Source organism: Sarcophilus harrisii, chromosome 2, assembly GCF_902635505.1.
Source record: "Sarcophilus harrisii chromosome 2, mSarHar1.11, whole genome shotgun sequence".
Lineage (NCBI taxonomy): Eukaryota > Metazoa > Chordata > Mammalia > Dasyuromorphia > Dasyuridae > Sarcophilus > Sarcophilus harrisii.
In genome coordinates this window covers 419,762,863-419,907,041 of record NC_045427.1, presented here as the reverse complement: position 1 = coordinate 419,907,041, position 144,179 = coordinate 419,762,863, and the positions used below count along the sequence as shown (strand labels likewise).

At 39.0% G+C, this 144,179-nt stretch overlaps 2 protein-coding genes across 3 annotated transcripts; both read left to right on the top strand.

The window, feature by feature from the left end:
• The first annotated feature begins 20,659 nt into the window (after positions 1–20,659).
• On the top strand, positions 20,660–26,745 carry SRSF6 (serine and arginine rich splicing factor 6). The gene is made up of 6 exons (XM_012553210.3): positions 20,660–20,981; positions 21,265–21,413; positions 22,867–22,994; positions 23,156–23,364; positions 23,799–23,882; positions 23,985–26,745. The coding sequence occupies exons 1-6, from the start codon at positions 20,875–20,877 to the stop codon at positions 24,331–24,333; spliced, it is 1,026 nt and encodes a 341-aa protein (XP_012408664.1). The 5' UTR covers positions 20,660–20,874; the 3' UTR covers positions 24,334–26,745.
• A 44,844-nt stretch (positions 26,746–71,589) lies between these two features.
• Positions 71,590–143,417, top strand: L3MBTL1 (L3MBTL histone methyl-lysine binding protein 1). 2 transcript variants are annotated; one of them, XM_031953841.1, is made up of 22 exons: positions 71,590–71,848; positions 77,628–77,780; positions 78,320–78,534; positions 79,135–79,276; positions 79,623–79,746; positions 80,247–80,370; positions 80,983–81,064; positions 111,273–111,364; positions 111,689–111,793; positions 113,691–113,826; positions 114,012–114,103; positions 114,893–115,044; positions 116,272–116,348; positions 117,048–117,133; positions 120,011–120,121; positions 123,306–123,420; positions 123,727–123,826; positions 125,366–125,563; positions 125,708–125,757; positions 132,177–132,283; positions 132,843–132,905; positions 138,630–143,417. In XM_031953841.1, exons 1-22 carry the CDS (start codon positions 71,716–71,718, stop codon positions 138,762–138,764), a joined length of 2,592 nt encoding a protein of 863 aa, XP_031809701.1. In that variant the 5' UTR covers positions 71,590–71,715; the 3' UTR covers positions 138,765–143,417. The 2 variants fall into 2 exon arrangements, with proteins under 2 accessions (XP_031809701.1, XP_031809700.1); XM_031953840.1 differs by having other exon boundaries at positions 132,126–132,283.
• The last annotated feature ends 762 nt before the right edge of the window (positions 143,418–144,179 follow it).

The window sequence follows — 144,179 nt, the reverse complement described above, 5'->3', positions numbered from 1 at the left end:
GTTGTTTTTCAATTATGTCTGACTCTTGACCCCATTTAGGGATTTCTTGGCAAAAATACTGTAGTGGTTTTCCAATCTCTTCTCCAGAGGAGAATTATAATAATGTATAAAAATAATGTATTGATATATCATATATCAATAACAGCTTTTTGAAAAAGAAACAAAATGAAATGCCAGAATCTAGAGGAAGAAATTTCTTTTTCTGACTTGGAGGAGTAAACATAAAGAAAATGACTTTTCTTTCTGTTGATCCTACTGAGCACAGCACAGAAGCTGTAAGTCCATTAGGAGAAAATTATGTAATACAATCAGAGTTTTCTAAGGACAAAAGAAAAAAGGATCAAAGGTGTCAAAATGCCAAGATGGAAATAGAGCAAATAGATGCAATGAATGGACAATGGTTATAAGATCGATTTGTGGACCAATTTAAAAAAGTTCAGATCCATAGATTTGTGTACTAAATTTTGCTTTTCACATTAAGGTCTTATTTCCCAAGGATTAGTGTCACTTGGAGAATAAGCTTTTCTTGGAGAAAGAAAAAGAAGAAAAAGGTAATGATTTATCCCCTGGCCTCTGTTCTCATAGAAAAGGCATTGGAGGGGGTGGGGGAAGAAGGAGAGTCAGGGAGAGAGAAAGTGGTGTGGCAAGCTCTATTTATGATTCAAAGTTAAATCTGATGTGTGCATACTCTGCCACAATGTGTATGTACTCTGTCATAATGTGTGCATTCATTTTTTATTTAAATGTATTAATTGGTGTTTTAAATTAATTTGATACAGAATATAAAAGACCTTGAGAAAAAAGCTTAACTGACTTCTAACTCAGGAGGGAAGAGGACAACCAAAAAGAGAAGATTCAGATACAAAAGGAATCCACAAAATTTTATATTTTGGAGCAGTAACCAGCTCATTTCTTTGTATATGACCAACTTAAGAGGATCAATTTCAATACAAATAAATGTCGGGAATTTCATAAATTGTGTGTACATACTTTATTTGAAGAAATTGAATTTTACTTTTAAGTTAAAAAATAGCTAGACAAAAAAAACTACAATCATAATTTCTTGTGAATTTGGTGCAAATTAAGAGAGCAGAACTGGGTTTCAATATGACTAATTGGAACGATTTAATCTTTGTTTGAAATTCCATTTATATCAATGGCACACTCCACATAGACAATTTCAGGGTTTTTTTTTTTCCTTCTCTATAGTGAATTTCTATGAAGAACCTTGATTATTAAAGTGGGAATGGGATAAAAATTGAATACTTTGATTATCTATATTCAGAATATAGTCCTAAGATCCCCACCCCCACCATTTTGAAACCTAGGCAGAGAGGAAGTGAAGATAGGATGCTTTTTTAAAATAGATTTTGTTATCTATATTGTTCCAAGAAATAAATGGATACATTATCCATTTATCTGAAATATCTCATGACTTTGGAGGGAGGGAGAAAGAGAAAACGAGAGAGATGCTTAAAAATTAAAGTATTTTTTCCTACCTAACCAGAAGCTCCCAAACATTTAAATAAGAATGGCCCAGTAGGACACTAGAAAAGGTGTCTTCTATCCTGTTTCCTGAAGGTGCCTTCACTGAAAGGTGCAGCCTTCATTTCTTTTTCCTATATTCTAGCTACACATGTATATTTCTTTTCACTTTAATCAACTCATTTGTTCCTGTCCATGTTTTTGTTTTATCTGTCTGTGCTATGTATAATTTACTATTCGAAATTGCTAAAGTTAAATACCGCATTCTAAGTAGCTATGTGACTGAGCTAATTCTCATTTGGTGACATTGACACGCATCTAGTAATAGCTATCATTTGTATGGAGTTTTAAGGTTAATAAAGTGTTTTACAAATATGATCTCATTTTAACAATAGCCTGGGAAATAGGTACTATCCCCATTTTACAGAGGAGAACATTAAGGCAGACAGGGGTTAAGTGACTTGCTCAAGGTCACATAGTTAAGCAGAATTTGACCTCAGGTATTTTGGACTCCAAGGCCAACTCTCCATTTACTGTATTACCCCCTGCCATATTTGATCTTGTGCTAAAATTTTCCCACTATGACTATTGAATTCCTTCTCTGATACTTAATAGGCATATATTGGACAAGTAAGCCTCTCCATAGGCCTCGGTTTCCTTATCAGTAAAATAAGGGATGGGGAGGACTTGACCTTTAACGTTTCTTCCAGCTTTAATAGATTAAAAGTATATTTATTAATTATTAAATTATTTTTATTTTATTAAAATAAATTTTTAATTTTTATTTATTTATTGAATATATTTATTCATTTAAAATTATTTTAAAATATATTTGTTTATTTTAAATTATTTTAGATTTATTTAATTATTAAAAATTATTTTTAAAATAATTATTAAAGTATTTAATAGATTTTAAGTATTATTTAAAAATACAATAATGTAAATATTAAAACTCTGAATGGCTAGTAAATTTACACTCCTATTTTCAAAGATAGACTTGTGAGAATATGTTACTGAGTACAGTCTGCCATGAAGTACAATTGCCAAATCTAGAAAATCCCAAATTCATGAGATACTTCAGATACTACAGAGGGAAATGTGTCCATTTATTTTTCAGAACATTTTAGGCAACAAAATCAATCAACAAGCATTAATTAAGTCCCTACTATGTGCCCAGCTAGAGACAGAAAGACAAAAAAGAAATGGTTTTTGAACTCAAATAACTTTAAATCTATCTAAAAAACAGTACATATGCATATAAATATACATCAAGTAAATGCAAGCAGGGACCAGAGCAGAGGAATCGCAGCTGGGGGAGATGAGGAAAGGTTTCCAGTCAGAGGCAGCTTTTTAGATGACCTTTGATTCTAAGAGGTGGAGGGGAGCAGGAAGAACAGACATGATTAAGACGAAAGATTTTCTGGCTCACCTTTCTGTTTCTGTCAGTAAGCTGATGCTGCATCGACCTGCACAAACTGGGAAAGAATTTGGGATGCTGATGTAACCAAAGCTGTGAATCCTAGTTTCCTCTGCAGTAGGAACTTTTGAATATCTCTGAGAGTGGGAGAGGGAGAGAGACCGCAGGGATGGATACACAGATAGGTGGAAGGCCAGAGCAAAAAGAAAAGAAAAGTGGAAGAAATGGTGTTGAGCACATCTGGATTCCACCGGGGTGTCTGGCGTCTTTACTTATCAGGTAGGGGTAAAACAGCTATGGCTTGAGCATAGGATACTCGAGGAACTTTCCCACATCAAGAATTCAGGTAGCTGATGAGGTGCTCTTTCTCCTTTGCCCTTCTCAATCATTTCTTTCCAAAAGGACAAATATTTAAATGCAGAGGTTTTGTTCTTTTAAGTTGTTCATTTGCTGATTTGAATACTACATTAAGCCAACTTTCTCTTGAAAAAGATAAGATCAGTCTTAATTACTTTTGACTCATGTATGTACCTAATTGCATACAGAAGGTAATAGAAACCACCAGTGACTTGTTAAGAAAACTTAAATAGATAAGTGATCTAATTATCTGCCTGAATGTCAGGGATTTCACAAACTGGGGCTTAATGAATTATGTGTGTGATAAAATTTTATGATGATTATTTTATTAATAACCTGTATTTATGAGTTCTTTAAAACAGCTGAGTAAGGGGTCCCCATAAATCTAGGGCCTTTGTCCTTAGGCTAATACTACTGGCACATTATAGCTGCCAGAACCAGGTTATTTTGAATATAGGTATCACAGGCATCCTTCTTCTCAGAGGAGAAAACAGGAGGAGAGGAAGTAAGTGGAGGGAATAGCACAACTCTTAGGGCCACACAGTAGGAAGAGAAAAGTATGCTCTGAAAAGTACTCACAGTGTGGGAGGAAGTAAGAGAATATTAACAGTTAAACTAATTATGAATAGCAGGTGTCCCTCTCTGTAGGGACACCTGCTATTCATAATTAAACTATAACTTTGAAATTAGAAAATTAGCAGCACTGAGATTTGTCATTTCTATCTAGGTATTCTGTATAATGTCCTAAGACTGGAAAGTGTTATTAGTAGTGCTCACTGTTACTCAGCAGCCTCCTAAAGTAGGAGAATTTAGACCTCTGATTTTGTGATATCCCATAATAACCATTAGTGTAGTCTAGGACTGTCTTTTCCTCTGATCTGTTCTGAGATTTATTTGTGTATTGGGAAGTTGTAGAAAATACTGGGAGTGACCATTGGTTGGTCATCTAATCATCTTCCCATCCCTGATTAACCTTTGTAGTTTGTTTACCCTTTGGGGCAAGCAATAATCCCCCAAAATATGTGCCACTGCACACATTGTTTCCCTTTTTCCTTTTAGGAACAGTAACAAGAATTCTTTTAATTTGAACTGATTTTTGAAAGCAGAGTAAGAAATTAAAAAAAAAAAGCCAAAAAGAAATTATAGGAATGCCCATATTTAAGACAAAAGTTTAAGCTTTGAAAATTTAGCAATGGAGAAATAGAGCTTCAGTCTTATAGCATTTGTTTTGAGGAGTGATTTGCAACTCTGGTTTTGAAATGGAGATTTGGCCAATGAAGACACCTGATCAAAAGTGAAGGAAAGTGAAGCAACTTTAACCATGATGGCATAAAGACCAAAAATGATTAAGATCATACCTAAGCAAGAAAATACACCATCCACATTTTAAAAGTGGGAGAGGGAGGAAAAAAGACAATGGCTTTGACAATCTGAAAAATTTTCATTCTATGACCCAATAGTTAAATTTTGGATTGACTGAGTATAACATGTTCATGTAAAGTGTTCTAAAAACCTCCAAGTATGGTATAAATGTCAGCTATTATTGTTCTTGTTGCCATTTTGTTTATATTTTCATTGTCCCTGCTTAACAGTCTATTTCTGTCATTATTAATGTATTTAAGTTTGGGAAGTATTTGGTTGACTGAGTAGATGGAAGTAGACAGAAATTAATTATAGAGTCAAAGTATGTTGAGGATGAAAGGAACCTTTAGGATGACCTAATTTAACCACCCATTTTATAAATGAGGAAATTGAGACTGAGAGGAGGAAGTGTGTTGCCCCTGACTCATCCTGAATTAGAACCTGGATCACTTGACTCTCTAGCCCAGGGATCTTCCCATCATAATTCTATTTTTTTCTTTGATTAACATCAACTGTCTGAGTCAGTCTTCATTTCTACTTCTCTATGAAGATGGAACTGGGCACAGGTCTGGGTACCACTTGACAACTCTATTGTCACACACAGTTCTAACTTCCAGATCCAGGGCAAAGAAGAACACTTCTGGTTGGTTACAAGGAAGCAGGTGTTCTCCAAGGCAGAGAGAACAGTAGGACTTGCAGCTACAGGGATCCTTCCTGGGTAAAGACTAGAGTGCAAATCAATAAAGCAGTTACCATCCCTCTTCCCAGATAACACCATCTTGGAAGTGCCAAAAACTTTCAGAGTTCCAGAACTAGCTTTGAAAATAGCAGCATAAATAGCTTAGTGCACAGTGCCTCCCAATCTCCAAGTGAACAGAGTCCAACTTTAACATAAAATTCAAAATAAAGAAATAGGCTAGAAAAATAATCAAACAACAACAAAAAATAACCTATTAAAAGCAGGGTGGCAGGGAAATCAAGACACAAATTCAGAAGACAACAATATGAAACTATTTACAAGCAAAATCTCAAAGAAAAATGAAAATTGAACATAAAGCCAACAAGAATTCCTGAGTTACAGAAAGAGATAAAAGTATTCGAGAAAAATTGGAGAAAGAAAGGAGTAATGTAAGAAAATTATGAAAAAAAGAATTAACAGTTTGGTAAAAAAGAGACTCAAAAAGTATTACGCCATTTTCCAATTGTGTTCAACTCTTCATGACCCCAAATGGGGCTTTCTTGGGAAAGACACTAGAAAATTTTGCCATTTCCTTTTCCAGCTCATCATCATGACAAAATTGAGGCAAATACAATCAAATGATTTGCCCAGGGTCATACAGCTTAGTGTAATTAAAGATCAGACTCAGATCCTTCTGACTCCAGACCCAAAATTCTAACTGTTGAACCACTTAGCTATCCTTTGACCAAATGGGGAAAGAATACAAAACTTACTTAAAGAAAGAAACTCCTTAAAAAGCAGAATTGGCCAAATAGAAAAAGAGGTATAAAAGCTCACTGAAGAAAACAATTCCTTAAAAAACAAAATTGAACAAGTAGAAATTAAGGACTCCATCAACATCAAGAAACAATAAAACAAAGTCAAAATAATGAAAAAAAATAAAAAAAATGTGAAGTGCCTTATAAGAAAACTGAGAAAATAGATCAAGGAGAGAGAATTTAAGAAATATTAGATGATCTGAATCCAAAATTTTTGTTGTTGTTTTTGTTTTGTCCTTTGTTCTTTTTTTTTTATTAAAGCTTTTTATTTACAAAACATTCATGGGTAATTTTTCAACATTGACCCTTACAAAGCCTTCTGTTCCAAATTTTCCCCTCCTTCCCATCCCCTCCCCTAGATAGCAGTTAATCCAAAATGTGTTAAATATGTTAAGATATATGTTAAATCCAATATATGTATATATATATATATATATGCATATATATATTTATACAGTTATCATGCTGCACAGGAAAAATCGGATCAAGAAGGAAAAAAAACTGGAAAAGAAAACAAAACGCAAGCAAACAGAAAAGTGAACAGAACAGAGTGAATTCTTCTGGAATTTCTGAAGAAAATTTACAATATCTTAATATAGTAACCTAATGACTGCTATAATTCTAAACCAATTAAAACATAGGTAATATTTCTGTAGAAATGTGATAATTAAATAACTTTGTAATGTACCTAAATAATTTGATATGGTTTGTAATTATTACAATGAGGAGAATTTACTGTATAAGATGGAACCTATTGGACTATTTCCATCTTCCTCTGTGTTCCTGTTTTGATCTTGTGATTACCTCTTAGATCAGACAACCGGTAAGCAAGCAGCTTAGTTCAAAGGATCTTAATATTTTTTGTGTCATGGATCCTTCTGGCAGTCTACTGAAACTGATCAAGTGCTTCCCAGAATCATGTTTTTTTTTTAATTTAATAGCCTTTTATTTACAGGATATATGCATGGGTAACTTTACAGCATTAACAATTGCCAAACCTCTTGTTCCAATTTTTCACCTCTTACCCCCCACCCCCTCCCCCAGATGGCAGGATGACCAGTAGATGTTAAGTACATTAAAATATAAATTAGATACACAATAAGTATACATGACCAAACCGTTCTTTTGCTGTACAAAAAGAATCAGACTCTGAAATATTGTACAATTAGCTTGTGAAGGAAATCAAAAATGCAGGTGGGCATAAATATAGGGATTGGGAATTCAATGTAATGGTTTTTAGTCATCACCCAGAGTTCTTTTTCTGGGCGTAGCTGGTTCAGTTCATTACTGCTCCATTGGAAATGATTTGGTTGATCTCATTGCTGAGGATGGCCAGATCCATCAGAACTGGTCATCATGTAGTATTGTTGTTGAAGTATATAATGATCTCCTGGTCCTGCTCATTTCACTCAGCATCAGTTCATGTAAGTCTCTCCAGGCCTTTCTGAAATCATCCTGCTGGTCATTTCTTACAGAACAGTAATATTCCATAATATTCATATACCACAATTTATTCAGCCATTCTCCAACTGATGGGCATCCACTCAGTTTCCAGTTTCTAGCCTCCACAAAGAGGGCTGCCACAAACATTCGTGCACATACAGGTCCCTTTCCCTTCTTTATAATCTCTTTGGGATATAATCCCAGTAGTAACACTGCTGGATCAAAGGGCATGCACAGTTTGATAACTTTTTGAGCATAGTTCCAAACTACTCTCCAAAATGGTTGGATTCGTTCACAACTCCACCAACAATGCATCAATGTCCCAGTTTTCCCGCATGTTTTTAAATGCACAAAACAAAACAAAAAATAAGATTAGTAAACAGCTTAATTACATTTAAATAAAGTTATCAAAATATATTTTCTTCAAAGTTCACAGACCTCCCAGGTTAAAAATGCCTGCTTAACTTTGTATATCTTTTGATCCAGCAGTGTCACTAATGAGTCTGTATCCCAAAGAGACCATGAAAGAGTGAAAAGGACTCACATCTGTAAAAATGTTTGTAGCAGCAATTTTTGTAGTGGCAAGGAATTGGAAATTGATTAGATGCCCATCAGTTGGAAAATGGCTGAATAAGTTATAATACAGGAATGTTATAGAATATTATTGTTCTATAAGAAACGATCAGTAGGATGATTTCAGAGAGGCCTGGAAAGACATGAAATAATACTGAGTGAAATGAGTAGAACCAGGACCACATTGTACACAGTAAAAAAATTACATGATGATTAATTGTGATAGACTTGGCTTTTGTCAGCAATGGGGTGATTTAGGGCAATTCCAATAGACTTGAAATGAAAAATGTTATTCATAACCAGAAAGAATATGGAGACTGAATATGTATTGAACCTTGGTATTTTAATCTTTTTTGTTTGTTTGGTGTTTTTTTTTCCTTTCTGTCCGTTTTTTTCTTGCACAACATAAAAAACATAGAAATGTGTTTAAAAGGATTGCACATATTTAATCTATATCAGATTGCTTGTTGTCTTGAGAAAGGGGAAAGGAAGTAAAGAAGGGAGAGAGGCAGAAAAATTTGGAACACAAAGTCTTATAAAAATTAACATTGATAATGATCTTAACATGTATTTGGAAAAATCAAGTGTTATTGAAAAAAAATGCCTGTTTAAGAACCACCTGATATGGTGGCCACATTGATGAATCAGCAATTGAAGTATCTTATGAGAAAACTATTTAAATGATATAACAAGGCTCAATAATAGTCCCAAATAGCACATCTGTGGAATCTCCTACAAGTGAATAAATGGGGGAAGTAAGAGTAATTGAAAAAGTGGTTGGACTTTTTTGAAGATCCCATTGTGTTCCCTCTCTTGAAAGGATCAGACCCAAGTCTGGGTGACCATAGGCAGGCCTGACTATGACATCCTTGGATTAATATGAAGATGTATTATATGAACTAATAATGCAGAAAACAAATTTACCCAGGAGCAAAACAGAATTAGAATAACCAATGTTGGTTTAGGACAACAGATGATAAAATATACTTCTTTCCCCTTGGGAGCAATGAGTGCAGAATTTTAAATGTGATGTCACAATTACTGTGTCAATTGATTTTGTTTAATTGTTTTAATTTGTTTTAAGGGACTATGAGGTGGGGAGGAGAGATTTGATTTCCAGATTCTTATAGTCAAAAAATGAAGTGGCATAAAGCAAAATCATCAATAAAACTTTGTTTTTAACTACAGGATTAAAAGAAATCAGGTTCAACAAAATTATTCAAAGATTAGTCTGTCTGGATCAAATCTTGGCAGAAAACCATAAAGTTCTCCATCACTACCAGTGTTCCTCCCTCCCATTTTCACAGTCAGTTCTTCCACTATAGTCCTTGAGAAAAATTTTCAGCTGCCGCACAATCATCTTTTTTGCAGCTATCTGACTTGTGCCTAGAGAACAGAAACAAATGTTCGCAAGATCAGACTGAAACTGAGAGGGACATATTAGAACAAAAGAATGTTTCTAAGATATCCCTATCATGATAATCCATGGTAGAAGGAATAAAGGAATAGAATAAGGGGAATAGTAATAACTCTAAAACTCTGACTGTTTGGGTTTTTTTAATACCCCACTTCAACTTTTACTCTTTTGTTTACACAACTTATTTTCACAGTCCCCTGAAGGAGCATCCTTCCCTTAAAGGATACCATTCTGGTGTTCCTGAACATGAAAATCACCAATGAGGAATTCCTCATCCATGAAGCCTGACTTTTAGCACTATCAGGATTGGCCACCACTACATAGTGATGTTACCTTGCTCCCAGATAAATGGAGTCTTAACTGAATAGCCCAGCTAATGCTCAATGTCTCAATTGGGATTGCCATTCCAAATTCTTTATATTTGTTATTTTTTTTCACAGAGCAGCCACAGAGCTGTCAAGAACAAACTCAAACATACATAATTAGACCTCTTCTAATACCCTACTGCATGTCTAAGACCTGATTTTGTACAACCAAAGAGTGGACTATGGTGGTCTATGACTTGTGAATCAGCTTGAAAGGCAAAAATCCTTACTTACTCAATTTGCTTTCCACATGATAAAAACATGAATATGTTGTAAGTTTTGCTTTTCAATTTATTTCCCCAAAATGAGTCTCTCAGGCCCAACAAAAAAAGAGAAGGAAAAAAAAAACACTTGACCCAAGATCATACTTCATATTTTCTACCAATGATACATACAAAGTCAATAAGGGAAATTTTCATTTTAAAACAGTAATAAAATCTAAACCCAAGGTCAAAGGTTCAACTGTATTCCTCTATCCCCTATTCGAATGAGCCTCAGTGAATATGGAATATTAGGCCTTCAGTCAAGAAGGTCTGAGTTTGAACATGTTCAGACAGTTAATAACTATATGAACTTGGGCATGTCACTTAATGTCTGCCTCAGTTTCCTTATCTGTAAAATGGGCATAATAATTACACTTCTCTCCCAAAGTATTTGTGAGAATAAAATGCTAGACATTTTTCTTATTGTTTTTGACTACTTCTTCAACTTTTCCAACTGGCTCCTAAAAAAGCATGATAATATCTCAATTCATATTGAGAGGCCTTAAGTCATTCAGTTGACTGATTATAAAACTGCATAGAATCGTAATTAAATTTACATAGAAAAATTAAAATATGAAATGGCACTAAAAAAAAAACCTATGATAGATGATTTATTGAGACTGACTTTCAAACATACTACAAATCAGATTTCACCAAAATGAGTTGGCAGTTTAACCAAAAAAAGAAAACAATTAATGGAATGAAAAAAAATAGAATTAAGTATATATAAAATATTAGTGCTTGATTAATTTAAGGGAAAAAACAACAAAATATAAGGGACTATGTAATTCAATTAAATTAAACAAATATTTATTAGGTACTAACATATGCTTGGCACTAGGGAGACAAATAAAAAAAAAAACAACACAGTTCCTTCCCTCAAGGAGCTTCCATCATAATGAATATATCATTCAATAAATATTTTTGGAAAACTAAATTGGGATAAAAAATGAATTTAGCCCTTCATAGCATTAAACATTTTAAACTGGCATTATATATTTATGTCATTTGTAGAAAAGAGGTATTTATTGAAGGAATCGTAAATAAGGTAGATTGGTTAAATTACATAAAAATAAAATATTTCTGTGTAACAAAAAATATCTCTAAGATAAAGGGAAAATATATTTATAGCATATGTAACAAAAACTTAATGCTTAAAAGGAATTTAAATAACTATTGAAACTCAATCCCCCATAGATAAAATGATCAAAGGATAAGAACATATAACTCAAAAAAAAATGCACACTGGAGCAGCAAGGTGGTGCAGTAGGCAGGACAGAGCACTGGCCCTGGAGTCAGGAGGATTTGAGTTCAAATCCTCAGCACTAGCTATGTGACCCTAAGAAAAGAAAAAAAAGAGGGAGGAAGGAAGAAATGAAGGAAGGAATGAAGGAAGGAAGGAAGAAAGGAAGGAAGGAAGGAAAAAAGGAAGGAAGAAAGGAAGGAAGGAAGAAAGGAAGGAAGGAAGGAGGGAAAAAAGGAAGGAAGAAAGGAAGGAAGGAAGGAAGGAAGGAGGGAAAGAAGGAGGGAAGGAAGGAAGGAAGGAAGGAAGAGGGAGAAGAGGGGAGGGAGGGGGCAGAGGGAGGGAAGAGGGAGGGAGAAAGGAGGAGGAAGAAAGGAAGGAGGGAAAAGAGAAGAGAGGAAAAAGGAAAGGAAATTACAATCATTGAAAAAATTTCTGTCTTCCCAAATAAGATGATGGTAAGGTAAAGTCTGGCATAGTGGGTAAAGTGCCAGCCTCAGAACTAGGAAGACCCAGGCTCAAGTTTGGCCTCTAGCACATATTGGCCATCTGGGCCTACTTAAGTTTCTGAATCTCCCAGTGTTCCAGGCAATTTAATGTAAGACGGTAAGTTTCAGAAAAGGTATCTGAGTAGAGGGAGCTTCCTTGGGTTCCCTATATCTGTGAAATGACAGATCTGGTCTCTATACCTAATAAATAAAGCTTAATGCTTTTGCTCCCTAAGAGATATAAAATGAAACAGCTCCAGGGCACCAACTCTATTGAACCAAATTGTCACAAATAACAAAACATGCAGATGGGGTTTGTGAAGAAATAGGTAAATCCATGCATTATAATGCATTAATTGTGGAATTGGAAATTAATTGCCAGAAGTATCTCTTTGTGGTGACCCCATTTGGTGTTTTCTGCGCAAAGACAATGAAATGGCTTGCCATTTCTTTCAGTAGTTCATGATGAAAAAACTAAGGCACATTTGTGTTAAGTGACTTGTCCACACAGCTGGTGTCTGAGGACCAATTTCTGGTCCTCAGGGGGGATCCCCCAGGAAAATGTCTTCCTGACTCCAGGCCCAGGACTCTATCTACTGAACCATCTAGTTGCAACTCTTATATACTTAGTAAGTAGTTTAATACTGTGAAGCTATAGATGAAAAACAAGTCCTCATTGGTCACACCTCTGGACTGAGCTCTTCTAAATTAAATTAGGCTGGTCTTTAGATGACATAGACTTCTGCCAAGGCCATACTTCAAGTCTTTCTACTGTCTAAAGATGACTTAATCTGCTTGATAAAGTTTTCAAGAGCTATCCATGACAAAATTGCAAAAAAAAAAAAACCTACACACATACAAATGGTATATATATATATATATATATATATATATATATATATATATATATATATATATATAATATTTTTAAAATCTCTTTGGGATGTAAGATTTGACTCAGAAATACTACTATAAGCCTATTCCCCCAAAAAGAGATCAAAGAAAAAGGAAAGGGATTTATATATACAAAAACATTTATAGCAGCACTTTTTGTGATGGAAAAAAAAAAAAAAAACCTAAGGGGGTGTCCCTTGTTTGGATGATGGCTGACCAACTTTAATGTAATACTATTGTGCTGTTAAGAAATAAAGAGACAGTTTTATAGATATCTGGGAAGACTTTTATCAATAGTTGCAGTGAAGTGAGCAGAACCAGAACAATATATACTATAACATTAAATAAAAATAAACAATTTGGAAGAACTGGAGATTCTGATTAACAAAGATTCCAGAGAATAAGTGGTACAGAATGTTACCCATCTACTGATAAAGAGATGACAGACTAAATATGAAAAATGAAACCCATTTCTGGACTGGGTGCATATGGAAATTGATTGTAATTGACTACATTTCTGCAAAAACTACTTCTTCATTCGTTTTCCTTTCCTTTCTATTTAGAAAGGAAGAGAAATAAATTCTTGATAATAAAAAACATAAAATTTAATTTTAAAAAGAGGATCTGAGTAGAAAATAATTTAAGAATCACAAATTGAAAAATATAAATTAAAGATATATAAAACAATACAAAGCAGAGAAAATAAAACTAGAGCAGTTTACATATCAAGTATGACTACATAAAAGAGGATATAAATACAGAGATGAATGTATAAAAAGAGTGAGAAAGGACATAAAGAGAATAACATATATTGGTATATTGATTTTCATTTTAAAAGTAAATAATTTTAAGTATATATTTAATTGGTTTTATTTATAATTATTTATGTCAGGCTATTTTTTAGAAAGAAATGTCTTCGTGTGATTTTTGTGAAAATGATATTTCTTATAATACTTATTCATGTTTAAAGTAATTTTCATATATATGTATTGTTTCTCCATCTAGTCCAGTATTCTTGAGAAAAAGAACTTTTCCCTGAACAAATTGTTCAGGATCTCCCCAAACCCTTACTAGAGTGTTTTGTCCTGTTTTGTTACAGGGAGTCCTCACTGAATTGCATGGCCTCTCATGGATGACCACCAAGGCTCTTCCCCTAGATCTTCTCCTGTCTTTCATTGTCCCCTTGGTGGTTTCAGCCAATCTCTTGTCTTTATAGAATCATGAAAAGCTGAATGGGGCCTGGAGGCCACCTTAGCAGTTACATTTTAGAGGTGCAATCTCTCATTTTACAGTAGAACTGAGTAAATGACCTGTCCAATGCCCATGTACTGATAGTCCAGGATTAGAAATCAGGTTCTGGGCCTCCCCCTTCAGATTTCTCTACATGATGGCACGTCAAATCCCACCTCCTAACACAACCTACTTGCCAACCACACAGCTAGGAGTCTCCTTTGATTGGTTTCCTAGACAGGAGAGGCACTTTAAAACTGGCCAGAATGTGACAGTCTCTTTTGTGCATAATCTTTAGGGCCACAAAAATGGAACAGAACTGCTCCCACAACTCGGGTGTCAGGAGGGCAGAACGATTTCCCTTTCCTTTCACCCCAGCTCAGAGAAATGGGCCTGGGGGGGGGGGTTCTGTTCTTGTCCTTGGTTTGGGGTGTCAGTACTAATTGCTGGACCTTGGAGTTCAAGTGATAGTGACCTTGAAGCAAGGATTCCAGGATGGGATGTTGCAGTCAGGCAGCCTGGCAAGGAGACCAAAGAACTTGCAATGTGAGCCTCAGAGAGGCTTGGGAATTTGGAACTAGGACTGTTCCTCACACAACAGAGAGCTAAACTGAGAACCTCATCCTACCCTCCTCTCCAGAAACTGAGGACAGGTAAAATATACTTCCCATGGGTCATGGGGTAAGTATAAAAGTAATTTTTTTTTTGCAAGTCAATAGTGAAGTCAGTTATTGCTTTATAAAAGCTAATCCTACTACTGGGGTACAGGAGACATCCCTTACATTTGAGGAAATGCCATGTGGGGGCCCAGGAGCCCTTGACAGAGAGGGAGGCTCCAGTTGCCTTAAATAGAAGGCTTTGCAAGGGTCAATGTTTCCAAATCCTTTTTGTTCTTTCTCACTCCCTCCCTTCCCCTCACCTAGGCTATTCTAGTATCCTCCTTACTCTGGTAGCCTCTCTGACTCTGGTCTCTCCCCAGTTCAGTCTTCTCTCTACAAACCTTGTCCAAGAAACCTTCCTAACCCAGCCCCTGCCCTATGACTTCTCTACAGCACAATTTTCATTTATTCTTCACTGCCTACTAATAAAGTTTAAATTTTTGCCTTTCTTATTCAAGGTCCTTCACAATCTAGTTACAAATTACCAGTCAAAACTCTCCTCACACTACTTCCCTTGACATTTTCTACTCCCTAGTCTAAATGAACTATTTATCCCACCCCATCCTCATCTTGCTTCCCTTGCCTCATGCCATCCCCCAGTCTGCCTAAACCTTATGACCACCACCACCCTGTGCCCTGTGATCCAGAGACACTGACCTTGATACTACAATCTCCTAACTCTGGACACTTTCACTGGCTGGTCTTCACCCCAAGAATGCTCTGTCCTCTCTATTCTCGACCTCCTGGTTCCCTAGCTTCCTTCCCTAGCTGTGTTCCCTACCAAAAATTTCACCTACATGAAACCTTTCCTGATTCCTCTCAATTATAAGGCCTTCCCTGTGTTGAGATTGGGAAGGGACCCCATAATGGTCACAAGGTGTCTCAAAAGAATTTACAGGCTTGAAACTATACCCACATCAAGGATTTATTGTAATTGTGAGACCAATTGAAGTGGGCTAAAGTCCAGAAGATTTATCAAGGAACCTGAAACAAGAAGACACATTTATCTAGTTGTTCACGTTATAGATATGCTAATTTTACGGCCTAGGGGTAGAACCAAGGAGTGGTCTCAAAAATTTGCTTATCACTGACCCACAGATTGTTAGAAGAATAGTTTCAAGATCACTAATATATCTTCCCTAAAGTGTAATGGAAGAAATATTATATTCCTAGGCCAAAAGACTTTTACAATCATCGACAGAAACGATAGCATTCTTAAATCAAAGAGCCTCAGGATCAGATTCCAAAGCCAAAAATTTAGAATCACTGACAGATTGTTAGAATAGAAGCCCCCTCAGGTCAGGGGACCTTAAAATGATTGCTGTCTCCCCTAGAAGCTATATGACATCACCTGTGTTGATTAGTTCCAATTTATTCTATAAATAGCCTGTTGGTTTGTAGTTGTTTACATGTCTCCTCAGTAAACTTAAGGAGGACTTTTTCTTTCTTGGGGCTTAGCACAATGCCTGACACATATAGTAGATGCCTAATTATTGACCATTTGACTACTTCTCTGTGGTGTTCTCTTCTTTTAAAATATAATGGTTCTCTCTGGGAGCAGGTTTCTTGGGGAGGTTTTCTGGAGGCAGCCTTAGTTTCAATTCCGAGTAATAATCACTCCAAATGCACCCAGGTGTTAAAAGTTCAGATCTTTTATTGCTTCCTCCAAAATAGCCCGGTTAGTTTTCTTAGAGGCCTATCTCTCTGCTTGGTTCCAAGAGCTCCCCCGAATGTCTCCAAATCCAAAGGTTTTTCCTTCAGCCTCCAACCAGCACAAAGGTGGAAGATGGAATGAATTTCTTGTCTCCTTGCCTAGGGCTGGGCAGCTTTCTGGAGAGCCTTTCTAACCAGCCTTGGTCTCAATGGGGGAAGTGCAGGAGCCCAACCACCACGATGAAAGTTGGAATGAATCTGACTCCAACTCCAAGAGTGGGCTTGCGGGCTTCCTCCCAGAGTGCTCCTCTCCGAGAGAGAGGGCTTGTGGGCTTCTGTATCTCCCAGAGTGCTCCTCTCCGACTCTTGGCAATGTTCCAAACTAACTCTGACTGATTCACTGAAGCTCTATTTATGCTCGGTGTAAAAAGTTGACTCCTCCTCTGAGGGAGGGATTAAGGGAGGTGTGAATTCACAAAGTTATGAAGTTAATTTTGTGAATCTCCCATACTTGTGAACTCCAATGAGTACTTAAATACATTAGTGAGTTAGAGAATTTGCTAAGTACCATGCTAAATTAAATAATTATTGTCTCTATCAACTCTAATGAGTTAACACTTTTGTAAAGATGCCAACACTTCTCTATCTCAGTTTGGTCAAATTTCTTTCATTATTCAAAATCCAACAATATGGCCCCAACCCATATTGAAAGTGATATATCTTTCCTGAAAAATGTTATGGCACTTTGCTTGGATTGCTCTTATCTCACTCCTCCTAATGATTCATTATGCACTTCAACTAAATTCAACAAACATTTCTCAAGTGCTTCATAAGTGAAAGGCACTATTCTAGATCCTAGGAATATAAAAATGAAAAATATACAATTCTTGCCCTCAGGGGACTTACAGAGTCTTGTAGTCATGTGGCAAGTAAAAAAGATGTTTTTGTTGTTTATTCATTTCAATCATGTGCAACCCCACTGTGCCTCCTCCCTCCAAAATAAAATATACATATAAATTTTACTAGAATGTTTTTCTTTATTTTTGGGGTTAGGGAGGTAGAAACATAGATTTTTACTCATTAAAAAAATCATTTTTAACTTTTAAAAGTATAAAGCAAACCAATCAAGAATACTCAATTTCCTGAATTAAATCTGGCCTCAGACACTTACTAGCTGTATGACCCTAGGCAAGTCACTTAATCCTGTTTGCCTCAGTTTCTTCATTTGTAAAGTGAACAGAAGTGGTAAACCACTCAAGTATTTTTGCCAAGAAAACCCCAAATGGAGTCATGAAGAGATGGACATGACTGAAAAACAACTGAATAATAAAGAAATATGTGATGGAGGTAAAGAAAAAATCTGGGGGGATTGGGGAAAGTGGCCTGAGCAATATATAGAGGAAAGAGACAGCAATTCCTTCCTCATACTAGATTTTGAGATTCTTGAGAGCAGGATCTGGGTTACACTGACCTAAATTCTGAGCATTTTAGGACTCTACCTCCTTGCACAAAGAGGATATTGTGGAGGAGGTAGACTGTGAGTTTGAGGGAAACTTCTTTCACCAAAAAAAAAAAAAAAAAAAAAAAAAAGCCTTAAAAATAAAAAATAAAATAAAAACAACTGAAAGGGGTTGTCTAAATAGAGACACTCAGGCTGTCAAGAATAAGATTTCCATCTTGAAAGAGACCTCCACTACCTTAGAGATTTTCTCCCAGGATACCTGGTAAGATTAACCACACAGAAAACATCCCACTGAAATAAACTTGACCTATGACAACTCCTGAGATCCTATGGGTAAGATATTTTACACCCAAGATTAACTTTTTTTGTCCCAAATCACCTCATATCCTCTTCCTAGTACTTAAAGTAGCTGTGTGGCATTACTGGATAGGCTCTTTTTGTCACTGATAGTGTCATCCTAAGGCTGTGTAAAACCCCATATATTTGCATATCTCCCTTGTTCTGTGAAGTTGCTACCTATCTGACATCAATCACATTATGCTAACTTTAAAATGTTCTAGCCTAATTTTTATTCTAAATTTCTAATTTTAATTTTTCTAGCCTTCCTTTATTATTCTCCAGTCCAGTAGACTAAAGTAGGAGGATCCTCGAGGAGGATCGTAGGTCCACTGGTGAATTCCTCAAAAGTTCATATTTTGAGGTTTGTTCAACTTAATTGGAACTAATAGACCAAAGAGAGGGAATAAGGAAGAAATCTTTTCTCTATTCTCTGTTCACATCCTGGAAATAACATTCTAAAAACCAATGATGACTATGAAAATGTGTTTCAGGCAGGAGATGAACTTTCTAAAGAGTTGGCAGCTCAACTTAGAGAAGTAATGTTTTATGTAAGCTTGAAAACATATATTTATTTAACAAATATTGGATTACTTGCCATCTAGGGAGGGGTTGGGGGAAGGGGAGGAAATTGAAACACAAGGTTTTGCAAGGGTTAATGTTGAAGAATTATCCATGCATATGTTTTGAAAATAAAGTTTTAATTATATGTTTGTATTTTGTAATACATAAATTTAAAATATGTATTTTATATATATATATATATATATATATATGTTCATGGATTGGACAACTTATGCATTGTAAGGAAGTGGATTCTGTTGGTTTTGGAAGGTCTAAAAAAGAAAGCAGTCACCAATTATTTAAGAATGGGAAGGCGTGAATCTGTTTGTATTTAGTAGGAGAGGAAGCAGCTAGTAGCTAGAAGGAGCCGGAAGGGTGCAGGGTGCTGGAGAAAAGCGAGGCATATAGAGCAAAGGAACACAAAGAGAAAAAGCGAAGGGAGCAGAGAAAAGGATGAATAACTGTGTCCAAGAGTTTCCGGGGTTCAAGTAGAAGAGTAGATGGATTCTGTTTGCTCCACAAAACTGAAGGAAAGGCTCCCGGCTGAGAGAAGGAATGGAATGGCCACTTGTGGAATAGCCCCTGTGACCGGAGACAGTGACAGAAAACCACCGGGGAAGTCTGGAAGATCCTCCTAGCTCAAATGCGGCCTCAGACACTCCGTAGCCGTGTGACGCCGGGCAAGTCACTTCACGTTGTCTGCTCCAGTTTCCTTTTCTGCAAAATGAGCTGGGGAAGGAAATGGCCAACCATTCCAGTCTGTCTGCCAAGACGATCTCCGAAACGTCCCCAAAGCCCAGCTAGGACTGAAAACGGCCCAGCAACAAAACAGGATTGTGCAACCTGCAGGGTGGAACTGGATTAGCTCATTTAAATTTACACTGAATCCAGTAAAACACCCTACGTGGCCTCTTCCAGAGCTATGCCTTAGCCCCCAGCGAGGAGGGAGGGAGATGGCACGAGGCACCCAGGGGCGGGCCCAGGCGCGGGCCCGGGATCACTTCGCGGCGGGGCCTCTGCGACTATAGGAACGGTGTTAGGAAGTGAGGCCGGCGGACGAATAATGGCCTCCCAGCGTAGGGAGGGGTGGAGCTGGGACGCTTCCCAATCCTGTCCCTCACTCGAGTTCAGGTTTAAAAGCGCTGACGCCCAACCTAGGCCCCTGCTTGCGAGGCCCCATACGAGGCCCTTCAGTGTTTGTTATCGCCAGCAATAGGTAGTACTTCTAGAGCGGTTCTTTAAGGTTTGTAGAGTGCACCTATTAACTCACTGCCCTCACTATAATAAAAAGGGAACTATTATCCACACCGAACAGAGGAAACTGGGGAACAGAGAATTTCAGTGACTTGTCCAGGGTCGCACAGCTAGTAGAAGGAAGAATTGGAACTCAGATCGGTCTGCCCCGCTCTCCCTAAAACCGGCAACTCCTGGCCCGCAGGAAAGGCGGGATAAGCCAAGCAGATTCCCCAGGGACCAATTGGCACGCACTGCGTCCCTCACTGGGACGCCCCGGACCAATCCGATGACATCTCGTGCTCAGACCGGGCATGGGTGGGGAGAAACGCTGAGCATGCTAGGACCCGGCGCCAAGGGACCAATCCCGAGGCACAGCGCCCTACCCTAAAGGGCCGCTAGCCAATAGGTAGAGAAGACGTTCCCGGCCTCCCCTCATTCGGACCAATCCTAAGGCAAGGCAGAGTGGGCGGCTACTTCATCCTGCAGTCACAACAGTTAAAAGGGCTCTAAAAGGCAACCTCGTATAGTCACATATTCTGGGGCTGCGCGTTGATAGAAGAGTTTGGGGGTGGGGGGAGAATAAAGGGTGGAAAGAGTGTGGAAGCTGCTCGCCGCCAATGGGAGTAGTTTAGTGCAGAGAGCGCGAGTTCCGCGCATGCGTACGGCCTCCCGCACCTGCGCGGTGACGTAGCAAAGCGTGCCGGGAAGCCCCACCCCGCTCCGCCCTTATAGCCACGGCCTCAAAGCGCGCGCGCCATTGTGTGGCTGGGATTCGGCCGCCGTTGTTCCTTCGTCCTCTGTTCGTGTTCTCTTATTCTCCTTTTCTTTCCTTTTCCCCCTTCTATCTTACCTTTTCTCTTCCTACCTTCCTAACCTCCTCACCCCTTTGACCTCCTCCTTTTCCCCCCCTTCCCCCGCCCACCAGCGGAAATGCCGCGCGTCTACATTGGGCGCCTCAGCTACCATGTCCGCGAGAAAGACATCCAGCGTTTTTTCAGTGGCTACGGGCGCCTGCTGGAAGTCGACCTGAAAAACGGGTGAGCGCGCGGCCTGGGTGTCCTGGCTCTCGCGGTGTCTCTTGGGGTGAGGTGGGGCGGAGTGTATGTGTATTGGGGGGGGGGGGGGGGGGGGGGGGGGGGGAGTGAAAATAAGCGTCCGCGCCGCCGCGTGGCGGAGCTCGCTCTCAAAATGGCGGCGGCCCGACTGACAGGGGGCGGGGGAGGCCGGGGGGCGGGGCTGCACGTGCACGCGAAGGGAGGGGGCCTGTCGCCTGAGGCCTGACTGCCGCCGGGCGTCTCCGCCCTCTTCCCTTCTGTCCAGGTACGGCTTTGTGGAGTTTGAGGACTCCCGCGACGCCGACGATGCCGTTTATGAGCTGAATGGCAAGGACTTATGCGGAGAGCGAGTGATCGTGGAGCATGCCCGGGGCCCCCGCCGGGACCGCGACGGCTATAGCTACGGCAGCCGCAGTGAGTCCAGTTCCGCGCGTGCCGCGACGCCTTAGGGAAAGGAGGGCGAGGAAGGGCTGGGGGCGGGCTGGCAGGCAGGCAGTGAGGGTCAGGCAGACTTCGGTGGCTCCCCCTGGCGGGGAGGGGAGGCGGGGCGGGGATTCAGCACAAAGGAGCCAGGCGCTCTTAGTCACCCGGGCCTAGGGCAGGTGTGCTGTGTGCAGGGGTGGTGAGGGCAGTGGGAGAGGGGAATTGGAAAATGGCCTTGGTTTGCGGGGCTAGCCTGGGGCACCAATGTCCTAGCTCTTGCACCGAGGAAAACTCCGTACTGAGGAGCCTCGAGCTGGTTGTCAACCCGGGGAAGGGTGGGGGGTTTTCCAGAAGAACGGGTGCATAACAGAAACGTTCCTCTGCGTTTGGCCTTTTGGTAATTTGTAAGAGCTCGGAGCCGAGCTAGAAAGGCACCGCTGAAACCAGTTCTGATGCTGGGGGTGTTAAAACCGTCAGAGGGACACTCCCTGCATTTTTAGCTCATTAGATGAAAATATCTATAGGCAGATGCCTTATCTGAGAATCCTAGGTGGGGGGTGGGGGGTGGGGGAGGGGGGATAATGTGGGCAGGCGTTGAGACTTCTCTAATTGACAGTCAATAAGTAGCTTCTCTAGAAACAATTTAATGTTGCATTAGATTATTCAGACTGGGAATTAGAGCTAGTGTCGTGCTGTAATTGAAGTGTGGTTGGGGCATGTTTATGGGGGGAGGTGGTAGTTATTTACTACTTAATGAAAATGTTATATGTTGAAATTGTTGCATGTTGAATTCAAACTTTTTAACAAGTCCTTGATGTTTCAATTTGAAAGTGACCAATGGGGCTGAGGCTGTGTCCACTGAGGCTAAGATGACTGCCTTTCCTGATTGGCCTTGGCTTTTCCATACATTGTGTGACCCTTGCCCTATGACCCTTTGGCTGACCTTACCGGAAGCCATGACGACAGCAGCCTTTTGCCATTAGACGCAGGGTGATGGTGAGGATTCCAAGGGTTAGACAAAACTGGTTAATCTGAACTAGGTGACTGTTACCTTGCGTGTTTTGTGGCCAAACCACCACCAAAAACCTCACACTGTGATGTAAGTACTTAGTGTAACTAGTAAACATTTTTGTAAAATGTAGAAATGCATGTAATCAGTTAAGTTTTATATTTTACAATGTTCTGTAAAATAAAACTTAGCGAGGTAAATTGAATAAAGGAGCAGTCACTTTCTAACAGATTGTAGGAGAAATTTAGTAGGATTTTAGTATATTTGACTTGCCCTTAATATAATGTATGGCAAATCACATATGTGTTGGAGGTTTAGCAAGATTAAAAGCAAAGTCCTACTCCAGTAAATAAATTACTTTGTTTGTACTAACTTTCAATACATTTTGTGCTCCTAGCATTATGAAACGCCTAACTATTCATTTATGTGATAAAGGTGGTGGTGGTGGAGGATACAGCAGTCGAAGAGCTACTGGCAGAGATAAATACGGACCACCTGTTCGAACAGAATACAGACTGATTGTAGAAAATCTTTCTAGTCGTTGCAGTTGGCAGGATTTAAAGGCATGTATTTTTGTTATTAAAAAGTATTCCTATTAGTATATTTTAGAAAGAAATTTTTCTGGTAAAAGTTATTTTGTGTCTTGGAATAAATAATTGCTTTAAAATTTACCACAGTTGTGTTATAGATTATAGAAACTTTAACTAAACTTTTTGCTTCATAGGATTTCATGAGACAAGCTGGAGAAGTAACATATGCAGATGCTCACAAAGAACGCACAAATGAAGGTGTAATTGAATTTCGTTCCTATTCTGATATGAAGCGTGCTTTAGATAAATTGGATGGCACAGAAATCAATGGCAGAAATATAAGGCTCATTGAAGATAAGCCACGAACAAGCCATAGGAGATCCTATTCTGGAAGTAGATCGAGGTAATTTAAACCATTAGTTACCATTAACCAACTTTCATATACTGTCAATTAGGGTTTCGTGCACTATTATAAAAGATACACTGGTTTTTGGAGTTAGAACTAGGGTTCTTAGTCTTTGCCCTCTTAACATGGAAAAAACTGCCTAAAATTTTAGGCAATTTGCGTTAGATATCATGTGATGATTGGTAATTAGTTACCATCCTTAAGTTTTACAAACATTGACTATTGATAGTGAAATTATATGTTAAGTTTTTCTTTGGGGTTAATCCTCAACATAGTTTGAATACCAATTAAATAAAATCTAAGTGGGGTTTCTTTGTATTGCATGAATAGAAAAGCATTTGGTTTTATTGATTACTGGATGCAAATGCATGTGATGGCAGATAATAGTACAAAGAGAAAAAAACAGTATACTTCTTGCTTTCTACTTGTAGGTCCCGATCTAGGAGAAGATCTCGAAGTAGGAGTCGAAGAAGCAGCCGGAGCAGATCCCGTAGTGCTTCCAAAAGTCGCTCAAGGTAGAGGGTGTTTTTTTGTTGTTTGGTTGATTGTTATTTGAAGTTTGTTCATTTAAGGTATGGTCATAAGATGATGTGCATGATAATTTGTTTCTTTTCAAGATCCAAATCTAGATCTCGAAGCAAAGATCGTTCCCGTTCCCGATCTAAAGGCAGGAAATCTAGATCAAAGAGCAAGTCTAAGGCCAAATCCGATAGAGGCTCTCGATCTCGTAGCAGATCCAAGGCAAAGTCAGAGAAGTCACATAGTAGATCCAGGTCTCCATCTCCCAAAGAAAATGGAAAAGGAGAAACAAAGTCAAAGTCAAGATCAAGAAGCCAGTCTCACTCCAATTCACCACAACCTCCACCACCATCAAAGGCTCGTTCTGAGTCTCCTCCAGTCAAAAGGGCTACATCAGTATCTCACTCTAGATCTCGGTCACGATCGAGATCTAGTTCAAGAGATTAAAAGTCCAGAACTCCTTTGCACACTTACGGAACACTTTCTTACTTGCCAGGCAATTATTCTGTGATGTTAGTACTTCCGGTGTTGGCCTCTTCTCAGGAGAAAGCCTGAACCATAGGGGCATAAAGGTTTGATTTGGAAGCAAAATTAATGGGGAAGAAATAAGGCTCTAGAGAAATGGTGACACAAAGCAAGCAAAGACCCCCCTTTTGTAGAAATTAAGCTCTTTGATTTTATAGTATTTCAGCAGTAATAACTTTTGTAGAGATTAGGCTTACTTTTGATTTTTAGCATTTCAGCAGGATCTGCTGTTGAATGAAGTTTTCTTTTAAAGTATTAAACTCTCAAAGAAAGGCTTTAAACTTTTAAAGCTTTGGAGAGGACTCAGTTGTTGGTTTTTTTTTTTTTTTTTTTAATTATGTTCAAGTTAAAAATAATCCTGAGTTGTATTAAAGGTTTGCTACCAAGGAAATGAAAGCCGCAGGTCAATATTAAATGGCTTTTGAGCAGTTTTGTCTCGTATCTATTTTTTTGAAAAAATACGAACTGTGTTGTATATGGTTAAGTGTAAAATTAGGCAAACCTCAAATCAGCAATAAATTCAATTTGGTACACCATTGTATTTCCATGTTATTAATTAAAACTTGCTAAAGTAAGTCTTCCCACCACCCCTACTTTTTTTTTTCTCCTCCCCCCATATTAGAAACAAAAGGTCTTTGTAGGTAGTCTTGCATGATGCAGGAAATGTGGTAAAGATGGAAGTGTTCTAACTTGAAGTTTGCTAGTGCCCTGGGTAAATGATATTCCAAATATTTTTAGGTAATTGTCTTAATTACCATTTTCTGGTAGTGGTTAGTGTCAAACATAATAGTTGCAGGATTTGCAACTTGAATGAAAGCAGCAGCTATTCCTTAGTCTTCCACCATATTCAGAATGGGAAGTGTGAATATTAGGTTATCTTTCTGAAGTTAATTACTTTTGTAAAACTAGAATTGGAAAATCAATTCAATTTAGTAATTTGGAGGATAGGGATTTGATCTATTGTTTCCCTTAAAATAGGGATTCCTAGATGAGGAAATTTCAACTGCTGATATTGGTAGGCCACTTAGTATTAAACAATTCCCTTCAACACAGGTTAAGTGACAATATTTGGCGTTAATCAGCCAAGTCTTCCTGTCCAAAAAAGTTGGCTTTCTCTGTTTAGCCATACTGCCTCTAATTCTATTAAAAAGTAAAATCCCAGTCCTTTAGTTAAGACAATTTAATAATGTGCAATTAGAATTTCCTTGTAAATTTTATACAAAGTGTTTTTGGGTTTTTTTTTTTAATCAGTGGTAATTCCAAACCTTTTTTTTTTCCTCATAAACTTAAATTTCATTCCTAGTAACGGGAAACTTGAATTCATATTCATGATAACTACCATTTAGATTAATATAGAATATATACATGTATGATCAACATCTTACATGGTTGTAAAGTACTTGACTTGCTGATTGATACAAAGACAAATTTGGGAGTTAGCCAGATGTTTGTTGACTTGGTGAGGATGAATTAGTCATTTCCAGGATGAATACATTTAAAGTTTTTATTACCTTGACATTTACAACTGAGACCTTCCTCAGCTGTGTTCATAAAGCATAATATTTATCTCAGTGGCATAGAAAAAGGTTGATAGAACAAAGATCTGCAGTAGTATGATGAATGAAGTCTTAAATGTTAGGATTATAGTTTATGTTTTAATGAGTTCATTGTTAAAATTTATAAGTAAAATAGGGATAACCAAATAAGGGTAGTAGAAAGATCCAACATTCTAGCTCTCTTGCTAACAAGATGTGCAGTTGGGGCAGTTCTTTTGCTTCTAGTTGTTTGATCAGAAGAAAAGTAGATCTAAAAATCCCCAAATTTTTATCACATTGGAATAATTTAGGAGATTGATGTTGAAAGACCTGACAATTGCCTCAAACTTTGAATTAGAAAAATGAGGTGGACAGAGACTAGGAGGAGGACTGGTCCAGTTTATCTAAAGGTGCAAACATAATTAGAAGTTGGGCTTTTAAAAACTAATTTTAGGATTCATGTCTTCAAGGAACTCTGTATTTTGAAGTATAGAGATTGTTATAGAAGTTGTTTAAATTGCTGCCAAAACACAAGAAGCAAAAATATTGATGTTTTGCCTTGTGATAACTAGGTTTTCCTTGTTAAGTTATAAAAAATGAGCTGCTTGTTTGGTTAATTTTTTTTATATGTTTACTATAATAGGATGTCTTTTATTTGTAGAAGAGCCTAGGGTATTGTAAGATTAGAGAGTAGTTAACAACAGTCTGCTATTTTTATTCATACTAGTGACCACAAGTAAATGGTTGAGTGTACTATCTCTTGGGCACTAAGCTAAAATAAAATCCATGAAATAGCTCACCTTTGGCCTTTGTGGATTCATTTTTGGAGGAACTTGGCTAGAATTTTTTTTCTTTTAAGAGTAGTTTTGGGGGCGGGGGGGTTGAAATTGGCTTTTCAAAATTTCCAAGGCAGGGTGGTCCTTCATTCGGGCTTTACTCTTTAAAAAGTTATGCTACAGTATATAGCAATATTAGCATGTTTGGACATTGTTGACTACTGCCTTGGCTATATAGATAATTGTTTAGCTGTATTATTAAATAAAATTTTTTCAGTAACTACAAAGCCTACTGCATTTATTGAATTTGCCTGGTCACATTAACATAAACATAACTTGTTTAATGGTTCTGGTTAGGTTAGTTTTTGTTTGTAGCATTTGAAATACTTTTTAATTTCACAAATACAGTGGGTAATTTCCTCCAGAAATTATTATTGTGATGGATCAATCTTTTAAATTGCATGCCAGTTCAACCTCAACAGAGTATTTAGAAGCCTGATAAATCTTAATGTCAACTGAAAGGGGCAGAATATCCTGATGGTCTTCTGAAAGGGAATAAACATTTTCTTTATTATTTGCAAAATATTTACTAAAAATAATGAAATGAGAAGCTGAGACAAATAGGATTCAGTTTCCCATTTCCCTCAAATCATTAGTGTATATTTGCCAGCCCTCTGAAGAACCTATACTAGATTCCCCATCTAACTAATCTATCCAATTCTTAAGTTTATTGACAAAGTAAAGGAATTTGGACTGATTTGGAGGTATTAATCAGCCTATTGAAAAGCTCCCAAATGCAACTGGGAACTACATTACTTAACAGTAAAAATGCAACAGAATATGTTTTCCAAACCATATGTGGCCAACAGCAATCGTTTTTGTATATTTTAGTTGCCACCATTTCTGCTAGATAACATTGGACAAGTTCATTTAAAATCAGAAGATTGTTTCCAACTCTTACCAGGGCTTTTAAAATTATAATTAGTGCTAAAGTAACTAAAAGGAGAGAGAGACAAACTTAATAACTTGAAGGTCAAACTAGGGCATTTCATTTCTCTGCAGAATTTTGCACAAAATAACCAATACATACCAAATTGTTCCAGTTGTCTATGGTAGCCTAGTTTTTCAGTGGCAATTACAGTGAACTGCTATCCTACTAATATAATTCAGTTGTGCAAGCCACCCTAGTTGAGGCTTTTTTGGCAGTGATACTGGAGTGGTTTGCCATTTCCTTCTCCAAGTAATTTTACAGGCGAGGAAATGGGGACAAACAAGATTGACTTTCCCAGTGTCAAAACAACTTAGTATCTGAAGCCATATTTTAACTTTGGAAGTTGAGTTTTCCTGACTCCAGCACACATCTAGCTGCTCTAAATAACTATTACTTGACCATAGTAAATAAGGTTGTTCTATTATACTTTTCATTAATGTATCCCATTTTATATGTGAAAGGAATAAAAGGATTCTATGAGAAAATTGGAGTGGGTTAGCTTCAAGAAGGCAGAATAATTTGATTCGCCCAATATCAGAAATTACAAGATAGAAACTACCTTAAATCTTAAAAGGGCTTATTCAGTCCTTAGTGTATCAGTAAACAAGATGTTGAGTAGCTAACTGATTTGTTCTTTTGAGAAGAAATTGTCTTGTAGCACTTTTGCTCCATAAGAGATGAAAAGGCAAACCACATTTTTTTTTTTTAATTTTAATAGCCTTTTATTACAGGTTATATGTATGGGTAACTTTACAGCATTGACAATTGCCAAACCTCTTGTTTCAATTTTTCCCCTCCTTCCCCCCCACCCCCCGATGGCAGGATGACTAGTAGATGTTAAATATATTAAAATATAAATTGGATACACAATAAATATACATGACCAAACCATTATTTTGCTGTACAAAAAGAATCAGACTCTGAAATATTGTACAATTAGCTTGTGAAGGAAATCAAAAATGCAGGTGGGCAAAAATACAGGGATTGGGAATTCAATGTAATGGTTCTTGGTCATCTCCCAGAGTTCTTTCGCTGGGTGTAGCTGGTTCAGTTCATTACTGCTCCATTGGAACTGATTTGGTTCATCTCATCGCTGAGGATGGCAAGGTCCATCAGAATTGATTATCATATAGTATTGTTGTTGAAGTATATAATGATCTCCTGGCCCTGCTCGTTTCACTCAGCATCAGTTCGTGTAAGTCTCTCCAGGACTTTCTGAAATCATCCTGTTGATCATTTCTTACCAAACAATAATATTCCATAATATTCATGTACCACAATTTATTCAACCATTCTCCAACTGATGGGCATCCACTCAGTTTCCAGTTTCTGGCCACCTACAAACAGGGCTGCCACAAATATTTGTGTACATACAAGTTCCTTTCCCTTCTTTATGATCTCTTTGGGATATAAGCCCAGTAGTAACGCTGCTGGATCAAAGGGTATGCACAGTTTGATAACGTTTTGGCCAACCACATATCTAAGAGTCTATTCCAAGACTTTGAGACTAGGAGAACCTCCACACATAGTGGAGGAATACTGAGAACCCAACCAAATCCCAATTCAGCTCCTTCATTACTTCTGTTCTATGTCCCTGTTGAAGAGAAATATTTAGAGCTAAAAATAACTTTTAGAGACCACTGAGTCCAAACTATGTATAATATATTCCTACCTTTGTCTGAATTTATGGTAAGCAGGCTATTCAAATGCATCCTTTCAACAATATGACTATATATTTTTAGCCTGTTTCATCCTACAGAGCAGTAAGTTCCTTCATTTTCAGACTTTTTGTATTGGAAAAAAAATTACTCAATTAGTAGATTATGTCAAATAAAATAATTCCAATAAAGTTCAGTTACACAGAATTTTATATATATGAACAATTTGAACAAGTAGGAAATCAATTTTCCCTAAATCCCATAGACTTAAAATTATTTTTCTAACAAGCACTTATTTTCTCTCCCACATCTTAATTTTCAACATTCATTATAAGATTTTGAGTTTCAAATTTTTTTCCTCCTTCCTTTTCCCCCTCTCTCCAAAACAGCAAACAATATAATAGGTTAGGCAGTAATATACAACATTTCTGTATAGTCATGTTGTGAAAGAAGAAATGGAACAAAAAGAATCCACCAACACCACCACCCCAAAAAAAACCCCTAAGAAAGTGTAAATAGTATGCTTTAACCTGCATTCAGACTTCATCATTTCTTTCTCTGGCTGTGGACAGCATTTTCCATCATGAAACTTTTGAAACTGTATTGCTGAGAAAAGCTAAGATATTTATAGTTGATCACTGCACATGCACAATGTTGCTAATACTATGTACAGTGTTTTCCTGGTTCTGTTCACGCAGCATCAGTTTATGTAAGGATTTTCTGAAATCCTCCTGCTCCTCATTTTTTACTAGAGAGTTATATTCTATTACATTCATATACCACAACTTGTTCAGCCATTCTCCAATTGATGAACATTCCCCTCAATTTCCCGGTCTTTGTCATCATCAAAAAAAAGCTGCTTTAAGTATTTTCCCCTTTTTTATGGTGATATCCCAAAGACTAAGGTATTGGTAGTATTAGTGGAACAAAGAGTATACATAGTTTGCCTTTTGGTCATGGTTCCAGATTGCTCTCCAGAATGGTTGGTTCTATTCACAATTCCACCAACAATGCATCAGTGTTCCAATTTTCCCACATCTTCTCCAACCTTTGTAATTTTCCTTTTCTATCACATTAGCCAATCTGACAGATGTGGAGTGGTACCTCAGAGTTGTTTTAATTTGGGTTTCTCATTTTTTTTCACATGACTATGTAATAGTGATATATGACTATAGATAGCTTTGATTTCTTCATTTGAAAATTGCCAGTTCCTTTGAGCATTTATCAATTGGGAAATGACTTCTATTTGAGTTTTCTATGTATTTGGATTGTAAAAACTTTCCCAGCTTTCTGCCTTTCTTCTAATCATGGTTGAATTGATTTTGATTATGCAAAAACTTTTTAAGTTAATATAATCAAAATTATCCATTTTGCATTTCATGCAAAATCCATCTCATTTGATCATAAATTCTTTTCTATAGATCTAACAGATAAACTATTCCTTGTTCTCCTAATTTGTTTATCAATGTTTATGTCAAAATTGTTTGTCTATAATATTATTCTGCTTACTTCATCTTCACATCAGTTCATATAGCTAATCCCAGATTTCTCTGGAATTGTCCCTTTCCTCATTTCTTATATCACAACTATTCCATTATATTAATACACCATAATTTGTTTAGCTATTCCCCAATTGATGAATATCCTTTGATTTCTAGTTTTTTGCCATCACAAAAAGTTACGATAAGCATCTTTTAATATATGGATTCTTTGCCTCTTTCTTGTTCACTTTGGGATATAGGCCTAACAGTAATATCAGTGGATAAAAGGGTTTGCACAATTTAGTAACTTTCACAGCATACTTGCAAATTGATTTTCCATGAACTCATATAAAGTGAAATGTACTGTGTACAAAGTAATAGCAATATTGTGTGTCTAGTAGGATAGGGGAGAAGTGGGGAGTGAGGGAGAAAAATTTGGAACACAAGATTTTGCAGGGGTGAATATTAAAAATACTGTTTTGTGTATTTTGAAAAGTATTTAGCTCTTATTTTTAAAAATTAAAAATAAATTTAGCTATTATTTTAAAAATAAAATAAAAGTTTATTGGAATTGCTTTGGATCACTGAATTACTGAGAAGAGCCAAGTCTATCACAGTTGAACATCTCACAATCGTATTGCTGTGTACAATGTTTTCCTGGCTCTACTTGCTTCACTCAGCATCAGTTCATATAAACTTTTCCAAGCTTTTATCAAAATCAGCCTTGTTCATCAATTCTTATAGAACAATAATATTCCATTACTTCTATAACTTGTTCAGCCATTCCCCATTTGATAGGGATCCCAATTTTTTGCCACCACTAAAAGGGCTGCCACATTTTTGCACATGTGTGTCCTTTTTTCTTTTCTATGATTTCTTTTGGATATAGACCCAGTAGAGGTACAGCTGGATCCAAGGGTATGCACAGTTTTATAGCCCTTTGGCCATAGTTCAAGTTGTTCTTTTTACTTGTTCTTACATTCCAAGATTTGCCATATTCCTTTTTTGTCAACTTTACTAATCTAATAGGGGTAAAATAAAGGTTCCCAGAGTTGTTTTAATTTACAACCCTGTTAGTGATTTGGAACCTTTTTTTTTTCATATGGCTGTGAATGGCTTATTGTTTCTTCTTTAGAAAACTGCCATTCATAAATTTGGCCATTGGTCAATTTCAGAATGATTCTTAATTTAATGTATTTGAGCAATTTCCTTATATATGTTGGAAATTACACTGTTATCAGAGAAACTTAATGTAAAGATATTTTTTCCCCTTGGTGAAGATTCCTTCCTAATTCTAACTGTATTAGTTTGTATAAAAACTTTTTAATTTTATATAATCAAAATTGTCAATGATAGCATCTGCCTTATTTCCAGTTTTTTGCTACCATAAAAATATTTTAGTGTACACACACACACATGCATACACATGTACATACATACATATATATACATATACATATAACTTTTTGATGGAAATATAAACAGCAGTAGAATCACTGAGTCAAAAGTTATGGTATTTTAGCCACTTTATTTTTATTTTTTTTTTAAAGATTTTTTTGATGTCTTCTGTTTCTGACATCATGAGAGTTATTGCAAGAATTCTTCCCCATCCTAGAGAATTATATCATATAACAAAGTGCATTTTTTTTAAAGAGGAAAAAAAAATCAGCACAACTGAAAAATCCAAAAACATGAAATGTATACTATCCCTGTAATTCTCCTGCTTTTACAAAGTGATGATCTGGGAATGTGCTTTCTTATTTCTTTATTCAAGTCATGCTTAATCTATATAATTTCATTATATCACTTATGATTGTTGAGTGATTTGTTGTTTTTAAATTTTCATTTTTGTAGTCACTGTTTATATTGTTTTCCTGCTCTAATGTTGCACTTTGCATCAGTTCATATGGATCTTTCTGTGTTTCACTATATTCATCCCATATATAACTTCTTACATACAGCACGGTAATATTTCTTTACATTCATATACCACAATTTGTTTAGCCATTCCACAATAGATAAACATTTACTTTATTTCCTATTCTTTGCTATTACAAAATTGATGCTATAAGGGCATATTTGGGGTTTTCTTTTTATTCAAAGGGTCCAAAGGATATGAACATTTTATGCAGTTCTTTCCTTAATTCCAAATTGCCTTCTAAAATGGTTATATTATTTTACAGCTTCACCACAATGTATTATTATACTTGTTCTTCCACAATTTATCTAATATTAATTATTTCCCTCTTTTTTTGATCATTTTTGCCAATTTCCAGGATGTGAGATGAAACTTTAGGGTTGTTATGATTTTCATTTCTCTTATTAATAGTGATTTTGAGCATTCTTTCATGTGAGTGTTAATTCTTTGTAGTTTTTTTGAGAATTATTTGTTCATATCCTTGACCAAATATCTATTGGATAATGGCTTTTCGTTATATACAAAATTGTTTATATATGTGTGTATATATATATTATGCCAAATTCTTATTTGATACAAAGCTTTTTTTCCCCATTTTTCCCTTTACCATAGGTACACTGCTTTTTTTCAGTTTGACATAACCAAAGCTATGGGTTTTATCTTTTGTAATGGTCTCTTATCTCTTGTTTGATTAAAAATACACCTACTTATACTTGTGAGATGAATATGATCTGCTCTTCTAATTTTTAAATATTGTTATATTTAATATTAGTCATTTATCCATTTAAATCACATTGTGAAATTGTTCAAGTCTCCTGTCACTATTATATTACTGTGATTGTCTTCTTATAGCTCCATTAATATTTCCTTTTTTAATTTGAATACTTTGAATATTTGGAGAACATAAATTTATTACTAGTATTAGTTTGATTCAACATCCCCCCTTCCACCATCTATATGACCATTCCCCTTTCTTCTTTTACCAGAATATTTTATCCATCATAATCTTCCATTGAATTCCTTTTTTAATCCCTTTTTGTTTTTTAAAGATTTGTTTTTGCTTTGTCAAATAGCATGATTGCAAATCCTGCTTTTTTTGTATTCACTTGAATGCAGAGTAATTTTTCCCCATCCCTTCAGTTTTATTTTGTATGGTTTTGTTTTTAACATGTGTTTCTTTTAAGCAATAAATTGCAGAATTTTGTTTTCTTAACCAGTCTTATACTCAATTTTTGTTTCATTGGATTGTTTGATCCATTCACATTTAAAAGGTTTTTTCTTTTTTCTAATTATTTTTGCTCTAAACTTAAAAAATAAAACAAATATGTTTATAACAAAGTGGAATAAAAAAAAAAGAATATTGTACCTGAAATTGCAGATCTATTATATGCAACTAGCCATTCCTTTTAAAATGTACAGCAAAGTACATGGTAGATAGCTACCATTAGATAGAAACATTTTGTATATAAATATAGGTGTGTATGTATGTATAATATGTCAGTTCTGAATGCAAACAGCATCTTCCTTCATAACTTCCTTTACAGTTAATTGGGTTATTTATAAAAATAGTTAGATTGATTTGGTCACTCAAAAGTTATTTTTATAACAGTATTGATGTTACTGCTTATACAACATTCTTTTGGTTATGTTCACTTTACTCTTCATTATTTCATACAAGTCTTTTCATGTTTTTGTAAACTCAAACTCATCATTTCTTATAGCAGAGTTCCATCATGAACATATACCACAATTTATCTCTATAATTTCTAGTTCTTTGCTAACACAAAGAGAATTGCTATAAATATTTCAGAACACATAGGTCCTTTTCCTTTTATCCCAATCATTCTGGAAAACAGACCTGACAGTGGTATACTAGGTAAAAGGGCATCGGACAGTTTAATATTTCCTTGGGCATACTTCCAGATTGCTCTTCAAAATAGTTGGATCAACCCAAAGGGCTATCAAACTGCAAAACCTTTGATCCAGTAGTGTCTCTACTGGACCTGTATCCCAAAGAGATCGTAAAAAAGGGAAAAGGAGCCACATGTGCAAAAATGTTTGTGCCAGCTCTTTTGATAGTGGCAAGAAACTGGAAACTGAGTGGATACCCATCAGTTGGAGAATGGCTAAATAAGTTATGGTATATGAATGTTATGGAATATTATTCTATAAAAAATGCTGAGTAGGCTGATTTTGAAAGATCCTGGAATTATATGAACTATTGCTAAGTGAAATGAGCATAACCAAGAGAATATTGTACAGAGTAATAACAAGGTTATGTGATAATCAACTATTTTGGACTTGGCTCTTTTCAGTAATGAGGTGATTCAGGGTAATTCCAATAGACTTGTGATGGAAATTCCATCTGCATCTAGAGAGAGAACTACAGAAACTGAACGTGGATCAAAGTATTTTCATTGTTGTTTGTTTGCTTGTTTGTTTTTTTCTTATTTTTTTTCCTTATGATCTGATTTTTGTTGCACAGCATAATGAATGTGAATATATATTTAAAAGAATTGCACATATTTAACCTATATTGGATTGCTTGCTGTCTTGAGGAGGGTGAAAAGGAGGAAAGAGAGAAAAAATATTGGAACACAAGATCTTGCAAAAGTGAATGCTGAAAATTATCTTTGCATGTATTTGGAGAAATAAAATATTATTTTTAAAAATGGTTGGATCACCATTCTGGAGAGTAGTTTGGAACTATGCTCAAAAAGTTATCAAACTGTGCATACCCTTTGATCCAGCAGTGTTACTACTGGGCTTATATCCCAAAGAGATCATAAAGAAGGGAAAGACCTGTATGTGCACGAATGTTTGTGGCAGCCCTTTTTGTAGTGGCTAGAAACTGGAAACTGAATGGATGCCCATCAGTTGGAGAATGGCTGAATAAATTGTGGTATATGAATATTATGGAATATTATTGTTTGGTAAGAAATGACCAACAGGATGATTTCAGAAAGGCCTGGAGAGACTTACACGAACTGATGCTGAGTGAAATGAGCAGGACCAGGAGATCATTATATACTTCAACAACAATACTATATGATGACCAGTTCTGATGGACCTGGCCATCCTCAGCAAGGAGATCAACCAAATCATTTCCAATGGAGCAGTAATGAACTGAACCAGCTACGCCCAGAGAAAGAACTCTGGGTGATGACTAAAAACCATTACATTGAATTCCCAATCCCTATATTTATGCCCCCTGCATTTTTTATTTCCTTCACAAGCTAATTGTACAATATTTCAGAGTCTGATTCTTTTTGTACAGCAAAATAACGGTTTGGTCATGTAAAAAAAAAAATAAAAATGGTTGGATCAGTTCACAGATCTACCAACAATGAATTAGGATCCCACTTTTTCCATATCCCCTCCAATATTTGTCACTTTCTTCCTTTATCGTTTTAGCCAATCTAATAGACATAAAATAACTCAAGGTTGTTTTACTTTACATTTCTCTAAACAATAAAGATTTAAAGCATCTTTCATCTGAATATAAATTATTATATTCATTGGAATTCATTGGAAAACTGCCTGTTCATATCATTTGACCATTTATCATTTCAGGAATGACTCATATTCTTATAGATTTGACAAAGTTCTTTATATATTTTAGATATGAGACCTTTATCTAAGGAAGTTTATAAATGTTTTCTTCCAGTTTTCTGCTTTGTTTTTGATCTTAGCTACATTTGTTTTATATATATAAAACCTTTTTTAATTTAATGTACTCAAAATTATCCATTTTATGTTTCACAATGCTTCCTACAAATTGTTCATAAGTCTTATATGTTCTTCAGATTTTCTTGTAACATCCCCCTTTATATCTAGGTCACATATCTATTTTGACCTTATCTTGGTAAATGGTATAAAATATTGGTCTATCCCCATTTTTAGCCAGATTTCCAGGTTTCTCAACAATTTTTACCAAATAATGAATTCTTGTTCCGAAAACTAGTTTTTGCCTTTGTTGGACACTAAGTTAACAATATTCATTTGATTCTGTAAATTGTATGTCTACTCTATTCCACTGATCTATCTTTCTATTTCTTAGTATCAGATGCTTTTAATAGTTGCTGCCTTACAATATAGTATTAGATCTAGTACTGTTAAACCCACTTCTTTGATATTCTTGACTTTTTGTTTCTCCAAAAGAATTTTGTTACTATTTTTTTGGTACCTTTTTATAAAAAAAAATTTTTTTGTTAATTTAATTGGGATAGCATTGAAAACATGGATTAATTTTGGTAAAATTGTCATTTTGTTACATTGGCCCTATCTACCTATAAGGAATTAATATTTTTCTATTTATTTACATTTGATTTTATTTGTATGTCAAGTTTTTTAAATGATTTTGTTCATACAATTCCAGGATTTGTTTTGGCAGGTGTGCTCCCAGGTAGTTTATACTGTGTAGAATTATTTTAAATGGGGTTTCTCTTTCTATCTCTTCCTGCATAATCTGTTGGTGATATATACAAATGTTGATAATTATATAGCTTTACTTTATATCCTGCTACTTTGTTGATATTATTTCAATTAACTTCATAGTTGAGTCTTTAGGATTTTCCAAATATATTATCATCTGACCAAAAAAAGATAGTTTTATTCCCTTATTCCCTATTCTGATTCCTTTTATTTCTTTTTCTTTTTTTATTGATATTGTTGGAATTTCCAATACAATATTGAATAATATTGGTCACGGTAGGCATTCTTGTTTCATAACTGATCTTACTGGGAGAAATTTATACCTAAAATTCAAGTGTTTTTAATAGAAATGAGTGTTAAACTTTCATATCATGTTACTTTTATTGTTGATATAACCAATTATGTTAATAGTTTTCCTTATGTTGAACCATCTCTGAATTCCTTGTATGAATCCCATTTAGTCATAAGGTATAATCTTTGTCACATATTTTTGTGATCTTTTAGCTAGAATTTTATTTAGGATTTTTGCATCAATATTCATTAATGAAATTGGTCTATAGTTTTCCTTCTCTATTTTCACTCTTCCTGGTTTTAGTATCAGTTTCATGAAAGGAATTTAGTAAAACTCTTCCCTTATTTGCTTATTATTCCAGATAATTTATTTAATATTGGAATTACTCTTTAAATGTTTGATAGACACATTTAAAGTTATAAGTTATTTTTATGTTTTCTTCCCTTGATATCTCTAATGTTGATTTGTTCAAGTTATATCCCCCCCCTTCTGCTATAAATATACTACTATGTTCCTTCAGTTATTATAACTTCATCTTTTTTAAAGTAGCCCTGTTCTCACTGGCTCTCTTTTTCCTACTCTCTTTTCTGTTTGTTTCACCTCTTTTTCTTTAAGGTTTTGCCAATTAGTTCCTTTTTCTTTCCTGTTTTTATCTGCTGAATTTCCTCTTCTTTTTTCCCTCTCTTCCCCTCTTCTCCTTCAACTAGTCCCATTCATTAATTGTTTTTTTTTTATTATTATTCATTTTTGTACCTCCTTCTAGAGAAGGTCTTTTTATTATCCATCTTTCTATCTACTCTAGTTTCTCATTTGCTGGTTCGTGTTCAGGACCTTTCTAATTATCTTCATTGTTGTTTGGTCATTTTTTCAGTCATGTCTCTCTGTGACCCTCTTTGGGGTTTTCTTGGCAAAGACACTGGAGGGGTTTGCCATTTCCTCCTCCAGCTCATTTTAAAAATGAGGAAACTGAGGCAGACAGGGTGAAGCAACTTGCTTAGCACTTGGCTAATAAGCACAAGGCTGGATTAGAACTCAAAAATATGATTCTTGGTGGCTCCAGGACTGGCATTCCTTCCATTGTGTCACCTGGCTGCCCTGTCTTGAAGGTCTGTATTCCATGAAATCAAAACTTCTAAGATTTCTATTTTGAACTTTCTCCTCTGGACAGTTTCTGCCACTGCCTTTGCCCCTTGGCTTCCTCATTTCCTTCTCTATTTTTGTGCCTCATACCCAGAATAGCGTCAGTTGCTATTGCTTTGGATAATTGGGTGATTGCCCATATATGTACACCCCCAGAACAAGATTCCCATTCTCCTTCCCAAAACATCCTTTTTTTTTCCTGAGGCAAATGCAGTTAAGTAACTTGCCCAGGGTTCTCACAGCTAGGAAGTGTTAAGTGTCTGAGGTCAAATTTGAACTCAGGTCCTCCTGACTGGTGGTTCTATGCTGGTGTTCTATGCACTGCACCACCTAGCTGCTCCCTTCCCAGAATATCTTTCTTCACCTATGGGAACATTTACAAGTGGAGCCCCCTCCCACTACCAAAACAAGGCCTTGCTCCCCATTTCTCACCTATTCTCCTTCAAGATCTTCTCTTCCTGACACCATAGAAATAACCTTTCCTTCATAATTAACCCTCTTTTTCACTGGGGTACACCATATCTTCCTCTGTCCCCTTTTCTGCCCTTGCATATTATAATATATCCTCACAAAAACATTGGTTCACTTGTAAGCAGGCTATCCCCAGATTCTGTTCCTGTGGCCCTAGGCTCACATCCTCTGTATTAACACTACCTGGTCTCTGCCTTCTACCTTGTATCTTTGTGTAGTTTTAGTAAGTCATTTTTTACAGATCTCTGCTAATAACTTTCTTGTTACTGTCCTTGGCTACTACATTCATTCAACCCTCCTGCAATTCTGTTGTCTGGGTGTTCAAGAAGCAAATAATCCCTTCAGGTTTTGTTTTGTTTTGTTTTTTGTTTTTTGTTTTTTTTTTTTCCCTTAAGAATGATTCAATGTCTTTCATTATATTAAACATTCTTTTCTTTTTTTCATTTGTGGTTAAGCTCAGATTTTTAGGGTAGGTCACCTTGGGCAGCATTCTGAGCCCTGTTGCTCTTCAGAGCACATCATTCTTTCCCATTTAAGAGTAGTCTTGTATTACTCAAATTCCCTTTCCTTTATATCACTTGCTATTGCTTACAATTATAATGTTCAGATTTTTTGTCTTGTCCTGTCTTTCTGGGAAACTTTTGATCTTTAAATTGTCTTTGCATATAACTCATTTAGTGAGCATATTTTCTTTAAATATGACAAGACAAAAACTCCGAACATTTTAATTGCAAGAAATATCACGTGAGAACTATCCAGAGTTTAAGAATACAGAAAATGAAATACTAGTTCAAAGAATTAGAAAAAACCAAAGACTATAAATACCAATACATATAGGGGTTGAATTTAACAATTCAATTCAGAAATAACACATTTTGCAAGTGATACATAGAAAGGAAATTCAAATAATGCAAGACTATTTCTCAAACACCACAAAATATAGAAAGGTTCTGAAGAGCAGTAGAGCTCAGAAGCTCAGAATTGCTACCCAGGGTGACCTACCTGAAAATCTGAACTTAACCACAAGTTTTAATTTCCATAAGGAACATTTCATAATTGAACTGATACAAGTACTTTAGTAGATGATACCCAAACATTTTATGTGTTTTTTAATAATATTAATCCTCAAGAGAAACATAAAAAGGTAAAAAGAAATTTTGGGAACTATATTTCTGTTATAAATATACATAAAGAACACATATATAATTTGGTTTTACAGTTATAATATAAAAAAGAAACTAGAGGTGGAAAGGAAATTGTACCAGAAAAAGGGCAAAGTGGGGGTACTACATCTCACGAAGAAGCAAAGGAAACCTATTATATCTGAGGGAAAGAAGGGAGGGGGGTGAACATAGTGTGTATCTTACTCTCATCGGAATTGGCTTAAAGAGAAAAAAATTAAACATATTCGATTTACAGAGAAACTTCTCCCATCTCATTGAAAAGTGGGAGGGGAAAAATGAGCTCTAAGGTGGGGGGAGGGAGCCTAAAAAGGGAGAGCTGTGAGAGGCAAGTGGTATTGACAAGTTTAATACTGAGAAAGGAGGTAAGGAGGAAGGAAAGGAGAAAAGCATAAGCAGAGGTTAACAAGATGGCAAGTAATACAGAATCAGTAATTTTAACCATAAATGTGAATCAGGTAAACTTCCCCATAAAGCGGAAGTGGATAGCAGACTGGATTAAAAGCCAGAATCCTACGATATGTTGTTTACAGGAAACACACTTGAAGTAGGGTGATACATACAGAGTAAATGTAAAAGACTGGAGCAGAATCTACTATGCTTCAGATGAAGTCAAAAAGGTAGGGGTAGCCATCCGTATCTCAGATCAAGCAAAAGCAAAAATTGATGTAATTAAAAGAGGAAGGAAGGGCACTATATCTTGCTAAAGGTAGCATAGATAATGAAGCAATATCAATATTAAACATATATGCACCAAGTGATGTAGCATCTAAATTCTTAAAAGAGAAGTTAAGAGAGCTGCAAGAAGAAATAGACGGCAAAACTATAATAGTGGGAGATCTCAACCTTGCACTCTTAAAATGAGATAAAACCACAAAATAAATAAGAAAGAAGTCAAAGAGGTAAATAGAATACTAGAAAAGTTAGGTATGATAGATCTTTGGAGAAAACGAAATGGAGACAGAAAGGAGTACACTTTCTTCTCAGCAGTTCATGGAACCTATACAAAAATTGACTATATATTAGAACATAAAAAGGCAGAAATAGTAAATGTATCCTTTTCAGATCACGATACAATGATAATTACATTCAAAATAGACCAAAAAGTAATTGGAAACTAAATATTCTTGTCCTAAAGAATGATTGGATGAGACAGCAAATCATAGACATAATTAATAACTTCACCCAAGAAAATGACAATAATGAGAAGTCATATCAAAATGTGTGGGGTACAGCCAAAGTGGTAATAAGGGGAAATTTTATATCAGTAGAGGCCTACTTGCATAAAATAAAGAGAAGGTCAATGAATTGGGCTTGCAACTAAAAAAGCTAGGAAAGGAACAAATTAAAAACCCCGAGTCAAACACTAAACTTGACATTCTAAAAATTAAAGGAGAGATTAATAAAATTGAAAGTAAAAAAACTATTGAATCAATAAAACTAAGAGTTGGTTTTATGAAAAAAACAACAAAATAGATAAATCCTTAGTAAATCTGATTAAAAAAGGAAAGAGGAAAATCAAATTGTTAGTCTTAAAAATGAAAAGGGAGAATTTGCCACTAATGAAGAGGAAATTAAAGCAATAATTAGGAGTTACTTTGCTCAACTTTATGCCAATAAATTTGGTAACTTAAATGAAATGGATGAATACCTTCAAAAATATAGCTTAACAAATTAACAGAGGAAGAAGTAAATTGGATAAACAGTCCCATTTTAGAAAAAAAAAAAAAAATAGAACAAGCTATTAATCAACTCCCTAAGAAAAAATCCCCAGGACCAGATGGATTTACATGTGAATTCTACCAAACATTTAAAGAACAACTAACTCCTATGCTATATAAACTATTGGAAAAAATAGGAATTGAAGGAGTCCTACCCAAATTCCTTTTATGATAAAGACGTGGTACTGATACCTAAACCAGGTAGGTTGAAAACAGAGAAAGAAAATTATAGACCAATCTCCCTAATGAATATTGATGCAAAAATCTTAAATAAAATATTAGCAAAAAGATTACAGAAAATCATTCCCAGGATAATACACCATGACCAAGTAAGATATGCCAGGAATGCAGAGCTGGTTCAATATGAAGGAAAACTATTAGCATAATTGGCTATATCAATAATCAAATTAACAAAAACCATATGATCATTTCAATAGAGGCAGAAAAAGCATTTGATAAAATCCAACATCCATTTCTAATAAAAACACTTGAAAGTATAGGAATAAATGGACTTTTCCGTAAAATAGATCTATTTAAAACCTTCAATAAACATCATATGTAATGAGGATAAACTGGAAGCATTCCCAACAAGATCAGGAGTGAAACAAGGTTGCCCACTATCACCATTACTATTCAATTTTGTCACCATTACTATTCAATATTGTATTAGAATCACTAGCTTCAGCAATAAAAGTTGAGAAAGAAATGAAAGGAATTAGAGTAGGTAATGAGGAAACCAAATTATCACTCTTTGCAGATGATATGATGGTATACTTATAGAACCCCAGAGATTCTATTATAAAGCTATTAGAAATTATCCATAACTTTAACAAAGTTGCAGGATACAAAATAAATCCACATAAATCCTCAGCATTTTTATACATCACCAACAAAATCCAATAGCAAGAGATACAAAGAGAAATTCCATTCAAAATAACTGTCAATAGCATAAAATATTTGGGAATCTATGTACCAAAAGAAAGTGAGAAATTATATGAGCAAAATTACAAAACACTTTCCACACAAAGTTAGATTTAAACAATTGGAAAAATATTAAGTGCTCTTGAATAGGCCAAGCGAATATAATAAAGATGACAATACTACCTAAATTAATCTATTTATTTTGTGCTATACCAATCAAACTCCCAAGAAATTATTTTAATGACCTAGAAAAAATAACAACAAAATTCATATGGAAGAACAAAAGGTCAAGAATTTCAAGGAAATTAATGAAAAAAAAAATCAAATGAAGGTGGCCTAGCTGTACCAGATCTAAAATTATATTATAAAGCAATAGTTACCAAAACCATTTGGTATTGGCTAAGAAATAGACTAGTTGAGCAATGGAATAGGTTAAGTTCAAAGGACAAAACAGCCAATAACTTTAATAATCTAGAGTTTGACAAACCCAAAAACCCCAATTTTGGGGATAAGAACTCGCTATTTGACAAAAATTGCTGGGAAAATTGGAAATTAGTATGGCAGAAACTAAGCATGGACCCACACTTAACACCATACACCAAGATAAGGTCAAAATGGGTTCATGACCTAGGCATAAAGAATGAGATTATAAATAAATTGAAAGAGCATGGGATAGTTTACCTCTCAGACCTGTGGAAGAGGAAGAAATTTATGACCAAAGAAGAACAGAGATCATTATTGATCACAAAAGAGAAAACTTTGATTATATCAAATTGAAAAGTTTTTGTACAAACAAAACTAACGCAGACAAGATTAGAAGGGAAGCAATAAACTGAGAAAACATTTTTACAGTTAAAGGTTCTGATAAAGGCCTCATTTCCAAAATATATAGAGAATTGACTCTAATTTTTAAGAAATCAAGCCATTCTCCAGTTGATAAATGGTCAAAGAATATGAACAGACAATTTTCAGATGATGAAATTGAAACTATTTTTACTCATATGAAAGGGTATTCCAAATCACTATTAATCAGAAAAATGCAAATTAAGACAACTCTGAGATACCATTACACACTTATCAGACTGGTTAAGATGACAGAAAAAGATAGTGACGAATGTTGGAGGGGATGCGAGAAAAGTGGGACACTGATGCATTGTTGGTGGAGTTGTGAATGGATCCAGCCATTCTGGAAAGCAATTTGGAATTATGCTCAAAAAGTTATCAAACTGCATACCCTTTGATCCAGCAGTGTTACTACTGGGCTTATAACCCAAAGAGCTATTAAAAAAGGGAAAGGGACCTGTATTTGCCAAAATGTTTGTGGCAGCCCTTTTTGCAGTGGCTAGAAACTGGAAAATGAACAGATGCCCATTAATTGGAGAATGGTTAGGTAAATTGTGGTATATGAATATTATGGAATATTATTGTTCTGTAAGAAATGACCAACAGGATGAATACAGAGAGGCTTGAAGAGACTTACATGAGATGCTGAGTGAAATGAGCAGAGCCAGGAGATCATTATACACTTCAACAACAATACTGTATGAGGATGTATTCTGATGGAAATGGATATTTTTGACAAAAAGAAGATCTAATTCAGTTCCAATTGATCAATGATAGACAGAATCAGCTACACCCAGAGAAGGAACACTGGGAAATGAATATGGACTACTTGCATTTTTGTTTTTCTTCCCAGGTTATTTTTACCTTCTGAATCCAATTTTTCTTGTGCAACAAGAGAACTGTACAGATCTGCACACATATATTATATCTAGGATATACTTTAACATGTTTAACATGTATAGGACTGCTTGCCATCTGGGGGAGGGAGTGGAGGGAGGAAAGGGAAAAGTTGGAACAGAAGTGAGTGCAAGGGACAATGTTGTAGGGATTACCCATGTATATGTTCTGTCAATAAAAAGCTATAATTTAAAAAATAATAATATTAACTTTTCTATTATTGTGTTTTGAGTTATGCCTTTATAATTTAGAAATGTTTTTAATTTTTGCATGTTTATTTTATAGCCTGCAACCTTGCTAAAGCTATTGTCTCAGTTCCTTTGCTCATTCACCAGGGTTTGCTAAGAAAATCGTCATGTTATCACAAAACAGAGATGGTTTAATCTCCTCTTCACCTATGTTTATGTTTTTAAATATTTTCTCTTCTTTTACTGCTAGTGCTAGCACTATACTATACTATATAGTATACTAAAAACTATACTAAATAATAGTGTATGAATAAAAAAAATTTTAAATATATTTTTTGAGAAGGCTTCTAGTAGATTGCCATTGCATATGATACTTGCTTTTTGTTTTGATAAATACTGTTTATTATACTAAAAGAAAGTCTTCTTTGACTATATCTTGTAGAATTTTTAGCATAAATGAGTGCTTTACTTTTCAAAGGCTTTTTGTATTATCAAAATAAATCATGATTTTTCATTTTTGTATTCTTAATATGCTTACATTGATTTTTTCCAAATGTTGAACTCTCCTTGCATCTCTGCTATGAATCCAATTTGGTTATAATGAATTTGGATAATTTTCTTTTTGACAGTATTTTTCTTTTCTTTTTGGTAGGATTTTATTTAAAACTTTTAAATCTGCATTTATTAATACTGTTAAGTCTATAGTTCTCCCTTTGTGCTTTGTCATTACCTTATTTAGGTATTAGAAAGGAATTTAGTATTTTCTGAATTCTTGAGAATAACTATAGGATTGTTATTAATTGTTCTTTAAAAATTTGATACTGTTGAGTTTGGGAAGGAGAACCCAAAAATTTGGGGTCACATTCTAGTGTTGCGAGATATCTCAAAAGAATTTGCAGGCTTGAACCCATTTCCTAGTCAAGAGGCAAAGGTTATTGTAATTGTATTGCCATTACAAGCCTGCTGAATTCCAAAAGAAAATTGCAAAGTCCTAAGAGAGAGGAGACCCCTTTATCCAGCTTTCTATCATTGGCATGCTAATTCTATGGCCCATAGGAGTGGTCTCCAGAATTTAGTATCACTGACCAGATCAGCATTCAGCAATAAATTGAGGAGTGGTCTCCAGAATTTGATTATCACTGACAAGATTATCAATCAGCAATGAATTGAAGAATGATCTATTTAGAATCAGACAGAATGTTGTTCTTAGATTGGGAGTGTGGAAAGTCATCCCTGAGGCTGACTCCAAAACCAAAAGATTTAGGATTTACTGACATATTGTTAAAACACAACTCCTCCCCCCCTAAAATCAGAGGACCAGAGGACCACAAAATCATATTACATCAATACTATCCTTTTGTAATCCGTGAAGGACCATGAATTCTTATTATTTCCTTTACATCTAGTACTGTTTCTTTTATTTGAGATTAAATTATTTAAGATTTCTATTTCGTATTCTATTAGTTGTGTAATTTCTATTTTTTAAGGTAATTCTCCATTTCTTTTGTGTTCTCAAACTTGTAAACATATATCTGTGCAAAGTTCTCATAATATTTTTGGTTTTTCTGATTTGTTGTAATTTTACCATAGTAATGTTTTATTTTGTTTCTTTGATTTTGTCCTCTTTTTTGAAAATTACACTAACTAAAGCTTTATGAATTTTATTAATCTTTTTACAGAACCATTTTTTGGTTTTATTGATCTTTTTAGGTTTCCAATTTATTGATTTCTCCCCATTTTTAAGACTTCCATATTTCAAGACAAAATACTTTTGTATTTGTTTGGCTTTTTTGTTGTATCTCTAAGTTTTAAAAATATGTGTTCAATTCATTATTTCTCTCCTTTTATATTTTGTGAATTTTTTTGTTGTTGTTTTTGTTTTTTTGTGACTTGCTCAGGGTCACACAACTAGGAAGTGTTAAGTGTCTGAGGTCAAATTTGAACTCAGGTCCTGGTGCTTTATCCACTGCACCACTTAGCTACCCCTTTTTTGTTGTATTTCTAAGTTTTAAAAATATGTGTTTAATTCATTATTTCTTTCCTTTTCTATTTTATGATTGCATATTTTAAAGATACTTTTTTTCCCTTTGAGGACTGCTTTAAATACATCCCAGACATTTCACTATATTGTTTCATCATAATCATTATCTTTCACATAATTATTAACAATTCCTATGATTTGTACTTTGACCTACCCATTATTTGGAGACTTCATTATTGTCTCCATTTAGATCTATGAATTTTGATTGTGCTCCTCCAAATGATTACTGTTTTGGTTGTGTTAAAATGTACAAAAGATATGTTTAGTATTTCTGCCTTTTTACACTTAATTGTAATTTCTCTGTACCTTCATACATGGTCAATTTTTATAAAAGTTATAGGTAGTATTGATATATATGTATAAATAAATATGAATGTGTCTATTATATGAATGTGTCATATATATATGTCTTATATATGAATGTATCTTTTATATATAGAAATATGTGGGTCGATTAAAATATATACTTTACTAGACCCATTTAGAAGGCCATATATGTCTTTTACCTCTTATTTCTCCAGTAATTTGTTCAATTACATATTTCTCCTTTTGTTTATCTTTCTGTTAGATTTGTCCATCTCTAAGAGAACCAGGCACACAATTTTTTTAAGGGCTTATTATGTGAGGGCTTTTTATGTGCCAGGAACTTTGACAAGTTCTGGGGATCTAAAAAAGGGCAAAACAGTCCTTTCTCTGCCTTCAAGGAGCTCACAGTTTAATAGGGAGACACAACAATCAAACAACTATATACAAACAAGCTGTGTGAAGAACAAATTGGAGATAATCTCAGAGGGAAGGCACTAAAGTCCTTAAGGACTGGGAAAGGCTTCTGGTAGAAAGTTGAATTTTAGCTGAGAACTCAAGAGAGTGAAAAAAGCTGGGATGTACGATGAGAAGGGAGAAAATTCCAGGCATGGGAGACAACTAGTGAAAATGCAATAGACACAAACTGGGTGTGTTGGTTGCAAACCTGCAGTTCTTACTACTAGGCAGGGTTACTACTAGGCAGGGTGACGCTATGAATTTCTTGAATGTGGGAATTTTGTGGTGTAGAACAGCTAAAGCAAATGGGTGTGTGCACTGAATCTGGCACCAATATGGTGAACTCCCTTCCATTAGAAGGCAACCAGGCTCCCTAAAGAAGAGCAAACAGCACAATAAAAGACTGCAGGTCCTGGAATCATACCTACCAACACTCAAAAGAACTAGGCCTGTGATCACAAATATCATATTCAGCAAGATTATCTATGATAATGAATGAGAAAAAATGGATAGTCAACAAATTCGCAGATTTTGGGGACTTTCTATTGTATGGGTTAGTAGTGACCACAAAAAAATCAGACTCTGAGTAAGAAAAAATAAAAAGTAGTTTATTATGATTTAGAATCTGACAAGGTTTTTGTCAGTAAAAAGGAGTGTGAAGTAAAAATTGCAAAACAAGATTAAATAGCCTGAAGAAGCTCCTGAAGCCCCTCCCCCCCACCTGGCCTTTTCTCCCATTGTTTGGGGGAATCCAGGCTTACATTCTAATCAGAAATCTAACCCAGAAATAAGAGTACAAGTCAATAATAATAAACTCTTAGAGAACTACCATATAAGCAGATATCCTCAGATAAAAAAATTCAAAGTCATCATCACCTTGAAAAGAAGTACCTAAATGCTAATTAAGAGGTGGTGGGAAACAGTAGGGGACAAACACCTGCAACTTTTTAACTATAGATCTATTTGTTATTATAGTCTCAAGTCACAATTAAAGTACAGGTTATGGCTACTTTCCCATGATAGTGTCTTCATTCAGTTAATTCCACATACTAAAACCAAACCCAAACTTAATAGAAAATTTTACATATAAGAGCCAATATCAAAGATCAGTTTCAAGGAACTCAACATGGACAAATTGTTTATATTTCTTTACATGGAAAATCTATGCCATATGTTTTAAGATTGACAACAATAGGATAGTTCAAAAGAAAGATTGAGGCAGAGTTAAAGTAAAAATAGTAATTACATTATACAAATGAGGTGCAGAGGAACACAGAGGCATTAGAGGAGGACAAGGGCTCCTAGTTCTGAAAACCTATTCATATTGGAAATGGGTTAAATAGACAATACTACATATATACCATGAAGGGTAAAGCACGCTTCAAAATCTATAAAGAAATAAGGTGGGGTTGATGGGGAACAAAGAGTGAGAGAAGAAGACAAGGGAGGGGTCCATGGGTGAGAGGAGGTTAAGTACTAATAAAACAAGTTAAGAAGCAGAATTAAAGCAAAGAGTCAGCAGGGATAGGAAAGATGTGTATGAAATGTATACATAAATATATCCTTTCTTAACTATAACCTGCTTGGAGGTGGGGGGAGGAGGAACGAAAGGAGACAAAAATAAAGTAAAAAAGGCGCTCAGCAGAAAACAAAAGAACAATTTACAAGGAAGTTTAAAAAAAAAAAAAGATGAACACTCATTAATATAATGTCTTCTACTAATACATATTTAATATATAATATTGTATTAACATAATATAATATATATTATATGTTGGATTCTAGCTCCATTGAATACTGAGACTGTGAATGAATATCCAAGGTCAGGTGGAAGATATGCTTTGCAATCTCCATTTATTAATATGAGTGCCAGTCTTAATGTACTTTTTAGGATAGTGTTACAATATACTAGCTATCTTTAGGTGATATCATATACCTTCCAGGGTTAATGCACAATTCATACTTTGACATTTAAGTTCCATCTTAACTATCAATATCAAGATACTTATCAATACAGAATTGTAAATAGCCTAGTTGTGATGCTCATCCACATCAGCAGAATTGTAAATAGTTGTGATGTTTTATCAATAACAAAGTACTTGTCAAAAGTACCTTCACCCCACATATCCTGTCAATTCACTCCCTACAACCCTGCTATGGACAATTTCCTTTTCTCTGCTCACTGAACCATTCCCTTAGGTTAGGCCCTCATTAATTCTCACTTGAACTAAAAAGATTAATGATATTATTGTCTCCTCATTAGTCTCCCTGTCTCCAGACTCTCCTCCACCACTTCCATATAGAAGTAAAGCTGATATTCCTAAGGCACAAGTATGACCATCCAGTCCCCTAATAATAGCTAGTCTCTGTATGCCCAATTCTTTATAATTGTTACCTCATTGGACCTTCCCAACAACCCTGAGATTTAGGTGCTATTATTGTCCCCATTTGGCAGATGGGGAAACTGAAGCTAACAGAATTTTTTTCAGATCCCACAATTAGTAAGAATCTGAAGCCAAACTTGAACTCAGGTCTTGCTGACTTCAGACCCAGCTCTCTATCCACTGTGTCACCTGGAGCTCTCATGCTTGCCCCGATAGCTTGATACCTTGTACAGGTAATGGACAACTTGTCCATTACTCCAGGAATATTCTCCATCTTCATTGCTGCCTGGTAGAAACAGCAACTCAGGTGGCATCTCTAATAACACTGAATACTAACAATAGAGCACTAATAACTGGGAGATTACAGATCTTCCAGAAAGTATGAGTTCCAAATGTATTTTATATAAGATTATCTGCTTACATGTTGATATCCCTCCAAGACAATGTAAGTGCCACAGAGGCCAGGAGATTTCCTATTTGTCTCTATTCCTACTATCAAACTCAATGTCTGGCATATAGTTGGGTCCTAGATGAATGCTTGTGGCATTGAACTAAATAAAACAGCTCCTATGTATATCATATGTCAAAATGATCTAAGATTCTTTGAATTATACAACAAAAGAACTATTCTTGTTCAATAACTCCTGGATCATTAATATCTATCTGGGTAAAAAGGACAGGAATATATGCTCATTAAAGGTATTTGTCACTGTTATGAAAGAAATGCTGTGCAAATTCCAATTTTAAGAGGGGATCCCTATAGAATAGGAGATCTTTCAAATGATTGCATTTGTGGATGAAAGGCTGATTACATAAAGCTTTAACATGCTGCATGATTTGCTAATATTAATACATTATCACGTAAAAGAATTTGATATAACTATCCACACAGAAAAAAAAAAAATTAAGTGGACCATAGGATCAAACCTGTAGAGATGATACTGCGGGAAATCTTGACGATTATCTAGCTCAGCTTCCTAATTTGGAGATGAAGAATACCCATTATTCAAGCTATGATGGAAAAGCCCAGAAAGCTCATCGTTCATTGCAGACATCTTGGATATACATTGCAATTGGATAATGAGTTAGAACCAAATTTCAACAAGAGGAGAGAAGAATTGGACTGGTTTTGGAAAAATGAAAATTCTCTTAATGATCCCAAGCTTAATGACTAAGTTCCTTCCAGAAATGAAGGTCCACAGTATTTTTTGTTAATGTTGCATTGCTTCATGTCACAGAACATTGGAACTAGAAGAAGTCCATGGTGTTTATGGATAGGCTGGAAACCATTACAGAAATGGAATTATGAAAAAGTAGTTGTACCAAACATGGTGGATTTTAATCCCTTCTACCAGAGAACTTGACGTTGGTTTAGACTTGAAATAAAGAGTTCTGAGCTGAACTGGGTTATACTAATCAAGTGTCCCTATTAAATCTACCACCAAAATGAGGATCCTCCACGAGTGAAGAGAAGATAAGGTTGCTTGTGGAGGAACCAACTGACCAAGATTGCAAAAAAAAAAAAAAAAAAAAAAAAAAAGATTATTGAGACCGAATCCCTGAATGATTGCTACACTTCAAACATCAGCAAGATAAAGTGATTCAGCCTGAGATGAGAGATATATTGCAGAGATAAATGAATAAGCATATGCTAGATAAATGAAGTTAATTTTTTTTTAATTTTAAGAGAAGTAGTTGTGTAATGGATGATATTAAAGAATCATGGTCAAAAAAGATCATGTGGTAAGAGTAAATAGACAAGCCATGTATTCTATTGATAGCCTCACAAACTCAACAGAACATGAGGACAGTCCCCAGAATATTGAGTGAACTCCCTATAGCAAAGTCATTGTAGAATGTGAGTCATTATCACATGGGATGATTATCATGTATAAGTTGCAGTCTTTATTATTGAAGAAAATATCCACCTTCAATAAACTCACAACTTCACTGGAGCTTTGTAAAACAATTTTCAGAAGTCTGTATATGTTACTGATGGGAGCACAAAAATGGATTGAGCCAAGATATTGTCCCCAAGGATCTTACAATCTGGTACAGGGGATTAAATGTGCACCTGCAAAAAAAGTAATATCTGGAAGAATGTGGTAAGTACCTAAGAAAGATACAAATAAAGTGTTATGAGGATTCAGTTGTAAGTAGGAAATAAGAGGGAAGAAAGCATTTGAGCTAGGCCTTGAAGGAAGGATTCCTTCAAATGGGTAGCATTTCCTCAGGAAGAAAAGTGGCAAGAGTATTCCAGGTAGAAATAATAAACATAAGCAAAATCATAGAAAGGAAAAGGTGAGAACACGTTACAAAGACAGTAAGTAGTTCGGCTTGATGGTGTCAGCTGGATGGAACCTGTCTAACCTCTGGATGGTGGGAGTTGAACAGAGTAAGTTAGAGATAGGAGAATCAGGAATTAAACAAGTTTAATTTCAAAGTGAGGGAAAGCAGGCAGATCAGATACATATGCAGGGGCCTGCACCCCTTGTGAGGGCACCTGCAACTGAATCTTGATTTATATATTCTTGTGACGATAAAAAATGGTATTGTATAGCAATAGTCCGGAGGCACAACAGCAACAATGAGGCAAGGTCCCTAGTGACAAAAAGTCCTTTCACAGCAGAGCTTCAGGTCTAGGCCAGTTGATGCTTGCCTGAGCACAGAGACCACCGGTTCCAGGTGAGCACAAAGAATTGTTGTTTTTCTGAGTAAGTTCACAGCTTGCTTGCTGGGCCTTGACTCTGGAAAACAGTGTGTCTCCTAATAGTGTCTTGACAATGGAAATAAAAAAAATTGTATAGGGGAGTTCAGTTGTGCCCAACTCCCTGTGATCCCTTTTGGGATTTTCCTGGCAAAGGTGCCATTTCTTCTCCAGCTCATTTTACAAATGAGGAACTGAAGCAAACAGAATTAAGTGACTTGCTCGTGGTCACACAGCTAGTAAATGTGTAAAGTCAGATCTGAATTCAGAAAATTGAGTCTTCCTGACTCCAGGCCCAGTCTAACCACTGTACTACCTTGATGAACAGAAGAAACTAGTGTCAGGAAGCTTGGGGCAGATTCCCAGAAGTCATTGAATTCTAGACTAAAGAGTTTAAACTTTATTTTTTAGGCAATGGGAAGGGAAGAGCCCTGGGATTGTTGATGGCTTGCAAACACAAAATTGTTGTGGCTCCTGATGTTGCCAGCAAAACTCCCATCTCTTTAGGGGGTTTGGGATACTGTAATTCTCTATAAATTGGCATGGAGTTTATGACCAGAGATCTGACAAAAAGAAAGATTAGGGATGAAAAAGTGGTGTTTGGAATGTATTACAATAGGCCAAGCAAAAAAGAAATGTCTGAATTAGAGTGAGGACAGTGGGAACAGTAAATAAAAGATGATGAATAGAAGAGCCAAAACATATTAATTTCCTTTACCTTTTTTGCATTACAGTCCACAAAAAAAGTTGAGAAAGAAAGGGCTTCTTTCCATACTTTCCATGAGACAGAAAACCAATGTCTATTTTGTAATCCAACATGGAATGGAGAAAAAGAAGGATGTTGCATAGAGGATAAAATGGGGGGAAATGGCCTTTTTCTGTCTTTTGACAAGACAGGTTTCAGCAGGGTATTTGACAGAGCTTCTCATATTATTATTAGAGATAAAGAGTCACAGGCTAGATGATTGTACAATTGAGCAGATTTGGAACTGGCTGAAATGACTGAACCCAACAAGTAGTCATTAATTGGATGATGTCAATTCAGATGCAGGTCTCTTTGGCCCCCAGGACATCTACTCTTGATCCAAGAGTGTTTGATTTTAAAAAGGGACTTGGATGAAGACACAGATGGAATATAGATGACATATTGGTGGGGAGAGGAAGCTAATACAATGGATGATAGTTTCCTACAGGCCAGAAGAAAACTGTGGACTAATTCTAACAAGGCAAAATTTAATACAATATTATGGCATTCTACATTTGGGTTCAAATTCTGTGGGGACAAGATGGAGTAAACTTTGCTTATCAACAATTCACCTGATACAGATCTGGAGGTTTTAGTGATTTGTAGTTTCAATAGGAGCCAAGAATGAATTAGACCCGTTTCAGAAGTTTATTATTCATAGTTGTGTAAGGGTGCTCTCCAGCCCTTTTGCCAGCACTGGGAACATATCCAGACCAAGAAGCAAAACTCTGGGTTCTCAATCCCTATACATGATTGGAGTTTCTAGACAGATTCACAGGGCCCAAGTAGGAGGGGCATCATTGGAGCAGTCACCAGCCAATCAGCCATCAACTGGGCTGAAATTCCACCCATCTCAGCTACAGGGGTATTGTGGTTAGGAAATTTTGCAAAACAGATTATGATTAGGAGAGCCTTGAATATCTGGCTTAGATGAAGCTGACTGAACCAGTTATTGGGTATATAGGAACTTCCTGGTGCATAAGCAAGTGAGTCAGTGCACAAACACGGAACTGCTTCTGTTACCTGTAGCCTAGTAAAAGACTAATCTTCACATAGTTAAAAAAGTTAATGATATCTTAGGCTGCATTAAAAGAAGTATAATGTCTTCATTTCCCACCATCTGCATTCTCTGGATTTGACTCCTCCATTACATGCTCTCCCAGAAAAAAAAAAAATCATTCATTAACAGAAAACTCATCATCATAGTTTGCTTTTGCTTCAGTAGTCAACCTCATCAGTACCCTCGGTTGACCCTGCCGCTCTGATTGGAAGGCAGAAGGGGAAACCAAAAAAGTCTCCCCCTGCCCAAAACATCCCTTTAAAAAGGAGATCCAGACAAATGTTCATTTGCCACCAGCACCATTGCTTGGTTTCCACTCAACCTCATACCCTTTGTACTTCTCTCTTCCCAGCTTCCTTTTGTGAGTCGTCTTCCTTCATTAGATTGTAAGCTCCTTGAGGGGAGGGACTGTCTTTATCATATTTGTTTTCCTTGCATTTAACACAATGGGAGAATATATTGTTCACTCATTTTTCAGTCAAGTCTGATTCTTCACGATCCCATTTGGGATTGGGTTTAATTTTTGTTGTATTTTGAGGTATTTGGGGGGGGGTTGTTTTGTTTTGTTTTATTTTTGCAAAGACACTAGTGATTTACTATTTCCTTTCTCAGCTCATTTTATAGATATGAAAACTGAGGCAAACAAGATTAAGGGGCTTGGTGACACAGCTACTAAGTGTCAGATTTGAACTCAGGAATATGAGTCTTGCTGACTCCAAGTCTGGCACTGTATCTACTTTGCCATCTCACTACTCTGTGTACTATGTGTGTGGCACATTGTAGTGTGTTGCATTGGATTGTGCAGAATGAAGGAGGTAAATGTCCCATTTTACTCTTCCCTGTTCAGGATACATTTGACATATATTTAACATAAATTCTGGGAGACATATTATAAGAAAGAGATTAGAGGCAGCTAAAATGGTGCAATACATAGAGATTCAGGAAGACCTAAATTCATAATCCTGCTCCAACACTTAACATTCATGTGACCTTAGGCAAATGTTCCAGCGTTTCTCAATCTTAGTTTCTTCATCTGTAAAATGAGGGCAATAATAGCACTTACCTCACAAAAACTATTGCGCAGCTCAAATGAAATAAGATGTATAAAGTGTTCTGCATATTTTAAAATGCTATACAAATGCTAACTATTATTATTATGGACAAGAGAGTGAAAGGCATTCATTTGGCAATCTATCAAGTTAACTGGGAATATTTTGTGTAGAGATGAGAAGACTTAGGAACATGATAATAATTTCAAGTATTTAAAAGAGAACTTAAGCTTGTTATCCTAGATCCCAGAAGTTGAAAACTAGAAACAGGATTTGCAAAGACAGATTCCTACTCTCTATAGTGTTGCCCAACCCTCCTAGATTTGCCCTCCATTTTATCTACATCTAAGTTCATTAGCTCCTCGCCAATTCAAATCCATAGCTCCAAGCTCCTCTCTAATATTCTCTCTGTACCAGACCAAACCAGATGATACATGGATTCAAAGCAATCACACTTAATTAAAACAGAAAGATGAGGTAATAACAAATAATTGGATCAAGTGTGAAACGCTTTTGGCACTCATTCCCAAATAGCTGCCATCCCCAAATGTCTCTCAGGTGTGCTAGTCAGCTCCCGGTGAACTTCTCTATCTGCCCAAAATGGCAGGAGAGGGACATTGTCTACCCACAGCAAGGGGAAAGTAATTGGTGTGCAGAGCAGGCTCTCCTTGGTTCCCTCTCCTTCCAGTTCATTCCAGCAGCAGTGTTGGGAACCATGGCTTCTTGGTGTAGCAACTACACTATTGTTTTTTGTCAGTTCAGCAGCAATCCCAGGAGAACCGTCAACTTCTCTTGAATATTGAAAGGGAACATTTTCGCTGCATCTTTCCATGTCTCTACTGTCTCCACATCCTGTGCTTACTTGTCTTACATCATGCTTAGTGTCTTACATCCATGGCTTTAGCATGGAATCACTCTCCACAGCTGAATCCATAACTTCCACCTTAAGCCTACTCAATCAAAATAAAAACTGGGGGAAAAAAATAAAATAAAAAAACAAAGCCTACTCAATCAGAATAAAAGCTGGAGAAATAAAATAAAATAAAATAACAAAGCCTACCCAATCAGAATAAAAACTGGGGGGAAAAATAAAATAAAAAAACAAAGCCTACTCAATCAGAAAAAAAAAACTGGAGAAATAAAATAAAATAAAAAGCCTACTCAATCAGAAAAACAAAATAAAAAAACAAAGCCTACTCAATCAGAATAAAAACTGGAGAAATAAAATAAAATAAAATAACAAAGCCTGCCCAATCAGAATAAAAACTGGGGGAAAAAAATAAAATAAAAAAACAAAGCCTACTCAATCAGAAAAAAAACTGGAGAAATAAAATAAAAAGCCTACTCAATCAGAATAAAAAATGGAGAAATAAAATAAAATAAAATAAAAAACAAAGCCTACTCAATCAGAATAAAAACTGGGGAGAAAAATTAAATAAAATTAAAAGCCTACTCAATCAGAATAAAAAATGGAGAAATAAAATAAAACAAAGCCTATTCAATCAGAATATAAACTGGGGGGCAGGGGGCGGGGAGGAGGGAAGAATATAAACTGCATGTTGTTGCTATACCTACAGTGACAGCTTGCCCACAGGTTTCTGGCAGGTAATTTAGTCTCAGTAAAATTTCCTCTAATGGGGATTTGTCTGAGCCCAATCACTGTGTGGAAACATGGGGCCTCTGCACACTCCTATATAAAAAAAAGACTTCCTTAAAATTAGACCCATCCAGAACTGGAATCTGTCATCCTGAAAAATGATGAATTCTTCATATGGTAGCCCAATGAACTCTTGGAGATGTCTTAGAAGAGGTTCCTATCCAAGTACAGTTAGAACTAGATGACTGCGAAAGCTCCTTCTAATTATGAAATGCAGTGAAATGTGTTGTTGTTTGGTTTGAAGTATAATCCTAGATCATCAGACACACCTATATTCAAAGACCAGGATCAATTCAATCCAAGAAACCTTTATCGAAGCACATTAGTATGCAAGTCTCTGGAAACACAAAGAAAGAAATGAAATATTCCCTGCCATCATGGAGTTTACCTTCTACTGGAGAATACACTAAGACTGGTCAGATATAGAAGGAGTTTTGGAGAGAGAGAAGATACTAGGTGGGAAATCTTCAAAGAATAGGAGGCACCTGAGCTAAAAGATAAAGATCCTTGAAGAAGGAAGACATCCCAGTCCAGGAGGATGGTGTATGCTTCTGACTGTGGGAGTTGAATTGCCAAATTCAGGGAAGAGTCAATCATTGTGCTAGACCAAAAGGGAGATTATGTGAAGGAGAGTAACATGAAATGAAGACAATGAGATGACTGATTTTGAGCTAAAAAAGGATCCCCTCATCCCAAAGGAAAGAGGAAATACAACTCACCCATGTTACTTTATGTAGTACCAGAGCTAGAATAGAAACCCAACTCTTCTGACTCTTGGAACAGTATTCTCTTCACTACACTAGACAGGTAAGGGGAAACTGAAGGAAGGAAACAAGCATTTAAATCACTTAACTTTGCCTCCCTTAGTTTCCTCATCTGTAAAATGAGCTAGAGAAGGTAATGTCAAACCCCTCCAGTATCTTTGCCAAGAAAACCTCACAGTCATAATGGAAAAATGACTAAACAAATGTGCCAGGCAACTTGCAAATGCTATCTTTTTGATCCTAAAAATAGCTCTGAGAGGTAGGTAATATTATTATTTCCCTTATATGGTTGAGAAAACTGAGGCAAATAGAGGCTAAATGACTTACTGTTCAGTCATTCATTTGTGTCTGACTCTTCAAGTCCCAATGGACCACAAATAACAGGTCACAATTGCACTAGACAAAAGAGGTAGAGCCACAATGAAGGGTACTTAAAGTCCTTGGTTTTGTTGTTGTTATTGTTTTTGTTGTTGATATCAGGCTAAACAGGAAATGGTATTTTATCCTAGAGGCAATAGGGAGCCACTGAAAGTTTTTTAATCCAGGAGTGACAGTCAAACCTATTTCCTTCAAACATTATTTGACTGCTTTGAAAATCATCCTTTAGAGAAGAGAAAGCCCAGAATCCAGGAGATTAATTAGGAACAGAAAGTCAAAACATGGTAAATTAATTCTGAGCTGTCATCTGGAGTGTGAAGGCCTAGCTAGGACTATCTCTAAGCTAAATTATACCATTTCCCCAATTCCCGAGTCTGTTTAAAAGGAATGACTTGAAATAGAAAATTGGAGCTCAAAGACAATTCCAATAGACTTAGGATAGAAAATGTCACTCGAATCCAGAGAGAGAACTATGAAGACTGAATATGGATCAAAGCATAGTATTTTCACCTTTTTTGTTTGTTTGCTTTTTCTTTCTCATGGTTTTTTCCCTTTCCTTCTGATTTTTCTTGTACAAAATGACAAAGCTGCAAATATGTTTAAAAGGATTATATATGTATAACCTTTATCAAATCGCTTTCTGCTTGGAGAAGGGAAAGGAAAGAAAGGGAGAAAAAATTTGGAACACAAAATCTTATAAAAAATGTTGAAATCTATTTTTACATGTATTTGAAAAAATAAAATATTTAGGAGAAAGAATGAAATGAGGAAAGAGAGAAAGAGAGAAAGGAAGGAAGGAAGGAAGGAAGGAAGGAAGGAAGGAAGGAAGGAAGGAAGGAAGGAAGGAAGGAAGGAAGGAAGGAAGGAAGGAAGGATTGGTGTTCAACAGGACAGGCAACAGTTCAACAGGACTTTGAGTAGCCTGTGGTGTAGTTCCAACCTCTTGTGTGTGTAAGGAAGACTGGGATTTTTTTTCCTGTGGTGACAAGAATGAAGGGCAAAAATTTTTCTCTTCCTACCCCCCTCCCATTACTAAGTGCTTCACTGAAACTTCCTGAAGCTACAGGGCCATTTTGTGAGCCTAACACCCACAAATGTGCCTGGGACATGATGAGGAATGGAAGGACAAAGGAAAAGTGATGTAGGTGTTTAGCCCCAGCATCAGAAAGATTTAGTGAAGGACAAGGAGAGGCGGCTTGTTCAGGGAGTGACAATTATGATGCTGGAGGAAAGCAATAATTTGTCCTCTCAACCAGGAATGATATAAAGAAAAAAAATTATTTTCAGCTAGGAATAACTGGAATGTTTCTATGAAGGGGAGAGGATGAAGCAGCAAGACTTCAACAATTGCTTGAGAGAAACCTTTTTGTGTAATAGACAAGTATAATCTTAAAATAGAAAAGCCAAAAATATATTATTAGCTCCAGGCATATTGGCCCAGGATGGTTTTACTAAAGTCATCGTACTCCTCTGAAAAGATGCAACTACAGAAAGAAGTTTCAGTAGCAACTCTGTGGAAAAACAGTGACTCTTAGCTTTGGGGTAAAAGAACTGCAGCAGAAAGCAGAGAAAGCAGCAGAAAGAATAGTAGAGAGAGAGAATCAAGAGAAATTTGGGGATTCACCAAGGGAGCTTGATACTTCACTTTGGAGATTTACTCAAAAAATTTTTTCCTTCCCATTTTGAGATATTTATATTGTTTTTGTATAGGTGAGATGGAGGAGGAGGAGGAGGAGGAGGAGGAGGAGGAGGAGGAGGAGGAGGAGAATGATTTAATTGAATTATTTTCATTGTTCTTTACTTTACTCTTCTTTTTCAATTAAATAACCTGCAATTTGACTTATGGTTCTTGCTTTCTCTGAGAATATACCAAAGTGGGGATTGAGCCATACTTCCATAATTTTTATGACCAAAAATATTCCATGCTGAACCTGAGATAGCAAAAAGTTAAGGAGATTCTCATGACAGTAGATACATGAGTAGTTCCCCTAGAAATGGTATGCTCCAGAACAGAAAACTGTGTAATGATCTTGGAGCTCTCCTTGCTGTTACTATTCTATTTTACCTCTATCATTTGAAGGAGTTCCTCCCTATGCTTTCAAAACTGCCTTTCACTGTTTCTCTTCTGAATTGCTAAAAAATAATAAATGATAGTTAACATTTTGATAGTGCCTACTATATGCCAAATACTATACTAAGCACTTTACAAATATCTCAGTTGATCTTCACAACAACCCTGTCAAACATGTACCATTATAATCCCCATTTTACAGATGAGGAAAATGAGGAATAAAAAGCTGTGCCCCAAGTTATATATTAGTATCTAAGTCTGGATTTGAACTCAGGTCCTCCCATCTCCAGGTCCACTACTCTATTCCCTGCACCACTTAATTGCTATTTATTAAAGTTGTCATATGTCACTGCTTACTAATTTTTCCTCAAGGAGACTATCATGACTCTTATAAAACCACTCTTGGACAACAAGCCCAGGGCTTATCAACATATTTCCAGTTCTTTTATTGGTCATGTCTAAATATACTACTCTTGACTGTCACACAAAAAAAATTGTTCAGTCAGATGTCAAGATCTTGCTTATTCATATGCCCCATCCCTCCTTCTCTCCCTCCCTTTTAGTCTCCTCACTCTTAAGTGGATCAGGGTAAATAAATTCATTTCTTCTCTCCCTTGACTCAGAGTGTGCCCCATGTGCCCTAACCCACTGTTCTCTCCCACTATATACATGATGCATACTTTCCACTGAGTCTTTCTTAGACTGGGAATAAATGCATGCACAGCTTCTCATTTCCCTTCCAACTTCCACCATGGCAGCTAGCGCTCAACCGTGCAAATTACTTTGTTGTTTCAATAAGCCTCAAGGAGACATTAATACTGGAATGCAACAGGTGAAGCTGATGACCTGCAACCTTACTGCCACAGCAAAAAAAATCCCCGTATTCTTTACATATGCACATAGATAAAAATCTCAGGTCCTTTTGACAGATATACTTACGCAGGCAGACATGCATTCATGAATCACTGTGGCTTGTTCTTCCAGAAACCTTGCAAGTCTCATATTTTATTTTATTTTTATTTTTAAGAGTATTTTATGTTTTCCAAATATATGCAATGGTTTCAACATTTCATCTTTGCAAAACCTTGCGTTGCCAATTTTTCTCCCTCTCCCAAGACAGCAAGCAATCGGATAAATTCCAAGCCTCATAAGGAGCTCTGAAGAACTCCCCATGGGACATAGCACCTACACTGGGTCATTGAGTGATTTGCAAACAAACATATCATTCCATTCACTCTGGTGGGAATCTCTGACCCTTCTTTTCTTTCTTTGTTCCTGAAGTCAGTGAAGCTGCCCAGAGTTACAGCCCTGGACCTAGAGCCAGGATGAACCGAGTTCCAACCTAGATTTAGACATTTATCCACTCTGGGGCTTTGGGCAGCTACATAATCTCTTTATGTCTGAATTGCCTCATCTGTAAAATGGGGATAATAATTGCACCTTCCTCTCAGGATTATTGTGATGATCAAATGAGTTACTACTAATAAAATAGTTTCACCAACATTAAAGTGCTTTGTAAAAGCTAGTATTGTCATTTCATTATGTCTGTGAATTTATCTTGTTGCCCCTCATGATATCTCCTAGTTGAGACAGCTTGCCCTTTTTACATAGTACATTAGATATATTCTATACATACATACATAATCCATTCTATTGTCAAAAGATTTGGGTTCAAATCCTATCTCTTCCCCTTTTTCTGTCTCTGTGACCTTGGATACCTCACCACCAACAAGAGAATTAGATGTCCCTGGTATATGTGGTTCCCTAAACCATTTCCGGATTTTAAGAAAGGATTTATTTTTTAAGGCAGAGTAAACTATTATCTAAAACTACTATAAAGATATCAAGAGAATGTCTGGAGGTAGTGATAAGCTTCTGAATTTTAGCTAGTTTAACCTGGAAATCAGGCCAGGGCTCCAGGCCTGTGAGATAATAATAGTGAGAAGCCTTTCCTTCTAAAGCTTTGGGCTCCAATTCCACTGCACGTGTCCTAAGGGCCAAAATGACACCTACTTAGTTTGTATCAACAGTCTATAATCCTGTACTCCAAATATACCAGAAATATGGTCTCCTTGCATCAGCCCAGAGCAATTGCTCCATTTGCCATTATTCTTTGGGGATGGATCTGTGTATAGTATTGCCACTTTCCTTCATCAGAAAAAAAATTTTGGCTGCTTCCACATTCTGGGTGTGATGCTTTATTTAAATATAAAAGCAATTGATGAAACCAGATTTTTAAACCAGCACTAGATGGCCAGGGCTTTGTCCCAGGCATGCTTTGTTTCTCCCAGGACTAATCTGCCAATCTGTTCCGTTTCCTTTTTCCTCTTTTGAGCTGTCAAATCCCCAAAGTCCTGTGGCCATCATGCTTCTCTCCCAGAACTGCGTGTCCATTGCAGTAGAATGCCATTTGCAAACCCCCACCAAATGGAATCTCCCAAACCAGTATACTCTCTGGAGGAGGATGAGAAGGGAAGGTAAAAAATTCTGGATGCCACATCCAGCCCCCAAAATAAACTCAGCCCTAGCCCTTCCCAGTTTCTATCCTTTATTTTCTTTTTTTCCCCCTCGTGTTCTCTGGAATGCTCCTCTATTTTTATTGTTTATATTTTATTTTATTTTTTAAGCTTTTTATTTTCAAAACATATGCATAGATAATTTTCAACATTCATCCTTACAAAATCTTGTGTTTTATTTTTTTTCCTCTCTTCCTCTCATCTCCTCCCCTAGATGGCAAGTGATACAATTATATGTTAAACATATGCAATTCTTCTATACATATTTCTATAATTATCATGCTGCACAAGAAAAATCATATCAAAAAGAAAAAATGAAAACGAAAACAAAATGCAAGCAAATAGCAAAAAAAGTGAAAATACTATCTTGTGATCCACAGTCAGTTCCTACTGTTCTCTCCTTTAACATTCACTCTACCTTTTCCAAATTCTTGTTGCTGTCATCAATAGCCTTTGGTATCTTCAGTTCTCATGATCCATCTTCAAATACAGTCATATCCAGCCCCTGAATAAACGAATTGTCCCCAGGTAAAGGAATTTCTAGTTATGGTTGTTAAACAGTCCCATCTTTCTAAGGATATTCATCAGGATTTGCCTAATCCATTTTTTTTCAGATTCCCTCCCTTTATCTTTTTTTTTTTATTAAAGCTATTAAAGCTTTTTATTTTCAAAATAAATGCATGGATAATTTTCAACATTTACCCAATTTGCCTAACCCTTAACAGAGACTAGACTGAGTAGCTGTCTTCCTCACTTCATAACTTTCCAATATTATAAATCTCAGATTTGAATGGGATGTCAGAGGACTAGTCCACACCTCACCTGAAAAGGATTATTCAATAATATTCCTGACAAGTTGCTATCCAACATCTGTTTGAAGATCTCCAACAAGAGGGAAACTATCAGACCCTTGCTGCTGGAACTAGCTGTGGGCATTTGCTTGAGCCTTAGTATCTTTCTTCTTGATTCCATCTCTGAGATCTAAAGATTAACTAGAGTCAAATCAAATCAGAAAACGTCTACATTTGTATATTAACTATGCTGTGACTACCAGTGTGTGTGGCTGAGATGGGGTGGAAGTAGGAATCATGGGAAATGCGAAGGTTGAGGAACTCTGTGGTTAGTTAGCATTTTTGAGGGAGAGTAAATAATTATATTAAAAATCTCTAGTATGAGGGCAGTCGTGGAGGGAGAGAAAAATTGGGAGTCAGGTACCAAATTCATTGATAAAGGAAAGGGAGTGACCCAGGAGTACTTGTAGACAACAGCTACCAGGGTTTTAATTAATAAGTGAAGAGCATGAACCTCAAAGAAAGAGAGATTAATGAGTGAGAGAAGTAGGGTGAAAACTTGGAAGTGGCAATGGAGAGGAAGGAGTATTCCAACTTTTCTGCTTCCACCAGTAAGCAGAGAATGAGTGAAGATGCAGCCATCTTCACAGCTGAAAAAGCTGGTCAAGGGGAATCTTTGTCATCTGAGGAAAGTCACATTTCAATAAGAGTTAATAGATGAAGAGTAAGGGAAATTTAGGATAAAGGGAAGTTTGATGGCTATGGAACAGGCATTTCATAGGCCACAGTGGAAAGGTTGAGTGGAGTTAAACTTTGGGGTGGGAGGTTGAGGGTCAAACAGAGTAGTAGAAAAACCAGGAGAAAACAGTGTAAGGAAAACCTAGAGTGAAGAAATTATCGACAGTGTCAAAGGCTTCCAAGAAATCAAGAAGCATGAAGATTGAAAAAAGACCATGAGACTTGGCAATTAAGGGATCATAGGCAACTGTGGAAAGGGCAATTTCAGTTGTGTGATGGGACTGAAAACCTGACTGAAGATAACTGTGAAAGTAAGAGGAGGGGAAGAAGAGACACTAAGTGGTCTCTGGTGGCTTTCTCTAGCAGTTTAGTCAGAAAAGAGAGAAACAATAGAGTGTGATGATTATGGGGGATTGTCAGATCAAGGGAGGTTTTTTGTTTTGTTTTAGGATGGGAAAGACATATGAATCTTTGTAGGCCAAAGGAAAAAGGAGTCAGTAGATAAAGAAAAATTGAAGATTAATAAGAGCATGGGGATGATAGCAGGAGCATCTGTTGGAGAAAACAGATGGAATGGGATCAAGTGTTTGCTTTGGCAAGAAGAAGGACCAACTTCTTCACATGAGACAAGAATCAAGAAGGAGATATTGGGGAAAGATATCTGATAGGAAATGAAATGAAGGAGAGAAGAGAGAGCACTCAGAGAATTCTTAGTTGTCTCAGTGAAGTACTAGGCAAGGTTCTCAGCTGGGAGAATGATGGAAAAGGATACTATGAGAAATTTGGAGAGGAATGGAAAGGTTTAGAATAGCCACTATGGTGAATGAGACAGCAAAATGATTAGGAAGGAGAAAAAGGATTATTGTGCTTTCAGTGAGGACCCAGTTGAGATTACTTAACATAGAACCATTAACTGATTTTTCTCTAGTTCCATTTCACTTTATAGGAATAGGAATGAATGAGGAGGATGGTGGGAGCAGTCTAAAGTTGGAATTTCACAAGATATGATTAGCAACAGGATAAGTGGACAAAAGTCACAAATACAGAGAATAATACAAGATGAATTTAAGCCCCAGAACTGATTACATTGATCAACTCGCTAGTCTTTTTTTTTTTTTTTTTTTTGATATCTTGTTGTTGAAAGGAACTATACAATTCAGTTCTTGAGTCCTGAACCTAAAAGGGAATATTCTAAATACTGAGGTTTTTGCTTCCCATTGTGGGCTGAATGTATCACTCTGCAAAAAGTTTACAGAAATTCTCTTAAGAACCTGGCTGGGCCAAACTATGATTGTGGGAATGCCCTTCATCATGTTGACCAAGTGCCCCTGAAACACCATCAGAGCAAAACACAAGTTATGTTCTAGCACCTGAAATAACTATCCAATAATTTGACAAATGATTCAGTTCAAAAAACATTTATTTTAACATTCTTCTTTTTTTTATTTTGAGTTCCAAATTTTCTCCCTTCCCCTGTCCTCTCCCTTACTCAGTGACAAAGTAAACAATATTTTATCAATTATACATGTGAAGTCATGCAAAACATTCAAGATATATTTTATTAAATCAAAATTAAACTTTCTCTTCCTTTTTTTGGAGGAGGAGGAGTTCACAGTAAGTTCAATATTCATTCATATCATTTCTTCACTTATCAGCCTTTATCTCCATTCTTAAATGGTACCTCATAGAGGCTTTAAAAAAAAATCTAATATATGTTTGTGCAGATTTACCATGTCTTCTTACACTGAATACATCTTTTAAAATTATTTCAGAGTCAAGGGAGAAAAAACTCTAGTCTTGGCAAAGATAAGATATAAAAATAAGCAGATATCTTTGTGTTTGTGTATAGAGAGACGCATTATTTCCATTGTTATGGCAACCAAAGATCTCAACCAATTCAGTCTCATTCCCAATAATATGATTCGATTAACACAGAGCAATGAAGAATCAACAATTCCATCACTGTCACAACCAAAACAATTCAAATCCACAAACATCTTTGAAGTAGCTACAAGTCCTTTGAAAGGCTAGGGGCTATAGATACAATGACAAGCACAAAATAACTCCTGCTTTGAAGGAGCTTAAATTCTAAAGAGCAGATAAGGAAATGCAAGCTATATACAAAATAAATAAGAAATAATTTCAGGGTTGAGGGGATGGGGAACCAGGGATCTCATAGAGCAGGTAGCATCTAAATTGAAATTTGAAGGGAAACAGGAATTCCAGCAAAGTGATAGAGTACTGGGACTACAGACTCATCTTCTTGAGTTCAAATCTGGCCTCAGATATTTAATAGCTGTTTGACTTTGGGCAAGCCACCAAACCTTGTTTGCCTCACTTTCCTCATCTACAAAATTAGATGAAGAAAGAAATATCAAACCCCTCCAGTATCTTTGCTAAGAAAAATCCAAATAAGATCATGAAGAAGCAAACATGATAGAATAAATGACTGAACAACAATAACAACAAAGATAATTCTATGGGTCATGAACCAGAAAGTGAGAATCTAGAGTAAACACAAAGAGAGAATGGATAATGAAAGAAACCTTCTCTGGAAAGAGGTGTAAAAAATTAATAAATGGGATTAGTAAGGGAAGGGGGGAATTAAATAAGCAGATAAAAGCAAGAAAGAAAAAGGAACTACTTAGCAAAACTCCAAAGGAAAGAGGTAACAAAGAAGGAGGTGAGGGGAAGCAAGCCAATGGAAATAGGGACACCTTAAAAAAGATGAAACTAAAATAAATGAAGAAACATAGCACTATACTTATAGCAGAAGAGGTGGGAAAAATCAGAATTTGGAACAAAAACCAATGATGATACAATTAAATGGAAGAAAATATAAAAATAACAAAAAACAAAAGCACACAAAATAAAACTGAGGGAATGGCTGACAACCATTGAAAAGGCATGGAGGAAAAAAAGAAAAAACAAAGAAATGGAAAGTGGAATTTCATGCCCAGGAATCAATAAGCAGATTAGTTTTGGTGTTTTGGACCAGAATACTTAAATCCTGCAAAGTGAAACCCAGCAATTTGGGGGAATCTGCCCCAGCAAAATTAAATGAAATACTATGGTTCAGCAGATTGCTAACTACCTGTCTTTCTAGCTTAAAGAAGGTTCTGGCATTTGTGTACTGACTGAACCAAATAATATTTTCCGGATCCGAAATTGATCTTTTGAACATTTGAGTAGAATATAAGAAACACAACAGGTGCTACCTATATTCAGCCATTAAGTTGGGTATTTCTAGGGACTATGACATTGCTATCCTGAAGATCTGTGGTGATGAAAAAGATATTCTCTAAGTGCCTCTTATCTTCCTGGTGTGTATGTCTCTGTCACCTACTTCCAATAGCTTTCTAAGATCTAGTAAACCTGCAAACCAGTAGAAACAGCAACATATTTTTTAAAATCACAATTGCCATTGTTTTGTAATAAATAAAAACTCACTATTAGCATACATTATACCAAAAAAAAGGGGGGGAAGCTAAATATTAGAGTCACAGGATGTTATTTTACTGTGTTTCAGTCACATCTGACTCTTTATGACCTTGTTTGGGATTTTCTTGGCAAAAATACTGAAGTGGTTTGCCCTGTTCTTTCTCCTGTTCATTTTACAGATGAAGAAACTGAGGCAAACAGGGTTAAGTGACTTGCCCAGGGTCACACAGCTAGGAAGTATCTGAGGCCAGGTTTGAACTCATCTTCCTGATTCCAAGTCCAGTGCAGTATATACTGTGCCATCTTGCTCTCTAGAGCTAGGGGGATCTTAGTTTAGATCCCTCCTTTGCCACTTAACAATTTATGTGATTTGAAGTATGTCACTTAACCTTCCTTGGTCTCTGTGTCCTTATCTGCAAAATATGAGGTCAGACTTAAATGGCTTTGTAGATCCCTTCCAGCTCTAAATCAACGATAATGAGGAAAAGGAAGTGGAGAAGAAGGAAGAGGAGAGGAGGAACAAGAGAAGGAAAAAAGGAATTAAAAAAAAGGAGGAAGAGAAGAGGAACAGGAAGAGGAGGAGGAGGAGGAAGAGAGGAAGAGAGGAAGAGAGGAAGAAGAGGAGGAGGAGGAGAAGGAGGAGAAGGAGGAGGAAGAGGAGAAAGAGCTGTCTTTCTAACAACTCTATGCCAGTCTGTCCCTCCTTAGGAAATCTGCCTCTGGAAGTTCATCATACTGATACTGAAAAGGTTTGGCTCCCCTAGATTCCCCTAGGATTTGGCGCAGGGCAGGGAGTTGTGGGAACCCCTTTCTGGTGGCACAGAGGTCCTTTGTAAAGGAAGTTACAAACCCAAAAAGCTAGACTGGTAAAAGAAAGTTTGTTATAGGCATTGGGAAGTCAGCCTTTGTATGCATGAATAGAGAGACTGAATCCCTCAGTGGCAAGGTCCCAGCAGAGAAGTAAAGTTTCTAGCAGAGAAATCCCAACAGAGAGGTGTAAAGTCTTGTTAGGGAAATAGGTGAGGATAAAGAGAGGGTAGCGCTGAGAGAGAATATCATTCCAGCGGGCAGAGGTTGCTGCTATGCCAGGGAGAGATGGGCTCCTTAGCATGGTATATTAGGTCCTCTGCAAGGACTGAGCCCCTTTTATAATAGAAGCCTAGGGGTCGATCTTGATGGAGACTGGGTGCAGCCTGCCCTGGAATCAGAATAGAAAATCTTGGAGTTGAATGAATGTCGCTGAACTAATCTCCAATTCAATGGGGTTAGAATCTCCAACTTGGCTAAGTAGGAGTGGTATTCAACCAAACCCACCTAGATAACAGAATGCTTGATTCCCTGGAGCAGGTCTTTCACAGAGGCAGGTCTCAAGGAGAATCTCTCCTTCAAGGAGCTTCTCAAGTGCTTTACCTTATGGCTCATAAGTCAGAAAGAGAGAGAGAGTTTTCAGGGCTCCCCTCATCAATACCAGACTCGGTGCAGATACAAGATTTAGCCCTTCTATAGCTCAAAACTCGAGTGATTCATTAGCTTCAGTCTCCTAAGAAGTGGGAACTACCCAGGTTATTTTTACCTTTTGAATCCAATTCTTCCTGTGCAACAAGAGAACTGTTCGGTTCTGCACACAGATATTGTATCTAGGATATACTATAACATTTAATATGTATAGGACTGTTTGCCATCTGGGGAGGGGGTGGAGGGAGGGAAGGGAAGAGTTGGAACAGAAGTGAGTGCAAGGGATAATGTTGTAAAAAAAAAATTACCCTGGCATGGGTTCTGTCAATAAAAAGTTATAATAATAAAAAAAAGAAAAAAGAAGAGGGAACTAAGAATTAAGGTTAGCAGGCCCAGCTATGCTGGGCATTAAAAGGTTGTTAACTCTGGAGACCCAGATGGCACAGTGGAAACAGCACTGTACTTGGAATTAGGAAGATTCATCTTCCTGAGTTCAAATCTGGCCTCAGACTCCTCCAAGTTGTATGACCCTGAGCAAGTCACTTAACTCTGTTTGCCTCAGTTTCCTCATCTGTAAAATGAATAGAAGAAAGAACAGGGCAAACCACTTCAGTATCTTTGCCTAAAAAAATCCCAAACAAGGTCATAGTCAGATGTGACTGAAATGCAACTAAATAACATCCTCTGACTCTAATATGTAGCCCTTTTAAATATAACGTGCACTAATAGTAGTTTTTATTTATTACAAACAACGAAAATTGTGATTTTAAAAAATAGGTTGCCGTTTCTACTGGTTTGCAGGTTTACCAGTTCTTAGAAAGCTGTTGAAGTAGTTGGCAGAGACACACACCCCAGGAAGATAAGAGGCACTTAGAGAATATCTTTTTCATCACCATAGATGTTAGGTTAGCAGTCTCATAGTCTCTCCAAGTATCCGATTTATACCCAGTATATTGTATATTGCATTGTATATATACGGGCGAGAATTGTATACATTGTATCCTGCAATGTACCTTGGAGAAAAGAACATTGGATTGGAAACTAGGAAACCTCTATCCCTAGTTCTGCCACCAAAAAAAAAATGCTCTATGACCTTAGGCAAGTGACTTCTCTAGTCTTGTTTCCCAGTCCTGCAGGCATCATTCACTCACTCTATAAATATTCATTGAGAAATTATGCATAAACTGGATTGTGTGCTGGATGCTATAAGGCGCACAGGGGTGAAGAATGATGTTATTTCATGTAACATTTCATGAATAGAAAACACTTTAATGCATGAACTGATTTGACCATCACTTTCCGGGGAAGGCGACGCAGGGACCATTGTCTCATTTTGCCCATGGGAAGTGGCGAATGGATCAGGGCACTGCGGGGCTCCGGCGGTGGGGAGGGCTGAGGAGAAAGCCATGAGCAGCAGTAGCCCGGAAGATCCGAGGGAAGGTGAGGAGGAGACATGCTGGCCAGGATCAGAATTGGTTGCGTGCCCAAGGTAAGAGCAGCGTCTGATGGGCCTCTAGGCATTGAGAGAACCGCTGAGGTGAGCACCGAGATCCCACAAGGTGTTTTGAATGCCCTGCGGCAAGGTCTGAAAAATACAAAATTCCCCTACCTTCTGGCAGAAAAAAATCTAGCCTCTCACGTAAGCCCTTCAGACATTTGATGCTGGAAGGCAGTGATGGTCCCCACGCGCCCCAAGCTCGCCCGACCCTTCCGGGTGCACCTTCGGAGCCCTGCTTCCCCCGGGGGCGGGGAGCGTTGAGCGCTTTGCGCCGGTTTTGGGGCTGGGCAATTGAAAAAGACCTGGGTGTGTGACCCGGAGCGAAGGACACAGCTTTGCCTGCGGGACCCCCGACTCTTTCCGGCCCGAAGGACCAGCGCATTGTCTGGCTAAAACAGGCTGGGCGTCGGAGCTTTAACGGCGTCCCGGGGCGTGCGATGGAACAGGTAGGGAGTGGCCCCAGCTCCGCTCAGCGCTCGGGTTCCCGGCCCCCGGGCGCCCAGTTATTCGCTCAGCCGGGCCCGACCCGGGCGCCGAGGGCTACAGGCGGCCGCGGCCAGCGGGCCGTGACGCAGGTTCCGAGCGGCCTTTAACGCGCGCTCCGGGGGGTCGTCCCCCGCCCCACCCCCACTCCTGAAATACGCTTCTCAGTCTCTGGGGGCAGACGCCCAGACGCCTGACCGAGGCCCAGCTTGGCGAGGGCCCCCTCGCCCTCCCGGAGGGCGACGTTCCGCCCGCCGCCCAGGCTGGGGGCGGGGGCTCCGCGCGGCGGCCCCCGCCCCAGCCGGGGTATATTAAATATGCTTCGCTTGTCAATTTCTCGCGCGTACGTTTCTGCAGAGGAGGCGGGTCCGCCCCCCGTGCGCGCAGGCGCGCGCCCAGCCTGGGAAGCCGCAGGCTCCGCGTTGGGTGACCACAGGCTGGTTATTGTAGGTAAGGAACCGGATAAGAAAGTCATTTATAAACCTCTTTAATGCTCAGAACGCCGCCCGCGGAGGGGCTTCTGGGGCTGCCGGGCCTCTGCTCCCCTTCCGCGTGCGGGGCCGGGGGTCTGAGCGGCCCCCCTCCGGCCTCGGCCAAGCGGACCGCCTTTCGTGGGCACGTCTCTTGCAAGGGTGGGGGGAGGTGGGGGAGAAATGAAGAGCTTCGAGAAAATCCCGGGGGGAAGTGGGTTCGGCTGCCTCGCAGGGCGGGAAGGCAACGGGGGGGGGGGGGCTGGGCTCGTTTTCGGGGCGTATTCTGGCTAAACCGGGAGAGTTTGGGTGTGTTGTGTTTTTTATTTAACGCAACCAATTAAGAGTTTTAATTAATGCAGAGAAGGAGGGGGCCGGAGCGGGCAGGATTGTCCTTCTCTGGAAAATGGGTCATTTCCCAAACTTACTTTTTATGTTTCCTTTCATTGATTTTATTTTTTTTTTTCCTGAGAGAGGAAAAGGAAATCTGTGTCGGGGGGACAGGAATAAAAAGAATTCCGCCATTTTGATGTTTTAAAAAAAGTAAAGTGGCTTCGGGATGACAACGGCTGCTAAACCCGGGCTGCAAAGGCGGGGCGGGGGCGGCGGCTCCGGGTGGGCTCGGGAGCTGTCCCTGCAGAGCGCGCCGGGCAGCGCGCAGCTGGCGGGTGCTGACTGAGGCCCCCAGCCCGCGGAGGGGAAGTTTGCAGCCACCTCCCGTGCTCTGGGCACTGGGGGGGAGAGGAGAGGGTACCTGATGTCTGCGGGGGAGAGGGGGATACAAGGGGGGGGGGGGGGGGGGGGGGGGGGGGGGGGGGGGGGGGGGGGGACGCGAGGAGATGCGCGCTGACGGATAACAGCAGGGCCTCTCCACAGCCAGATTTGAGGGGCCACTACTCCCCATCCCTATCAGAAAAAAGCATCTCTCCTTTTTCTCAGCCCTGTGGCCTGGGTTTTGTCCGCAGGTAAAGGGACGCTATTTTCCCCATCAAATTCTGGCACGTGAATATCTCTTCTGCAAGAAGATCAAAGTAAACTTTCTTTTCTTCAAATCTGGATTGTCCCAGATACCTTGGGAACTACGGTCCCCCTTGTGTGTTAGGACACTACTACTGCATTGTGGGTGCCTACAGCCTACTCGGGGAGACAATTCAAGTCATTCAACGTCTATTAAAAAGACTCTGGAGGAAATACAAAGCTTAGAGAAACTATGCCTTTGGAGCTCATCTTTGATTATTGAATTGAATAAATTGATTATTGAATAATTAACAATATTCATATAGTTCCTTAAGGCTTATAAACCCGTTATATATTTCACAGTCAACACCATTTTACAGATGAAGAAACTGAGGTCCTAAAAAGTTGTTATTTTGTAAACCATAGTCGTGTGATAAATACACAAATAGGTAGTTGCAGTGAAAAAAAAAAACCACCACTCCACTGAATTTGTATTTAGATCTCCCATTTACTCTGTAACCTTGATTATGTCACCGAACCTCCAAGTTTTAATTTCTACCAATATAAAATGGTGAGAGTTGAGGTCCTCTAAGGTTTCTTACAGCTCTTAATCTAAGACACTATTAATCAGAAAGCAAAATAGCAGCAAATAAATATATGATAAAAGCATTTTAAGCAAAATGTTTTGTGAGGTACCAGGACAGAACTGAGTCAGTGAACCAGGGAAGGTTTTCTAGAGGAAGTAGCATTTGAATTAAGATTTAAAAGCATTTCCAGCATTGGAGTGGTTTGGGAGCAGCCATTATAGATTTAGAGACCTGGGAGCAAAGAAATGGGAAAGAAAAGGGGACCCTTTACTTAGAGTGCCTAGAAGAGGAGTAACATGAGCTAAGGATGGCCCATTCTACTCCCCTCTCTATTGTTTGTAATCTTTGCCTCTCTTGACACCACTTCCTCCTAGAAGCCTTCCCTGATTGTTCCTACTTCAAGAGTTTGTAACTGGTCTGAGTCAAAGATAAATAAAAATTTTTTAAATGAATACTGAGGTCCCAATTGGTGCATCGAAATCTCTGCATAGGGGTAAAGCTTCTGATGCCTGAATCCTGAATTCTCTGTCAGAGTCCTAACATTTGGTAGAGCAGGGCCTGTTTATTTATTTATTTTATGCTAGCCTAATGGAGAAAGAGATGGCCAAAGGTTCCTAGATTCCCATTCTTAAAATCTGTCCTCTGTGAACTTATTTAATCCTAATTATATCATATAGCCTATCTCATCTCTTGGGATAACTTGTTCTGTATGTTGAATCCCAGCTGTGGATGGTTAGACTTCCTTTGCTTTGTCCTAAATTTAACTCTTTCAGATTTATGTTGTGCTCCCTTGAAGAACATGAGATATATGGTGAACAGCTCCCTCTTCTCTTCTCATACCTTTCATGACACTATAGTCTTGTTTGTTCCTCAAAGGCTGCCCCTCCCCAGATGAAATAGGGCCATTTCTTTCATGTGGATGAAAAGATCTGGCCCTTGGATGATGCTCTTGGATGTTCTGTGAACATTCCCAGCTCCTTTATTCAAGGGACATGACTCAGTGCAGATGACCTTTGTTCTTTCTGACCCTGCTTATTAGGGCTCTCCCCTCCCAAATTCCTCCTTCCCATCATCGTATATATGTTGTACTGATTTGTCTATACATATTGGCCTCCAGCAGAGGGTAAACTCCTTGGAGTTTCTGTCTTTGTTTCCTGGGAATGTAGCACAGTGCTACATGTAGTAGGCATTTAATAAATGCTTGTGGAGTTGCTGTCACATCAGAATAGCATAAATTTAGACCTGGAATAGTTCATGTGGTCTAACTTTATCATTTTATAGTTGAGGATACAGACTCGGGAAAGGAAAGTGATTTCCCAAGTCCTACACAGAGCTGGTGGCTTAGTGAGATTTGAACTCAAGTCCTCTCACTCTAAATCTGGCCCCTCTTTCCACTATTCTACTTTGTCTCTTGGTAATCTATTTATAGTACCTTTATCTAAACTGCTTGTTTAGGGAAGCAAATTACTTTTCAAGGTACCCGTATACTGTTTATACTTAAATGCCTTTCTACAATGTTAATAGTACTTAGCTGCCTTAAAAAAAAAAAAAATCCATTCACTTAAAAAAAAATCAAGTTTTCTCCTAGAGGATAATTGTTCTCCTGTTCTCTTCTACACAGTGTCCCTGCTGATTTGTGGCTGCTTGAGTCTGATAAGGCTCATCTCCAGGGATGCTGCTGCCGCTGCGACTACTTCCCCTAGAATCCTAAAGACCAGGTTAGAGTGGAATCAAGAACATTCAAAAACCAGGTGTAGGCTTTCATTACTGGGGTCTTTGTGCCCCCAAGGGCTGAGCTGGAGCTACTTAGGAATCAGACTCTTTCAATTTATAAAGTGTGCTACATATATTATCTTGTTCAGTATTCATCATGACTCTGGAAAGGAGATGTTTTTATTATTATCATCCCCATTTTGCAGATGAGTAAACTGAATCTGGAAGAGGTTTAGTGAATTGCCTAGGATTACACAGAGAATAAGTAACGGAGCATTTGAATTCAGGTCTTCCTGTCTCCTGAATCCATTATCCACTATTCTGAGAGCATTCTCCTTATGCCTTCTACCTGCCTTTCCTTTCTTGGGAAAGAAGATTTAGTCCCTTTGTAGTTCTCTTGGTTTCAGGTTAATTAGAGTTGTTGGAGTTTAGAGGGTTATTATTATTATTATTATTGCTGAGGCAATTGCCCAGGGTCATACAAGGAGGGTTATTTTTTAATAATAGCTTTTTATTTTTCAAATTACACACAAAGATAGTTTTCAACAGTCACCCTTGAAAACCCCTGTATTCCAAATTTTCTCCCTCTCTCCCCTCTTCTCCCCTCTCCTAGACAATAAGCAATATAATATATGTTAAACATGTACAATTCTTCTAAACATATTTCTACATTTTCATGCTGCACAAGAAAAATCAGATCAAAAAGAAGAAAAAATGAGAAAGAAAAAAGCAAGCAAGCAAACAACAACAAAAAAGGTGAAAATACTATGTTGTAATCCACATTTTCCTATGGTCCTCTATCTGACTGCAGATGATTCTCTCCATCACAAGGCTATTGGAATTGGCCTGAAACATAGAGAGTTATTTTTTAACCACATATGTCAAAGGTTGGCTTCCTTGGCCTCCTGTTCCTGACGCTTCTGCACAGTGAACTTGACCTTACCTGGCCCAGGCCAAGTAAAGGCAGCTCTAGTCTTTTGTTATAATTGGGGTCTGATCCCTCTCTTCCCATTACTTGTTGACATACAGTCACCTCTGCAAGTAGTGGGGAAGGGAAACGTGTCAAAGGAAACTTTCAGAGTTCAAAGGTCTTGCTTTACCTCTAGTCCTGAGCAAGTTAGTTCATAGATGTCAAACTTGTGATTTCTTTGGTATAAGGAACTTCCAGATGAGGAGATTTCTTCTACCAAAGCAGGTCAGCACTTTCTCTGCAGCTTACACAGTCTTCAGAAATTACCTAAGCATTAAGAGAGTAAGTGACTCCACCAGAGCCGCACAACCAGAGGCTAAGATCCTCTTGGTTTTTAGGTTCTCCATCCACTTCACGATGTTGGAATCTTAAACCTAGAGGAGACCTCAGAGCCGTCTTGCCTCTTTTTTACAAAGTTTCTAACAATCACCCAGACCCTTCTTGAAGACTGTCAGTGAGGGAGAGCCATAGTCCTGTAAAGTTAGAGTTGGAGAAAATTTCCAAGGTCATTTAATGCAACCTCCACATTTGCTAAGGTCACACAGGTGATATTAGGCAGCCCAATTCCAGCACTGGACAGCTCTAATTGTTTAAATATGTATGTATGTGTATACACACACACACACACACACACACATCTGCTTCCCTGTGACTTTCCTTCCTGGTTCACAGTTTGCTCTTTGGGACCATCTAGAACAAATCCATTCCCTCTTGGTCTTCATTGTCCTTGAGCTGTTGGAGACCATGATGACATCTGCCCTCATGTTTGGTCCTCACCCAGCTAAACATTTCTGATTCCTTCATGCAGTCCTAAATATGCTACTCCATCCTGACCATTCTCCTTTAGATTTGCTCCAGCTCTTCAGTGACCCTCCTAAAAAATTAGGAGCAGGGAACCATGCTCATAATTCTCTGTTCTCTAAGCACATCTAGTTATATCAGAAATCTTCCTTGGAGTATCTTTGTTCTCTTGGATTGAACACTGAATATTAAAGAGTATCTATGCTTTTTTCCTAATATGGAAGAAAGAGCACTGACTGGAGTCAAAGGAGATAAAATTCTATCGTTCTTTTACCTGTGTGACTTGGGGCAAATCATTTAGTCTCCCTAGGGCTCAATTTTCTCATCTGTGAAGTGAGGGAATTGGATAAAATGGTCTCCAAGGCTCTTTCCAGCAATATTTCTATGATCCTGTAAGATGGGTATGGATTCCTACCCTCTCCCTATTTCCCAAGACCTGACATCTTTAAACCACTTTGAAGGTGCCTATGAACCTTTGCTTCCTTACCTGATTTCTGGGATGGATAGAAGTGGGAGCTAGAGAGCACATAGGCCAGGGGGCTTTCTTGGGGCAGGACATCACCAGAATGAACAAGTTTTTCTTGAACCTCAACATGCTGTGATAAATGTAAGAGCCAAGAGGGACGAGTCTGGCTCATTTTGGGGGAAACTCATTTCATGAAGCTAAACCTCGCCTGGGGCCTGCTTTCCATTGATTTAATTGTTCTTTTCTGTTGGGGGCTTGTGTGCAGGTGGCTGTGGGACCCTTTGGTGGTCCATGAATGGGAGAGTAGAGATGGAGATGTTGAGGACCTTGAAGGGCACTGCTGCTGGGGAGGTCAGCGTCCACCTGGTTGCCAACGACAGCACTGGCCACCTGCCAGCCACCACCTTCATCATCCCAGGTGCCCCTGGGCCCCAAGTCCTCAGCCAGCCAGAGGCCCCCTCACTGCCTTTCCTTTATCCTCCAACAATTCACGCCAGGGTGGGACTTAGAAAGAATCTTCCTCTAGTCAGCCAAGAAGCCACCTATGCCCATTCTAACTGTGTTGTCTTACATCCCTGAATATGCCCAGGGATATACCCAAAGCTCCTAGAAATCTCCTCTCATCTCTGCTTCTGAGCCCCCCATCTCTACCGGGGGAGCCAGAGAGCTGAGGACCAGACCCGGGATGACCTGAACTCTCCCTTTTTGGGCTCCCTGAGTCCCAGCAGCATCCTGGCTAGAAACTCCAGCATGGGTCTGGAGAACCTTTTCTTCCTAGATTTTGTCCAGTGGGCAAGAGGTGATTGGGATAAATGGTGTTTCTACCCATATAATAGTTCCTTCCAGTTCCCAACATGAGGGAAGATGTTGGTTTTGGAGGAACTAGGACTTAGGACAGCAGTCTATGGAATGATGAGGCTCTTTGGAGCTTGTTTACTCTTTATGTTCTTCTTTCAGCCAACACCACAACCATCAGCCTCCCCACCAATACTTTAGAAATCCCACGGTTCCCCAGGGAGTCTGCAAGAGCAGGAGGATCAGAGCGGATCCCAGGAAGCGAGCCGGTCACAGCTACGGTTCTCCCCCAGCTCAGTTCGGGGCAGGCTGGCAATACGGTCCGAGTGCTTGAGTGGAAGGACGGGGCAGCCTCTCTGCCTGGGAGCAACCTACGGGTCAGTCAGTATGAGGAAAGTATCCTCAGCCACCTTGGCATGGTGGGGAAGCCTGGAGGCCTTTCTGAGGGAGATGCAATGTAGAGAAAAGTGGCTTGGGAATTAGAGGAGCTGGATTCAAATCTACTCTGCTGGCACAACCCCTGTATAACTGTGGGCAGGTCACCCAAGCCGCTGGTTCTCAATTTCCTCATCTATAAAAAGAGGGGGCTGGATTAGAGGGCTTCCAAGGTCCTTGCCACTATGATCCAAAGTTAAAAGAAGATAAGGGGATTGCTAGAACGTCTCTCCTTGTCCCCTAAAAGGCCCAGAGGAAGGGCAGAAGTATATACAAGAACGTTCTCTAACCTGCCAGCCCCTTCCCACCATCCACTCAGTTTCAGAACTCAGTTCTGAACTAGACTTGGACAGAGGTCCTTATTGCTCTTCTCCTGGGGGTCCCCTCCAAGCTTTCTCCCCATTTCCCCAGGACCTTTCCTTGCATGAAGACCTCTGCCAGGGTGAAGGTGGGAGAAAGGGGACTGTTAACCCATTAGGACCGGAACAAGGAGGCCAGAGAAGGCCAATCAGAGCCTGCTGACTCTCCCTTCTCTCCCCCAGCTGCGGATCAGTGACTATGGAACGCTAAAGGTGGTGGGCACAGACAAGTTAAGCTCCCCAGAGCTGCTCCGGGAAGACTTGGACCCAGACAGAGCCTCTCAGGGACCGATTGTTGGTGGGGATGCTGCTTCCCAGATGCAGGGTAGGGCATTCCCCTGTCTGAGTGCTGGGCCTCAGGGCCAGAGATAATGGTGGAGGCTCTGTCTGTTCCTAAGTGGGGAGCTTCTGTAGGGCTCCTTCCCACTTGGGCTCTTGACCTGACTGCTCAAGTCAGATTTCTTTTTCTGGGATCCATTGGGGTTAGGACTCCCCTGAACCTCAATCAGAGGGTGGCAATTGGATCATTGAATTGAAGAGCTCTCCAGGTTTACCCTAGAGGAGGGAGGAAGGCAGAAGCATCTGTAGGGAGGGTTGAGAGTCCCAGGGACCCAGAAGGAATGGGGAGTTATGGGACCCTAACCACTTCACATCCTTTGGTTCTGATGTAGAATGCCCTCAGGGGCGCCAAGATGAGCAAACTTTGGGCCATTGCCACATGTGTGGGCGTCAGAATGTAACAGGGCAAATCAGGGGTTTCTGCAGCGAGCAGTGCCATCGACAGTTCAAAGAACGGTAAGAGGAATGGGGGTCTGGGGGCAAGGTAGAGGGCTCCCCCATCTCAGGCTGGGGAATCCAAGGGATCCCTTGGCCTGCAATCCCTCTTGGGTGGGAGGTTTTCCCAGGGCCACAGAGAGCTTTTCAAAAATCCAGGTCTCTAGTCAGGGACTACCCCCGGCTCAGTGCTTAGGGAACCAGGGCCCTCTGTGACCAGTACTCCCTTATATGTGTGATCTTGTCCATTAGAACATAAACTTCTTAAAGGCAGGGAGAGTCTACAAAGTGTCTGCATCCTGGAGCTTAGCACATAGTAAGTTCTTAATGAACGTTTTTCCATTCATTTATTCATGTTGACATTCAGTTCATTGGATTCTGAAAGTGATTGGTTGAGGTGGGCAGGAAGGCAGCTCCAGGTGTCTGTGTTTGGAATGGAGGGAAACTTGGGGCGGGCCCTGTGGAAAGAGAGAAGCCCCTCATTTCCCTCAGGTCTCTGTGTTTCTTCTTTCCTCCTTCAGATCTGTGATCGTGGAGAACTCGGTGGGCAGCAACAACACATCCGAGCTCCTGAAGCCTGTGAAGAAGAGGAAAAGGAAGGAGTACCAGAGCCCCTCTGAGGAAGAATCCGAGCCCGAACCTCTGGTAGGGAGAAAAGTCTGAAAGGAGGAAGCTTTCCAGAGGGTGGTGGCCCAGGCAGGGTTGGGGGGCTCACCACCCACATGTGCCTTCATCTGCTTATTAAGATGCTTATTAGCATCCTTGCCATGTGTAGGGCCATGGGCTGGGGGGAGACAATTGGGCTAGACCTACTCCTATTGTCAAGAAGCTGATAGCCTGACTCTGTAAGATGCGGATGAACACCCTCTGAGTCCTTGGGCTCACCTAAGTAACAAGCAACAGCAAAATCTGCCAGGGGAGTAGTGGCTCCTGAGTGACATAGCTCCATCCTGAAGGGGAGAGAAGAGAACCTGCCCTGGTTTGGGGGTGTAAGAGCCGGAGGCTAGGTGAGGGTAGGGTACAGGAACAGCCATGGGGAACAGGGGAGAAATAAAGAAAAAAAGCTCCCACGGTAGCAGCCGGCAACCTGGCCTGAGCCTGGCACACTGGATCTGTTTAAGGCCTGTTTCCTCATCTGTGGCTGCCCACTGGCCCAAAGCTCTTTGGTAGTATGAAAGATCATCCCAGGGGCTCTGACAAATTTCACTTGGGTCCAAACCCTTTCCTAGAAATTGGGAAGAGGCTTATTTTCCATAGGAGAAACAAGAGGAGCGCAAGAGCCTGGGGCCTGAGCCCACCGCTGACACCCCCGAAAGTGAGGAATGGAGCAGCCAGCCTGGTATGGTACCTGTTTTGTGCAAAAATGGTGGCAAGTGTGTCTGGACTGTCAGTCTATAGATGAGAATATTTATCATGAATATCTATGAGTAGATTTATCTGTTGGGAAACCATAATGAAACAGTGCTGCAGAGCCAGGTCGCACAATGAATAGAGCACTGGACTTGGAGCCAGCAAGTTATGGGACCCCAGGCAAGTTCCTTAACTTACCTTTCTCACTTTCCTCAAATAGGGATAAGGCTTCCAGGGCTGTTGGAAATCAAGTGAGATATTTATAAAGTTTCTAGCACAATGCCTGACATACAGTAGGTGCTTAATAAATACTTGTTCCCTTTCCCTTCCATTCTCATATCATCACTTAATTGTGGATTGGAGGAAGAGATAGAATTATTTTTTATAAAACTGTGGTTGGTTCTGGATCTTTCCCACATCCCACCCCTCACCCCTAGCTTCTTTTAAAAACTTGTTTCTCTCACCTAGTCTTTGGCAATCTAGCTCCTATAGGGATGGTTTTAATCAGTCAGTCAATAAGCATTTTTTTTAAGTGCTTACTTTGTGCCAGGAACTGTGCTAAATGCTGGGGTAAAAAGAAAGGCAAAACAATCCCTGTCCTTAATCAGCTCACAATCTAATGGGGAAAACAACATGTAAATAAGTACATGAAATTTGCAGAATGAATGAAAGCAATTTGAAAGAACACAATTTAAATTTTTTAAGGAACAGAAGTAATCTTCTCACATGAAAACTAGTTTTTTCATAGAAAGTCAAACAGTTGAAGAACACTCCAAGATTTATCTATTTCATGCTGTTCTACTGGCTTACTTCAGATTTAAAACCTGCCTTCTATTGTCCTCATATGCTAAAATTATTAAATGGCACTTTCCATGTCCTGCCTGCCATTGATTTTCATAGGTTTGACATGGTAGCACATGAGCATAAACATCTATGACTGAGAGCATTGTGAGATTGTACTGGGCTGAATGTGTGTTTGTAGCTTAAATGAATAGATACATTTGTTCACTTTCAGAATTATGAAGTCCTAGGTAAAAAAAAAAAAAAAAAAAATAGAATGCTTTAGGATGTAATGGTGGTATTTTCATCACAGCTGCCAAGTTGATGGTGGGGGCTTCAAGGGAAGGTCAGTTTGGGAAGTGGAAAGGCTAGTTGAGAAAATGATATCTGAGGATAAAAATCTAGATTTTGACCATGGGTTGCACCATTAGGAATGATGGACCTTTGGTCATGATTGGTGTATTTCTAATGAAACCAGTAAAATATTTGCCTGGAATTTGTGAATCTAAGCATGAGAACTTTAAACTGAAAATGGAAAGAAGAAAGAGAAAAATATATATATATATATATATATATATATATATATATATATATATTTATATATATTTATATATATATATATTATATATATATATATTTATATATATATATATTTATATATATGTATATATATACACACATACAAATATAGAATATATACATATATATTTATATATTATCTGCCAAGCTATATTGTAGCCAGTACAACATAGTGTCATGTTATCTAAGAATGAAGTTAATACTAAAACATCTGTCTGGTCTTTGATGTCTATGGGAAAATTATAGATGATAAATATGGTGAACTAGAAAATTTCATACAAGGAGGCAAATTGAATCTTTTAGGTATCATTGAAACTTGGTTGGACGGTTTTTGTGATGGCAATATATCCTGTAAGGGTATACTTGATTCAAATGGAACAGAAAATATAAAAGTAGAGTATTATTATTATGAATATCAGCAATGCCATAGAAATAGAGCCAGCTTCCTGGTCTTCCAAAGCCCTCAGAAGGAGCCATTTTTGTTTTGAAAATTATATATATATACAAATGTATTTACATATTATCTGTCAAGCTATATTGTAGCCAGTACAACATAGTATCATGTTATCTAAGAAAGAAATTAGCACTAAAACATTGTATACTCTTTGATGTCTATGGGAAAACTATAGATGATAAATACGTTGAACTAGAAAAATTCATACAAGGAGGCAAATTGAATCTTTTAGGTTATCATTGAAACTTCGTTGGATGGTTTTTGTGACTGGAATATAACCTGTAAGAGTATATCTGATTCAAATGGAAGAGAAAATATAAGTTTAGAGTATTATTAGCAATGCCATAGAAATAAAGAGCCAGTTTCCTAATCCTCCAAAGCCCTCAGAAGGAGCCATTTTTGTTCAGACTATCTTTAACTATTGACACTTCCCTCTGTGAACTCCCTTTCCCAGGTTCTTAACATATTGAGAAATGAATCCCTCAGCTCTTGCTTTTTTATACTGGTCACTTCCCTTGCCTTTATCCACAAAAATTCATTAATTTAGTAAGCAGCTTTAATTGAATAGAAAAAAAAAAAACAATAAAAACAGAAATGTTAATCACTTGACATAGACAGCATATACATTGCATTTGAGTTCACATCTGACCTCAGACATTAAACTGTGTGACGCTGAGTAAGTCCCATAACTCTCTCTTGTCTCAGTATCTTATCTGGAAAAGGAAATGGTAAACCGTTTCATTTGCTGAGAAAACTCCAATATAGGGTCACAGAAAGTCAGACACGGCTATCATGAATGAATAATAACAAAAACATTCTTTTCGATCCCATGTCTAGCTCCCTCTGGCAGAAAATTCAGTTTAGCATCTTTTTCTTCCCCAGCCCAAGTCTTCATATCTTAAGTACAGAAAGAATATTTGGCCATAATTGTCTCAGCTCCCAGATGCACACATGGTGTGGGGAGACACCTACGATTCATTTTGTGAATCCTAATTCACCATAAGTGCAGAAGCTTGAGATCCAGAGGACCCCTTTTCCTTTCTGCTAGGCCATTTGCCTCTGTAATACTCATTCAAGCATATGAAAGGTTATTTAAGCCTTTCCCCAATGCCAAGGAATACCTATGTTAGCAAGCAGAACCTTGCTTATTCTGTCTGTCTCGGTCTCTACCCAAAGAGCCATTGACCTAGAACTGGAAGAAAAGGGCCCTAGAAGTCATCCAGTCAACTCTCCCCTCCTCCTCATTTTATAGATGAGGAACCTGGGGTTCAAGAAGCTTGCCCACTCATCCAGTTAGGAAACAGCAGAACCAGATTTGAACTTGGGTCCTGTGATTTCATCCATCCTTTTTTTTTTTTTTCTGTGAGGCAATTGAGGTAAGTGACTTGCCTAGGATCACATAGGTAGGGTTATTAGTCAGAGATTAGATTTGAACTCAGCCCGGCACATGCAACTGCCACACTTTCTTTCACTCTTCAAGTCTGCTACTTTAACTATCCTTGAAGCCTGCCTTCATTAGGAAGTTCTGGTGTTTAAAGGCATCCAAAGCTACCAGGACCAGTAGAATCTCTCTCCACTTGGAGGTGGGAGGTGGGGTCCAATGTAGTAACCCATGTCTTTCTTCTCTCACCTTTCCAAAGTTCATGTATGATTCTGCAATCACTATCCCCATCATTTATCCACCTTGTTTATAGATAAAAGGCGAATTAAGCAAATGAAACCATGACAGGATGTCAGTCGGTCAATAAGAACTTTTTAAGCCGCTACTGTGTGCCAGACCCCGTGCTAAGTGCTGGGGATACAAAGAAAGGCAAAAGATGTCCCTGAACTCAAGGAGCTTACAGTCTAATGGACAGTAGCCTGACAAAGGGTTAAACTTCTTTCTGTGGTATTCTTTTGCCTGTTTCCATTGAAAAAAAGTTGTGGTTTTTACAGATTCCAAGAAGTACATTTGAGACACCTGTAATCATACATTATAAAGATCTTTCAATTACCTACATTATAAACATCTATCAATTTGCTATGACATAGAAACAAGTAATTATCACAAATACACTGTATAATATTTATGCAGGTCCCTCACCTTTAACTCATCAGAATTGGATGCAGCAAGCATGAGTACATATTAAAAAGGTTTACGATAATTCCATAATCAATAGATGAAAAACAAAAGTAATAAAATATATAACACAAAATATCCCATCACAGGTTTGTGTGCAATTAATATATGTCACAGAGATCAGATGCAGAAGTAATAAAGGTCCATGTAACAAGAGTCTTCCAGCACTAGCTTTATTTATTAAGAGCAGAATATGGCATTAAAAGCATATTGAATAACAAATAACTGTCAAAGTTACACATTACTTGCTCTCTGTCTACAAAAGGAACCACTTCCCCTCTATTGCTCTTAGTATCATTAATTAGCTTGGTCACTAGCCCACCAGTCCTGGCACTTCTACTGTGGCCTTGACTTGTAGGGCCCGCAAGTATCCTCAGGCCTGTTGACCTTCAGTCCCTATCCTGAGCATATAGATGGCCCACGCTGACTACTTCTGTAGCTTCTTCATCACTCTCATCTTCCTGCTAACCCACTTTCTCAGTTGGGCAATAGGGCACTAGTGATGGATCTTTCCACAGGGCTTCTTTATTAAAACTAAGTTACTGAGTTCAACTGTTTCTGATTCTCCCTGGCCTAGTTTGTTCCATTAATCTAATTCTCTATTTTTTAACCAATATTAGACAGTTTTGATTACAGCTGCTTTATAATATAATCTAGAAAAACTATTCCCTTATCATCCCCACCTCTTTACTTCGTTTCCCTTGATTGTTTAGTTTTTTTTATTTTTCCAAATGGAATTTTATTAATATTTTATCAGGTTCTATAAAGTATCTCCTTAGTAGTTTCATTGATATAGTAGTAAAAGTTTAAATTGACTTTGATAGCAGTGTCATTTTTATTATTTTGGCACAACCTAGCCATGAGCACTGAATATTCCTCCAGCTATTTAAGTTATTCTTTATTTCTTAAAAGAGAACTTTCTGATTGACTCTATACAAGTCTTTTGTATGCTTTGGTAAATCAAACCCCAAATCATTTATTCATTTTATAGTTATTTAGAATGAGTTTTGTAATTATTATATAGACATGAAGTTGATTTTTGAGGATTTATTTTGTAGTCTGCAATATTGATGAAGCTGTAATTATCTCAGTGTCTTTACTGATTCCCAAGGATTTTCCAAATATGCCATCATATCATCAAGCAGTTAGTAATGACTTTATTTTCTTCTTCTATCTTTATGTCCTCTTCCTTTATTGTTATTATCAGCATTTCTAGAACTATATTAAATAATAGTGAAGAGAGTAGCCATCCTTGTTTCACCAACCATATTTATTGGAAAGCGTTCTGTTGTATCCTTATTGCATATAATATTAGCTTTTGGCTTTAGATAGATGCTTTTTTTAATATTATAAATTTTATAATATTAACAATATATTATTATATTATAACCACAATATGAATATCAACATTATAAATATAACAATAAATATTAATGTGATATAAAAATCTATGTAATTATATATTAATATTATATGACAATATAATATTAAACAAAGGTTTCTTTATGCCTATAGTATAAACTTTATAACTTTAACATTATTATAGTATTACTATGATATAAATATTAATGTTACAAATATAATAATAAATATTAATATAATTTAAATATCTATATAATCATATATTAATGTGACAATATAATATTAAACAAAGGTTCCTCTATGCCTATAGTATAAATTTTATAATATTAATAGTATATTATTATATTATTCCTATAATATAAAAATCAATGTAATAAATATAACAAATATTAAAATAATATAAAATATATAATTACATATTAATATTATATAACTATATAATATTAAAGGTTTCTCTGTGCTTCTACTTAATAGAGTTTTTAACATAAATGAATCTTGTATGTTCTCAAAGACTTTTTCTGTTTTTATGGAGATAATCATGGTTCTTCATAGGGTCTAACCACTTTTTGGAACTATTCTGTTGACTGACATGTTATTCAATCTTCCATCTTATTTTAGTAGATAATAATAATTGCTGACATTTATATAACACTTTGAAATTTGGAAAATAACTTACATGTATGATTATCTCATTGTTTCTCATAACAATCCTGGGAGATGGGTGCTATTATCATCCCCATTTTACCAAGAGGCAAGTGAGGCTGAAAGATTAAGTGATTTGTCAAGAGTCACACAGCTAGCAAGCATCAAAAGCAAAATTCCAACTACTCAGGTCTCCTTGACTTCAAAACTAGTTTTTAATCCGAGCTTCCTTGGTATGGAGAAGCTTTCTATGGGACTGATATCTGACACACCAAGATTTCTTAATTCTGTCCCATTGCTAAAGTATGTGAAAGAACACTTGAGTGCCCTATTCGTCAGAACTTTTTTCAGCTGAAGTCACAGTTAGAATGGGAGGCCTCCTTCAGCCAGATTGGGAGTACGTTGTCTCCATCTTCTGAAAAGAAATGAGTGCTGGGGACTGAGAGGAAATCTCCAAGGAGCCGGCACTTAGCATTTCTAGTGGCTACACCCAAATATCAGCAGGTTGGAGTTAAGTCTGTTTAACATCATTTTTATAGTCTCTTATGTGGCTACTAGAAATGCTAAGTGACAGCTCCACCAAGACTTCTATTAAGACAATTTTTCTATACTTTTATACTTGTTTTATAATAACCAGATTTTTATAATATCTTTAGGTAGGTCATATTCCCAACTGTATTCTCCACAAGCTATTGAAAAATAGTAGATGACCCAAAGATTCTTGGGGACATATGCACAAATTAGTAGATTCTTTTTAGGCTTATAAGGGGCATCTTTTTCTACCACTGAGACTAATAATATATCCTCTGCACAGGGCTGAGACCAGTGGCACCTGGCAAATAGTCCAGGGCTTTTAAATTTGTGTTATGGTACACTGGTCTACTCTTCTCATTCCAAAGTCCAGGAGTCCACACATATCTGGATTGTGAGGAAACATATGAACTGCAGGAAGCTCTGATGAAGCTGTTGACTAACCTAAACAACATGGTCAGATGCTTTTTTATGGTTTTCTGTCTCATAGAGGACAACCTCCTATGATGGTTCTTGAACTAGTGGGTTGGGTTGTGTTCTCCATGATCATACACCACAGACTACACCTGCAATGAGAACCCAACCATGCTGTTTCTTCCTTAAACAATCCTCCTGTTCCTCAGGCACTGAAGAATCACCAAACTCAAATTCCTTTGGATGCGCTGCCATGGATTGTGACCCAGGTCATTGCCTGCATTAATCTGTTAATATTTTGAATATGCAATAATTGGTCTTGATTAATGTTGATACTTCAGGGATGTTCAGCAGGTCAATTAAGTCATAGAATCATAATTTAGAACTGGAAAGGGTCTTAGAGGTCACTGAGACCTCCCCTCATTATACAACAGGAAATACTAGAGATTAAGTAACTTTCCTCATGGTCCCACATCTAATGGATGTTGAGCACAAATTATGAAGTCTAGCATTCCATCCAGGTGGGAGCCTGAGATGGTTATAGAGGAAGCAGTTTTCAGTTCCTTTAGAATCTGGGTAGCACCCTGTTCCCAACCTCATTGCCATTTCATTAGCTTCTACTAGAGCTCCATTTGCCTCTTGTGTTTATTCAGCATGCCCATGTCCAGCTGGACCAGAGATATCAAACTCACAGGCTCTCAGGAGGTCCAAAATAGTTTCAGTGCAGAATCAGATTAAAATGTAATGGAAAAGTTTTTAATAAAATAAATAAAAATACATGTCCTAGATAGTGCAAATTTATGGTTTGCTAAGTCAATGTGCTATGGGCAAAGATTTCTTTCTATGTGGGTTTGATTCCATTGAATAGTACAGCTCCCCCTGACTTCAGTCTTGGTGCAAGGAGTCTAGTTTCATTCAGGCTGCCATGAATCTACCCTTCATCCTTCTAGAACAGGCCATTTTATTCGTCATTCTGTGTATCAGCAGACTTTCTATGTACTTCTGCCTTGGAATCTGGAAAAGGGATAATAGGATGAAAGACTGCTGGCTTCTGTGGCCTGTGGACGAAAGGTTGTTTTGGAGCCAGTTGAAGGCATTTTTCTTTGTTGCAGTCCTCCTTATTTTCTGGCTTCTCCCCACATCCTTGTGATCTCTGAAGCCACTGGTCACATGCAGTCTACTTTCTTTCCCACCCAGAGTGCAAGCTGGGTGAACTGACAGATTCTCACCCAACAAACCTGGCTCCCTTGAGACAGAACATCCATCTCTTCAGCTTCTTTAACTTCCAGCTTCCAAAGAAGCCTGTCCACAAGTAGCACAAAGTCAGAAAGGGTTTTCCCACCCTTTATATTGTTAGCTATTAATGCACTAGACTCCTTCCTGGGTCACTGCTCCTCCCCATTGCCTATCTAATCTTTGCAAGTATTCCTCATTATGGCCTGCTATCCAACCTGAGTATGAGTCACATCTTGGACCTCTTAAGTATTTTCTAAACTAATTTTGTCCCAATTGGCCCCCAGCACATGCTATAGTGTCATAGCTTAGCTTCCTCAGGGCTGGAATGATTCCTCCTCAGACAGATGTGGTATTTCCCCTGAGAAGCTTCTCAGCTTGGCAGTAGTGAGTTGCCAGCCTCAGTAATAGTCTAATCTCCATTTCTTGCTGCTGCTAGTATAGGTGTTAGTCTCTCCCTTCTCCCCTGAAGGCATGAGTGTCTATCTATAGACAATCCTTCATTTCCCAGGAGGTTTCAGACTTTTAAGCAACTTTTTATCCTAATGGAAACTCTAGTGATAGGTTTCTAGGTATTTCCAACTATCCTCTCTCCAGGGATGCTGGAAGCATCACTAATTCCACTAATTTGCACTACATAGATGCTGCTTTGTCTCCTTCCCTAAACCCTTAAGAAATATTCCGCATTCCCACAAGTTCTTCACAGCACCATATATGCTGCTTTCAGGGCCCTTGTCATCAACATGAATAGGGTAACCCTAAACTACGGGTTCCCTATGAGGCTCCAAGCCCACTACTTTATGCCAGTGTTCTTAACGTGCTGCATTCATTCTGCTGCTCTCTCTGCCCAACTCACATGCAGCACTGTGATAGATGGGAATAATTGTTCACACAATAGTAACACAGCAATGGCTTAACATTAGAGGCAAAAAAAAAAAAAAAAAAAAATGTAGCTGTTCTATTAAGGAATGAAATCTCTGTGGGAACAACAGAATTTCAAACTCTCCATGAAATCTAAAAGCAACATAAAACAAAGAACAAAAAACAAGTTTAGTCAATCAAGAATAACCTTAAGCTGTACCAAGGAGACTCACCAAAAAAAATTTTTTAAGGTCTAGAAAGGAAAAAAACAAAACTGTAATGAATTCCCTTTTATAAATCATGAGGTTGTGCTGTGAGAGTGTACAATCCATTGTTTTAGCCTTAGTTCTTAGACTAAGCACCTGGCACTGTGCTAGGATATAAAGCGCCCTGAAGGGGCTCATAGTTTAATGGAGCAGATAATGCACAAACAAATGTGTAAGCAAGATCTAAAAGATCTAATTGGAGACAATCAACAGGGAAGGCACTAGAACGAAGAGGGATTGGGAAAGGCTTCCTGTGGAAGGGAGAGTTTTATCTCGAAGAAAGTCAGGAGGGAGGTACAGCCTTCCAGATATGGAGGACAGCCGGAAAAAATGTCCTGAGACCAGAGACACTGGATCACAGAGTACATGAAGGTAAGTAAAGTATGAGAAGACTGAGAAGGGTTATAACCCAAGGGTTATAAGATTGTGGGTGTAAACAAAGAATTATGTTTTATTCTGGAAGTGATAGGAAGTCATTAGAGTTTATTGAATGGGGTGACAGTGAGATGTTCTTTAGGAAGATCACTTTGTCAGATGAGTGGAGGATGGAACTCAGTGGGGAGACTGGCAGGCTGTTGCAGTATTCCAGGTGTGTACAGATGAGGGTCTGCCCTTGGGGGGTGGCAGTGTCAGAGCATCAGGACCATGTACCTAAGATGTTACTAAGGTAATATCTATGTACCTTAGCAACCAATTAGATTGGGGGGGAAGGGAAGAAGGATGAGACTGAATAACTGAGGATGACCTCAAGGTTGCAATGAGAATGGATGTAGTACCTTTGACTAGGAGAAGTCAGGAAGAGAGGATGGTTTGGGGGAAAAGTCTTCTAAAACTGTTAGAACCCAGGTCTATGGTGGTCATTGATATCTACTGGCACTCTGATATATCTGCCCGGACTTTGTGGTTGTTTGTCTTTCTCTCTCAGATGACCATGACGTCAGGGAGATGATGCTACGGCATACAAATGAGTTGGATTTTAGGGAGAGAAGGACAGAGTCATCAGCCTCAATTTCCTCCAGAGTCATCTAGGTCAAAGAACCATATATAGATAAGGACAATTGAAGATGGCCCTGGTTGCAGTGGGAAACCGTGGCTGTTTTAAGCTAAGATCTTTAACAAATCTCAGTTTGACTGAGGTAACTGCCTATTCAGTGATTAAGGCTAAGTAGAGAAAAAAGGATTTTAGTGTATCTGTCAAAGAATAAAATTTATTCAGCCTCTAGATTTATGCCCTTATACCCACTGGTCACTCCTCTTTCCTCATAGAGTGGTATGTCAGCTTTGTCATTAACTTAGTAAACCATTTAATTGGGTTAGGGAAAAAGGATAGCAAAAACAAGCATAATGTATGTTTAAACTCATATGTAATATAGTTTAAACATTCCATTTGATCACAAGTCCAATTATTTCCTAGATAGGAAAATTCCTGTTAAGTTTGGTACGTATTTTCTCCCCAGCCAAAATCTGGGATCCAGGACTGTCAGAATTTGTATCTGACTGTAAACATCCCAGATCTTAGGTGAAGCACAAAGTGTGGGAAGACACTCAACCCACAAGAAGTTCATGAGACCCCTTTCACTCTTGCTGAAATTGGTTTGGTTCACTCACTTCTAAACTGTATCAGCTCAGATATAGAAGGGGCTACTTGCATTCACTCCTTAATCCAAAAGTCAGGATGTACCTGTGGGAGCATCTCTAGTGTCCAACCCTTTCCCCTTGAGAACCATGGGCTCAAACACTGATCTGTCTTGAAGGTCCACTCAATGGGAAAGATGGATGCTTAATGATTCCTAAGGCCAAAGAAGGTCCAAACACGGACACAGGAGAAACAGCCTGGCTATTGCTCTCTCTTCAGTATTTTACATGGAGTGTTGGGCCTAATATCACAATCTCCTCTTCTTCCCTCAAGGAACTGAGATCTCTAGAGGCAAATGGGGCAGATTAAACTACATTTCAAGGTCAGAAATACCTTCCTTTACATTAAGAAGCTAAACTCTTATAAGGAAATCTAGGAATTGGAAGAAGACTGGTAGAGAACATTTGAATAAACATCACTTGAAGTAGAAATCAAAGTGATAGTGTTGCTGGTATAGATTATAGACAACTTGGATAGAAGGGGGACATAGTTCATTTAGGATCACAAATTTGCCATGGAGGCACAATGTAGCAATGACTATGTGTGTATATATTTAATACATGCTTATATGTATATGTACATATAAAATGTGTAAATGTATATGTGTGTACATATATACAAGTATATGTATATTTACAAGTATATGAACACACACAAATAGTAATGATGGCAACTTATTTCATCTATCTGATCATCTCATGAAACTTTCTCAGTCAAAAATATGGTAACTGACGATTTCTTGACTTGCCTTAATGATCATTTAATTCTTCAAATGAAGGTGTCAGTGGATAATAATGAAAAAGTCATTTTAAATTTATTGGATTATAAGGAAGGACTAAGTGGGTAGAATCATGATAACAAAGGGAAGGACACAGAATTTCTCAAATCTTATTCTGCTTGTTTTCCCTGTCAAGGAGAATTCTCTTCAGACTGAAAAAGATGGAACAAAAATGGTTAACAAAGAATTGGCTCCAGAGGACAGAACCAGCAACAATGGGTAGAAATTGAAGAAAGGCAAATTTAAATTTAATGGAATAAAAAAATTTCAGAACAAGTAGAGTCAATTAGATTGTAAGCTTCTTGAGGGAAGATGCCATCTTTTGTCATTTTGTGTGTGTTCCCAGAGCTAACCACAGTGCCTGACACATAACAGGAAGATAATAATATAAATAAATATTATATAATTCATTTATATTTATATATATACATATATATAGTGTGTATATAAATAAATAAATGGGGAGATAATGAAAAATAAAATAAATAATTGATTAATTTGAGTTATCCAAAAGTAGAATTAGCTGCTTTAGGATATTCATTCTCCCTCAAAGGGTTCAAGCAGCTGTTTCCCCCAACACAGAAATTCTAAAATTCTGATTTTGTGAATTAAAACCCAAGATAAGTGATATGATGATAAAAGAGAACTTGATGCTCTCCATCCCTCAAATCTCTTGTATTAACCTATATATTCCAGGACACTAAAAGGACCTATTGCTGAGTTTTCTTTTACAAATTATGGAAATTAGTGAAAGTATAACTGAAAAGAGCAGATCTCTGAGGCCTGTAGGTGACACAGTGGATAGAGATCTCTGGACAGATGGTGCAATGGATAGAACTCTGGGCCTTGAATCAGGAAACCTGAACTCAAATATAGCCTCAGATTCTAGTTATTTGACCCTTCTCCTACTTCAGTGTTATTGTAAGGATTAAATGAGATAATGCTTGTAAAGCACAGTGCCTTGAACATAGTAGATGCTTAACCAGTGCTTTTCCTTCCTTTCCCCACACCAGTTCCTCAAGTTTTAAGCAAATAACTTGGGTGGAGTCTTCCAAAAATAGTCCATTAAGTTTGACTTCGATTCATGGCAAATTTTGTGAGCCTCTAGACAGGGAAGTAATGTTAACTGAGAGCCAGCCAGGTTTCACCATGAACAACTCATGCCAAACCAGCTTTATTGCCTTCTTTGGCAGAACTAGTAAATCAGGAAAATGTCATAGACTTTGAATACCTGGATTTCAGCACAACATTTGACAAATCCTTCTCTGCTGTCCTTGTGGAGAAGATGAAAAGATGTAGAATTGATAATAGTACAATTACGTGGAATCAGGCTGATTAAATGTTAATATTTATAGGGGAATTTCTAGTGAAGTATCTCAGAGATCAGTTTTTGTGTACTTGTCCCAGTTTTATCTATGATTTGGATGAGATTTGAATAAATGGATAAATTTTGGACAAATGGCATGCTTCTCAGATTGGATAGCAGTATCAAAAAAAAAAAAAAAAAAAAAAAAGTCTTAAGAGGCTAGAAAGAACTATGGGCCAAATCTGAATTTATCCCTGTGAAATTTAATACATCAAAGACCTACACTTGAATTCAAAAAATCAACCACATAAGCACAGTAGCTTGTGTGTAAAAGATCTGGAGTTTAAGTAGCCTGCAAACTCATTATGGAGACCATTCTTCAACAAAGCTAATGGGATTTTAAGCTGCGTTGGTAGGGTAAAGTCTCCAAGATGAGGGAGGGCTTAGTCATGCTCTTCTCTGCCCTGAGTCAGTTACATTAGGAGTACTGTATTCAGCTCTGAATGTTAAACATTTAGGAATGAGGAAAAACTGGACTATATCTAGATAGGAGTCTGCAAACTGTATATTGGATGGCCACCTATATTTTTTTTGTTTTCTTTTCTTTTTAATTTTAATTTTATTTTTCTTCTCAGTTATATATAAACAAAAATATTTAACTTCTTTTAAAATTTAAATTTTGAGTTCCATATTCTTTCCCTCCTTCCTGTTCCCCCTCAAGAAGATACACAATTTGATTTAGATATGCCTATGTGTTTTTGTACATCTCTTCAATATGTAATTTTACATACATACAATATAGAAATTTACATTTTAAAAAATCAATAAAACTTAATTTTAAAGTATAAATATAAAAGCAATTCTTAACTTGTGGGCCTCCACAGTGACTGATGAGATTTTTTCTTTGGGCTATAGCTTACAATTCTCTGATCTAGAGGAAAGCAAAGATATGAGGGGACTAGAGATCATGTCTTATAAAGGCTAATTGAAAGAATTAAAGATATATCACCTGGAAGAGACTTATAGGATATATATTGTCTGTCTTCAAGTTTGTGAAGGGTAATTAATATGGAAGAAAGATTTGAGTTGTTCTGTTTAAGGGAAAAACTTGGATCATTTAGTAGAAGTTTTTAAAAGATAAATTTTAAATGCATAGAATAAAAAGCTTCCTAATTATTGGAACTAGCCCAAGTGGAGTGAACAATCTCAATAGTAGTGACTCCACTATGAAAGAAAGTCTTCAAATAGAGGCTAGATGGCCATGTCTAGGATGTTCCCCCCAGATCTGTATTAAAATGACCTTTTGAGACACATTCTAATTCTGAGATCCTATGAATCTGTATTACTGAGTACCTATTTCTCTCTTAAATAAAACAAGTACCAGATATTGGACTGCTAGGTAGCATAATGGATATACTGTTGGATCTGCAGGAAGACCTGAATCCAAATCCTATAATTAGCTATATAACATAAGGCTCACTTTTTTCAACTACAATGTCCTCATCTCATAAAATGGGGATAATAATAGCACCTGCCTCACAAATTTGTTATGAGGATCAAATCAGATAATATGAGTGAAATGCTTTGCAAGCTTTAAGTACTATTTAAATGTTAGCTATTTATTATTCTAGCTTTGGTGACTTCTCAGTGCTGACATGATCTTTCTGTTCCTTATGAGCTTAGCTGACTACCCATAACGTCCCCCTTTTTAGGTTAAAGTCATTTTGTTCTTTGGATCCCAGATCTACTTCCCCTTGGCCTCCACTTTATCTCTAGGGCCTTTGAACACATCTCCCTTACAGAATTAAACTACTTCCTGTTGGTCCCCAGTTTTACTACTTGGCCTAAGTTTAAAACGGCCCTCATCTCATAATTTTATTCTTTCCTTGAGCTGTGTAAAAGATTCAGCCAGAGTTGTAACAAGAAATTGGTTCCACCTATGAATGTTCAAACCTTCTCTCTACTTAGTGAAGCCTCAAATCTCTTCCTCAGTCTTGGGGTTGGAATTGTTATTGGAGAAATAACTCCTTTTTGAATTTATGTGTAGGTAAGTACTGCCAAAATCTATCTACCTCAATGTAGAAATTATATAGGTAAAAATTTAATTTTTATGGTGTTTAAGCATAAGTTCAGATCTTAGAAGTAAAAAAACCCCACAAATCCTGAACAAAAATTAGGATTCTAACAATACCTCTTGTAGACAAATTTATGTCACAGAGACAGAAAAGTAACTTTTTTACATATCCCAATATTGTACATTTCACTTCGTAGAAATTAAACAAAAGACTGATTCATAATCCCATGCTTCCTTCAATGCCATAAAAGTTGAACAAATTTAAACAGTCATAATCTCATACATTCCCTAAGGAAACAAACCTAATTAAGTAAATTCTGTGGGTAAACTGAGTCAGGTTACAAATTAAACACTATTTGAAAAATCCTATACTTACAAAAGTGTAAGGCCACATTGTGAAGAAGTTATGTGACTAATTGAGAGAAAAAGATTTTATATGTCTCAAAGATTTGACATCAGGGGAATTCTTCCCCAATAAAATATTTGGGGTAGATTTTAAAGATGTTGTATTCCCTTCTTTCTCTCATTTGGTTTATCTCAGGAATGTCAGATGTCTTCCCTTAATGTTATTATTCCAGAAGTCAGGTCTTGAACAGTAATCAAGTTAATATTAACAGAAGTTAATATTAACAGAAGACAGACTTTTAGTTAATCAAAAGTTGTAAGAGGAATGGCCCTGAACACTGCATAATAAAAATTAATGATAGGAAATTTAAAAAAATAAGAAATTCCCATTATAAGATATTGTCAGCAGCTGTCACATCTCTGGGCTCTTGGAATTTTCCCAAGCTATAGTCTCATTGTCTTTTCCCTGATCTTTCAGATCTCAGCATTAGGGACATGGGCTGGGGGAGCTGTGGTCTTATTAAATGGGAAACTACCAAATTGTGAAGGCTTAAGGCTGAAGAGATTCCAAATACAATCTGTGACCTTTCCCAGAGTTAATTAACCTTCCGCAATTCAAGTATCTGTCTAGTTTTGTTCAAGGATTTTTAATCTTCCTTTTCTCTACTCCCTTCTTCCCTTCCCCATTATTTATTGGGCCTTTTTGTCTTCCAAAGAAAATGATTAAATCCAAGGATTACTCAGAATTTCTATACCCACCCATTCTGGTCAGAGTTTACAATCCTACAGCTTCCTCTGCCTGCTTTTACCAGTGTCTACCTTGCTTTATCCCTGAGTGTCTCCCCTGTTTATCATTCACCGACTGAGCATTCTATGTGGCGTTTTGCCATCAGCTGCATCCTTAGTTCATGGTATTACCATATCTTGCTCTAAAACTTTCTTTACTTTGAGCAGTATGGTAGAAAAGGCACTGGACCTAGAGAGAGAAGAGCTTAATTAACCAATCAGTCAGCAGGCATTTTATTAAGTCCCTGTTACATATCGGGCACTGTACTAAACACTAGATACAAGCACAAAGAATAGTGGGGGGTGCTGCACTTTTGCACTTCCTACCATTGCAGAGGAGTCTGAAACTGGTGGGTCTCTGGAACTCAGCAGTTCCAAACTGCAGTGGGCTCTGCTGAGTGTCAGACATTCATGTGGTTAGACCTTCCGAGTGGAGATTGCCCAAGGAGGGGCAGGCAGTTGGGCCAGGTCAGAAATGGATGCCTGTGTCCATTAATAGTGGAATCAGACTCATGAGTCATCCCTGAATTTTCAGCCTGAGTGAGAGAGGGAGACAGTCTATAAAAATTAAGAAATTAAATTCTAAATTAAGAAAAAATAAACAAGTAAAGAAGTGAAGCAATCCTTAATTACAAGGAGTTTAAATTCTAATGGGACAACAAATATGTGTATGTAGGGAGATATATTTATCACTGCTTCTTCTAGTTGTGTAATTGGGCAAATCCCTAAACAATTCTCAAAAATTCTTTTCTAAAAAAGAAATGATAATATTCTCAATCTCAACTCACAAAGTTGTTATGAAGAAAGTGCTTTGGAAACTTTAAAATGCCATCAAAATATAAGTTGCTATTATCATTATTATAATTTTTAAGACCATGCTTGTGATTTTATTGGGGCAGAAAATTCCCTCTATCAAAGCAGATTTGTAACTTAGATCCTTAGAGAGCTGTCAGGGGATAGGTGAGGGGACTCGTTCAAAGTCACAGAGCCCATATGCATCAGAGGCATTTGCACCCAGGTCTCCATGACCCCATGCTGCTATGTTTTGGTTGCTTTCTGGACTCTGTCCCTCACATACTTGACTTATGAGAGACACTGGTTAATAATGGCTCCTCCTTTAATAGCAGCGAGATAAAGTCTTTTTGTTAAAGCTGTACTTCCCTACAAGTATTTGGGATATTAGATTTAGGCAGCTAGGTGGCAGTTGCAGAGCTACCCTGTCCAAATTCCTTTTGGCTGACTTATGAGACCTACCCCACAGATGTGAGGACCAAATGTCATGTGTAAAGCTCTTTGCAAACCTTAAAGCGCTGTATAAATGCTAAATATTATAGTTATTATTAAGAATACACTCCGCTCTCTAGAAGTTTATGTTGAATTAACAAAACATGACTCAATTCAGGCTTCTTAATGCCCTAGAGCGATACAGTACTTTGCCGCAAACCTATCCACATTCCAGGCTGAACTTCTGGGATCCTTGAAATCCTACTCTAGGTTCTTAGGTTACTATGGAGGATTCCCCTCCCTTGATGAACTACTGAAAGATTTCTTGCTTTCTCCAGCACTTAGCACAGTGCTAGGCACATAACAGACACTTTTAAAATATTCATTGATTGACTGAAGGATTGTCTGATGAAGAAAAAAGTCAGGCTAAAGCTGATTCTGTTCTTTAAAAAAAAACAAACTAGTTTTTAAAAAATTCATTTTGAATTTAAATACAAAAAGAGAAAGAAAAAAAAAGAACATTTCCATGAGCACAGCGCAACTTAAAAAGAAATTCAGTATAAAACCATGAATTTCCATTTCACACTGTTTGCTTTTTTTTGGAAAACTATGTAATAAATTTTGTATCTTTTTTTGGATTTTATATTTTTATTTAAAAAAATATTTTTAACATAAATACAAAATAAGAAAAGGAAAAAAATTGTCACATGTAAAACAGAACATAAGTGAGGATTCAAAAATATAAAGCTATAAATTTCCATTTCAAGAAAGCTTATATAATATATATTACATATTGTGTTCAGAGCTGTCTTTTCTTTGCTTCCTTGTAGGTTTTCTTTTGATTTATGCTGTGTACTTTTTAACTTTATTTTTCCCCTTTCTTCTTCCCTCACCCCAAGGTTACAATTAATCATGAAGATTATATAGATATATATACATACACATATATACTTGCATATGTAGAGATATCTATAATCATAGACATACACACATATACATTCAAAAGTATGAATGTAAAACTGTAATATGCTTATTTCCACTTGTCCTAATTCTCTGAAGGTGGATAACATCTTCCTCCATAAATCCAAGTCTTTCCATATTTTTCTAAATCTACCGCCAATTCATGATTTCCTGTACCATAGCAATATTCCAACCTTACACTCTCTAGTTATTTTAAATAGTCTAAAACAATATTGATTAATGTAGCTGACATATTGTATAACAATATTGATAATGTAGCTGACATAGAAGGTAGCTCCTAATTTTTCTCTTTTGATTAAACCTATTTTAGCTTTAAATTTGTTTGAAATCATGATTGCTACCCCTGCTTTTTTTACATGATAAATTCTACTTCTGATCTTTATTTTATGTTTGTGTGTATATCTTATTTGTATAATATTTCCTGAAATGAGTTCAAATTTTTAATCTGCTGTTTTCATTTTATGGATAAATTTATCCAATTCACACATTAATCTACCTGTTTACTTTCTTCACCTTATTCCTAAACTTCTTGATTCTTCTACTTTACCCATACCTTGTCCTATTACTTAACCTACCTTCCCTTCTAAAAATCTGTCCCTTATCTTCTCCTCTCACTCTTCCCCCTTGCCTTCTTGGTTTTTTCCTCAATTTAGAAGAATTTCATATCTTTCTAGATATATATATTCTCTCTTTAACCCATTCCTAATGAGGGTAGGATTCCAGAACTACTAGCTTTCTTCTCCCATCAAATTCCTCTGTATCAGTTCTTCTTCTCACACCTCATTTGTATGATTAAAAGCACTCTTTTTACCTTTATCGACATGGTTTTGCTACTTAGAATCACATCATACTCAGCTCTACCCCAATCTTTTTTTTCAAACTCTTCAATTAATAATGACAATTTTAAACAAATGATTTATATTTCCACTATAAAAAGTAAATAATTTGTCCTTATTGAGTCCTTTGTAATTAGTCTTTGAGTTTACCTCATATTTCTCTGCAATCTTATATGTCAAATTTTATTAAGTTCAGGTCTTTTTGCAACAAAATCCTGAAAGTCCAGCAATTTATTGAATATCCATTTTTTTGTCATTGTTCAGCATTATGTTTAACTTTGCTAAATATATTTTTGGTCATAATTCCAATTTTTTTGCTCCTCAATATATGGTGTTCCAAGATCTATGGTCTTTTACTGTAGACACTGCCAGGTCTTGTATAATTCTAACTGTGGCATTGCCATATTTGAATTGTTTTTTTCTTGTTACTCATAATATTTTCTCCTTAACCTGAGAGTTTGGGAATTTAGCTATGATATTCCTATAGGTTTTCCTCCTTGGATCTCTTTTAGGTGGTGATCAGTGAACTTTTTTTTTTCTATTTCTACTTTCCCCTCTTGTTCTAATACTTCAGGACAATTTTCTTTAATTATTTCTTATATGATTTTATCAAGATTCTTTTTCTGATCATAACTTTCAATTAGTCAGATTTTTTTATTTTCTCTTCTTGGTCTGTTCTCCAAATCAGTTGTTTTTCTTATGAGATGATTCACATTATCTTCTATTTTTTTTCCCATTTTATGTCTTGTTTTATAATTTCTTGGTCTCTTATAACATCATCGGCTTCTCCTTGCCCTAATTTTCAAGGAATTATTTTCTTCCTTAAGATTCTGAATCTCCTTTTCCAGGTGGTTGAATGTTCTTGTTTTTCTTGGCTTGTTCTTACTTTTTTAAACTTTTCTTCAGTCTCTCTCATTTGATTTTTAAAGCCTTTTTTGAGTTCTTCAATAAGTTTTTTTAGGCAGGTGATCCTTTGACATTACTCTTTGGGGTAGAAGAGGCTTTTTTTTTTTTTTTAACTTCAGTATCCTCTGAGACACACCCTGTTCTTGCCTATTTCCAGAGTAACTGGTTGGGTTAGGTTCTTTCTCCCTTGCCTGCTTTTTCTTCTTAAATTTACGCTTTTGTTATTATAATCACCTTAGTCCTGGGTGTGGGGGACAGAGCCTTCTTCTTACTGTTAATTTTTGACACACCCAACTGCTTCTGCACTTATCAGGCAGTGCTGGCCCTTCTCACCCAGTGTCCAGTCTCAGCCACACGGCTGGATCTGGCATCCCTTTCTCTCAATCTTTCAGATTCCCCACACTCCTCGGAAGATAAAAATGCCTGTGGCTGAAACAGAGGCTATCTTGCAACCAAGCTACCCCCCAGGACTCAGTATTTAACTGTTTTACATCCAGGCTAAACCTCCATCCTGGGGAATCTTTCTGCAGATCTTCTCCACTTGTCCCAAGAGGACCACTGTTCTGCCCCAATTCTTTTTTTATTTTTATCACTCTGTGTTCATTTCAAGGTATTATCTTATCTTGTTTGTGAAGGAAATCTGGAGAGCTTGGAATTTTCTGATCAAATCTGCCATCTTTCCAGGATCATCTTCTAATCAGCATTTTAAGTTTTCTTTTATTCTCTGCTCTGCACTTTTTTTTCCCTTCCCCATCCCATCCTAGAAAAAGCTATCATTAGACTCAAAAAGTGTATGTGTGTGTTTGTGAAACCACTTTACATACTTCTATTTGTCAGTTCTTTCTCTGGAAGTGGATAACATCTTCCTTCATTGGTCCTTTGTAACTGATTTGAGTTGAAAGAATTATTCATTCAAAATTGTTCTTAGAACTATATTGCTTTTATTGTATACAACGTCCTCCTGGTTCTGTTCATGTCACTCTTCATTATTTCATACAAGTCTATCCATGTTTTTCTAAAATCAGCCCACGCTAGTGCTTTTCTTTTTTATTGTATTAAATTTATTTATTTTTAATATACATTGCTTTATGAATCATGTTGGGAGAGAAAAATCAGAGCAAAAGGAACAACCATGGGAGAGATTTAAAAAAAAAAAAGTGACCATAGCAGGTGTTGATTTATATTTAGCCTTTTTAGTTCTTTTTCTGGATGCAGATCTGTCTATCATGATGACTTCAGATCACTGAACCACTGAGAAGAACCAAGACTTTCATAGTTATCGTTGCACATTTTTGCTGTTATTGTGTACAATGTATTCTAGATTCTAATTAATTTGTTCAACATTAGTTCATGTAAATCTTTCCAGGCCTTTCTATAATCAGTTTGTTCATCATTTTTTTATAGAATAGTAGCATTCCATTACTTTCATGTACCGCTTGTTCAGCCATTCCCCAGATGATAGGCATTTACTCCTTTTCCAATTCTTTTTCACCACAAAAAGAGCTGCTACAACATTTCTGCCCATGTGGGTCTTTTTCCCTCCTTTATGATTTCTTTGAGATACAGACCCAGTAATGGCAAGCTAGTGCTTTTCTGATAGACACTAAGGGCCTCCTAGTAGATTCTCCTTTTTCTAATATGAGCTCCTTGGCCAGTCCTGAAGTCATTGTGGCAGATATTAATGTTCCTTGTCTATGACCCTAAGATCATGAACATCTCTGAGGTTCTTTGTTGACCTTTGAGAACACAAGGGCTGGAAGAACCAGGATGCTCACAGGAGGACCAATAGCAGAGTTGCTTCTTTGGGGTGTTCCATGAAGGAGCAATTGGGACAACAGCTTTAATAGAAATCAGTGGGTTCTTCATCTACAAAGACACTGCTGCCTCCCAGGGTGCTGTCTGCCTCTCTTGGATGTGAAAGGGACTTTGATTTCAGAAATCACAGATTTAGAACTGGAAGGGACTTTAGAAATGACCCATTCTAATCCTTCTTGTTTTACAGATGAGGAAACTGAGGTCCAACAAAATTAAGTTACTTGTTCAAGATCACATCAATAGAAAATGACTGAGAATAGATTTGAACCACTTTCTCTAGGTTCAAATTTGGTGCTCTTTCCAGTGGAAAGGTTAATTCAATTGATCTAGTGCAACCCCATCATGAGCAGCAGAGGCCTAGATAAAACTAGAAAAAGGAACAATCCTTCAGTCTTTGAAGCTAGGGTCCTCTTTCTCTTCATTCAGTTATCTTTCCACTGCTTCAGGCTGGCCCAGGGACACAGAAGTACTAGATTTCTTTCTTTTTTTTAAGTCCTAGTCTTTTTTTTTTTTTTAAGTAATAATCGCTTTTTATTTTTTAAAATGCCTGCAAAGATAGTTTTCAACATTCACCTTTGCAAAACCTTGTATTCCAAATTTTTATCTTTCATTCCCTTCTCCCCCTCTGCTAACAACGAGTAATGGTTAAACATGTTCAATTCTTCTAAATGTATTTCCACATTTATAATGTCAGTTCTAGCTTTTTAGAGTAAAGGATGCCCACTGAGCAAAGCTACCCCCACCCCATGGTATTATTCAGCCCTTCAGAGATCTCCAGTCTTAAATTATTCCCAGGCCCATGAATCCAATACCATGACTATGGCTGATATAGAGAAGGAAGAAAGGGAGATGAACAGAACAGGAAATGGAAGACAAGGGAGAAAGAAACCCTGATGAAGCAGTGTAGCAAGGAGGCTACCAATCTTGGAGGAAATATGCTTGACTAGGTATTATAAATGCAAAATGCGGCAGGGGTGGCTTTGCTCAGTGGGTCTTAGAACTCAAGATTGTGACCAAAAGGTTGGGCCATCTGTCTTGCATCTTGTCTTCTCTATCCCTCCCAGGAGGCAAGCTGGGGAGAGGTCCAGGGATCTTGGGAAGTGTATGTTCTTCAGGTCACCAGTCTTAGCTAAACACGGCTGAGGCTGGTCTGACAAGTCAGGAAAAGCAGCAAAGCAGAGAGGGCGCAGAACCATAGGATCTTAGATGGAAGCGTTAGAAGGGACCTGAGATTTCTTTAAGTCCAATCTTCTCGTTTTATAGATGAAGAAACTGAAACAAGATCCCACATGTAGTAACTAAGTCAAACCCAGAACCTCCCTCTCCACACACTAATGGAGGCTACCTCAGCACCACAAAGCCCAAGGAGGACATGGAAGGAGTCTGATGAGGTCCACCTGTTTGCTGGGTTTGTGTGCAGCCTTTGATCCAAAGCTAGCTTAGGGGGCTGTTCCCTTCTCCCCCACACAGCAGGCTGACTCCTGAATTTCAAGGGACCTTGTTTGTCACTAGTTAAGGTGAGCCACTACTTTTAATAGAGAAAAGGGGCTATGTTCGTAGGTCAACTTGGGGCTGGAGAGGAATCTACAGGAGACTAGGTCAATGGACATTGCTCCATTAGGGGAATGAAGAAAACTTGGTCTAGACTTGAACACTAGCCATGTCAGTTAAGCATTCAACAGCACTGGTTGTTACCCCACATGTGTGTGTGTGTGTGTGTGTGTGTGTTGGGGGAGGAGGATGGGGATACCAAATGAATATATTTAATGGTAGCATCTCATCACCTGGCAGGGCAGCTAGATGGCACAGTGAATAGAGTGCCAGACCTGAAGTCAGAAATATTCATCTTTCTGAACTCAAATCCACTTACTCTATGTGTGAGCCTGGGAAGTCACTTAAGTCTCATTGCCTCAGTTTCCTCATCTGGAAAATGATCCAGAGAAGGAAATGGCAAACTACTCCAGTATCCCTGCCAAGAAACAACAAATGAGTTCTTGAAGAGTCAGGCCACCTGAAACAACTGAACAACCACAAGCATCTGAGTATGCTCACTAACTTGTAGGCCTCCAGAAAACTACTTGAGGTTTGAGGCATCTTGTGTGTTATCCTATAGTGAATCAATCAATTAGCCAATCAATCAATAAACATTTATTAACAGCCTACTATGTTCCAGGCACTGTGCTAAGCACTATGAAATCTATAATTCATGAGCCCCCATTCTAACCATAAGATGAATTTTAAGATATTTTTTAAAATATAATTAAACAACAAAGCAAAATAAATGATTTTTTTAAAATTTAGTTAAACAACAAAGCAAAATAAATGACAAATAAAATTCAATGTCTTTCATTCAAATGGGAGAAGATAGTACGAGATGTTTTCCTATCACTTCTCTGGGAATGCAGGTAGGGAATATGTACTTTCAGGAACTAGGAACAAAGAGAAAGGGGGCATATAATAGGAAACAAGTAGCCAGCAAATCTATGTGACCTCAGCAGCTCGTAAGTTCAGTGCTGCAGAACCATTAATGTCCATTGGTGTCCTCCCCTCCTGCTGAGCTGCTGTGGCTCTCTGTGGCCGCCTGCCAGTCTTCAGCTGGCTTCTCTGCTGCCACAAAGTGACCTTCAACCAAAGTCTGACTTCTGCAGCCCCTGCTGCAGTAGACCGAGGGTTCTGCCGGCTCTTAGCTTGTAGCTCCAAAGGACAGGTTTAGTTTTTTGGGGATGTAGACTCTTCCCACTAGGCCACATGGAGAAGCCTTTATATATTTAAAGTCCATCTTTTGATTCTATATGAGCTGCCATTCTTGAAATATTGCACTAAAGGTGCCTTACCCTGCCCTCTGCCAATCAGTAGCCTATGTGTATCTGAGGGGTAGGACCAACTCCGTGTTCTGTGTCCCAGCAAGCAACAGAATTACTCTTCTGCTTGCCAAATACCCTCAGCCTCCACTACCTTCTTTCTGGAGTAGTTCATCATGGCGTGGAGGGGATACTTGAAGACCAGCCTGGCTTATCAGAGGTTCTCACAGGGCTTGCCAAGTTGACATGGCTTCAGATATAGACTTGGTGAGGGACAGTGGGTCTGTCACCTTAGAAACTACAAAGTCACGTTCAGAGTCTCTAGTTGGCTAGCAAAAAAACAGTGAACTTCCCAACCAGAGTAATTCTTAAAAATCAATCAGCGACTAGGTCAGGGATTTCCCAAAGTTTTTTAATCTCTGTACTCATTAATTTTCAATTAACTCTCCATATTACCTCCCATTCTATGTGAAAATGAAAAAATTCCTGAGTTTATTGAGTATATATGCAAATTGGAAATAAAACAGAAAAATTGAGAACAGAACTGAAAATCCTGAACTACACAGAGAGGTTGTTATAAACAGAATTAAGAGCTTTTGAAATATTTCCATATGATAATAGTAATGATATCTACCAGATATTCCCATACTGCTGTAAACTTTGAGAGAAATATTTCTTATCTGAGTTCATGTGGTAGGTAACTGCTACAAATACATTTACCGCAATGCAGAAATTGTGAAGGTAAAAACCTAGGTTTTATTATTATGCTCAACCAAAAGTTCAGGCTTCAGAGAAAACCCAAATGTTTATTAGTATTCTAACAAGCCCTCTTATAAACAAAATTACATCAGGGGCAGAAATAATTCTTTTACCTACTGCAATCTCATACATTCCTCTTAGGCCATAAAAGTTCAAGATAAGACAGCATACTTCCTTTAATGTCAAAAAAAAAAAAAATTGAACAAATTTAGCAAACATATCCATAATTTCATCCATTCCCTAAGGAAACAAACTTTATCAAACAAAATCTATAGGTAAATGAAATCAGGTTACAAATTAAACTACATTTAGAGGTTTCACAAATAGTCTAGTTGAGGAGGAAGATTTACATTTTACCAAGGAGTCTGGCACCGCTGCAATTTTTTCTCTGACTTCTTATCTAAAGAATGTTTATGGCTTAAAGTAAATTTTCATATCCCATTGGACAGATTTTGGTCAAGTGAGGATAATATTAATAGAAAATAGGCTTTCAGTTAAATGAAACTTGTAAGAGGAATAAAAAGAAATTTTAAAAAATCAGTAATTCCTGTTATACCCTGTACTGGTCAGTGTTATGGTCAGAGGAAGGAAATTACTTAACTTCATAACCTCAACAAGGGTAGCAGGAAAAGAATTTGAATATCATATGAACTTGAGCAAGATCATCCAGCCAGTTTGTGGTATATAGAAAGACTAAAACTAACTCAATCTCCATTGTATTTTCTCTTCTCTGGACTTGGCTTCTTCATTTGTGGGGATTTTTTTCAACTAATTTTTTTTTCAAATAGCAAAAATATACCTTCTCTCCTTGCTCCTCTCCTCTCCCTCAACTGAGGAAAAAAAAACCCTATTACAAACATAGTCAAACAAAACAAATTTCTGCAATGACTACATCCAACAAAAAAAGTTTCATTCTATACTCTGAGTCCTTCAATTCTATCAGTAGGTGTGCAGCATGTCATAATAACATGTAGCTAGGTGGTACAATGGATAAAGCACCTTTCTTCCAAGATTGTTGTGAGGACAAAATGAGATGACATTTGTAAAGTGCTTTGCAAACCTTCAAGCGCTATATAAATGCTAGTCCTTTGGCTCTTGCATTTGTAAGATGAAAAGCTTGGACTAGAAGATCTTCAAGAATCATTTTACCCCTGACCCTCTGTGAATTCCACCACATCTCTTATGTAATTTTCTTAGTCCAAACTTTAAAAACAAATTTATCAAAGCAGATTATAAGTATTCCTGACTCTCTTATTCTATGCTATCCATATCTATTTCTTCCCAACAATCATATATGGAAGATCCACCTAATATACTAAATCTTATTTTCTAATTCCTTTAATGTCTTAGAGCAGTTATCTTTCTTTTTTTCTTTTTTAGACATGACATTATTGTATTAATGCTGCCTGGAACAGCACTGGTGTTTTAGATTGCCATGTTAGACTATTTCATTGATTTGGAATTAATTTGTAGTCCACTAAAACTTCCAGGTCCTTTTTCCCCCATCCCCACCCCCAGTCTGCTTCTCTCTGTCCACTCCCTTCCCCCTCCGTTGAAAAGAGTAAGAAAAAGCTTTGTAATATATATTCACATTGACCATGTCTGAAGGTACCTGCCATTTAATAGTTTTTTATGAAATTTCATTAAATGAAATGAAAATGCAGATGAAACAAGTGACCTCAGCACCCCAATGCTCAGAATTCAATAAGAAAGGCCTGTGTTAGTCCCTGTATTCCCCAACTCCCACACATACCCATCTATCTTTTTTCCCCCCAGCAGGGTGTTTGTTCTTTCTTGGTTTTGATGGGTGAGCTCCTGAGTTTAGATAGTTTTTATTTAAGAGTCCAGTATGGTTAGAAGGAATTGAAGGATGACCTTCACTTAATGGCAGGTCAAAAGAATTATAAAGAGTTCTCTGCATCTCAACATTCACAGTGAACTAGGGCAGCAGTTCTCAAAGTGTGATTGCAAAACACTGAGCCTGTGAATGCCCTTTCAAAGGATCCAGAACTATTTTTATAATAATACTAAGATATTTACCCACAAAAATATTCTTCTCTGTTCCAACTACATAACTGCATGTCTATATTTTCTTCACATACTTCAGCCAAAGTAATTTATCACAACTGACTAATTAAATGATGAAGCAGATAGGAGAAACCAGCCAGATATTAAGGAAATTTGCAAAAATGTATAAAACAGTGCCACTCCTCTCACTAATTTCTTCTTGTTTTGAAAAAAGTTATTTATCATTTTAAAATATTAATTATATTCACAAGCAACAAATGAGTTTATTTTTATTATTTTTAATGATTAATAAATTGTTTAATAATTTATCAGTTTTAATTTCTAATATGGTAAATATAAATAGATATATAATCCATGTAAAACAAAAGTTCTTTAGACTCCTCAATAGATTTTAGAAGTATAAAAATATTGAGACCAAAAAATTGGAGAATCGTGGACTTAGAGAAAGTTCATTGTTGGATGATACAATAAAGAATTGGGTCTCTGAGTCATTTCATAGCAAAGATGTGGAATTAATTTTGTTAAACAGACATTTTTTTAGATTATACACGTATAGTCATATTAACCATATTTACACATTAGTCATGTTGTGAAAGAAGAATCAGAACAAAAGGGAAAAACCACAACAAAGGAAAAACAACCCCCTAAAAGTGAAAATAGAATGCTTCAATTAAACAGATGTCTTCTTTGCAGTGGTATTAGTTGTTATGGAATTCTGGAGAATCCCGTTTTTTCATAGCAGACATCTAGTTTTTAGTGAGGAAAATGAGGGGGTACAGTTTTGAGGCTGTGCCCTGAGAAGGGGTGTGAGTGGGATCTTGGGATTCTGCAGATAGTTCCTCATTCAGGCTCTTGACTGAGACCTAGAAGTGGGAAATTCAAGCTGTTCAAGCCTCCAGCTTGTCTAAGCTCAATGAGAATGAAACCCTGATTCATTCCTTACTTTGTATAGTACTAGCTAGTGAACTAGAGCCTTACAGGCAGGTTCTGTAGAGTCACACAGTAAGGATAGAGCTGCCTATATAAAAAAGAGACAGAAGGACTTTATAATTGTATGTATTATATAAATATGTATGTCTAAATAATTGTAGAATATTAGGTATGAAACGTCCTGCGAAACCATCTGGTCCATCATTTTACTAGTTAGGGAAACTGAGGCCCAGAGAGAGAAGTCAGTCACACTGTCCAGTACCTTTCCTTCTGGGGTTGCTGCCCCCTTTTCTCTCCACTATCCTTTAGTGTTCTCTAGCACTGATTATGTCTAATTTATCCATAAGGCATCTTGTTTGTACCTCCTTATTTGCACATTATTTTCCCTTTAGATCTAGAGCTTGGTCTTATTTTTTTTAATTTTTTTATTATTAAAGCTTTTTATTTTCAAAACATATGCATGGATAACTTTTCATGGGGCTTATTTTCTTTTTTTTTTTTTTTATTTAATAGCCTTTTATTTACAGGATATATACATGGGTAACTTTACAGCATTAACAATTGCCAAACCTCTTGTTCCAATTTTTCACCTCTTACCCCACCCCCTCCCCTAGATGGCAGGATGACCAGTAGATGTTTAATATATTAAAATATAAATTAGATACACAATAAGTATACATGACCAAAACGTTATTTTGCTGTAGAAAAAGAATCAGACTCTGAAATATTGTACACTTAGCTTGTGAAGGAAATCAAAAATGCAGGTGTGCATAAATATAGGGATTGGGAATTCAATGTAATGGTTTTTAGTCATCTCCCAGAGTTCTTTTTCTGGGCATAGCTAGTTCAGTTCATTACTGCTCCATTGGAAATGATTTGGTTGATCTCATTGCTGAGGATGGCCTGGTCCATCAGAACTGGTCATCATATAGTATTGTTGTTGAAGTATATAATGATCTCCTGGTCCTGCTCATTTCACTCAGCATCAGTTCATGTAAGTCTCTCCAGGCCTTTCTGAAATTATCATGGGGCTTATTTTCAACTGGAACCTGTTAAAGACCTTAACTTAAAAAGGCCAAGGTCTCCCAGTGCATCCAGGGCCATCTCCACTTGTCCTGATCCACATCTGGCTCAGATGGCTCAGGAGAAGAAAGTGAGACTAGTGACCTTGCACAGCCCTCCCTCCCTTAAATCCGGTTGTCACTTCCCTGATGTCTTCAAGAATGGGGGACAAACCACAGAACACTGAGAAGAGGACCTGTTTTTGCCCCTACCCCCAGTACTTAGGTCTCACCAATGGTTCATACTTAATATAAGTACTTGTTGCCTGACTCTTGCCCCTGCCTTTCTTTCTCTGTTCTCTTCTCTTTAACGCAATCCTAACTCCCTTCCTTCTTTATCTACACCTGAGTGCTCCCCATACCCACTAGCGCTGTCCAGTGAAATTCCCGGTGCCCCGGGGTCCTGGATCTGAAAGGTCTGGGGAAACAGCCTGATAAGAAGGGAGCTGGACAGGACTGGGTCAGCTGGTCTCCTGCCTTCACTTTGCCTATGAGGCCCCAGGTCTTGGACTCCAGAGCCAGCCCTTCCTACCTTACGTCACACGGCTGTGTCCAGGCAGCCCTAGACTCCCCTTTCCTGCTGGTCCCGCCTGGGCTCCAGCCCATGCCTCATAGTCAAGGAGCTCTCAGAGGGCATCCCAAGCAGAGTCAGGCCCCAGGCCGCAGTGAGCAAGGGTTCTGTCCCTGCAGGAACTGGGGAGGAGAAGAAGGACGGCTGGTCGTGGGCCACGTACCTGGAGGAGCAGAAGGCCATCGCCGCGCCGCTGGATCTCTTCCATGATGTGAGTCCTGGACTTTCCCCGCGGGAGCTCCTCCTTGCCTTTGTGCCCCAGAACTCAGGGCCCCGCTGCCTGACATCCACAGCTGGGGTAGAGAGGCTGGAGGGGGGGAGCCCCAGGTATGGCCCAGCTCCCTGACCCATCTCTGAAACCTCTGTCTCCCTAAAGTCTAGTTCTCAGCTCATGAAACTGTTTGGTGGGGAAAGCCTCGTTTTTCTCTCCCTCCCCCAATGATACTTAGCTAGGGTCTCCTCAGCCTCACCTTCCACCTGCCCAGGTCCCTCACACTGGACCAGGGCTTGCCCGCCCTCCTTTTTTCCCTTACAGTGTCAGGCTTTCCCTCAGAACAAGAACGGCTTCAAGCTGGGCATGAAGCTGGAAGGGATTGACCCTCAGCACCCATCCATGTACTTTATCCTCACGGTGGTGGAGGTGAGTCTGTGCAGTACCCCCCCCCCCCCGTAGGGAGGGGGCTGGAGGAGCCTTTGGATCCTCAGGAGAGCCCGGCACCGGACAGTGGAGCTGCATGTGGCAGCTGCAGGTTTGTAAAAGATCCTCTGGGTCTCCAGCTTCTCTGGGAAGACTTCCCTGAGGAATAGCGTTTGGAAAAGCACAGAGATAAAGGGGAAATAATCCTTAGGGGGCAAAAAATCCAAAGCTAAGATGCAAAGGGTATGTTTGGGGGACAGTTGTATAAACTGTATGTTCAAAGTTCAGGATTATGTAGGACAGTCACGAGTAGGAAGGATAGATTGGGGCTGGACCCTAAAGGGCTCTGAATGACATTACCATCACCAGACTGGGCAGGATTTGGACAAAAAGTAGTCAAGAACTGAGAGCCAGACCCAGGGGAGTGCCTCCCAGAGGGAAGGGCTTTTCAGCCTGGCAGGATTATCTGAACCCCAGAAGCTAGGTCTCTCTCCTTCATGGAGAAGACAGATAATCTCAGAGCCAAGGCCCTAAACAAAGAGGCTTTTGAATTGTCTACCTTGTTCCTCTCCGGACCTTCAGCCCTTGTTTAAGGCTCCCTTCTTAATAAGTGTATGCTCGTTTTGCCTCTCTCCTGTAATATGTCAATTAGCTGGCATTTATTGGAAGCCTCCTGTGGGCCAAGCACTGTACTGGGTGCTGGGAATACAAAGGAAGCAAAAGACTTTCTCTGCCCTCAAAAGAATATAAGCCACCACATCCAAGAGATAGGTAGTGCAAATGGGAGATGTGTTGTTGTTTGTCCTTCATTCTCAAAAAGGACCATGATATACAAGTAAATTGGATTTAAGTGAGGGAGGATTGTGCAAGGTCCCCTGCCTCACTTTCCCCTCCAGAGCCTCTGGGTCCAGTGGCCAGATATAGACCAGAACAACCGGAGATGGCCCGGGATGCAGTGGGGGACCTTGGACTTTTTAACCTAAGGTCTTTAACAGGTCTCAGTTTGACTGAGGAGAAGACTGGGAAAGACCTTTTGTAAAAAGTGGCATTTGTGCTGAGATTGTAAGCTCTCTGAAGGCAGTCTGGTTCCTGTGGGATTTTACACCCTCTGAGTCCAGCTCAGTCTAATGCATAGTGGGCATGTGTTTTTCGACTGTCAAAAATTAATAAGTGAGGGCCAGTGATGGAGCAGATGACCAAGCAGAAGAGGAGATAGGCTCAGGGAGTTTTAGTGACTTTAGTGACTTATCCAAAATTATAAAGGCAATAAGCATTTGAGGTGAGATTTACGTCAGGCCCCATGATTCCAGCATCCGTGCCCCTCTCAGAATAGTCTGTGATGGCTTTGGGGTTCCAAGGTTATTCAGGAGAATAGTGATGTGGGGTGGAGGGAGGAATCAGGAAGAAGATCAAGTTTTTAGCAAGGGATGAAGTGATCCCTTCACTTCATTTTGGGACATGTTGAGTTTGAAGTGCTAAATGGGCATCCAGGAGGGGATATCCTTGGCCCATGGAAGCTGCTGGTGCTGACCTGGAACTAGGGGAGAATACTCAAAGAAGAGATTTAAAGTTGAGAGTCTCCTCTATAATTCTCTGAGTAGATGATTCTGCCAAAGAAGAGGAGAGTTTGAAAATAGAAGGCCAGAATGAAGTTCCCCAAGTAGCTCTTGTTCCCATTTCCCCATAATTTAAACTCTATGCCTGTGTCTTTGTATCCCCAGTACCTAACCTGGCACAAAGTAGGTGCTTAATAAATGTTTATGAGCAGAAAGGAGAACATGGGGGTGAAAAGGTGTATGAATTGGGAAGGAGAAGGAGAAAAGTTAAGGTTCAGCTGTTGGCCCCTGGTCTGATGCTAGACTTTCTTTCCCTGGAGCTCTTGTGTCTCCCCCCTTCCTAGGTTTGTGGGTACCGAATGCGATTGCACTTTGATGGCTACTCCGAGTGCCACGACTTCTGGCTCAATGCTGATTCCCCCAATATCCACCCCGCTGGCTGGTTTGAGAAGACTGGACACAGACTACAGCCCCCCAAAGGTAAGGCTTGGCCGAGGCCCACCCCATACAGGACCGGCCAGTAGCTATGTCTGCCCTCTCCCTCCACTCCTTCCTTAGCCTGCCACTTCTCTCCCATGTCCTTTTCATGCTCCCCTTTCCCCCAAGGACCAAGCCATGCCCTAGCTTCCATACCCTGCTCTGTTTGTTCCCCCTGAGGGGACTAGGTTACAAGGAGGAAGAGTTCAGCTGGAGCAACTACTTACGAAGCACCAAGGCCCAGGCTGCCCCCAAGCACCTGTTTTCCAGCCATAGCAATGTGAGTAACTAAGCCCCATTCCCTACTGCCATGCTAGAAGAGAGTCTCTCTCCTACTTCTCCTTCTGGTCATCCCAAAGCCTGTGTGACTATAAAGTTATTTACCCTACTTAGGCTTCCATTTTTTCATCTCTACAATGTAAGGGCTGGACTACGTGGCCTTTGAGCTTTCCACTCTAAACTCAGGAGCCAGGAGGAAGGGTATCCTGCCCTTCCATTGGATCAGGGGAATGATTTCTCCTCCCTAGGCTAGACAGGGATTCCCTTGCCTAGTTCAGATCCAGGGAATGGACCTGTGGGTGTCGGGGAAGGGTGGGGGCTATGTACTTCTATTCTGGGGAGGGAAGGTAATCACAAATTTCTAGTTCCATTCCCTAGGACATTCTCCCTGTGTCCTTCCTCAGTTTCCCCTAATGAATGCTATGTGATAGCCAGTCATTCCTCTCAATCCCTCTGGCCAACTCCTTTGAAGGAGCTTTATGAGATTGAAAATGAGTTGAGAAATCTGATAGAATGTAGGCTTTTTGAGGGGAAGAACTGCTTTTGCTTTGTGTCCTCATACCTAGGAGAGTGCCCAGCAGATAGTAAGTAGGCTCTCAATTTTTAAAAAATAGAATTAGATTAAGGGGTTGCGCCAGACTAGCTCCTATTTCCCCAACCTTCTCCCCAAAAGTGATCTTGGGGTTACTGTCTCTTCTTCTGTTGTTGGATTCAAGGGTGGGACAGTGACTTTGAGCAGGGACAGAAGGCCTGTTTGGTCTGTGACAGAGGGGCTCGTGTTACCCTGCAGAGCTCAGTGCCCACAGGCTTCCAGGTGGGCATGAAGCTGGAGGCTGTGGACCGCATGAACCCCTCCCTCATCTGCGTGGCCAGTGTCACTGACGTGGTGAATGGTCGCTTCCTGGTGCACTTTGACAACTGGGACGACACCTATGATTACTGGTAGTGGGAGCCGTCCTGGAGTGGCAGGGGTGGGGGCGGTGATCTTGGGATCAAGAACTGGGAGAGCTGGGGGATAGAACCATAGAAAGAGGTGCTATCTCAGCCTAAGACTTCCAGGCCAACACTCACATAACCACCCTGTAAAGTGGAAGCAATCACAGGGCTTGGAGTCAGATCCTGCTGTCTCTACCAAACTCTTCCTGTGGACTTTGGACAAGTCCTTTTTGGACTTCAGTTGCTTCACCTTTAAAATGAACTAAACAAACTCTAAGGCCTCTTCCAACTTTAAATCTATGATCCAAGAAAATAAAGTCCCTTCCACCCCTAAATCTATGATTATTTAACCAGAGTTATGACCTCCAGCCCCTGCAGTTCTAACCAAGGTCATCAGGACTCTGGCCCTACTGTTGATGAGGAGACACTCTCAGGTCCAAATAGAATTGAGCCTTCTTTTTCTGCCCCTTATTTCTAGGGCTCTAGGAGGTGACTAGATGCTCTAAGGTCAGACCACTGTAGATTCCTTGCCTCTTTATTTCTTTATTACCTCTTTCTATCCCTTCATGCCCACCTCTTCCTCTTTCTCTCTCTCTCCTCTCCTTCACCCCATTCTTTCTTTGCTCCTCTCTCCTTATTTTTCAAAGGTGACTGTTATTTTTTTTCTAACAGGCTGGGGCACTCAAGAATGGACAGTGTCTCAAGGCTTGGAGGGCCTTAACAGAGCAAGAATAACTAGGGGAAGGAACAAATTCTGCTAAAAATCAAGAGGAGAAAAGATGGAAAGAAGAAAAATGTGGGGGCTGGGAGAAGCTAACCTAAGATTCATTGATTAAGTTCCCAATCCACCCAAGCTTCCTCTTCCATTGGCCAATATTTTAAATAGAGGGCATCATTCAAAGTTTTTAACTGGAAGGAAAAAACAATCAAATGTCACCTTATGTTATTTTAGGGATTACTCTCTAATTAATCAGATAATTAGTCTGAAAAAGATCATGAGATTAAGACAAATTATTTAAAACATAATTTCTATTGAAATAAGATGATACTATTTAAGTTTTTCCATAACCATCTGGAAATAGGTTTTTAAAATTCTATTATTTACACTTTCAATATTAGATTTTTTAAAAATTAGTAAACCAAAGCTATTTGATCCCTGAAGCTCTACCCATTTTAAGAAGGCCCAGAGTCTGAGAGCTGCACTCTGAACATTGAGATCTCCTTGTGTTTCAGGTGTGACCCCAGCAGTCCTTACATCCACCCTGTTGGCTGGTGCCAGAAGCAAGGAAAACCTCTCACCCCTCCACAAGGTGACCTGGCTGATCCCTTCCCCCATGCTCCATCCTTCCCTCCTGTCCCCCTCCTCCAATTAGTACCTTTCGATTATGGGAGACTCTGGTGGGAGGGATGCCCTTTCTCAATGAATGAGCACTACTCACCTTGTTACCTTGTATTGGGGGAGAAAAGTGTCAGGAGCCTGGACCCTTTCAGAACACCCCAAGAGAATGTAGGGAAGGTCAGCACTCAGCTCCCTAAGAGTCCAAACATGAGCCTGACATACCCAATGGGCAAAGCAAGTTGAGATCAAGTAATTTAGGCTTTTCAGTTTCTCTAGGGAAAAATCAGAGAAGAGAAACACATAGGAGAAAAGAGCCAGAGCAGCAAAACTCAAAGGGGAAGGAGGGAAGAATTTGGAAATGACCCTTGGGGCAGATAAAAGACCATTCCTCTTCTCCTCCCACCCAGGATTCTGGGTCTCAGTAGCCAGGATTCTGCAGGGTCCAGGGCCTTCAAGCCCGGAGTTGGCAGCTGAGGGCTAGTTCTCCCCTTTGGCCCTTTCCCAATTGGTAACCTGGCTGGCCAGGTATGCAAGAGCTACAGCCTAGCCCCAATCCAGTCATTCATTTGCTTCTTCCTACCTGACGACAGGGGACTCCTGGAACAGAAGCAGCACCCAAGCCCTCCAAGCTGCCAATACATCATAGCTTACTCTCCATCTTCCCCTCTAGATTATCCAGATCCTGATAGTTTCTGCTGGGAAAAATACCTAGAAGAGACTGGAACTTCTGCTGTCCCTTCCTGGGCTTTCAAAGTGGTAAGTGCCATGGGAGGAGCAGAGATGGGAGTGAAGCCTGATAAAAGGGTATGCTTGCTACTTTCAGAGACCTAACAGGCCATGGGAAGGATCCAGAAAGGGAGGACGAGCCTCATTGGCCCCCGCTCTATTTCCACGCAAGAGAAAGACCGCTGGATTTGGAGTTGAAAGACCTGAGTTAAAATCCTGTATTACCTTAGACAAATCAGTTAACTTATCTGACCAGATAGCCTTTAAGGACCTTTCTAGCTCTACATTTTTGGTTCTTTTAGAATAGATCTAAATAACCCTTACCTTTGACCCCAGGGCTTTGACCTTTAACCACTCTTTTTGGGTTTCTTTGATATACTTTATTTTTTTATATAAAGCTTTTTATTTTCAAAACACATGCATATATAGTTTTCAACATTTGCAAAAACCTTGTGTTCCAATTTTTTTCTCCCTCCTTTCCCTCATCCTCTCCCCTAGATGGCAAGTAATCCAATATGTGTTAAACATGTGCAATTCTTCTATACATATTTCTACAATTCTCATGCTCACAAGAAAAAAATCAGATGAAGAAGGGAAAAAAATGAGAAAGAAAACAAAATGCAAGCAAACAACAACAAAAAAAGGCGAAAAATATTATTTTTGTGATTAACACTCAGTTCCCACAGTCCTCTTTCTGAGTGAAGATGGTTCTCTTCATCTTTGATATATTTTATATGTGCCTTTCTGAGTTTTTCCAAAGGGAAATAAGGGAGGGAGGGAAATTTTTCATTTTTGTCTTTGAATACCCAGAATCTAGCACTCAGTCAACAAACATTAAGCACTGATTATGTGCCTGGCACTAGGAACACAAAGAAAGGCAAAACACAATCCCTGCTCTCATAATATAATGGACTAGCACATAGTAGGTGCTTAGTAAATGCTTGATGAAATGAAAGAATAAACTAATCAGCCTTAACCAAGGGTCACCTAATCCCTAGATCTGTCTCCCTGGAATCAGATCCCATTCAATTCAACAAGAACTTGTTAAGATCTTAATATGTACAAGGTATGTTTTGAAAATAAAAAGCTATTAAAAATATATGTACAAGGTATTGTTCTAGGGTCTATAAAGACAATAACTGACAATCTCTGTTCTCAAGCAGCTTACCTTCCTCTGGGAGATATAACCTATAAAATGAAAAATAAATATAAGATATTTGATATAGGACAGTGGGAGGAGAGGTAGTACTAACCATAAGAAAAATCAAAGATAAATGGCTTCCTGTAAAAAGTGGCACCTGAGCTAAACCCTGGAGGAAGATCCAGCTACATTTAATCCCTCTATCTCTTCTGATATTGTTGCTACTGCCAGAATATCTTAGTGGCCAGGTGCAGCGTCTACTTCTTTCCCTTGTACCATTCCCCATTCTCGCCCCAACTTCTAGCCACAAGAGTGCATAGTCTAGGTTTCATCTGCAAAGAAAAATTCAAATTCAGAATTAATATACCCAAGTCAGGTGGCTAGAACTGCAAATAAATCTGCCCAGTTGCAAGTTGGATAGTATGTAAATGCTAAATTCTTCTATTGAGGACAATACTTTGGATCTTGTTTGGCCCAAATGATTCCCTCCCACCTTGGAGAGTCCACATACTCATTTATCCTAATAAGATGCAAGGGAGAAAAATGGGGAAAAACATTGGTTTTGGAATCAGGAAGTCTGAATTTGAATCCCAGCTCAGTGAAATGAAAAAAATGCTGAATTTGTAGCCAGGAGAGACCTGAATTTGGATCTCACTTCTGAGTCTTAGTGGTTAAATAATCACAAACTAGTCATTAACCTCTCTGAAGTTTATTCAGTTTCATCATATGTAAAAAGGATGCTAATATTTATGGTTTCAGGTAAGACTTATTCAGTTACTGTATAAGAAGGCATTTTTAAAGATGATTTATAAATAATATGTTATTATCATGAATATTGCCTTGAGCAAGACACAGATTCTCTGGGCCATGTATTAAATCTAAGTCTTATGATTAAATAAGAATGGGATTTCTTATTTCATAATCTCTGCTCCCCATTCAAGACTATGTTTTGGGAGAGATTACAGTCATCGATCCATTCTATAACCCCAGGCTTATTCTTCAACAATTAGGAAGACTTCTCATTTCTTAATGGAATATGAGTTGTTCCACCCATATTCATATTTAATTGGAGGCTACCTATGACCCACTCCTACCCAAGAGAAAAATAAAGAAAATACAAAATAATCACAATGTTTCCATGACCTCAGAAATAAGAATAATCCAATTAGGTTCTTAAAATTGCCTCTAATATTTACAAAATGCAGACTCTCATATGGAAGAGGGATCATATTTGTCCTGCTTGGCTCCCAGTTGTGGAAGAATGATTGAAGGGAGCAAATTTTGCCTCATTTTAAAGAACTTCCTCATAATTAGAATTGTCCCAAAAATAATGTGCTACTCCCTGTCAGGGGGCTATTGAGGCAGAGGTTAAATGACTGCCTGTCAAGAATTTTGTAGAGGAAATTTCTTCATTGGGTAGGAGGTTAGACCAGATGCCCTTCTCAGTGAACTTCCAGTTCTGAGATTCCATGACCAAGGTGATGGATTTACCCCATGGCTATTCCAGCACTGTCTGTCTTGAGACTGTGGGGCAGGCAGTACACATACCTGCCTCTGGAGACCTTAAAGAGAACACCTCCCTGAGGTCTGACCTCTGCTCTGAGGGGCTCTGAGCCCTTGTTAGCTATCCCCATAGAGCACCATCTGGGGTGGGGGACTGCAGAGTGGACAAAGCCAGTCAGACAGCCTGAGGTTTGAGCTCCGTCTGAAACACCCTGGATCTCCACTGAGCTGGGTTCTCAGCCTGATGGTCTGTCCCCCTGCAGCGACCACCCCATGGCTTTCTCATCAACATGAAGCTTGAAGCCGTGGACCGAAGAAGTCCAGCTCTGATCCGAGTGGCCAGCGTGGAGGATGTGGAAGACCACAGGATAAAGGTGGCAACAGGGGCTGGGAAAGGAGAGTGGGCTGACTGGGTGGGAGTCAGCTAACCAGGTTGACTTTTGCAAACCAACAATATTGACTTTGGCCAACATTGTCCAGCTTTTGTTCCCCAGATTCTGTCCCGACCTGGCCTTCAAGACAAGCCAAAAAACATTTAACTGTCTGCTCTATGCAAGGCACTGTGCCTGGTGCTGGCAACACAAAGATAGACAGAGAGAGAGCAGAGGACCTGTTTTCAAGGAGTTTATAATCTGATGGGGGGAGAGATGGTCAGGAAGAGGACATGAACAAAAATAATTGAAACTGAAGAGAGTTCTAAGAAGGGGAAAATGGAAAGTTACAAAGTACTCTGGGAGATTGGAAGGGAGATAGAAGTCAAGGAAGACTTCATGAATTTGAGCCTTGAGAAGAAGGAGGAAATTCAGTGGATAGAGATGGAAGTGGGAAGGGTGATGTGAGCCTTCATTCCAAGCCTATGGGGTATGGTATGAGAAAAGCACAAAAATGACAGAAGGCAGAATGAGAGAGAAGAAAAGAGAGTTTATATACTGTGATTGGAATATAGATTATTACATGGATGGATGACTTGGCACTAGATTATGGAGGGTCTTGAATGACAAGTGTTAATTCTTTATTCAATAAGCAGTGAGGAGCCACTGAAGATTTTTTAGTAGGGTCATGAATTTATTGTTGGAAAGCACCCTCAGGTCCTTTCCTAGATCAGTTGATCACTGGTAACTTTGGAGAGAGAAGTTTCAGTTAACTCATGAGGTCAGAAGCTGCATTATAGACTATTTAGAAGAGAGTAAAAGGAAAGGGAGCAGAAGCAATGAGTAAAGATTACTTTTTTAAGAAATTTGGCTGAGAGAGGATATAATCAAAATTTAATAAGGATGGTGGAATCTAGTGAGGGTTTTTTAAAGGTTAGGCAAAATATAAAGAATCAGTAGGTGGAGATTAAAAATTAAAGAGAGAAAAATTATAATTGAGAATATGCTGGAGAAGATGGAAAAGGTTGAGATCAGAGGGTTTGACCTCAATGAGAGGGCTGTGGGTTTGTTGGAGACCAGTATAAAGGAGGAAATGGTGGAAGTGATGTTCAAGGAGTTGTGAGATGAGGAGGAAGAGGAAAGAAAATCAAAATGAATGACATTATTATTATTATTATTATTATTATTATTATGTAAAGAAAGTATTAGGTGAGGACCTCAGATGAGAAGGTAAGGGATGCTGTTGAAAGCTTGAGAAGAGATGAGAATAACCATTTGGAAGAGCCATTGTGGAGAGTGGGATAGAGGATCAATTAGAGAAGAATAAAAGGATTGCCTTGCTGGTGAGGGCCAAATTAAGAGGAGATGACATAATTTTGTGGCAGACCCAGTCAGCAGGGTATGAGATTTTCTCTTATTCTGTCTAGTAGTTTTGCAGTGTATAAGCAATGGGCCTGAGTCAGGAAGACCCAAGTTCAAATCCAGGATCAGACATTCATTAGCTGTATGATCCTAGGTGAGTGACTTAACCTTGATTGCCTCCAAACAAACAAAAATAACAGTGCCTAATCCTGAGGTTATTGTGAAGATTCAGTGAGATGGTATTTTAAAAGTGCTTCACACAGTGTCTGACACATAATAGGCTCCTGATGAATGCTTGTCCCCTTCCTTTTCCTTTGTGAAGAATAGGAACAAAATACACAATTGGAGAAAATGTTGTAGGGTTAATATTAAGATAAGGGAACAAGGGATTTGGGAGTATCAGACATTGTAGAGATGAAGTGTTCCATCACTGAGTCAAACTTGAGAAAGAAGAAGATTGTCATTAGAGCAGGAAAAACAATCTGACAAAATGCTGAAAGCTGGAGAAATTACAGGTTATAGTGAAGACAAAGATAGGTTTGGGAAGAGTAAGGCGTAGGGAGAGATGGAGTGATAAGGTATTTTCATTCAATAAAAGAATTGCAAAGGTCTTGATCGTGGAGTGGAACACTTTTGGGTGATGACAAGGTCAAGAGTATGACTTGTGTATAGCTGAGATGGAATGCAGGGGTAGGGAATGGGAGTAGGAGAGATAGAGGAACTGATCATTTAGGATAAATGGGAAAATTCAGCATGTAAGTTGGAAGACTTAGGACAGAGCTGGGGTAGGAAGAGATGAGCCAGGTATTGAGCTTCTTGACAAAGGTGAGAAGATCAATAATAGCCAATAATAAGGAGAGGTTGTTGAGGGATTGTGGCTTTCAAGAAAGAGTCAGGTAGGGGCAAAGGGGAGCCAGGAATAGTCCTACCCTATCTTCAGGTTCAGTGAGTGAAAAAAGATCCAACCGATATTGGAAAGGAAGGCCTTGGCAGTTAGGAGGAATATTCTTAACCTTCCTTTCATTGAATTGGGAGTATGAGAGAAGGTCCAACCATTATTAAAAAGGAAGGTCAGGGATGTGGGAACCAGAAGATGGAAGGAATATGAGAGGAAAAAGTCTCAAAGGAAGACAATTCATTATAGAGCAGGAATTCCAGCCACAGAAGGATTAAATATATATAATATGTGATGTTGGTAGGTGGGGTAAGGTAGATGGGGATCAGAGAGGCTCTTCTCCAAGGCAGGAGCAGAGTTACACAATGGGTGAAATAGATCTGGTCCTCAGGAGGGCTGGTTTCAAATATAAGAAACCAAGTTAATAAGACAGAACTAGGGGGATCGGAGGGAGAAGGTTTGGAAGGAAAGGTAACACTAGCCAGGGATACGTGGAGTTTTGTGTGGCTAGGCTTTCTAAGTGCAGATACCCTTATGTAGTTGGAAATGTGGATCTGCAGCTCAGAAGAAAGGAAAGGATAAAGTCATCTTCATAAAGGTGATAGTTCAAGGCATGAAAGTGAGTGAGATTACTAAAGAAGTGAGTGTAAGGAAAGAAGAGACTTTGTGGGGATCTCCCTATTACATTGGGTGCATTGAATCAGGAATTCAGAAAGGGAAGCTGCATCCTGCGTCCCTGTGGGGTGGTTAGAAAGCTTGCGATCTGAAGGAGAAATGGACTATCATTCTCTCTTCCTCTGTGGATCTCTTGGACCCTGCTGCAAAGCTTCCCTCTAGCTTTGTCATTCTGTATAGACCATTCATGGGGGAGGGAGGAGTTCCTGGCAGTGGCCTGGGGGTGTTGGAGCATGGTTACTTTTGCTTCCTCAGCTCCATTTTGATGGCTGGAGTCACGCCTATGACTTTTGGATTGATTCTGACCATCCTGACATACATCCTGTGGGCTGGTGCTCCAAGACTGGCCATCCCTTACAGCCCCCACTCAGTATGTACCTGCCCCCCACAGGGACCCCTGGGCACATACCCCTAACTCTATGCAGACCCCCTACCCAGCAGAGACCCCTGGGGATATCCTTGTATTCCTCTCCCTTAGTTCAGATCCCTTTTCTTCATTTCATGGAGTCCTGGCACTTCTCCTTCCTGGGTTTGGGGGTGAGGGAAGGGATAATGAAGGTGGATAGACAGGAGCTTTTGGAAGCTAAGTATCCTTGACATAAAGGCCTTAAACTGGGGGTGGCAACTACAGGAACTTAGTTTGACTTAACCCTCTTTCCTGTTGTCTCTTCTCTAGGACCCAGAGAACCCAGCTCTTCCTCTCCTGGGGGCTGCCCCCCACTCAGCTGTAAAAGCCCACCTCACGTTAAGACCTCCAAGTACAGTTTTCACCACAGGTGGGTGGGTGGGTAGGTGAGTGAATGAGTGATCAAGCAAAGCTTTCCCATTTCTCCTGCCCTGGATGACCTTCTCTGCTGAAGAGATCATAGGGCACTTTCCCTGAGTTATGGTGGACACCTATACATACACCATGAGAAGTCCAAACTTGCCCATGGGATAGTGCTAGGTGGGCATCTGAGATTGACCTTAAAGGTGACCCTGTCTTCCCTCTCCCCCAACCCTGCTTTTGCCTCCCTTTGGGGCCCCTATCAGGGACAAAGGGCAGCTCCTGCGTATTGGGAAGAACTTTTGGACTTCTAGACACTTGGTGAGCTTCTGAAGAGGATTTAAAACTCAAAGGACAAAGAGCAAGAGAAAATGCTCAGAGAGTGCTCTTGAAAATAAACACTAAAGAAAAACAACAAAGGAGACTCCTCAGATCAAATCTGCAGCATTGCGTTTAGTTCTAGGCACCATGTTTTATGAAGGATTTTAACAAACTGAAGCTCCCAGAGATGGAGCCCAGGTGGAGAGAGGACTGGAAATCATGTCATTTGGAGGTGAATTGAAGAACCCAAGATGTTTAACTTGAGGAAGAGAAACCTCAGGGAAAATATGACGGCACAAATTGGCTTCAGTATCTGAAGGACTGTCACATGGAAGATGGACTAAATGAATTCTTTTTGATCTCCGAGTATGGATAGAGACCGCTGGGAAATGGATGTCGGTTCAATATAAGGGAAAACTTGCTAACAGTCAGAGCTGGCCCACAGTGGAATGGACGGCCTTGAGAGGAGAAAAGGAGCTTCTCATCTCTGGAAGAATTGAACTAGAGACTAAATGACTGTCTATTAAGTGTGTTAAGGTGGAGATTCTTGGGAGTGGGAGGTCAGCCTAAGTACCCTCTAAAGTCCCCTCTAACTAAGACTTTGTAATTATAAACTCTGTAAATAGCCGTAACTATGCTTACATGAGGCCTATGTGAATTTTCTCTTTTCAGCCCACCCTCTTTAACCCATTCCTCCTCCCTCATCATCTTTCCCTGGGTCTGTCCAGACAGTCCTGGCCAATCTGGGTCACCTGACTAGGGGAGGGGGGTTGGTTTGAGTCAGGGTCATGGAGGCACAAGGGGACAGAGCATAGTGAGGAACAGGGATGAACATCTTCCAGAAGAGGCCACAGATTAAAAGTCAAGTCAAGAAGTATTTATTAAGTGCTTACTGTGTGCTAAGTACTGGGGATGCAAATAGAAGCAAAAAGAAAGCCTATTCTTGCCCTGAAGGAGCTTACATTCTAATGGGGAAGACAACACATAAAAAGAAGTTGAAAGGGGGCCTGTTGGAGAAGGAAGGCTGCAGAGTCAGGCCTGGGGAAGAAGGAATGAACACGGCTGGCCTCCTAAGGTGGAGGTTCCAGGAGGAAAAGACCAATCGGAGGAAGGGGCCGCAGAGACATCCACGCAGAGGACTCGGGGTCCTCGGGCCTGGGCATCCAGGAAGCAGGATCCGGTCCCAAGACTGCTGGTCACTTTGGTTGTGTCTCCTTTCCCTTCCCAGGAAGTGCCCCACCCCTGGCTGTGATGGCTCCGGCCATGTCACGGGAAAGTTCACGGCCCACCATTGCCTCTCAGGCTGCCCTCTGGCCGAGAGGAACCAAGGCCGCGTGAAAGCTGAGCTGTCGGACACCGAGGCCTCTGCCCGCAAGAGGAACCTCATTGGCTTCACCCCCAGGAAGAAATCCCGACACCACGGCCGGTAGGAACAGGCCCCCCAGCTTCCATGGCTGGGGGCCGGGTGAGGGGTATCTCCTGGGGGAGGGCCACGGGCATCAGGAGCGCAGCAGCAGTGACCACGGCCGCCGGGCCCCTGACTGCCACGGCCTTTCTCTGCTTCTCCTAGGATCGGGCGCCCTCCAAAGTACCGGAAAATCCAGCAGGACGACTTCCCGGGTAAGTGACACGGAGTGCCCGTGCTTTACCAGCTTCTCAGCCTGCCCTTGTCTCCTGCCCGCCAGCCCGGTCTAGCACTCCGCACTCAGTGGGCGCGGGGGTGTTTGCTGGGCGACTGACATGGATGAAGAAGGCAGGCGGTGACGGGGTCTCCTTTCCCATTCCTCTGTCCCTGCTTAGACTTCTTCTCCAGAGAGGGAGAGAGGCTGCCTGAGGCTCTGTGTAGTAAACTGAAGAGGGCCTGCAGGGGCTGCTGGATCTTCGGGGGGCAGCCGTCCACTCCCTGGCTGTGGTTTCCCCGACTTCATCAGTGGTGGGGGGTTGTGAGCAAGGCTAAGGCGCAGAGAGGGTGTGTTAGATCCACCACCACAGCATAGTGACAGCAGAGCTAGGGCTAGAGAGGGAAAGTTAAAAATTCTGGCCTCATGAAAGAAACCACAAATTCAGTAGTTTTTCTAAGGAGTGGCCATCAAGAGGTCTGGGACGGCTTCGCAAAAGAAATGGGGTGTAAACTGAACCTCAAGGGGGGAATTAGAAGGGAAGGGAAAGGACAGGAGACTGTGTATGCAAGGCAAAAATTGCATCAGCAGCTTGTGGTGTCCACTGGACACTGGGAAGGCTAAGTCTAAGACTTCTTGATGGACCAAGGAAAGTATATTTGAATAGATGGAATTCAGCCTGGCTTGTGGAGAGAGGGCTCCAGACGGCAAGAGTGTGTTTTCACCAAGGTCCATGAAGCTTTCAGTGCATCGTTCCAGCTCCTTGGCTGTTAGAAGTTAGAGGTTCCCAGGAGAGCGAAGAAGGAAGGAGATACACTTAGCAGGATAACTATGGGGTGGAGGGTCAAAAAGACAGGGTGACTCCAAGGAAAACAGTTAATCTGGTTTCATGGTACCCCAAATCAGTAATTACTGTGAGGTCCTTCTCCAGATATACAAAAAGCAGAGCCTGAGTCTCAGTGAAAGTGATGGATGGCACAGTTTCCACCTATGTGCTTTCTTCCCTCTCAGGGAAAGTGAGGTCCTCTCCAGGGCTTCTCCCAACTGACCTCTGCCCTTTCTTCTTCACCACAGGCCATGTAGGGCTACCCCTTTACATCGCCGCCCACTTGTCCAGCCGTTTTTCTTTATGCCTGGCCTAACTCCTTCTTGCTGTATTTTTTAGCTTATTGCTCTCAGTGAGCACCCACAACAAGGAGGTAACATGGAGGCAGCTCTGGGCAAACCCTCTCAGGTTGCTCTAGCCACCAAAAGGAAGGAGGCAAGCCAACATAAATAATATGTTTTTTGTTATAATATATTACATATTATATAATATGAGTTTATTATATATTATATAATATTTGTATGTTATATATCATACAGTGTATATATAATATTGCATATTATATATAATACATTATATAATATATATTATATATGCAATGTTTCTCATTCGTCTTTCCTTAAGCTTTATTATAATGGACTCGCCCTCAGAATTTTTCCCTTGGAAAGGTACCTTGGAAAGAAAGCAGATGGGTGACCACCTGTTTTCCATTTCCTCTGAGATCAGAATGAGAGGCAGTGGCCTTGAGATGCATCTCTGGGAACATCATCTATTCTAGCTCCTTTCAAAACAGCTTAATTTGATTTGCTTTTTTTATTATTTGATTTGATTTGTTTTATATTTGATATATTTTGCTTTTAAATCATTTACATTTCTAAATATACTCTTCCTCTATCAACCATCCAGTGAACCATCTCTCATAATAAAGAATAAATTTTTTTTAAAAGACTTCCACAAAACTAATGTATCATCTATGTCTGATGGCATATGCATTGTTACTTATCTGTAGTCATCCTCTCCAAAAAAAAAGGGGGGGAGGGGAGAAACATTTTCTCCAGAGCCAAAGTTGTCCATTAAGAACACAAAGCATTCAGTTTTCTTTTTGTTATTGTTGTTGTTTCCATACACCTTGTTGTGGCCATTGTGTATATTATTTTCTAGGTTCTTCATACTTCATTCTGCATCAGTTCATACAAGTCTCTGCAAGCTTCTAAAAATCCTTATATTTCTTGTTTCTTGTAGCATAGCATATTTCATGACTTTTACGTGGTACAATTTATTTATCCATTAAACTCCTTATTTTGCAGAGGACAAAAGGGTGAAGTGCTTTGCCCATCATATAGCTAGTCAATGACAGCACCCAGGGCTCCTAACTTCCCAACTAAATACACTCTTCACCACTCCGTGCTGAATTTTTAAAGTGGATAATAGTGACAATGGATTTAATGGATGCCATTAATGATAGCTCCCCTTTCTCTAGTACTTTGAACTTTTAAACTGTTTTGTAACAATCCTACAGATAAGCGCCTCAGGGATTATTATCCCCATTTTTCAGAGGGGGAACGGAGATTCAGAAGTTTAAGTGACACGATCACGTCACACAGTAACCACGAGTGGGGGTCAGAACACAGATCAGGAAAGCTCCCTTCCCGAACCAGCTGCAGTGTTTCTCATTCATCCTTCCTTAAGCTTTAGTATAATGGGTTCACCCTCAGAATTTTTTCCTGTCTTGGGAAGAAATCAAATGGGTGACCACCTGTTTTCCATGTCCTCTGAGGTCAGAGTGAGAGGAAGTGGCCTTGAGATGCAGCTAGAGGGCTAACAGGTAGACATGAAGAAGAGGCTGGCTATGATGTGTGAAATCCTGGCATGGGTTACTGTGAAGCAGAGCTGTAACTAGGGTGGGGCGACTGGAACTTTGTCCAGGACATCCACATTTAGACGGTGCCGGCAACACCAGCCATGGGCATGCTTCCTTCCCCCACCCTCAGCAGCCACGTCCCAGGTGAGCTCTCCCTTTTCTACACAGTCCACCCCCTTTATGCAGACTGAAAAACTGCCAGCTAAGAGGCTGCTATGAGGCAGGAAAATTCTAGAGTTCTTCTCTGGTGTTTGGGGAGAAGAGAGTGCGCCCCTTCTTCTGACACTGTTTTAGGTGAAGAGCTGTCCGAGGGACAAGGCGACCTGGAGAGTACTGATAAAGATTTTGTCAGGCAAAGGCCTTTGCAGTTGTAGGGAGTGGGCTCTGTTGGTCTGAGTCAAGGAGCACAATGGAAAAACTTCCTTCAGACTTCCCAGGCGACCCTTTCAGGCCTTATAAAAGGCAATGTCCGTGGAAAAAGTTGGGCCCTGGATGAGAAAAGAGAAAGATGAGTGGGGAGCTGGAGAAATCGTCTTAGAGGCAGGAGATACATAGACCAGGCAGTTCAGTAGGAGGAGAGGAGAAAGGAAAGAATGGTGTAAGTGGATCCAAAGGCAGGCCATAGAAAAAGAAGGTGTATCCTTAAACCCTATGTGCAAAAATAAAAAAAACTTTTTTTGAGATTCATTGAGCCCCAAAAAGAAATCAACTAAGAGGCAGGTAGCTGGCACAGTGAATAGAGTACTGACCCTGGAGTCAGGAGGACCTGGATTCAAATTCAACCTGGAGCATTTACTAGCTATGGGATGCTGGGCAAGTTATTTAACCCCAATTACCTCAAAAACATTTTTTAAATAAACTGAAACTCACATATATTTAAAAACCACTTGATTTTGATTGTCTGTAATGAGCCATTCTAGGCATCTACTGCTTTTTAACTTAAGAATATCAAACATAAAATTCAGTTCAGCAAAGAAAGCCTATATAAATTTAAAAAAAAAAAAAAAAGGTTTGATTCTTTATCTGGTTAACAGAGAAACAAGAAGTAGAAAAAAGGAGAGAAGAATGAAGGATTGCAGATTTAGAGATGAAAAGGAGCTGAAAGGTTATCTAGTCCAGGGCTTCTTAAACTTTTTCCATTTGCAACCTTGAGAAATTTTTGTGACCTCAGATATATAGGTATATAAAGTAGGTATGCTAATCAAACATACTAATAATAAATCATAATTTTGCTATCCCCATATTCAGTTATGTGACCCCATATGGGGTCTTGATCCATAGTTTAAGAAGTTTTAATTTAGTCCAACAACCTTTTTTACAGATGGAGAAACTGAGGCAAAGAGACTTGAACTGATTTTCCCAAGGTACACAGATAGTAAATGATAGACTGACTCCTAGTCCAGCATTTTTCCCTTTGTATCACACTCTCCCAGAGAGAACTTTCCATCTTTGGGAAGGGGTTGCTAGTCATGGCTGCCACTGAAATAGGCTAGTTTTTAATCACAGTCGTGTGTCTCCAGGACAGGAAGACATGAAGGTCTGTGATTTTGTCAGTTTAAGAACTCCCACTGTAAGGAATCTCTCCACCAACAGCAGGCCACAACTGCCTGTTGCTTAGCAGATAAATTCAAGACAGGTGTAAAAAATAAATAATTTGTTCAGGTTCACACTCAGCAACTGAGTGTCAAAGGGGAATTTGACTCTAGGCCTTGTTGGCATTAAGGCCAGTACTGCCTCTGTAAGCACACAATAGGCCCTCAATAAATTTGGAGCACAGTGCTGGGCACAATGTGACAATAAACACCGCACATCATGCTAACATCCATGCTGATTAAATGACTGTTACATTGCTGAGGACATAGAAAGAGCACAAGTGTTTACACAAAATAGATCTTAGGATGTTTAGCACAGGGACACAACAAATCCTTATAATTATTTGTTCTCTTAGAAGAAGGAGTTTGGTGGCTCAGAGAGGGATGTAACAGTAAGATGTGGATGTAGGCTTCCCTCCATCAACCAGCAATGAACAAGTAATTATTAAGTGCCTACTATTTATTAAGAGCCTCCTACTCACTAGGCACAGAGCTAGATGCTAGGAATACAAATTACAAAAAATGAAGCAGATTTTATTCTCAAGGTAGTGAGATACTGAGGAGACCCCACTGACATAGCTAAGTGTATGCAGAATCAAAAGAATATACCAGAAGTCAAACTGCAGTTTTAAGCTAATAATGGCTTCAAGCTAATAGGGATTTTAAAAATTGCACTAAGATTTTTGGGATCCTCTGCACAAACAAATAGAGATAAGTATGAATGCAAGTTAGCCTGGGAGGAGATTAGGAAAAGCTTTATTTAGAAGGTGGTACTTAAACATTTAAGCTGAGTCTTTTTATTTAAAAAAAAAAAAATGATTAGCTGAAGGAGAAGAGAAGGAATGAGAAAAGGATGAGGCAATGTGGTGCTTCTGGATGATTTAGGTTTCTCTAGAGTTACTAGGTGGCACTGGCCCTAGAGTTGGAAGACCTGAATTCAAATACAACCCCACACCCTTACTAGCTGTATATATGACCCTCGGGCAAGTCATTTGACCTCTGCCTCCCTCAATTTTGTCAGCTGTAAAATGGGGCTGTTAATAATAACACCTCCCTCCTAGGATTATTATGAGCTCAATAAAACAAATTATCTCATCAATGAGATAATACTTGTAAAGTTTTTAGCACCCAGTAAGTGCTTAATAAATGCTTTTCATCCATCCCCCTCCCCCATTTCCCACCTCATCATAACCCATGAGACCTTGAATAAGCAAGCCCCTCATCTCAGTTTTAAGTTACCATTGCCACCTCATTTGGATAATCAGTGTGAAATCCATATACATCTGTTTCTATCTACACAATGTCAAGAAATTTAGAGGATGACCTCCATTGTGTCAAACAGGTCCCATGGGGATTTTACCAGTGGTTGTGGGACAAGAGTCCTTGAGGATGGCATGGAAAAGCAGGAATGGGTTACCATTTTCTACATCGATGGAGGTTTAAAAGACCATAGATTTAGGACTGGAAGGTACTTCTGAAGTCATTTAGTCCAATAGCTTCATTTTACAGATGAGGAAACTTGATTCTCAGAAATATGAAGTGACTTGTCCTGAGGCAGGTGTCAAACGCAGGTTTTCTTCACTTCAAGGCCAGTGCTTCACCTTGCCCCATCAATGTGAAAAATTCACACTGATCCACCAAAGTATAACACAAGATAGGAGTAATCCTTAATAATCAACAATTAATCACTTATCAGCCTCCCTCAGAAAGCTGCTGAAGATAAAGTTGCATGGGATGTACAAGGAGCTTCACCTGTACACTTTCACTGCTGGGGTGGGACCCTTTGGAAAAGAAAGGCTAAGAATGGACTCCTTAAGTCTGAAGTGAGGATGTTGTGTCGGGACGGAGTCAGGATGGTGTATTTACACATCTGTGATCAAAAAGAGGGTGAAAGTGCCCTGTCTTAGGCTGGCCCACAGGGAGAACCAGACCCACGCTCCCCTGCCCCCCATGGCTTTCCACGCATGTCCCCTCCCCAGGCTCAACTTCTCTGCTGGCTTCTAGATGCCCACCAGGAGCGCCATGCACTGCCCAGAGCGGGCCGAGCGCCCCTCCCCATTTGTCTGTCAGGCTTTGCATTTGGTTTCCAGCTTTGCCCCCCGACAACATGCATCAATCCTTCTTCATGTCGGCCTTGCCAGCTCACCCGGGTCGTTCTTTGTCCACATGCTGGGAGCAACACTGCAAACTCCTGCCGGGAATAGCAAGTGTCAATGCAGCATCAGTGACCAAATGGACCATCGAGGAGGTAGGAGGGCCCTCCTTGGGTCTGGGGAGAAGAAGCCTCCTCCCCCCGTTGCCTCCACAGCCCACTAATAAAAGAACTTGGCAGAGGTGCCCTGAATGCCCTCTCCCAACTTGAGGCCTTCCCTCCCTGAGTCTAGCACAGCCTAGTTTTGATAGTCATAAATGCAGAATCGGATTCTGATTCAAATGCCTTTATCTAATGGTGTGGCTCAGTTTTCTGTCCTTTGGAAAGCCCCACTGGGGGATTTTTAGTGGGGAAGAAGAAGAGCTTCCAGTCCAGCCCAACAAAGGTTGGGAATTTTCCCATTTGGGACCCTCAGGTACAAGGGCCCCACGTCTCACCGGACTTGCCGGAGCAGCCACCAAATCCGGCATTGCAAGATCCTGCCTGGGATTAGCTTCACCTGTTGGATTTGGGCACAGGAAACCTCTGCATGCCTCATGGGAAGCCAGGAGGCATTTCTAGCCTGCCTGTTCTGCCTTCTCACTTCCCATCTCTCCCTTTCCCTTCTGCTTCCTTCCCTCCCCTTTCATCAATATTCCCTTCCTTGGTTTCTAAGGTCTTCAGCTTTGTCCAGATTCTGACGGGCTGTGACGAACAAGCTAAACTCTTCAGAGATGAGGTAAGGAAAGCTAGTCAAAGCAGTGGGGAGGCTGCTGGTCAAGCTGGGGGCTCAGGGAGGGCAGGTGTACATGCTAGCCTCTGCTTTGGAAGCCAGACCGCAAAGAATCTCATCCCATCAGAGGTCCCCGTGGCCCTCAATTTCTACATTTTAACAACAGCCTATATCCTGAGGAACAATATGGCATGGGCTGTAAAAGGGGGTGGCAAACCCTCAGACACAGCAATGGTCTCTCCTGCTAGCTAGGACAATAGTGAATACTATTGGGAATTAATTCAGTTTCTCCTAAGCATTTGTTTATTTGCACTAACCACCTATTAGTCTGAAGTGCCAATCAGTATAAATGTTTTTAAATTTTCATAGCATAACTAAACATGACATTTAAAATCAAGAGGCAAGGCCTTATTTGAGCTAATAAATAATGAGCTAAAATAATAGAAAACAGTATCTAATTGCTGACTATTAATTCATATTCTAAGGATTGCCAAGGATCTCGGGGGCCATCTAGTCGAAAAGTGTAGAAGCCCTGTTGACTTTTGCTTGCATACACCTCCAGTGATGGGACTTTCACTACTTCATAAGACAGTCCATTCTGTGTTAAACTGCTCTCACTCTTTAGGAAAGCTCTTAGGTTGAGATGAAATTGGCATCTGTATCATTTTAAGTCATTGTTCTAAGATTCACTTCTGAATGAACACAGACTAACATGCTTCATCTTCCACAGTGACAGTGCTTCAAATATCTGAAGATAATTATCTTGTCTTCCCTAAATCTTCTTTTGACCAAACTGTACATGATAAGTTCTTCAATGATTCCTACTATAGCATGGTTTTCAGAATTCTCATCATCCAGGTCTCATTCCTGGGGTTGCCCCCTAATTTGTCAATGTCCTTCCTAAAGACTAAGTCCCCAAACTGACAACAGAACTGGATATACTATATATTTTAGATGTGGTCTGATCACTATATAGTATGATGGGAGTCTTACTTCCTTTATTCTGGGCAATGGACTTTTACCCAGTACAGCCTAATTGTTACTTTTTTTTTCTTTTTTTTTTAAGCAGCTGCATCACATTGTTGTTTTATGTCGAACTTGTTTCTATATTAAAAACTCCCAGGTCTTTCTCACCTGAGATATTGTCATCCACTTAGGACCACCCCCAATCCCATTCCTTTACTTAGAAAATTGATTAGTTAGAATATATTTGATTTTGTTCATTTCCTGTGATTGTTTTGAATCTGTTTCTATCATCACTGGTCTTAGCTATCCATTAGCAGATTTGATAAGAAAATCTTCCATATCTTCATTCAAGTCATTGGTAAATCTATTGAACATAATTAGACCAAGGATAGAAGCCCTGTTGGCAACTGTTCTCTCTAGAGAGCAGTAATTATTTAACTAATTAGCCATTAATCTGCATACTTTGGGTACAGTTATTCAATCCATCTTATAGTACTATCATCCATATTCTTATTTTACAGTCTCATCCTTGAAGATAGCATAGGAGAACCTACCTAGTGCTTTATTTAATATTAAAATATATGATGCCTACAACTTTCCCCTAACCTACTCCCAAAGGAAACCTATCAAAAAAAAAAAAAGGAGAAAAGTTTAATTTTGCAGGACTTATTTAGAGTGCTAGTGAATTTTTTTCTAAATATTTGCAAACTATCTGGTTGGTGTTCCATTTTTAAATTTTGCTATTTAACGATACTTGGCTGGCTAGCTGCTCTGTAGTTCCTAGGATCCATATTGTTCCTCTTTTAAAAACAGACATTTGCCAATCTTATCTTCCGGGCTTCTTCTCTCCACAATTTCTCAAAGATTATTAGCAATAGTTGGAGTATTATATCAGAAGTAGCCTCAGTTGTGATTCATCTGAGCCTGTAGACCTGACCTAAATAGTAAAAGGAGTAGGGATTCTCCTATTATCTATTCAGTCAATCAATAAATCATTTATTAAGTGCCTAGTATGTACCAGGCACTGTGTTAAGCAGCTAAGATTACAAAAAGAAGTATAAAAGACTATCCCTTCCCTGGAGGAGCTGACAATCTAATATTCAATTGTCTTTGATGATATGAAATTTCTCCTTGACTTTGTTTGTCTTGCCCTTTCCAATATGAAGACCATTCTTATTGCTAGAGATAAAAGAAGCAAAGAAGGAGCTGCCTAATCCATTAAGTTAAAATAGTAAATGTCTTCAGTGGCAGACTTTTCCCTTTCTACTTCCCATCTATCTAAGCATGGCTTCAAAAGTTCCTTCTCTTATTCTTAGTAGTTTTTGCAAATTTCAGCCCACCTTAGACTTTCTAATACTATTCTTACACACCATGGCTCACTCTATTGTACAGAACTTGTCATTAATTATGAGATACTTTTTCTATCTTCTATGTGCATCCTTTTAACATGAATTCATCAGAGAATTCCCTATGTTGGTTTCTTTGTCTTCCACATTGCAATTAATTTGCTACTGTAAGATCAAAACTTTCACTTTTAGAGACATCCCCCACTATATTTCCTTTTACACTCTCAGGCCAAGTTTATGGAGGATGGTCACTGTGTCCCTGTGGTTGCACAGATGGGAAGGGAGAAGGGGATGAGAAGGGTGGTGGGACTTACTTTACTTTCATTTGGGGCATTCTCACTAACAGCATATCCTATTGCAGCATGGTTTCAAAAACCCTGAGATCTGAGATCTTGTCTCTGTTTTGTTTTTTTTTTTTCCTGAGTGTTTAAAATTCAGGTTTCTTATGTTTACTTCGTTACATCTCTGGACCTAGGGTTCCTTTAACTCACTGTTACCCTGCTAAGGTGTGATCATTGTTCCCTACTGGGAATATTAGTCTCATTACCTTTAGGAATGAATTCAGTAACAAATCAGTTGTCACTTGTTTAGCACCTACTAATGTATGGAATCTGCAGTTTCTAGTACTTAGGGGAGATGCAGACTGGTGCTTAAGACCCCTGGAGTTTACTGAAATAGGAGACAGGGAAATTATGAGTGAGAAAGATGAAAGACCTCTTCAAGAGGAAGAGAGGAGTTTGAGCTTTCTGAATAATGAGAGTCACCTCCTGGCATCCTGGCCATGATCTATAGGGAGAAAGATTTGAGAGGAAAAAAAGGATTAAAAAAAGTCTCTGTGATGTTAATAGGAAGGAGGGAAAGAAGGAAGAAATGAAGGAGGGAGGAAGAGAGGAAGAAATAAGTGAAAAAGGAAGAAAAATAAAAAGAAAAGGAGAAAGAAAAAGAAAGATATGAACAATCCAAGCTTTCAAGCAGAATTTCATTTCCTAGTAATCTCACCACTGGATCAAGAAACTCCTTTAATCAACCCCCCTTGCATAAATATATATATATATATATATATATATATATATGATATCCCAAATCAGTTAGTTTAGAAGTGATCTATGAAGTACAATTTAACATTCCTATTTAATAATTAATACTGTTAAAGCTATTAAATGCTATTTTAAAAATTCCTATTTAATAAACTATTAGATACTACTTAGTATTCCTATTTAATAATTAATATCATTAAGGCTTTTAAATAATATTTAATATTCCTACTTAATAAGCTATTAGATGGTACTTAATATTGCAATTTAATAACTAATACTATTAAAGATATTATATACTATTGAACATTCCTATTTAATAACTAATACTATTTAAGCCATTAAAGCTTAAAGACATTTGGGCTATCCTATCTGTATATAAGGTCATTCTCAGAATTAAGAGGACCAGAAAGAAAAGCATTTAGGGAGAGGCTATTTGAACAAATTAAAGCAGCGCTGTGTTGCAAACAGTTTTTAAAGCAGAAAAAGCTCAGTTTTTACATTGAATTTAGAAAATAAACTAGTGAGACCTGTAGATCAAAGCAGTACTGAAGTGTTCTAGATGAAGGAAACCCTGCTCCTAGGCCTTCTTAGGCAAATGGGACAATCATTTCTTCCTTGAATACTGGGTCTCATCACATTTTTTCTTATCTCCTGTCTGAACATCTGTTTGCCAAGAATGACAGGTGCACCTGTCCCTGGAGCTTTCCCATTGGTGACAACAGCCCGTAACTAGCCCAGCACTTTCTGCACTGCCTCCCAGACTGGGTGTGAGCATCCACAATGGGAATCGTAAGCACAGATTGGAGAAGGGCTTACCCCTAGAGGCTGATGTCACAGAATATTTCCCTGCCCACAGAGAAGCTATGTCAGAGACAGATTCTTACATCTTGGGGGAAGGTAACATTACCTTTTGGGGTTGTTGACTTCTCGAGGGTCTAGAAAAGACAGATGCTTGCTTTCCCTTAGCTAGGCCCATGTTGTCCCATGGAGCCTCATGATCCCAGAACCCACAAGGAGAAATAGGAAGAAGGAAGTATTGTTCTCTTGAATTTTCCATAATAAATAATGGATGAGACCCTTAAACCCAGACAACCTCCCCTCATTCAAGGACCCCTTTAATTTTAGCCATCCTGCTCCTCTAAGAAGGGAAACTCATGGAGTCTGGGATGAAATTAGGAAAGATTGATAATCATTTAATTTCCTGTTGGTACCTACAGCTCCTTTGATACTCTCCATATAGCTCTGAGGACTTTCATGAGATCATAGCTTTAGAACTGGAAATGACCCTAATACTCATCCAGGCCAACCTATTTTTCTTCCCATACCCCCCACAACAATCTCAGACTCAGAAGCTCCCCTGAGTCACAAACAACCCTTCTGGCTTTTATTTATCTATCCTTAAGACCTAGCTCCCCACCATCTCTCCCTCAGTGCCAGTCATTCCTGTCCCAGTTCTGTCACTCAGTCAATAGCCACCAAGCTGTATAAACCAAGGGATCAAAGCAGCCAGTTTCCTAATCCATTCCAAGAGATTACCAGGAGGTAAAGTTATGCTTAGAAACTTTGATTGTTCATACCTTTTAATAAGCCCCGATTTTACATTGCTCAAACTTCTTCCTCATTTAGGAAGTTTGTGGTGACTGTTCCTAAGGGTGAAGAAAATCTTAGGTTCATTGTAATTTCTTTTTATAACTACATAATCCAATGTTCCAATCTTAGATATTTTTATGGAATCCAAAAACATTTTGTACTTAAAATCATCAGTGCCTGTGCAAATGTGTATGTTAATAGAGAGAAGCCACTACATCTTTCTTTCCTTCTCTGTCCCTATCTCTTGGTCCCTCTTCCTTTATTCCTTTCTCCCCCATCCCCATCTTCCTTTATTCTCCTTTTTCTTTCTCTCTTCTCCTTTTTCTCTTTCCCTTCTTCCTTCTTCTCCTTTCCCTTCTCTTTCTCTCTTTCCTTCTTGTCCTTTTCATCTCTCTTCTCTTTCTTATCCTTCTTTTCTCTCTTTCACAATCCTCCTTTTCTCCTTTCCCTTCTCTTTCTCTCTTTCCTTCTTGTTCTTTTCATCTCTCTTCTCTTTCTTATTCCTCCTTTTCTCTCTTTCACAATCCTCCTTTTCTTCTTTCCCTTCTCTTTCTCTTTCCTTCTTGTCCTTTTCAAATCTCTTCTCTTTTCCCTTTTCTTCCCTTCCTTGTTCTTTTTCTCCCCTTCATGATCCCCCTTTTCTCCCTTTCCTTCTCTCTTCTTTCCCTTCTACCCTCTTTCCCCCTTCCTCTATCCCTTCCCTGTCTTCCTTTTTTATTCTCTTTCCTGCTTGGCCTTTTCCTTCCTTCCCTCTTCACCATCTTTTCCCTTCCCCATCTTCCCCACCTCAGAAGATTGATGGAGAGGCCTTCCTTTTGCTGACACAGGCGGACATCGTGAAGATCATGTGCATCAAGCTGGGCCCAGCCCTGAAGATCTATAATGCCATTCTCATGTTCAGAAATGCCGATGATACCTTAAAGTGACTGTTACCATGGGCCAGGACTCCCAATTCTCGGGGTCCTCCCCCTCCTGCTGACATCTTCTGGCCCCAGCTCCCCAAACCTACATCCCCATCCTCTCTCTGTCTTGCCTCTCCCTGCCGAGAGTCTTGTCTGTTTCCATCCCAGGTTTGGTCTCCGTGTTTCTGGGGTGGGTCCTTAGGAAGTGGGAATGGAGGGACTTTAGAGAAAGTGCAGTCCCCAACTCCACAAGCCGAGTTTTCTCCTAAGGTCCTAGCAAAGGCAGAATATGGGCTGGAGATAGCCTTCCTTCCAAGCTAGCCCAATCTCTTGGTCCAGCTTTGGGCCCACACATTCTAAAATTGTTGTGGGTGTTGTTGGGTGCTGGGAGAGGGAGGGACAGGATTTCTCATCAGTGATCATCACTGGAGTGGCTGGAATCACATGGTCCCTCAAATCTCCTCAATATTTCTCCCGGGGACATTTTTTTTTTTTTTTTTTTTTTGGCAACTGGACTTTTTCAGAGCAGTCAAGAGCAACTTTCAAAAGCTTTAAAAGCTTGGCAGAACGAGAAGCATCCAAGAGGAAACATCTTCTGACAATTTTTCTGAAGTCTTCACCCACTTTTCTCCCCCGTCAGATTTCCTGTTCTGTTCAGTTGGCCCACCCATTTACTACAGTTTCCCCCAGCTCCTTTTCTGTCATGGTGCCCCTGCCTGACGACAGGCCTGGCTCCCCGGTTCTGCCAGTAGAGCACCCCCAGGCCCGACCCAATCCCTTTTTCCCCCTCTGATATTCTAATCCACAGGGAGACTGGTTTTTAGAGGATCTGTGGCAAACCCCTCATTGCCTTCCTCCCACTGCCGAGGAGGTCAGAATTCGAGCCAAGATGCCTTCTTAGAACATGCCTTGAGTGTCAGCCCTGGACTCTATGATGTTCCAAACTCCAGTGCCAAGGTCCCAGCCCCAGGGTTTGGGAGACAGTCTAGGGTCTCTTTCAAGGCAAACAAAGGTCTGGATCATTTTTAGCCCATTCCTTTGCTCTTCCAACATGCTCTCTTCTCGTTGGCTAAGGTCCCCACCCCCCACCCCAAACTCGGGCTTGGGAGTGACCGCTAGTGAGAGAGAGTGGGCCTAGCTCCTGCAGGACAATCTCTGCCAAATCCCTGAGCAGCCCCAGGGCTGGGGAGGGGCCGGCCCCCATTTCTGCAGTCGCTGCCCCTCCCTGCCTGCAGGATGGGGGTGGGCACCCTCATCGTGGAACACCAGCAACCTGTCTTCACTGCTACATGTCTGCAATCCACGTTGGTGTGTGGGTCAAACTCATGCTCGGCTTCCCATGGAAATGTCGCATTTTGACTCTTTACTACTGTATATGTGGGGTCACTTCTGACCTATCATTTACATGTTTGCTGCTTGCTCTTCATGAGACATTTTTAAAAAGAAGAGATGCTGGGGGTGGGGGGAGGCTGTGAGTGTGTGTGTATGGGGGCACATGTAGGTAAACTTTTCTATCTTTTTTAATGAGTTCTCTGGCATCTGTCCCTTTCTCATGACTGTCCTTCCTCTCCGCCACTGCCAAACTGTTTCCTACAAGGGGGGGACTCCTGGGACCCTAGCCCACTTCTGCTCGGGGGTGGGGCGGAGGGGACAGGAGAGAGACCCCTGACCCCGAGCAGTCACTGCCAAACCTGTCCTGCGGCCCAAGCGGCACTGACCCTTTTCCTGAGAAGGTGGACTGGGCTGGAATGCTGGGACTTCTTTGTTTCCAGCCTCACTGGTGAGGAATTTTGAGAATGTGGGCAAGAAAGGCTCTGGAGTCTATATCCTTACCATGGGCCTTCGGGCTCTCCACTCTGAATACTTCAGCAATTGAGCTTTTTGCCAAGGAAAGCAGACCCCTAACCAGAAGAGCTCTGTTTCTAGCAGCCTTGTGCTATGTGGGGAGGGCAGGGGGAGAACACCATTTCCCCTGTTTTCTGGGGGCCCACAGAGCCAGCCTCCAGGAAGAATAAAAGCAAACCCAAGACCATAAAGTATAAATCTGTCCACAGAGCACCAGCCTTGGCCCTACTGGGGTTACAGGCTACAGTCTAGAGCCAGTGGCTTAGTGGGAAGGGGTCCCAGGGCTGGGCTTTCCTGTCCCACCCAATGGCAAGAGCCCAAGCTCCCCCAGCCCCAGTTTAAGCAGACTGTCTCTGCTCTGGCCCCTGGATCTGCTCCGGCTCTGCCCCATTAGCATGCTGAATGTGATGTTTTAGAGAGTAAAGCCTGGATGGAGTGGACCAGAGGGAGGGTGGATGTGATTGTCTATGTCGTGAGCATGCTGGGAGTGGGGAGGGGGAAGGGGGGAGATCATGTGGGTGTTAAGGAAGTACATGAGTGGATGACATTGTACATACTGTGAACATGGGAGAGAGGGGGATATGACTTGGGGGTGTAGTGTCTCTGTGTCAAGTCATACCTGTCTGCGCAGTATGAACACGTTAGCTGAAACGTGAATGGCTCATTGAGTATTCTCTGCGTGTCTGTGTATGTACTCGGATGGAGGGGTATCTGAGTGTGTAAGGACCCGTGCGAGCAATAGTATCTGTATATAACAAGAGTGTGGGTGAGATCTTTGTGGGACTATATGTGTGACAAGGTTGACCCAAGATTGTCTGACTATATGTAAGATAGGAGTCATATATATGTTCATATATGACTATATGAAAGATATGAGAAAGGATGTATTTTGAAACTGGATAGGGAAGAGCAAGGAAGGGGTCCATGAGCCTATGAGTATGAATTTTAGAGAGTGGGTGGGTGGTGTGTCTGTGTATGGTATGGAAGCAAGATGTGAACATGGTGAGAGCGTTATGTGAGTGTGAAAGGCATATTGTGATCAAGTGTGTGATATGAAAAAGATGCTATGAGCACGTGGAGCTGGGGGTTGTCTTCCGGTATAGGGGGCCCTGACCATAGGTGCTGACCTGAAAGGCCATCTGCCCAGGACAAGGTCAGGACTTAGGGAGAAAGTTAAGGGCTATTACAATTGAATTTTTTTCCTTTCAAAACAAAACAAAAACAGAGAAATCCAAAGCACTGCCCATTCCTGCCCCTTCACCCCACCAAGGTGGAACCCTGCTGGGGTTCATTTAAAGAAGGGGAAGTTTAAAAGAGAGGCCCTCAGTCCTCAATCTGCAAGCTGCAGAGAGCCAAGCAGAAGTAGGACATTCTTATGAAGACATAGAATGCAGGTTTGGGGATGGGACCTCTGGAGTCACAGAGGAGCCTTTCTTGGGGAAGGGAGGAGGGGATCCCTGTACAAATGGAGCAGGCCCTAGGGAGCTGTGGGAAAAGGTATCCCTCAGAAGGACGAGAACTTGCTGTTGTCTTTGTCTATGGTGCTACAGCAACTACTGCTTATCCTGACCAGGAACTCTAAAGCCAAAGGCATTTTGGAATGGGGGGGGAGCTGGGAAACCAGCTGCAATCACTTGCCCAGAGTGACTTGGGACTTATAGGACCTGGCAGGAGTCCCCCGCTTCTGGGGTTTCCTTTTTGGTGGTGAAGCTGCTCCCCTGTTGATGAGGCAATTTGGTGCCTTGTTTGGGGAAGGTGTCTTGTTTTGTCAGTGTCCTGCCTGCTCTGTACCCCCAACCCACCCTGACTTCTCTGAGTTCTGTGTCTCCCATACCCCACTGCCTCTGCATTATCCTCCAAAGTGAAGAGAGACCTCAGAAGCCAGCATTAGAAGGAGGGTGACTTGTTCCCAAAGGGCATAGCCTGTGAGCCCTCCAGGGTGATGGGGTTGGGGCGATAGCATTGAATTTTGTCAAGGCTTCACTGGTGCAAAGAGGGCAAGAAGTCTGACTAACCCTCCTCCAATCCTGGTTCTTGGGCCCAGCATTATAGTTTTTAGTCAGCTTCTCTGTTAAATGAGAGAAATGTTCTTTCACCTCCTGCCTTGAGGCAAAATGACTGGTGCTAGGTCAGCCCCTCCAGGACCCCTAGTGAGGTGCTAAGACAGTATTTGCTTTCTTGGAGGGATGCTCTGCCAGCAAAGACTTGTGTTGTTTGGTTGTGGAGAAAGTAAGAGAAGCCGGGGACTTTTGCAGGAAGGGACCCTAACCTCCCCAAACCTGGAAGCATCCATACTTTCTGCATCAATGTCAAGCACTTTGGAATGGAAGAAAAATCACAGAAGGGGAGAAAATTCAGCCATTGCCTTCTGTCCCTCCAGGATGAAATCTTTGCACTTGGATGTGAGGGAGGCAATGGGGGATTGTTTCTGGCTAACTTCTTTTATCCCTCCTCACATTCCCCCCCCCCGGGCCCCCACCCCGCCAGTTTCTGAGGGATGGGGAGATGCCCAGCCCTGGATTTGAGAGGTGAGAGGCCCCTTCTGTTTAAGTTTGGATTTGGAAGTGGGGGGATAACTGTGGTGACAACAACAATGGAAACTTTTGCACTTTTGTTCTTTTGCACATTTTTTGGGCACGTTTTTGATATTTGCACCATTTTTTTGTGTTTTCATGAGGAAAATACTCTGATTCAAGTAGATGCAGCTAATCTGGAGCTTTATGTCCCAAATATAAAGAGATTTAAGTTGGGGAAAAGTTACACAAAGTGTGATGTGTTTTGTCAGTGTTTTGAAATTATCAGTAAATAAATGTGAACAGTTGAATCAAATGACACCTGGGCTTGATTCTCTCCATTTGTTTATTTGCACTCCAACCTGCTCCCCAATGTTTATTCATACTTCACTTGATCCCCAAAAGATTTGAGATAGTTTATATAAACCCAGTATAAGACAAATCAAAAATTTTCTAAATGAAAAAAGAGAGGTAGAGGGCAAAGAAATAGATGCTACGATAGTAATAAAGGGAATTTTCCTCAAAATGATAAGCAGCATCTATCTAAAACCATCAGCAAGCATTATTCATAATGAGGAGATGCTGGATGCATTCCCAATAAGATCAAGAGTGAAATAAGGATGCCCATTACCATCACTATTATTTGATATTATACTAGAAATGTTGGCTTTAGCAATAAGAAAAGAAAAATTAAGGAATTAGAATAGGCAATGAGGAAATAAAACTGCCATTCTTTGCAGATGATATGATCATATACTTAGAGAATCGCAGAGAACAATCCAAAAACCTAACTTGAAACAGGTAACAGCTTTAACAAAGTTGCAGTATAGAAAATTAACCCACACTAATCATCAGCATTTCTATATATTACTGACAAAACCCAACAGCAAGAAATAGAAAGAGAAATTCTATTTAAAATAATTGTAGACAAAATATCTGGGTTTTTACCTGCCATGACAAACTAGGAACTTAATTTTCTAGGACTTTGAAAGGTTGAATGCTTTGCCTAGTCATATGGCTAGTATAGGACTTGAAATGTTGTCTTCTAGATTCTGAGGTTAGCTCTCCATCTGCTATATCA

Coding starts and splice junctions, on each gene's coding strand:
- L3MBTL1 (XM_031953840.1), top strand. CDS start 71,716: ATGCTTCGCTTGTCAATTTCTCGCGCGTACGTTTCTGCAGAGGAGGCG. Junction 71,849..77,627: donor CCACAGGCTGGTTATTGTAG/GTAAGGAACCGG, acceptor GCTTGTGTGCAG/GTGGCTGTGGGACCCTTTGG. Junction 79,747..80,246: donor CATCGACAGTTCAAAGAACG/GTAAGAGGAATG, acceptor TTCCTCCTTCAG/ATCTGTGATCGTGGAGAACT.
- SRSF6 (XM_012553210.3), top strand. CDS start 20,875: ATGCCGCGCGTCTACATTGGGCGCCTCAGCTACCATGTCCGCGAGAAA. Junction 21,414..22,866: donor CTATAGCTACGGCAGCCGCA/GTGAGTCCAGTT, acceptor TATGTGATAAAG/GTGGTGGTGGTGGAGGATAC. Junction 23,365..23,798: donor TATTCTGGAAGTAGATCGAG/GTAATTTAAACC, acceptor TTCTACTTGTAG/GTCCCGATCTAGGAGAAGAT.